The 144,179-nt window shown below is 38.8% G+C and overlaps 2 protein-coding genes across 2 annotated transcripts; both read right to left on the minus strand.

The window, feature by feature from the left end:
* CPA3 (carboxypeptidase A3) lies at positions 35,919-68,263 on the minus strand. Its single transcript, XM_005675465.3, has 11 exons — positions 68,182-68,263; positions 68,009-68,084; positions 64,847-64,971; positions 56,499-56,601; positions 56,288-56,389; positions 54,815-54,916; positions 52,784-52,894; positions 51,560-51,650; positions 50,012-50,214; positions 48,243-48,327; positions 35,919-36,479 (listed from the first exon to the last, which is right to left on the minus strand). Exons 1-11 carry the CDS (start codon positions 68,247-68,249, stop codon positions 36,292-36,294), a joined length of 1,254 nt encoding a protein of 417 aa, XP_005675522.2. The 5' UTR covers positions 68,250-68,263; the 3' UTR covers positions 35,919-36,291.
* On the minus strand, positions 77,149-116,600 carry CPB1 (carboxypeptidase B1). The gene is made up of 11 exons (XM_018049125.1): positions 116,471-116,600; positions 116,289-116,364; positions 106,886-107,010; positions 98,493-98,592; positions 98,303-98,404; positions 97,355-97,456; positions 94,388-94,498; positions 94,211-94,301; positions 92,842-93,044; positions 79,234-79,318; positions 77,149-77,534 (listed from the first exon to the last, which is right to left on the minus strand). The coding sequence occupies exons 1-11, from the start codon at positions 116,539-116,541 to the stop codon at positions 77,347-77,349; spliced, it is 1,254 nt and encodes a 417-aa protein (XP_017904614.1). The 5' UTR covers positions 116,542-116,600; the 3' UTR covers positions 77,149-77,346.

The following is a 144,179-nucleotide window of genomic DNA, read 5'->3' on the forward strand; positions in this document are numbered from 1 at the left end:
CTCCTGTCACATGCAATAGAAAGATCCCTACCTATTACTGTAAAGTATTATGAAATTACAAAAAGAAATGTGAGATGTAGGAAGAAATTAAAAGGAAAAACAGAAACTAAACATGACAATTACATTTCCATAAAGACAAATGATTGGGAGCTAAAATTATGCATAAATAGGTGATTTAAAATAAAGATTCAAATAATCAGATTAAAAATAAAACAGAAGATGGCATTGTAACATGTATACTATCATGTAAGAATCGAATCGCCAGTCTATGTCTGACACAGGATACAGCATGCTTGGGGCTGGTGCACAGTGATGACCCAGAGAGATGTTATGGGGAGGGAGGTGGGAGGGGGGTTCATGTTTGGGAACGCATGTACACCCGTGGTGGATTCATGTCAATGTATGGCAAAACCAATACAGTATTGTAAAGTAAAATAAAGTAAAAATTAAAAAAAAAAAAAAACAGAAGAAGAAGAGATGCACATAAAAGACTAGGTGAAAGTGAAAGGCACTCAGTTGTGTCCAACTCTTTGTGACCCCATGGATTATACAGCCCATGGAATTCTCCAGACCAGAATACTGGAGTGGGTACCCTATCCCTGCTACAGGGGATCTTCCCGGCCCAGGAATCAAACCAGGGTCTCCTGCGTAGCAGGCAGATTCTTTATCAACTGAGCTGTGAGGGAAGCCCAAATAAAAGATGAAAACCCATGATATCAAAGCTTAAAATATTAAAATAGAGGGGATAAAGGACTGAGAAAAGGAATTGGAAACAAGATAAAATTGAAGATTAAAAACCTCAGAAGAATAAAAATGGTTATGAAGAAAGATTTTTTAAAAAGACAAAACAGAAACAAAAACCTTAAAGATCAGAGTGAGTGATAGGAAAAAAAAAGTTCAAAGTAAATTAGTGAGAATCCACAAAAGTTCAAGGTGATGACTGAAAAAATTCTGTTGATGGGATGTCATTCAGTGGGGCAAAGAGCCAGGAAGGCAGAAAGCCCATATAGGTTGAGCAGCGCCTGTAAATACACAGAGTTTGTCTGCTTCATAATGACGCATGGCAAAACAGGAAAAACACCAGCCTTCTCATCCTTGGGAAACTTGAAAAGTTAATGTCACTCACCTCCCTCCACCGCCACATGCATGACAGATCCAGTTTTTTACTAGTTTGTCTGAAAACTTGGCACATTATGCATCAAGCCGAAAGAGCCTAGTTATAGTCAATTAGAATACTGGCAGGAAAAGCAGGGAGCAACTCAATTCATTTTTTTCAAATTATTTTCTTTCTTTTAAAGAAGTACTTGGAGAATATGCCAGCAAGAAAATAGCCCAGCTATGATTGCCAAACTGAAAGTTGAAAAATGAGATTATTTAAAATGAGGAATTCATGCTCATCAAAAGTCTGAAAATATTAAGTATTATGGAAAATGAGGAGAAGTAGAAACTCATACACTGTTGATGGCAATATAAATTGGTATACCATGTGAGAGCAATTTGACTATATCTTGTATAATCAAAGATCCCTATACCCTTAGATGTTTGCCTTAGAGAATGCATACAAATATACATAGACATACAACAATTACTTATAACAGCAAAATGAATATAAAACATATCAATAGAGAAGTGAATAAAAATTATGGTATATTGAATATATAGAACAGTTAAAATGAATAAACTATTATAAGTATCAATGTGAATATATACAGAAACCATAATGTTAAGTGAAAAAATAAGTTGCAGACTCACAGCATAGGCTAGTATTTATGTAAATTTTTAAAAACACCTCACATTATTATTTTCACTTTGGGACAAATACACATGTGGTGAAAGTATAAAAATATAGAGAGAAACGATATTCAGAGCAGAGGAATAAGGAAGGATGAAAGATTTGGGAAGATTGCAAAGGGACTTTCAAATTTGACTCTACTGTTCTTTTACTTGAATCTGCTGAAGGTGGGATAGAGTGCGAGACGGGAGAACTGTCTTTGTTGGAAACATTGCTGTAGTAGCGTGGCTGCTCCATTTCTTTTTGTTGGCAGAGTCTTTGCATTTTGGAGCCAGGGCAGACAGTGGGGAGGAGCAAAGCATCTTTCTACCTTCTTTTCAGCCATCGGGTTTTCTACCATCCACTGCCAACACACTCATGGGTCACCGATTCTATTTCTCAGTCCAATTCTAAGCGCTTTGCAAATAGTGGCCATTTCTCTCAGATTTCAGCAGTTAATTGTCAGTTTTAGTTTTAGCTGCTATGAGTTTCCATCATCTTCTGGGGGCCTCTTTAACTATTTGTCTGTTTTAGTCTGAGTAGGCTAGATGGATGATTCTGTAGTACTTAACACCCAAATCCTTACTGACTCAATTCAGTGAAGGTTTTTCTAGCTCCTGCAGTGGCAATGCAGATATTCTTTGTCAGGAGGCCTTCTGGGGTAGCTTTTCTCCAAGCAGTGTATACTAGTTTACCTAGACTAGCTACTCTAGTTCTCTCACCTTTCCAAATAAACTTTAGAATAAACTTGTCTAGGACTTTGATAGAAATTTCATTCAACCTGAATATCAATTTGGGGAGAAGGCTGAATCTTCCAATCCAAGAACTTGGTATGACTCTTATTTAGATCTTACTTATTTTATTAGTTTTATAGTTTTCAGCATATAAGTCCAGTACGTATTTTGTTAGATTTACACTTAATTTATTTTATGCAACTTTAATGATATATTTTAAATTTCAGTGTCCACATATATTCATTGTGGAAGTATATAGAAATATAATTGATATTTCTGTGTTTATCTTATATTTTGCAAACAACTGAATTTGCTCATTTATAGGAGATTTTGAAATTCCTTGGGATCCTCTACATAGACGATCATGTTCTCTGCAGTAGGGACACTTTTATATCTTCCTTTCTTATCTGTATGCTTTTATTTCATTTTCTTGCATTATTGCAGGCTAGACCTTCATGTACTATCTGGAATAAGGGTGGTGAGAACAGATAACCTTTGTTGTTGTTGTTTAGTCACTAAGTTGGGTCTGATTCTTTGCGACTCCATAGACTGCAGCCTGCCAGGCTCCTCTGTCCATGGGATTTCTCAAGCAATAATACTGGAGTGGGTTGCCATTTTCTACTCCAGGGCATCTTCCTGAGCCAGGGATTGAACCTGTGTCTCTTGCATCTCCTGCATTGGCAACCAGATTCTTTACCACTGAGACACCAGGGAGGCCTTACTGGCTTCATCAATGAATTGGGAAGTATCTGCTCATCTTCTAGTCTATGCCTTTTGTTGGAAGAGACTTTTAGAATTGATATTAAATTCGGTTAATTTTTTCAGTCAGCTTTTCCCATTGTTTAGATTGGGTAATTTTATTGTTTACTTGTCTATCTATTCTGCTATTGATCCTATCCACTGAGGTTTTTATTTAGTCAAACATATTTTTTTGAATTCTAAAATTTCCACTGGTTCTTCTTTTTAATCTCCTGCTTCTTTGATGATTTTTTTTTTTTGCTGAGATTTTCTATTTTTCATCTGTTTCAAGTGTGCTCCTAATCACTCACTGAAACATTAAAAAAAAATCATGGTTGCTTTACTATTTTCATCAGATAATACATTTCTTTTGTCTCTATCTTTTTAGCTATTGTCTTTTTTCATTTCATTCTACATCTCAGGTTTTGATATGCTGAGTAACTTTCAAATGAAACCTGGACATTTGGGGTAATATGAGATTCTGGCTTTTGCTTAAATCTTGTTTTATTTGGCTTCCCGTGACACCTCTTTGACAGGGTAAAGGAGGGCACTGTCTCATTACTGCCAGGTAGATGCAGAAGTCCAGGTTCCTCACCTCACCTTTGCTGATACCCAAGGCTGGGGTTCTGCCAAAACTGGGAATTCTGGCTCTTTCCTAGGCCTTCACTGATACTTCCCGGGCAGAGAGGAGCATGAATACCTCACTACTGCTCCTCATGTGGCCTCCACTGACTCCATGGTGGCAGGAGTGGCCGCCTCACTGCTGGGTGGCGGATAAAGTCCTAAATCTCTCCAAGGCTTGACCCACCACTGTGGAGAGAGGAAGGAACCTTTTGTGACGGCCTGGCTCTGGGGGAAATCCTGGTTCCCATGTTATCTCCCACTGAACCCACTGGGCGACCTCATTACCTCATATGGAGATGAAAGTTCTGTGCCGGGGTCCAGCCCCAGTGGATCCAGGGAATTTGAAGGGTGGACAGAGTCGGCAAGGAAAACATTATTTATTTATTAATATAAGATTAGATTAGGAAGAAATAGTGTAGTAGGAAAATTAAGTGGAGAAAGAGGGCTGAATAACTTGGATTACGTGGAAGAGCAATAAAATTCCAGACAAGGAATTTGCACCATCTATGTTTGGCCGCCGGCTCTCGCTTGAATATCTAAGGGTGCCTTGCCTTAGGCTCCCTTTCGCATGGGACTTAGCCAGGGCAAGTAAGTAGACTTGCCGAGCCTCCTCCGCACCCCAGATGGGAATTTAGCCTGAAATTAAAGTAAAGAGGAGAGGGGGAGAAAGGGAGAAAAGGAGAGAAAGACACACACACACGGGGGAAACCAGTCCAGAGACTGGCTCAGTCCTCTATTGTTCACAAGGCCTTTTATGCTTTTGATAAAACATGGAGATCAATGGGTAACACAAAGTTATGCAGTGTTAGCAGTCCAGACTCTTATCAAAACCAGGCTTTTCTCTCTGCATACCTAATTGTATACACAAGTCTTAGGTAATTTACATCATCTTCTGGCCAAAAGGGCCAATTAACATTTTACAGCCTTTTTTCTGATAAGGGTTTGTCAACCAGAAGACTTATTTGTGTTGATCTTCCCAAAATCTGGTGCCTTTCTCAGAAAGCACTAAATAAAGTTACATTCTTACATAGCAAGGACACAAGAAGAATGCAGTGATATATAACAAAGAGAAAAGTAATTAACTCAAAAAGTCTAGTGTTGCTAACATCAAAACTACTATATATCTTTTTCCATATCCCGTTTACATTGATTAACATCCTTTTAGGTGCCTAAAAGATAAAGAATATGGAGGCCTGGCGGCAATCATTGAGTCAACAGTGAAAACCCGTCACCAATATGATTTTTAACTCTTTAGAAAAGGCTCTGTACCTTTAAGATGCTTTAAGCTTTGTGCCTCTTGCAGTTGAGGGGCTGTAAGCAATTCACAAGCTGTAAGAGGTCCGGGGTAACCTGTTAGGCAAGCTAGAGAGTTATCAGAGGGGTTTTAACTGAAACATCCCTTTCAAATGCAGAAGGCTAAAGCCCTGATTTGACTTTTTTCCAGAGAATATCAGAAGAGTGGAAAAGCAGGCAGATTCTTATTTTTTGGGAGGTGGATGCTCAGGAAATTCCAGGGGGAAAACCTGAGGTCTGATTAGCCTTGCCATCAGAGCTCTGCCGCATGACCTTGTCACGGGTGGAATTCCTCACGCTGGCTCCCGGCAGTTCTGGATCCCTGCTGCACTGTCTTTGGCACCATATTTGTGGGAATTTTAGAGTTCTTTGTTATAGCCTGATGGGGGTGGGTGGGGTTGGGTGTGGGTTATGAGGACGTGAAGGGCGTGGGGTGTGGGAGCGTGGGGGATAAAAGCCTAGACTCCCCTCTTAGTCTTTGCTGGCATGGGTTGGGCCTCAGTTTTTATGTAGTGTTTTGCTGAAAAAGAGTGTTAATTGCCTAAAAGTTTTCTGTCTCCCTCATGGCTCAGATGGTAAAGAATCAGCCTGCAATGCAGGAGACCTGGGTTTGATTCCTGCATTGGGAACATCCACTGGAGAAGAGAAAGGTGACCCACTCCAGCATTCTTGCCTGGAGAATTCCATGGACAGAGGAGACTGGAGGGCAAAGAGTAGGACATGACTGAGTGATTAAAATTTTTCTGTCTTGGTAAGCTGCCTCTTTCCTGGTTCCTTGGTTAGGGAGAGTAGGCTTCTGTTGGGGCTTTTTCACTCTGTGTCCATTGGTATTTCTATGTTGTTGGTTTCTGCAGCTTGAAGTCTGGTACATATAAAGCAAAAAAGAAAACCTAGGGAACTCATCAGCATATCCTTCCTTGTGTCTCAACATCTGACATGATCCACCTTCTTCTCTCCACCCTTTGGGTCTTCTGATGTTTGCATGTACGTCTATATTTAAGTATGTATTTATAACTGAGGAATAGTTGACATTTGTTTCAGGTATACAACATAATGATTCCATATTTGGATATATTGTGAAAGGATCACCATAATAAGTCTAATTAACACATCAACACACATAGTCATAAAATTTTTTTTCTTCTTATGATTTTTAAGATCTACTTTTAAGCAACTTTCAAATATGCAATAGGGTATTATTAGCTATATTCACTATGCTATACATCATGCTGTATAAGTAGACCTCATTGATCTGTACTTGAACCGCTACGGTGAGACGATCTCTGAGAACCAAGACCCGCTGCTCTGGGACCCAAACATCCTCCCCAAGACGGAAGTTACTGCACCTGTGATGAAACTTTGATGAAATAAGAAGGCTGTGTCTCAGTTCCCAGAGGGAGAAAAAGTGAAAGATGGCAAACAGGCGCGGGATGTGCTGGTGAATTGCAGTTTCAATGCTTGAGGCCCCTTTCAGGCTTAACTTGAACACGGCTTCTGTGAATCCCCAATGCTTCCATACAATCAAGGGCAACAAGGCACACAAGTGGTCCATGGCGTGAGTGGGGGAGTACTACTCTCTGTGGAAGAAGTTGGAATGCTCAGACTCTTCTGAGCAGATGTGGGAGGAGGCAGAGGAAGTACTGCCCTCCAGGAATAGCAGCCACAAACCAGGATCATTCCGCGTGGTCCTCGCCGCCCTGCCCTGCGACGGGCAACCAGGGAGAGGAGCAGGATCCCTGGGCATGCATGCGCACAGTGTGCGGAGCAAAGAAGGCACGGCTGCGTGTGGTCTCGGTGAGCCTGGGAAAGCTCTGAGGGCCTCCTCTCTGTCTGCGTCAGTTCCAGCTGCCAGGCGTGCCTGGTTGTGTCTCTGCCCCAGGGGACCCCAGCCCTGGTCGACCTGGCTGTCTACCTATTCCAGCTGCAGCTGCACCCGAGCCCAGCGCCAGCCAGAGACCAGCCATGGATTGGCCCTGCCCGGGGCCATCTGGTAGAGTTGCCCCTAATCTCCAAACACGTAGAGGTGAACCGAGAGCTGGAGGGACCGCGCCCCGCACAGGTGGCCTTGGCCATCACTGACTTTGCAATCAGCGCTGAAGACGTGAATCCCTTCCTGGCTGCCTACCCAGTGCGCCGGGCCCCTGGCTGCATTTAGGCTCTGTTAGGCTGAAACTGGTAACTTTTTGATCTCTGGCCACTGGCGGGCGTGTGTGGCCAAACTGTACTTGAGACCACCGCTGGGCCTGCCTTTTCCTGACGCTCGCCTTCTCGTGGGCTTCTCTGCTTTAGCATACTTTGTGGACTGGGGTGACAGGTGGCTGGGCCATAGGCCCCCTCCATTCCTGCTCCCCTCCCCTTTAGCCCCCTGGAGGCTCCACAGCCCTCTTCCAGGCTTCTGCCTTCACCGTGGCCCCATCTGCATTTGGATACCCACCCTGTACCTGAAAGCCAGCAGAGGTGAAGGGATGGCCAACTTGCCCACCATCCAACAAAATGTGGACACACTTGCAAACCAGTCTTCCTTATTGACTGCCAGACAGCTTGTGTAAGTAGATACGATTGAGCAGTGAAAATTCTATGCCAGTCTCTTTGGGGTGAGCAGGTGGACACCATTGGGTGCTGCCTTATTGGCAGGGGTCATCAATACACCAGACATATTCTGGATGGGGGAGGAGGTGGCTGAAATGGGTGAGGGGTAGAAGGTAAAAAGCCACCAGTCATAAACTAAAGGTCATGGACATGTAACATACAGCATGATATTAGTCTTGTGTATTATATCCAAGGTTTGTAGTTGTACTTAATAGGAAGATTTGGTAAAAATACATCTAGTCTATCTTCCTGGAAGTGGAAGCTGCTTTTCTTTTTATATAGACTATTTGTATCTCTACTTACTTAGAATTTATTTTACTTATTTTTAACTTTACAGAAAGAGTCTCATGCTGATCTTATTCTTTAGGGACTTTTTTTCATGTTAATATCATACTATTGGGAGTCATCCAGAAGGCAGCATATCCCAGTGTAGTTTATTAGATCTGGCTGCTGTGTATATATACTGTATTATTCATCCAGTAGCCTGTGGATGGGTATTTGTGATGTTTCCAGTGTGAGTACTGATGGTGTGAGCAATCTTTTACGTGCATCCTGTCTTACATGTGCTAAAGTTTCTCTTGAAATAGATCTAGGAGTGGAATTGTTAGGCTACAGATTATGTAAATCTTAAACTATAGAAAATAATGCTAAATTCTTTTTTAGAGTGGCCTCACTAGTAATGTGTTAGCGATACTACAGATCCTTACTGAGCAGCACCCTGAAAGCTTTCTCTAGGCAGTAAGCTGGGGTAATTATGGGGCTCCCTCAAATATTCCCCCCTCGGGCATCACTCAGTGGCAATTGTTGCCTAATAACCAATATATAAAATTTACTGTTCTTTATTTTTGGCTTTTTTGGGGGGTTGTTTTTGGCAAGTGAGTCAGTCTGGTTCCTGACTCTACATCTTGTTTGAAAGTAGAGTGTTTTAAAATCATTCTAGCCCCTCTTTTTCTGTAGTAATTGTCTCAGCTTTTATTATAAAATCCTTTGTGTGTGTTGTCTCTCTAGATTTGTTAAAGCTTAATTTTGTTAGTCTTTCTAAATAGCCTTTTTTTTTTTTTTTGCTTTGTTAGTCTTCTCTATTTTATCTTTGTTTTCTTTGATCCCTTATCTTGTGTTTTCTCTAGCTTTTATCCTGTTATTTTTCTAACCTCTTAATTTAGGCAATTAGTTTGTTACTTAGGGGGCTTTCATTTTTTCCTTTAATGTTCATATTTGAGGCTATAAATTTCCCTCAGTTTACTGCTCTTACTGTAACACATGAATTTTGCTATATAGTTTAAAAGCTTTTAAATCAATTTCAGATATTTTAAAATTCTCATTATGATCTCTTTATAACCTTGAATTATTGATCAGGGTGTAAAATAAAGTTTCAAATAAGTGGGGATCAAAAATTTGTATTATTAATGTCTAACCTAGTTGCCTACTTATCTTTATAAAATCATTGAGGCTTTCTTTATTGACTGTGCCAAAGCCTTTGACTGTGTGGATCACAATAAACTGTGGAAAATTCTGAAAGACATGGGAATACCAGACCACCTGACCTGTCTCTTGAGAAACCTCTATGCAGATCAGGAAGCAACAGTTAGAACTGGACATGGAACAACAGACTGGTTCCAAATAGGAAAAGGAATACGTCAAGGCTGTATATTGTCACCCTGCTTATTTAACTTATACGCAGAGTGCATCATGAGAAACGCTGGGTTGGAGGAAACACAAGCTGGAATCAAGATTTCTGGGAGAAATATCAATAACCTCAGATATGCAGATGACACCACCCTTATGGCAGAAAGTGAAGAAGAACTAAAGAGCCTCTTGATGAAAGTGAAAGTGGAGAGTGAAAAAGTTGGCTTAAAACTCAACATTCAGAAAACTAAGATCATGGCATCCAGTCTCATCACTTCATGGGAAATAGATGGGGAAACAGTGGAAACAGTGGCTGAGTTTATTTTTCTGGGCTCCAAAATCACTGCAGATGGTGATTGCAGCCATGAAATTAAAAGATGCTTACTCCTTGGAAAGAAAGTTATGACCAACCTAGACAGCATATGAAAAAACAGAGACATTACTTTGCCAGCAAAGGTCCATCTAGTCAAGGCTATGGTTTTTCCAGTGGTCATGTGTGGATGTGAGAGTTGGACTATGAAGAAAACTGAGTACAGAAGAATTGATGCTTTTGAGCTGTGGTGTTGGAGAAGACTCTTGAGAGTCCCTTGAACTGCAAGGAGATCCAACCAGTCCATCCTAAAGGAGATCAGTCCTGGGTGTTCATTAGAAGGACTGATGTTGCAGCTGAAACTCCAATACTTTGGCCACCTGATGTGAAGAGCTGACTCATTTGAAAAGACTCTGATGCTGGGAAAGATTGAGGGCAGGAGGAGAAGGGGACGACAGAGGATGAGATGGCTGGATGGTATCACCGACTCAATGGACATGGGTTTGGGTGAAGTCTGGGAGTTGGTGATGGACAGGGAGGCCTGGTGTACTGCGGTTCATGGGGTCACAAAGAGTCAGATACAACTGAGCGACTGAACTGAACTGAATTCATGATAAATTTTATTAATAGTCATATGTGCTTGAAAACAACATTTTGATTCTATTTGGTGGATGCAGAATTCACTGTATGTTCATTAAGATTTTTAGTTCTGTCCTTCAGATCTTGTATATCCTTGCTCACTTTTTTTTTTTGTCTATTTGACTTCTCAAAAGTTGAGAGAAGTATGCTGAAATCTTTTACTATGATGGTAGATTTATTACTCTGTCCCTGCAGTTCCAATAAAATTAGCTTTATATGCTTTAAGGCAATTTTATTAGTAACTATGTATTTAGAATTACTTCATCTTTTTGGAGAATTGAATTAAGTAGTGAATTGAATTATCTGTCCCTAGTAATACATGTTACTTTATTTATTTTATCTGTTATTAATATAGTTTCAGCAACTTTCTTTAGTTGTATTTGCTTCATATTTCATTTTCTCTCCTTTTACTTTTACCCTTCATGTTTTCCTGTGGTTTAGGTATATCTTTTATAAATAACCTATTTTAAATTTTATAAAATCCAAATTGTGATTTTTATCTATTAAAGTTTTAGTTGGTATTTATTTATGCTAATTACCAATATACTTGGACCAATTTTAAATATCTTGGCTTATTATTTCTGTTTTCTCTTTCATTTTTATTTCTTTTCACCCATTTCATTTCCCTCCCACCTTTAAATTTATAGCTATATCTACTCAAAATGCTGATCTAGGAATTGTTTGTTACTGATCCAGCAAGGTAAGGACCTCATATCTGAATGTAAATTAAAGCACTGTTCCTTTCATTGAGAAAGTATGTGAAAATCATGTCAGCTGAACAGAGCAGTGTGGTTGATGACGTGGTTCATGTACACTCTGATACAAAATCTTTCTCTTGTTGCTGCTGCTAAGTCGCTTCAGTCGTGTCCGACTCTGTGCGACCCCATGGACTGCAGCCTACCAGGCTCCTCCGTCCATGGGATTTTCCATGCAAGAGTACTGGAGTGGGTTGCCATTGCCTTCTCCGTTTCTCTTGTTAAGTGCTAAACAGTTCACAGACCAGCTTGGTGGACTACATTTTGAGGAAGACCATTTAGTGTGTATTCACATCCTTTGTGAGATCCCAACCTTCAATATCCTGATAGTATCTAAGCTTTTAAATATGGGTGGTTGTGAATATGTTTCTTTTTTACTTTGAAAATAAAATTCTTTCTTGCCCTCTCTTTAAAATAGTGACCAGTTCAGTTCAGTTCAGTTGCTCAGTCATGTCCGGCTCTTTGTGACCCATGAATTGCTGCAGCACGCCAGGCCTCCCTGTCCATCACCAACTCCCGGAGTTCACTCAAACTCATGTCTATCGAGTCGGTGATGCCATCCAGCCATCTCATCTTCTGTCATCCCCTTCTCCTCCTGCCCCCAATCCCTCCCAGCATCAGAGTCTTTTCCAATGAGTCAACTCTTCGCATGAGGTGGCCAAAGTACTGGAGTTTCAGCTTTAGCATCATTCCTTCCAAAGAACACCCAGGGCTGATCTCCTTCAGAATGGACTGGTTGGATCTCCTTGCAGTCCAAGGGACTCTCAAGAGTTTTCTCCAACGCCACAGTTCAAAAGCATCAATTCTTCGGCGCTCATCTTTCTTCACAGTCCAACTCTTACATCCATACATGGCTACTGGAAAAACCATAGCGTTGACTAGACGGACCTTTGTTGACAAAGTTATGTCTCTGCTTTTGAATATGCGGTATAGGTTGGTCATAGCTTTTCTTCCAAGAAGTAAGCGTCTTTTAATTTCATGGCTGCAGTCACCATCTGCAGTGATTTTGGAGCCCCCAAAAATAAAGTCTGACACTGTTTCCACTGTTTCCCCATCTATTTCCCATGAAGTGATGGGATCAGATGCCATGATCTTAGTTTTCTGAATGTTGAGCTTTAAGCCAACTTTAAGGTAATAGAGATATTGGGTCTCTTTTATTCATACATCACAGCATCTCTTGTATTTGTTTGCTCTCTTTTTTAAGAGAACAAACATAGCATGTTTATCAAACCTTTACATTGGACTGATATTGGGCTGGATACAAAATTCAAATTTCTAAGTTATTTTCCTTCAATATTTTTGGATATTTTACTCCTATAGTCTTCTTGCAGTCAATGTTGCTTTTCTTGAGGAATACTTGCTGGCTCAGATGGTAAAGAATCTGCCTGCAGTGTAGGAGACCTGGGTCGGTCCCTGGGTCGGGAAGATCCCTTGGAGAAAGAAATGGCAACCCACTCCAGTATTCTTGCCTGTAGACTCCCCATGGATAGAGGAGCTTGGCAGATTACAGTCCATGGGGTCACAAAGAGTTGGACACAGATAGAGCGACTAACACACACTTTTTGTTGTTGTTGTTGTTCGCTTTTAGAATTTTCTCTTTCTTATTCTTAAATTTTAGTATAATGTGTAAAATTTTCTTTATCCTGTTTGGCACTCTGTAGGTGTTTTCAGTCTTAGTCTGGTTATCTTTTAAAAAATCTGGGAGATTTATCTACATTATTTCCTCAAATATTTACCCCTCTTTAAAAATTTTCTTTTCTTTCTGTGATTTATATTATTTGGATTTTAGCACTTCTATGTCTACTCTTTATACCTATTGACTTCTTTTTATTTCTAATTTCTCTGCATTTTCTTTCTTTTCTCAACATAGTCCTTTTAAAAATGTACCTTATCTTTCTGTTCTTTGTTTCTACAGTAATCTTATTTTTAAAGTATTTGCTTATTTTTATAATGTATTTTTCTTTTACCATATTGATACATTCTTCTCTTTTAAAAATGTATTTCATTAATGTGATTTAAAATTATTAAGTTTAAATCCTTTTGCTTCTGATGGAATCTAGAATACAGATAACTGTACTCCTTAAATATCTTATCTTCTTGGTTAGTGGGCTTGTACTTCCTGGAGGTATTTTTCACTTTATCAAGCCATTAATGTATGGGAAGGCCAGACCCCTGTCTCTATCACTACAACCAGCTCAGGGTGTTAAAGTATATGCATGAGTCCCAGTGTGGAGAGATCCAGGCAGTGAAAAACTGAGTCAGTCTCTCCTCATTCTAAAAAAAGAAAACAAATGGGATCTAATTAAAATTAAAAGCTTCTGCGCAACAAAGGAAAATATAAGCAAGGTGAAAAGGCAGCCTTCTGAGTGGGAGAAAATAATAGCAAATGAAGCAACTGACAAACAACTAATCTAAAAAATATACAAGCAACTTATGCAGCTCAATTCCAGAAAAATAAACGACCCAATCAAAAAAATGGGCCAAAGAACTAGATAGACATTTCTCCAAAGAAGACATACAGATGGCTAACAAACACATGAAAAGATGCTCAGCATCACTCATTATTAGAGAAATGCAAATCAAAACCACAATGAGGTACCACTTCACACCAGTCAGAATGTCTGTGATCCAAAAATCTGCAAGCAATAAATGCTGGAGAGGGTGTGGAGAAAAGGGAACCCTCCTACACTGTTGGTGGGAATGCAAACTAGTACAGCCACTATGGAGAACAGTGTGGAGATTCCTTAAAAAATTGCAAATAGAACTGCCATATGACCCAGCAATCCCACTGCTGGGCATACACACCGAGGAAACCAGAATTGAAAGAGACACATGTACCCCAATGTTCATCGCAGCACTGTTTATAATAGCCAGGACATGGAAGCAACCTAGATGTCCATCAGCAGATGAATGGATAAGAAAGCTGAGGTACATATACACAATGGCGTATTACTCAGCCATTAAAAAGAATACATTTGAATCAGTTCTGATGAGATGGATGAAACTGGAGCCTATTATACAGAGTGAAGTAAGCCAGAAAGAAAAACACCAATACAGTATACTAACACATACATATGAAATTTAGAAAGATGGCAATGATGACCCTGTATGCAAGACAGCAAAAAAGACACAGATGTGTATAGCGGACTTTTGGACTCAGAGGGAGAGGGAGAGGGTCAGATAATTTGGGAGAATGGCATTGAAACATGTATACTATCATGTAAGAATCGAATCGCCAGTCTATGTCCGATGCAGGATACAGCATGCTTGGGGCTGGTGCACGGTGATGACCCAGAGAGATGTTATGGGGAGGGAAGTGGGAGGGGGGTTCAGGATTGAGAACGCATGTACACCCGTGGTGGATTCATGTCAGTGTATGGCAAAACCAATACAGTATTGTAAAGTAAAATAAAGTAAAAATAAAAAAAAATAAATAAAAAAAGAAAGCAGGGTTTTGCTCTTTGCCTCTCAGTTTTAGGTGAGGATCTTTCTTAAATGTAACAACTTCCAAAAGTCATTACCTTATTCTTTTTTCTTTTTCTTTTTTACACCATGTCACAGTGGTTTTTGCCTTTGATTTTGCCTTGGTAGGGAGGAACACTTGGACCAAGTCTGAGTTGCTGCAGAAGTAGGGTAGGCATTCCTTGTCCCAAGAGTACATTTTTCTACATTATACTGGGCTGCTCCTTGTGCTGGCTGAAGCCACTCCTTCTGTCTTGCAGTAATTCAGAACAGCCTTCTGTCTTTTATTTCAAGGATTTCTTATATCCTTTTTGGTGTCTTTGGTTGATCTTGGGTGTGAGATCCAATAACTGCCTGCTCACCTTCCTAGTAGGACCTGGAAATGGATCCACCGCCCTTTGCTTTTGTTTTTAGGGGCCAAGATTTTTTTTTTCCCCCAGCACAAAGTAACATATGATTTTGTCTCATGATTTTATTTTTACAAAGTGTTTAGAATATAAATGTAGAATATCAAATGGTATGTCAAAGCTCTTTGTCTGTGTCCATCCCCCATCTTTAACCATATACAATAATATTTTTTTATCCTGCAAGCTTTTTTCACCTTATTATATTGAGTATACTTCTTTTGCTTTGTTCTTTTTATTTTAATGGTTCTAGTGTTTATTCTTTGGAGAAGGCAATGGCACCCCACTCCAGTACTCTTGCCTGGAAAATCCTATGGACAGAAGAGCCTGGTAGGCTGCAGTCCATGGGGTCGCTAAGAATCAGATATGACTGAGCGACTTCACTTTCCCTTTTCAGTTTCATGCATTGGAGAAGGAAATGGCAACCCACTCCAGCGTTCTTGCCTGGAGAATCCCAGGGACAGGGGAGCCTAGTGGGCTGCCATCTACGGGGTTGCACAGAGTCGGACACGACTGAAGTGACTCAGCCTCAGCAGCAGTGTTTATTCTTAATATGGTGCATAATATTTTAAAAATTATATACTAAAATTTATTAAAGCTGTGTTATGATTAGATTATTTTTTGAGTGTATTTAGGTTATTTTTACTTCTTACTACTAGAGATAAGTATAACATCTTTAAAAATGTATCTTTTTCTTTTGATTTATTGGTTTAGATTAATTTTAAGAATGAGATTACAAGGTCCATGGATATAAAAGCTTTATGGCTCTTGATAAGTATTACCAAATTGCCCTTCAAAGAATGATGTTATTCTTTGAATGGTTTTCTATACACTTATTCTGATGTATACTTAATTGCATATGCACAGACTTGTTGTATATCACTTAAGACAAATCCTCTTCTGTCTTTTTTACACTAGTCTGATTACATTTTTAAGGATACATTAAATTAAAATGGTGATAGACCATCTTCTCTTTTTTTTAAAACCACTATTACTTCCAAATAGCCCTGTAAAATCCTCTTAATTCTAATTCTAATTTAAGTAATTAGGAATATAAATATAAATTAAGACAATGGGTGATGTTTACTCCCTCAGATTCTACCAATATAGAGAGCACGTATTACTGATATAGTTTGAAGTCTTAGATCTCCCAGAAATGTAGAAAGTATTTTTTGTAGTCAGTGTTACTTCCAGAAGTTGTCTGAAATTATGACTCTCCCCCTCTGTTTAGAACCATATAAGTCCTGGGGTTTTGTGTCATGTAAGAAAGGGTTGGGAATTGAAAAGAATAGCTGTTAGGCTTCTTTCCAGCTCTGAAGACTGGTACTCAAACTAGATTTAATTTGATCTAGAAAAATGCAAAAAGGTACCATTTTTACATGGTGAAGGCCTGCTACTCATACCTGCTATTTTCTTTAAACAGAGACTCTGAATATCTTGCTTACATTTTAATTGTTCAGTATAATTTATAGGATTCCTGAAATAATTATGGTTAATATGTGGTAAGCACTATTTTAGATACTCTGTGTTAACTCCTGCATTACTTTTTGCTGCATAACAATGCCAAAGATTTGGGGATTTACAATAATAAACATTCCTTTTCTCCCTAGGTTTTCTGTTGCTTAGGTTGGCTCAAGTCTATGGATTGGGGTCTCGTCTGCTTCACCAATACCAGTGGCTGTCTGGGGCATGCTATTCTCATTGCAGACCACAGAAATGTAAGTCAGCAGGCCACACCATGCAGACTTATTTAAAACTTCTGCTTGCATCACATTTGCTCACATTCTGTTGTCCTACACAAATCACTTGGCCAAGCCCAGCTGTAGTGGGCTGGGATATATACTCTGCCTGCAGTGGGAGGCAGTGAAAAGTCACATGGCAAAGAGTGAGGATGTGTAACTTTATTAGGAAGTGAGTGAAGAATTGAGAGCAATAATCTTGTATATCATAAACCTCAAGGCAGCTGTGTAGATTGTCTATTGTTAACTCACCTTCATCCCTGGCTCTTATATTAAAGGTACCGATTGCACTGCATTTCAGGGGAGAAGCTTCGCATATTAATTGGCTTCGGCTGCCATAACAAAATACCATAGACTGGCCAGCTCAAACAACAGACATTTATTTCTCACAGTTCTGGTGGCTGAGAACCTGAGATCAGGGTGCCAGCATGGTTGGGTTCTGGTAAGAGCTCTCTGCTTGGCTTGCTGCCTTTTCACAGTGACCTTATGTGGTGGATAGAGAGAGGGAGCAAGCTCTCTGGTATCTTCTTATAGGAGCACCAATTCCATTATGGGGGGCCCACTCTAATGACCTTGTTTATTAAATCTAATTACTTCCTAAAGGGACTGTCTCTAAATATCATCACATTTGGGGGTTAGGCTGTCAACATGTGAATTGTGGGGGGACACATTTCAGACCATAATACCCAAGAGCAATATTTTCTGAAACCCCTAGCCTGCTAGATCAGGTTCTGTTAATGAGAAACACTTAATTGGGATATCCAGTGTTGAAAATTAGAAGACATTGTCTGTCAGCAGGTGGGCAGGTAAAGGGCAAAGAGCATGAATTTACTTTGAATTCTGACCACTTTTCCCAGTCACTTGTTTTGGTGCTGGGGGCAGCTGAGATGGGCCATCAGCAGAGGTTTTTCCATGATGCTTAAGTCTTCTCACTTCTGAAAGCAGTGGTGGTTTACCTGATTTTGTAAGCACTTATTATATTTTACTGAAGTTAAGATGCCAACCATGGTGTCACTAAGAAAGAAAAAAGCTACCATTAAAAAGCTAAAATTTTTTGATTCTGAGGATTTTTATTCCACACTTTGGAAAAAAGACTCAGACTTATTTGGACAGCTCTCAAAAATATGTGTGCTAAAAAACACATATCGCAGTTGTCCATACATAAAGATGCAAATATGAGCACTGTCAATTTGCTGTTATTCCTGAAATAACCTCATATTCAGAATTTTGCTCTTGTGAATCATTTTTCTCCATTTAGAGGCCCCAGTGTCTGTGTTTTTCCACCCATCAGCATTGGTGACAGATCATTTCTTAAAAGAGTGCTCCGTCATTAACTCCTGTCTTTTTCCTTCTAACCTGCTAACAACTGCTCTGCCATTCTGGTTGGAGTTAATCTTGATTTTATGTCAACTCATATTCTATTATATCCTCAAAGAGTATTTGAATGGTCTGTGAGGATTTGCAGTGGTTCAGGTAGGCCACTGGGAATAACTGAGATTCTGTCCTTCTCAATGAGCTTATTCTTTACCCATGTTAATACACATTTCTGCAATGTCTCAAGAACTAACCTAACTGATAGGTTGGGTAGATTTTCTGGATAAATCTGTTCGGAGGACTTTGAGCTAGCTCAGTGGCAAACCGTTCATGTTTCTTGAGCACATACCATAACATTTTGGGGGAAGAGCTTATTTTTGTCATTATCATTTTGCAGTTTGCAATTAAATATGAAACCCATGGAATGTACAACAACAAGAGTAAACCTTAATGTAAATAAGGACTTTGAGTGGCAGAGATGTATCAGTGTTGGTTCACTGGTGGTCATAAATGTAACCCCCATGCAGGGTGTTGATGAGGGAGGCTCTGCACGTGTGGGGGCAGGAGTTATATAGGAATGTTCTGTGTTTTCTGCCCAATTTTGGTGTGAATCTAAATTTTCTCTAAAGAATAAAGTCTATTAAAAGTTAAGTATAACAGCAGCTTTGCATTCCCATAACAAATATAGTTATTGGCAACTATACATAGCTTTATAGGTTTAGGTTCCTTTTTTTGTTTTAAACTTTTTATTTTGTTTTGGGGTACAGCTGATTGATAATGTTGTGATAGTTTCAGGTGAACAGCAAAGGGACTTAGCCATACATATACATGTATCCATTCTCCCCCAACCTTATCGATAGGGAGTTTGGGATGGACATGTACACTGTTATATTTAAAATGAATAACCAACAAGGACCATCAGTGATAGTGTCATCAATGGAGTTTCTTTAGCATTTTCTGTTTGACTAATAAACAACTAGTTTTATTAATTTCCTCAACTGAATCACATGTTGCTAGAAATTAAGCACCTTCTGTTCCCAATCAGCAAAGTTTCTGACAAATTGATCCTTAGGGCCTTAAGGGTAATCCTGGGAGGTGCATGGATTATTTGCATAAGCCTTTCTTTCTTTTCTTCTGGATGATTTGGCCAGTTCTCCTGCCTTTATTTCCCTTTTAGTTTGGGTTCCCCTAAAAGCAGAGCCTGAGGCAAGGACATGGGTGCATAGAGAACATATTTAGAAAGTGGGCTCTGAAGGCAGGTGGTCTAGGGTCATTAATGTCACCCCTGGGGACATTTACTGTCCCTTGCACCCCAATTTCCAGGCTTTTCTGAGGGAGAAAAGCAGAAGCACGCTTATTGTTTTAAAGAAATGGAAAGAATGATGATGAAGACAGAGTGATAGCTGTTGGGAGGTGCTCTGCTGGTTTTGTTTTTTCCGTGATACTTGCTAGGCCAAAATGCATACAGTTGAGATTTAGCATAATCTTGTGACATGTATTCCCCCAGCTTTTGTTCACATTTCTGCTTCTTCATCACCTGCTTGGGATGGATATTGCCTGTTTCTCCTAAGCGTGTCTACTCTGCGTTCTCTAGTTCACTCCAGATCCCTATCGGCCCACCATCAATTAATAACTTAGCAATCTCACTGTAGAAGTCAGACCTTAGTGAGTCTGGTTGACATGCATTCATTTAGCAGAGCCTCTTCACTCCTCATCACACTTCTGCACATCGGATTCTGAACTCTGGTCTCTCCACATAGGCATTGCCATCCCTGGAGACCCTGCTGAAGCAGCCTGGTCTTTGTCAGTGTTGGTCTTCTCTTTTACTATGCCATAGATGTGTTAGGTCTCACAGGGAAGAGAAAAGAAATTTGCAATAGCAGCTGATTGCCAGGAGTATAGCTGTATGCTCAGGAGTAACCCTGCACAAGGGGTAGTTTACCAGAGTCAAACTCTGGGAGCCATTGCGAAGGAGGATGCTCGTATAGACCGGAATCTTTAGGAAAATTTCCATAAGTGGCCCAGGTCTGAGCAGTGGTTTTGAATTGGGGGAGTCTAGGACACATTCTTTTGGAACCGGGGCCTTCCAAGCAAATGCCATTTTACAATTTGATCTTATTCCCTTCTGGTCACCACATTGTTTGATAAGTTAGTTGAAGTCTGTAGACCTTACGAGCAGGCAACTTGGTTGTGGGATTGAGGTTTGAATGTAGGTCTGAATGTATGTTTGCAAGGAGGTTGATGACTGACCTATTTAGCAGTGTCCTTGGAGAGGCTTGGTGGCTTACTTGTGTATGGAAAGTCTGAATAAGAGTCATAGATTCAGTGGGACCCATCTGAGCGAGAACCTGGAGACCTGCTCTTTGAGATAGCCAGATTCCTGGGGAAGTTGCTGTCCCTGGCCCAGTGGGTGACACTGACCAGCTCCTGGGTGGACCTGTACCTTCTGGAGCCATGCGACCCTCTTCTTCATCTCCAGGAAAGAACTGTAACCATTTGCTTTTCCATGGCTATCATGTGATGAAGCTGAGGGTCTAAGGTGGCTGGAAGGAGCATTAAACCTTCCCTTTGTCTGTTCATTCCTTGTGAGCCTGTGGTGTCTGTAAACTCTCACTTGTTAGGAAACAGTTTACTTGCAAGCTCCAAAGGCCCTGAATGATGTACCACAAGAACGTAGGGTCACTTTTGGAAGGCATTGTGTTTGAGGCTCAGACTTGGGTTCAAATCTTAATGCTGCCCGTCCAGTGAAAACCATGAACCATGAGTAATTCTCTTAGATTCTCTGAGTCTTGATTTCCTCTTTATAGAGTGGTTAATTATACCTGTCTCATAACACTGTTCGTAGATTAAATCAAATGATATAAAGTGTCTGGTATGGAGCTCCAGAAATGTCAATTCCTTTCTTATACAGGCTAATATGTGATACCTGAAGCTAAAGCCTTAAAAGTCCAGTTTAAAATTAATGAAAAACTAAGATATTGAATGAATTATTTTAAAAAGAAACACTGTGAGAAAAATTTTTATATTTAAGCCAAGGAGTTTTGAAGGTGGAATTATAGCCTTATTTCCTAAATGCAGTTATTTTCAGTGACTATTTTATTCATTTTTATGTGGAAGAAATGTGTCATACAAAAGAGATGGCCTTGGTATAAAGGCATCTGATGAAGTGCAGCTAATTAAACACATAATTTGGTACAGACTGTGTACCCAACATATTCTGGCACATAAAATATTTACTCTGATAGACTGAAGCTGTTGCTCTGAACTGGGTCTGAGTTGTTATTGAGACTGAATGTTTTTAATCTAGCAAATGATAATGACTTCATCACTTCTGACTTTGTGTGTCTGGTTTCAGCCTGGAATGAGATTTTATTGCTGTGCTTTCAGCTTTCTGTAAGAGTGCTTGATAGACTATCTCTGCTGAGTTCCTGTTTTTGAAAAGAACATTAAATACTGGTTAATTTATATTTATATTCAAAAGTCTAAATCTGTGCTAAACATAAGCTAGACTCCTAATTATGAATTTTCTTTCTATTTTCAGTTTTATGTGAAAGCCAAGAACTTGCACAGCACAAAGAATAGATCAGCTCAAAGTTCCTTTGCAAAGTGCTTTGATATTTTGGTCTTTGCTCTCTTCAATTCCTGATGCACTTATACCAGAAGAAAGGTCTAGTTTTGGTCCTATTCTAAATAGATGTGTTTTGGGGGAAATCTCCCTAAACCCATGCTTTAACAAAGCACTATTTGGCTTTATTTCCGTTTCAAGAGTGCCTAGTGTATTTGTTTACTTCCGGAGATGCAAGTTCTAATTTAGTTTCCTTTGCTAAGTCTCTGTGTGGCTTTTAGAGGTTCTAGACTTCAGATTTGTGACCTCACAAATTAGGGGCATGGAATGAGGAAATTTGCTCATGTTATCTAAAGCTCATGATTTAAGCTGTAAACATCTCAGGCATTAGTGTTTCAGTACAGACTGTGGATCAGTTAGTCCAGGGTGGGTGTGGTGCTGAGAGTCTGCTTTTTTAACAAGCTCCTAGGTGATGCTAAGTCTACTGGTCTGAGGACTACACTAAGTAGGAAGTGTTCAGCCTGCACATTTTAAAATTTGTCTGCTAGGATTTGAATGCCGTTTGTTCCATTTTTTAGTTCTGTGACTTTGAGTAGGGCATTCAGCTGCTCTGTCTCTCGATTTTGGCATCCATCAAAATGGGAGTAATTAAAATGGTATTTAGCTCTAAGGGTTCACTTAAAGAACAACGGTTACAGTTCATGTAAAGGAGTTAACACCTAATAGCAAAATGATAACTACTGATAAATATCGATAGAAATTTTATCTGGTGAAATGTTTCTCAAGAATTGGAGGGGCGGAGGAAGGCATACTAATATTTATTTACTTTTGCCTGAGAAGTGTTTCAGTGGCCAACTGTTGCAGTTTTCCCAGAACAGTCTTGGTTTTAGCACTGTGAGGCTCATATCCCAGGAAACGTCTTTCTTTTGAGCAAATAAGAGCAATTGATCACCCGTGGCTCAGATGGTAAAGAATCTGCCTGTAGTATGGGAGACCTGGGTTTGATCCCTGGGTTGGGAAGATCCCCTGGAGAAGAGAATGGCTACCCACCCTAGTATTATTGCCTGGAGAATTCCATGGACAGAGGAGTCTGGCAGGCTATAGTCCATGGAGCCACAAAGAGTTGGACATGACTGAGCAACTAACACTTTCACATGCTTTATATACTTATTTGAAATCTTCACAGTAACTTCATAACAGGTGAAACTTCTCTTCAGACCTGCCATTGAGTCCTTCTTCAGAGTCCTATGTTCCGTTACATCTGTTGTATGCTCAAATGTTCCTGTATTATTAGTCTTTCAAAACGTATGTAAGAAGCCTATTTGGTTTAGAATAAGATAAAGGAATAAAAGATCTTTAACTTCTGTGAGGTTATTTTAATAAAAAAAACCCAGTAAGTAGTAAATAAGAACACATTAGACGTGCCAGAATCATGAGGCTACCCTGCTCCCCAGTCTGAGGAAAGGTGACTCATCTCAGAGCCTTGCTGTTTATAGACCAAATGAAATGGACAGTTGGGTTAAGATGAAACTTAGAGGCAGAATATTTAAATAATCCTGGGAGAGGGTAGATGTTTGAGGAAGTAGCTAGGGAAAATCTGATTTTATTCCTTTTTTTCTTCCTGACCCTTTTTTCCTAGTCTTCTGTAAAAATGACCAGACATGTATTCCTTATCTTTCTTCGTTTCTCTGTCTTTGTAAAAGATTAATTGGAGCAGATTCAATTGAGCTTTGTCCAGTGGCAACATCAAGAGATGCCCGGGCGTAAGAAAGTCCTCAGATTATCCCATCGTCCTGTCTGAGCTTTTTCTGTGACAGCAAAGAACCATGTCAGCTGGAGTCCTCCCCTTAGTCTTCCCTGAAACAAATGCTGTTAACTCCGAAAAGACTTCTGCAGATACTGAGCATAGAATTTGCTCAGTTTTACTGTTAAGAAAGCTACTGTCATTGCTGAAGGAATTTTTAACTCTAAACCAAACCAGTTTTCCTCAGTGGATGTAGCCACAGTGAACCTGGGCCTTGGCAGAAGTCTTATTTTTATGTTCTAAAAATGGATTTGGCCATGACTTTAACATAAAAGCTTTTAAATATTTAAAAATTGAATACATTAATAAATAAAAATATGTGATATAAATAATAAAAATAAATTGATGCCAGTTATCTTAAAATCTGTAGAATCAATGAAATTTCAAAGGAAGGACTCTTTACTATACATATTTATTTATGTATATTTTAAACTGTTTTAATGTGTAATGGATTGGAAATGTGTAAATCTTTGTTCAAACACTTATTTACAAACATTTTTTGGAAAGATAGAAAGTGAAATGGAAGTATTTCCCCCATTTCAACTATTTGATTTGTCTACAATTTTAATTGGAGATAAGACGTGTGAATAAATTACTTTTTGTAAATAAACTGCACATGTCAGTAAAGATCACTATAATTATTGAGAAAAACAGTCATTGAAAGATGAGTTATTTTTATTGTAGAACATTTATAATTACCCTTTATCAGTGTTTTTCAAAGTGTGATTCCTGGGCCAGCAGCATCAGCATTATCTAGAAATTTGTTAAAAGTGAGAATTATTGTGTTCCACCCAGATCTAGTTTCAGTAACTGTGGAGGAGGGGCCCAGCAGTCTGTCCTTTAAACTTCTTAGGTGGTTTCAGTACAGGTTCAAGTCTAAACCATTTAGAAGAGTGTCTGATGGGTCATTAAGATGATACACCTTTGGCAAGGTTCAAGAATTAGAACCTAAATTGATGACTCACAAATTAGACAACCTCTTTCTCTCTCTGTCTTCTAAGAACATGATAACCATGGGACAGTGTGGTCTAAGAAAAAGACTTTGAATTTTAAGCATGAAGGTCTAGTTTTAAGTGACAACTTTTTGTATGCGTCACTTAAATACTTTGAGCCATGGTTTCTAATTTCTAATACATAAAATGGGATAATCCTAGCTTCTTCCCAACACAGTCTCATAGAGGAGCTGTGATCAAATGTAGACATGCAAGTGAGGGCAATTTTTAAATTATCCAATGCTATGCAAATGTTACTTTTCATATGATCATTACTGCCAGTATGATTACAATACTCCAGATTTTTCCTTCTCACCTTCCCCCTCTTTGACCCATTAAATTTGATTGCTCTTGAAATTTGTTTTGCAAAGCAGAGATTAAAAAAAAAGAAATGGGAGACTTTTCAAATTAGAAAAGAAACCAGCGTTCTTGCAGTTTCTTTTATATATGAAATGATACATATGGATTTTTTCTTTGTTTCATGAACAGTCTTTTAAGCCTTTAATCCACAAGGTAAAATGAATCAGTAACACCCTTCAGTAATACCATGGCAATAATAATGCATTTGGAACGTTAAGTGTCAAATTTCCCTCACATATTTCAAAAATTGTTTTACATTTTTCTGGTTTAACCTCTCTTGACACCAGTGAACTTAAGGCTTGTAATTGAAGGATAAGTGAGCAAAAAAGCAGTTCAAGTGATAATATATCCATTTCAATTCCTATTTTCTGGACGGAGACCTTTTATGCTAAGTTCATGTGAGAGTACATTTTTATGACAAAATTATAACCCTCAAATAGATGTTACTCAGGCAGGGTGATATCTGTGCTGGTATAATGGATTTTGTGACAATGAAATGCAAGAAAGTCTCCCAAAAGCTTTGCCTAAGGAATTTCTGTCAGTAGCCTATATGCTGCCGAAATTTTCAAGATGCTATTATGACTCATTTTTACTCATTATAGAAAAGTGACTTGGTATTTTAATCATGAGATACAATTGTGTTGAAAAAAAGGAGAAAGAAGCATAAAGGATAGTCTGAAAAATTGCCATGTATTCATTAGCTGTACTATTTGGTAAATTTTGTTGCTTTTGAAATGGTTTTACATAATAAAACCTTCTAATTTAGAAGGTCGAATGTATTTGTTTCTCCTAATTTGAGTTTCACTAATAATTTTCCATTTGTCACTAGTGGAATGAAAAGAAGGCATCCTTTGCAACAAGAGGTAATCTGAATTTAAATTATCTAAGTTCTTTCTTCCTGGAGTGGTAGAAAACTGCTTCTTCTCTCTTTTCAGTTTTTTTTTTTTTTCCTTTAGGGAAAGTATGTAACGTTGTCTCATAATATTGTAACATGTGCAATTAAAAATGTCACAGCATCTATAAGGACCAAATACTTTTTCTTTTTCTCCCTCTGGTTTTACTGAGATATAATTGACCTAACACTGTGTTAGTTTAAGACGTGCAGCCTCTTGATTTGATATATGCATATATTGTGAAATGATTACCACAATAGGTTAGTTAACACCTTTATCACTCACATAATTGCTCTTTTTGTGATGACAATGTTTAAGATGTACTCTCTCAGCTTTGAAGTATAGGATATAATTTCATTAACTGTTGTCACCATACTATATGTTAGATTTCTGGAAATTATTCATGTTATAGCTGAAAGCTTGTACTCTTTGGCCAGTATTTCCCCATTCCCCAACCTCCCATGGCTAGCAACCATTCATTATTCTACTCTGTTTCTATGAGTTTAGCTTTTTATATTTCACATATAAGTGATATATATTATTTGCCTTTCTCTATCTGACTTATTTCACTTACCATAATGCTTTCAAGACCATACATGTTACTACAAATGGCAGAATTTTCTCCTTTCTTATGGCTGAATAATACTATTCTTTATCCATTCATCTATAGCTCAACTCTTAGGTTGTTTCAGTTTCTTGGCTATTGTGAATAATGCTGCTATGAACATGGGGGTGCAAATATCTCTTTGAGATCCTGATTTCTTTTTCCTTATGTCATGGTCTGGGTGCAGGTTGGAAAAGAGTTTCCAGACATGAGACAGAATGAGAGGGAAATAAAGTTTATTAGAGTGGGAGATGCTGTTAAAGCAGTGAGCTAACTCAAGGGAGAACTGATGTTGAGAAGGGGTCCACTTTTATACCCAGGGTACAAGGAGTGGGATAAGGGTCTTATAGATCATTTGCTGATTGGATGAGGCACATATACTGGGTGGGGGTAAGAGTAAGGCAAATACCTTCTCTCTATGGGATAGGTTATACTGCTCAGTTCAGTTCAGTTCACTCAGCCGTGTCCAGCTCTTTGTGACCCCATGAATTGCAGCATGCCAGGCTTCCATGTCCATCACCAACTCTTGGAGCTTGCTCAAACTCATGTCCATCGAGTCAGTGATGCCATCCAACCATCTCATTCTCTGTTGTCCCCTTCTCCTGCCTTCAATCTTTCCCAGCATCAGGGTCTTTTCCAATGAGTCAATTCTTCGCATCAGGTAGCCAAAGTATTGGAGTTTCAGCTTTAGCATCGGTCCTTCCAATGAATATTCAGGACTGATTTCCTTTAGGATAGACTGGTTAGATCTCCTTGCAGTCCAAGGGACTCTCAGGAGTCTTCTCCAACACCGCAGTTCAAATGCATCAATTCTTCTGTATTCAGCTTTCTTTATAGTCCAACTCTCACATCCATACATGACTACTGGAAAAACCATAGCTTTGACTAGACAGACCTTTGTTGGCAAAATAATGTCTCTGCTTTTTAATATGCTGTCTAGTTTGGTCATAGCTTTTCTTCCAAGGAGCAAGAGTATTTTAGTTTCATGGCTTCAGTCACCATCTGCAGAGATTTTGGAGCCCCCTCAAATTAAAGTCTCTCATTGTTTCCATTGTTTCCCCATCTATTTGCCATGAAGTGATGGGACCAGATGCCATGATCTTAATTTTCTGAATGTTGAGTTTTAAGTCAACTTTTTCACTCTCCTCTTTCACTTTCATCAAGAGGCTCTTTAGTTCTTCTTTGCTTTCTGCCCTAAGGGTGGTGTCATCTGTGTATCTGAGGTTATTGATATTTCTCCAGGAGGATCTGAAATCCATTAATAGTTACAACATGAGGGAGGGAAGGATGATAAGCGTCTTTTCTGTTCCTGCATTCCAAGACTCTCCTTGGTTTTATCTGCTCTTTGGTCCTTGGGTCACCACATTTTGGATATGTACAGAGAAGGGGAATCGTATGGTTGTTCTCTTTTTAATATTTTTAGGAACCTCCATGTGTTTTCCATAGTTGCTGCACCAATTTACATTCCTACAATAGTGTCCAAGAGTTCCCTTTTATTTGCATCCTTGCCAACACTTTGTTTTCTCTTGTCTTTTTTATATTGGCCATCCTAACAGGTGTGAAGTGATATCTCACTGTGATTTTGATTTGCGTTTCCCTCACGGTTAGTGTTCAGTTCAGTTCAGTTCAATCGCTCAGTCGTGTCCGACTCTTTGCGACCCCATGAACCACAGCATGCCAGGCCTCCCTGTCAATCACCAACTCCCGGCGTTCACCCAAACCCACGTCCATCGAGTCGGTGATGCCATCCAGCCATCTCATCCTCTATCATCCCCTTCTCCTCCTGCCCCCAATCCCTCCCAGCATCAGAGTCTTTGCCAATGAGTCAAATTTTCGCATGAGGTGGCCAAAGTACTGGATTGCTAAACACTAATGGAAATGTTGTCTTCTTCGGAAAGGTCTTTTCAGATCCTCTGCCCATTTTTTTATTCAATTCAGTTTTTTTTTTTTTTTTTTGCTATTGAGTTGTATAATTCTTTGTATATTTTGGATATTAACTCATTATCAGATAGATGGTTTGTAAATATCTTCTCTATTTCCACAGGTTGCCTTTTCATTTTGTTGATTGTTTCTTTTGCTGCACAGAAGCCTTTTAGTTTGATGTAGCCCCACTTATTTTTGCTTTTTTTGTTTATGTTTTAAATATCACATTCCAAAATCATCGCCAAGAGCAATCTCATGAAGCCTTTTACTTAAATTTTCTTCTAGTTTTATGGTTTTAGGTTTTATGTTTCTGTTGTTAATCCATTTTGAGTAAAATGGTTTCCATCTGCATGGAATATCTTTTTCTATTCCTTCACTTTGAACCTGTGGGCGAACTTAAAGCTGAAGTGAGTTTCTTGTAGGCATCATATAGGTGAAAGTGAAAGTGAAACTTTTAGTTGCTCAGTTGTGTCCAACTCTTTGCGACCCCATGAACCTTAGCCCACCAGGTTCCTCTGTCCATGGGATTCTCCAGGCAAGAATACTGGAGTGGGTAGCCATTCCCTTCTCCAAGGGATCTTCCCAATACAAGGATTGAACCCAGGTCTGCTGCATTGCAGGCAGATTCCTTGCTGTCTGAGCCGTTAAGGAAGCCCATCATATAGTTGGGTCTTGGTCTATTATTCATTCTATGTCTGTTGGTTACATAATTTAATATAAAATTTAATTTATTTACATTCAGTTCAGTTCAAAGTAATTATTAATAGATAAGTAATTATGGTGCCAGATTAGTGCTTTCTGGCTCTGTTGTTCTTCCCTTGCTCTTTTTTTCCTCTCTTAATGTCTTCCTTTAGAATTGAGGACTTCCAATAGTGGTATGCTTTGAGTCCCATCTCTTTATCCTTTGTATATCTACTATAGGTTTTTGCTTTGTGATTACCATGAGGCTTACATAAATTACCTTGCAGTCTATTTTACACTGATGACAACTTAACTTCAATTGCATACAAAAACTCTACCCTTTAATTCCCCACATTTTGTTTTTGATGTCACAGTTGACCTCTTTTATATTATGTATTTATTAACAATTTATTGAAGCTGTTATTTTTTAATACTTTTGTCTGTTAATCTTTATTACTAGAGTTAAATAGGTTAATATGCCACCATATTAAAGATAGTGTTGTGAATTTGAGTGTATACTTGTCTTTGCCAGTGTATTGTATATTTTCATATGTTTTCGTGTTACTAATAGTGCCCTTTTATTTCAACTTGAAGAATTTCTTTCACCATTTCTTGTAAGTCAAGTCTAGTGGTGATGGACTCTCAATTTTTGTTTGTCTCAGGAAGTCTTTATTTCTCCTTCATTTCTGAAGGAAAACTTTTTTGGATAAAGTATTTGTGGTTGGCAGTATTTTTCTTTCAGCACATTGAATATATCATTCCAGTTGATCCTGAACTGTAAGTTTTCTTTGAAGAAATTCACTAATAGACTTGTGGGGATTCCCTTGTAAATAACAAGCTTTCCTCCTCTTGCTCCTTTTAAGCATCTGTGTTTGTCTTTAATATTTGACAGTTCTACTATAATGTGTCTTGGAGAAGATTTTTTTCATTGAATTTGTTTGGAGACTTAAGAGCTTCATGAACTAGAATGGGCAAATCTCTCCCCAGATTTTGAAGTTTCCAACCATTATTTCTTTAAAGAAGCTTTCTTTCTCTTTCTCCTTTTCTTTTCCTTCTGTGACTCTCTAATCTGCAGATTTCCTTTCTTAATGGTATTTCATAATTCACATAAACATTCACTTTTCTTCTTAATTCTTCTCTGGTTGGATAATCTCAAAGTTCTTCTGTTCACAGATTCTTCTGCTTGATCCATTCTGATGTTGATGCTATCTATTGTATTTTTTCATTTTATTCATTAAATTCTTCAACTCCAGAATTTCTGCTAGACTCTTTTTTTGTGTGTGTGTATGATTTCTATCTCTGTTAAATGTCTCATTTTGTTTGTGTATTGTTTTCTCAGTTTCACTGGATTATTTTGTATGTATTTTCTTATAGCTCATTGAGCTTCCTTTAAACAGATATTTTGAATTCTTTCTCAGGTAAATGGTAGATCTCCATGTTTTTGGGGTGAGTTAACAGACTGGTTCCAAATTGGAAAAGGAGTACGTCAAGGCTGTATATTGTCACCTTGCTTATTTAACTTATATGCAGAGCACATCTTAAGAAACGCTGGGCTGGAAGAAGCACAAGCTGGAATCAAGACTACTGGGAGAAATATCAATAACCTCAGATATACAGATGACACCACCCTTATGGCAGAAAGTGAAGAGGAACTAAAAAGCCTCTTGATGAAAGTGAAAGAGGAGAGTGAAATAGTTGGCTTAAAGCTCAACATTCAGAAAATGAAGATCATGGCATCTGGTCCCATCGCTTCACAGCAAATAGATGGGGAAACAGTGAAAACAGTGTCAGACTTTATTTTTGGGGCTCCAAAATCACTGAAGATGGAGAGTGCAGCCATGAAATTAAAAGTCACTTACTCCTTAGAAGGAAAGTTATGAACAACCTAAGTGAAGTCGCTCAGTCGTGTCTGACTCTTTGCGACCTGGTGGACTGTAACCTATCAGGCTCCTCCATCCATGGGATTCTCCAGGCAAGAATACTGGAGTAGGTTGCCATTTCCTTCTCCAGGGAATCTTCCCAACCCAGGGATTGAACACGGGTCTCCCGCCTTGCAGGCAGATGCTTTAACCTCTGAGCCACCAGGGAAGCCCTGAACAACCTAGATAGCATATTAAAAAGCAGAGACATTACTTTGCCAACAAAGGTCTGTCTAGTTAAGGCTATGGTTTTTCCAGTGGCCATGTATGGATGTGAGAATTGGACTGTGAAGAAAGCTGAGCACCGAAGAATTGATACGTTTGAACTGTGGTGTTGGAGAAGACTCTTGAGAGTCCCTTGGACTGCAAGGAGATCCAACCAGTCCATCCTAAAGGAGATCAGTCCTGGGTGTTCATTGGAAGGAGTGATGCTGAAGCTGAAACTTCAGTACTTTGGCCACCTCATGCGAAGAATTGACTCATTGGAAAAGACCCTGATGCTGGGAGGGATTGGGGACAGGAGGAGAAGGGGATGACAGAGGATGGGATGGCTGGATGGCATCACCGACTGGAAGGACATGAGTTTGGGTGAACTCTGGGAGTTGGTGATGGGCAGGAAGGTCTGGCGTGTTGCGATTCATGGGGTCACAAAGAGTTGGACATGACTAAGCGACTGAACTGAACTGAACTGGAATATTATTGTTTTCCTTTGGTGGTATCCTGTTTCCTTGACTTTCAATGTTCCTTGAAGTTTTATGTTGCTGTCTTCACATTTGAAGTAGCAGTCACTTCCTCCAGTCTTTACTGACTGATTTCAGGAGAGAAATAACTCTCCTTCAGTCCTGTTAAGAATTCTGAGACTTTCTTAGACTTTCTATAGCCTGCTCCATACTGTTTACTACCTCTTATGGCAGAATTTTTAAGCTTGTATACCTTGTCTTGATCCTGCAGTATACCAGGCTGGGTGCTGACAGCCTCCCTTTTAGTTTCTCAAGAGAGGTGCTCAAGTTTAAGCTTGTGGTTTCTTTTTGGCCCACAGATTCAGACCTGCTTTGTTTTGAGTATGTGCTCATTATCTGCTAAAGTGTGTTTTCACTGCTATTGGAAGCATACACAGGGAGCTGGCCATGAGGTGTGTATATTTGTGTTTCTGTGTGTGTGTTTGTGAAGTGCTTGGAGTAGCTGTGCTGGTTGGGGAAATCTGTGGGCAGGATATCCCAGTGACTCATAGGTAAGCCTCCAGAATGGAATCTGTGATGTGGTTGGAATCATTCATGTCTCTTGGATGCTTTCTACTCCCAGTTGCTGTTCTAGCTGCTCACTGCTCCCAGCCATGCAGCTCATGATTCAGTATGCTGGATGAGACCAGAGAGAAATGGGCCTCCAGGATAGTGTCCCACATAGCTGAGGAAGCCAGGTGCTCACTCACATACCCTCCTTTTCCTCTGTGGGATAAATCACAGGCCAAGAAGTGTTCTCTTAGACTGAGTTGTGGCACCTTTGGGAAAATTTGATGAGGGTAAAGTCAAACTATTCCTCTTCTCTCCAATGTGTCTAATCTTGGATTTTTTTTTTTCCTCTGGTGGTATACTGGAGCTTCTCCGCTGAACTCCTGGGCTTCCATAAAGTAAGTAGCTCATTGTTCAAGTCAGTATTCTATAGGGACTCCTGGTTTGTGGCTAAGAGGAGCTAGAGCCAGTTCATGGGCCATGCAGGGTCCACAGCTGGTACTGGGGTCTGTATGTCTATTCACCTTGGGATAAGGAGCTGGATTCTGCTGCTCCTGCAGAGGCATCTTTGTCCCTGGGATGGATGCCAAATTATTGTTGTTGAGGGGGATGTATTAGTGAGGGACATATTATTTGGCCATCTTGGTAATGTCACTCTCCATATATTACATTTGAACAAGCACTAGCTTAGGGTCAGAACAACTAGGGAAGCTGTAGGTGGCACTTCAGAGCAGGGAGACATTCAGGCCACCTATTATAACAAATGCATTGGCATGCTATAATTATTTTGTAAAATTTCAGGACATCTAATTTAATTGTTTTTGGTAATTGGAAATGTTTTATATTTTCAAGCTATCTAATATACATTTATGTATTTTTTTCTGAATATTGTTTAAAAAAACAAAGGAGAAAATCAATGGTAACAAATAACTACAAAAGAGATGCAAGTTGGTATACAAACTCTGAGATCCCAGGGTTGGAGTTAAGTTTTACTTTTATGTGTGCATGTATTTTTCAAATTGTTGGATTTTTGTTTTCAGTTGTGCTGATAAACTTTTGAGGATCAATAACCCTTAAATTGGGCTTCCTTGGTGACACAGCAGTAAAGAATCCTCCTGCAATGCAGGAAACACGAGTTCTATCCCTGGGTTCAGAAGACCCCCTGGTGGAGGAAATGGCAACCTGCTCTAGTATTGTTGTTTGGGAAATCCCATGGACAGAGGGGCCTGGCATGCTACAGTTCATGGAGTTGAAAAGAGTTGGACATGACTGAGCAACTGAGCACACAAACTCACATGTAGCAATTTATAAACTTGGGCACAGTTTCTAGATGTTACTACTTATAGACATTTGTATAAATGAGTATTCAACTGAGATTGTTTACTGCCACTGCTTTTTATTATTTGTGTCCTGGGAAATTAGCATCAATTTAATACTACCATATTTCACTGTAGGTTTTTGGCATGTTCTCTTTTAGAAAAACTTTCATTTTTATTTTCTATGTTAAAGGCAAAAGGTTAGTTTATAGTACTGAGAACCACATGGTGAAATCAACAAATTCTCTGTCTTTGATCTTTTCCTATGTCTGCAGAAACCCAACACTCATCCATTTGAATGACCAGAATAATTTAAACTCTTAGCAAGAACAAGTCAGCAGAACCTGAGAATAAAGAGAACTTGTACATTTTCAGTGATTTCCTGCAAGTTTCTTTGGGAATTTCATCTAAAGAAAATCAAGCATAAATGTTTGTTTTAAGTGAGAAACAAACTCTTGTCAGTAAGTCTCATATTTATTTAGCCAGTGAGTACTTATGTAGCTATAGAATGTATCCAGTGTGTTGAGGGTGGGGAAGATACTTCTGTTATGGCTTTAAAAAAAAAAAAAGTTTATTTATTTATTTTTGATTACACACAGGCTTTCTCTAGTTGCAGTGAGTCGGGGCTACTCTCTTGGTGCACGGGCTTCTCATTGCAGAGGCTTCTCTTGTTGCAGAGCATGGGCTCTGGGGCACACGGGCTCAGCAGTTGCAGTTCTTGGGCTTAGTTGCCCAGAAGCTTGTGGGATCTTCCTGGACCAGGGATCAAACTTGAGTCCCCTCCATAGGCAGGTGGATTCCACTGAACTACCAGGGAAGTCCCTGATGTGGCATTTTAAAATCAGTTTGAAGTCATAATGCCCATTGGAAACTAAAATTTATTTGCACTACTGAAAATAATCAGAAGATATTTCATTTTCTCTTGCAATGAAGACATATGTCTCAGCTACTAGATCATTGCCATAAAAATGTTCAAAATATAAAACAATGTTTCTTGAGTGAATTTGGTGGTATGAACACTAGAATAGGAATGATACTTTAGAAGATTTTTTTGTGAGACATTGTCCAGAATACTTTAAGAGACAGCTCTACTTGTAACTTGGATACTCAGTCATTTTACTGATAAATCAGAAATGACAAGGGAAGAATCAACTACTGACTACTCAAACTTTTTCATAAATACAATGAAATTTTAGGTTTTAAATTTTAATGTAGGTATTTTCTTCACATATTTATTTTCACAGTTCACATGAAGTCAAGCAAATATCTAAGATATCATCCAAAAGGTATTTAATTAAGATATGAACGATCTTGTAAGGATTTTTTAGTTTTTGTCACTCAAATGCTTTCTGATGGAGAAAAGAAATATTAAGCTATATAAAGGCTCAAATAAAATGGTGAGTAAAACTTTTGTGCCTTTTATAAACTGGATGATATTCAACAATTGGGATTATCTCTCTTATCTCTACTACCTAAAGGCCTAATGGAATTAAAAATATTTTATGTACATTTGAAGATTATGATTTCTTTCAGTCCTTTATCAGCTGAGTCAGTGTGAATGAGTGTATAATTCTCATATGGCAAATTTAATGGAACACATTTACATTCCTGTGTTCTGAGCCAGTTTTGAATGCTAAATATTTAGGTATAGATACTATATTTTTTATAAAGGACAATTTAGTCTTATAATCAGGGCTTTATGTTTTATCTTTTTTTTGTCTCTGTCGCATTTTCCTCCTCTATCTGTAGAGCAATTTTATTAGTTTTATATAGGTTTCCCTATATAGGTTTTAGACAGTTTTGCATGGGAAACTTTTACCTACCTTCTAACTATCAGATATACCATCACCTTATAGATTTAATGACACTCTTTCTTTTGTGGGGCCTTAAAGGAGCCATAAGGAATGTCCCAGATTATTTGTTAACATGGTTTCTCAGAATCTTTTAAGATCCTCTAAATTTTTATACAGATTGTTTTGAGAAGTTTTTAGAAAGTCAAGGAACTCTCTGCTTAAATCTCCCTTAAATTCTCGTCAGTCATCTCTTTCTGAATTTTCAGAATGTGAATACCAGTGTTATCATATGATGAGATATAGAAGAATAAAGTTAGGGAAAAGGTATTCTGTAGCACTATCTTAAGCAATACGGTTATAGATGTATAAAGATAATAAGTTACTCCGATTGACCTTAGTTGACATGACTTTCTCTTTCCAATTTGTACTATATTTCCAGGCTTCTTTTCTGTCCATTGTTAGACAGGGATTGCAGCTGATCAGACGTTCTGGCTGTGTCTGTAGCTGCCAAGAGGTGTTTTGGCAGGTAATTCCTCTGATTATAACACTTTAAACTGTTTTGAATTTATGTACATTGATTAGAACGTTGATAAGAACTGGATTAGTTGTTTAAGGCACTGAGATTCATTTCTAAATAAACTACTTTATTTCCTTCTAGAACATCCTTTTGCTATTGTGAAGATATAAACATGGTCTGCTTGTATTAAATATATGCAGGCAAAATGTTTTTAAAAATTGAAGATATTCTTCTGTGTTAACAGAATGCATATAAAGAATTAGTGCATGATTATTAATACTAATAGAGGAAAGTAGAGAACATAATTTATAAAAAAACAGAAGGTAAGTTTTAGAATATGATTTATTTTTATTATATTGGAACATGAAATGATGAAGCCACATGGTGACAGTGGTTCTGAAGAAAGTGAAGGTTCTCATTTTTGTCTCATGACCCAGAGTCTACTACCTTTCAAAATACTCAAAATAATACTTAATGCTGTGTTACAACTTAACTTGGTTAAACTTTCACCTAAAGCTATTTGTTAGGATGTTATGGAGAGTAAATAAGAGCAAAAAGAAATAACATAGGACTTAAGTGAGCAAGAAAGGACCTGTTCAGGTGATGTGGAAACCAATCTAGGTATAAGCAAAGACTTGGCTTTCTAGTAAAAGGCATGGGAAGAATTAACTGGCTGATTCCAAACAGAGGCAATTCTTTATGAAGTATGCTTGAGGATATACTTGACAATAAATTTGACAGCAGGCATGGTCTCTTTACATGTTGACTTTATCTGAGATTCTGGAAGGAGAAAACCAAATCTTTCTTTATCTCGGAGCTCAAAGGCAAATGTGTGTTTGATGCCCAGGTTGTAAGCCCAGTCTAAAGAAGAACCTGATGTTGGGTCTGTAAAACATAAGCAGTAAATATTTAATTAGAAACAAATGTTAACATGTTTTTGAAAAAGAAATTCACTGGTATAAAATTAGCAATGAAAAATAATTATATGTATAATTAATTGCAGTAATGAATGAGAGTAGTGGTCTGCATAGTACAGTGCGTGGCTGTGTGTTCAGTCGTGTCCAACTCTTTGCGACCCTGTGGACTATAGCCCACCAGGCTGCTCTGTGCAGGAGGTTGCAGTGCTGAGCAAAAAATTATCATGGCTTTAGAATCCACCACATGCTTTAAATATGTGCTGTATATTCAGAATTACATTTTGCTTGGATCATTTTGAGTCTAAATTGAGTCTGTCTTGTAGGTGCATGTTGTCATAGATGGAGGTGGTCTGAGCAAATGCAAGCAGTTGAGGAGACTAACTCCGGAGTGGGTGGGTCACTGAAAACCCACTAGGGAGGACAATGCATACAAGATTCGAGAAATTAGATTCCTTCTAATAGTTCAGGTCTGTTTCATTCATGTTGCTAGGATAAAATATTTCATAGTTAGGAGAAAGTTTAAATCAGTTATTTTAATGATGTGTTTAATCCCCCTAATCCAACATTTCCATGTCAGTTTTTATGAAATTTTACTAAGAATATTATTTGTTAAAAAGACCAGAAATATAAATATCTAGAGGTTATATACAAGCTTTCTATAAGTGTATATACATATTATAAATACATTTTTATATATTTTGACTTATATAATAGAAAAATATAAATTTTTTGTATATAAAAAGATATATATACAATATATATATATATTTTTCTATAACAATCTTCCCTGGTGGCTCAGAAGTTAAAGCATCTGCCTGGAATGAGGGAGACCCGGGTTCGACCCCTGGGTCGGGAAGATCCCCTGGAGAAGGAAATGGCAACCCACTCCAGTACTCTTGCCTGGAGAATGCTATGGAGGGAGGAGCCTGGTAGGCTACAGTCCATGGGGTCGCAAAGAGTTGAACACGACTGAGCAACTTCACTTTCACTTTCTTTGTATATAAAATTACTTAACTGATACTAATGTTTTAGATTTGAAAGATAAGAATTCAAAGTTGTGATGAAGAATTAGAGAAAGAATATTTTGTTAGAGAGATAGGGTTGGCTTTAAAGTTATTCAATATGTATTTACCAAACCTTTAATATGTGCAATGCACTTTACTGGGAACTGTAGAGGGTGGGTAGTACAGGGTATGGAGATGAAGAAGATACTATTGGTGTGTTTGGAACTTAGAGTTGGTGGGGAAAGAAGTCAAACATGCAAATCAGTAGGAAAATTCCATAGACGGAGGACCCTGGTGGGCTGCAGTCCATGGGGTCGCTAAGAGTCGGACAGGACTGAGTGACTTGACTTTCACTTTTCCCTTTCATGCATTGGAGAAGGAAATGGCAACCCACTCCAGTGTTCTTGCCTGGAGAATCCCAGGGACGGCGTAGCCTGGTGGGCTGCGTCTATATGGTTGAACAGAATCAGATACGACTGAAGCAACTTAGCAGCGGCAGCAGCAGAGATGTGGCAGACTATTAAAGAATCATAGGAAAGGTACAGTATCTTGTAAAGATTCAGAGGAGGAAAGAGATTAGGCCTGGTGAAGGGAATGACATTTCATGCTCAACACCTGCTGAAATACTACCTTCATGATGGAGATTGTATTTGGAGAGAGCCTTGAAGAAAGTCTAGTATTTTTCCAGATGGGGATTGAAGAAAGGCATTCTAGCCAGTGAACCACAAGGATGGAAAGCATGGAAGGGTTTAGGAACCAGTGAGTTCCAGCTGGACTAGAAAATGGAACAGCAAGAATTTGTGGGCAAAGTTCAGAAAGCCTGGTAAGTCAGGAAAAATGTTTTGTTTGGAAACCAGTTATAGCCATTTCAGTGCTGTACTTCCAACAGCACTGGAAAGAGACCAGTTAGGAGGTATTGTGGAGTGAAACCTGAACTAGCATTGAGTCATCACACAGGGAACAGAATTGGTGGGGCTTGTTGTAAGAAAAGCCAGAATGGGAGAGTCACAGAATTTGAAGAAAATGATAGATATTTCAATCTGGGTAGCTTGAAAAAAACCCACATGCTATTAACAGGAACAGAAATTCAGAGAGAGCAGTGATGGGGAAAAGAAAGGGGTAAAGCAAGGAAGACAAAAGGATGTGTTTAGCATCAGTCAGGGGATAGTTTCCTCCTACTAGGGATCTGGGAACTGGTGGCAGAACACTGGGGAGCTGTGTGGCCTGAAACAGCCAGAGAAATACTATCGGATGTCCAGCCTTGACAAAATGCAAGAACCTTGTGTAGCCCTGGCGTAGAAGGTAGGGGGAACTCCTGGGCGGGGCTTATGCAGGATCTCTGAGGCAATAGTTGGCTTTGTGTGCTTTCCCCCCTCAGTTCTGTGCACAGCACCTGCCAAATACACAGTGTTTGACGCGGGAGGATATGTGAAGCCTTGCTTCTGCATTGACATGTGAGTTGGAAAGTTTGGGAAGTTGATGAAAGCCAAGAGTTACTGCCACCTTTCTCTGATTTACTGTGCCTTAAAGGAAGGTGTCTGGGAAAATGGATTTGGAAATTAACTAGCAGAAGCATCCTAGGTGAAATTGGCTTACACACACTTGTTCAGGGTCATTATGTCTTCTTGGTGGATTGATCCTTTTATCATTAATGTTCTTTGTTTCTATCAAATTTCTTTGTTCTGAAATTTATTTTATTTGATGTATAGTATAGCACTCCTTCTTTGGGTAATGTTTGCATGATATATCTTTTTTCAGCCTTTTGGCTTCAACCTATGTTATATATGATGTGGGTTTTTTGTAGCCAATGTATTGTTGTATTTTTCTGAACCCACTCTGCCAATTTCAGCCTTTTAATTAATATATGTTGGTAAATTATTGATATCCCTTAAATCTACCATCTTACTATTTGATTTTTGTTTGATCCCTCCATTTTTCATTCCTCTGTTTCTTTTATTTCCTTACTCTTGGTTACATGAATATTTTTAAGCTTCCATTTTGATGTATTTATAATATTGTTTTTGAGTGTATCAGTTTGTATACTTTTCTTAGTGGTTGTTCTATGTATTATAATATATACACATAATTTATCACAATCTACTGGTATCAGTGTTTTAGCATGTCAGGTGATATATGGAAACCCTATTTGCCTTTAGATTCTTTCCCCCTTCCCACTTTTAAAATACAATTGTCTCAATTACTTCTCTACATATATTAAACTTCACATCAGATGGAGTTATATTGATTAAACTATCATAAGGAGAAAGATAGCCTATTTATCCTTCATTCATTCCCTAATCTGTTGTTTTTCTTTCCTTTCCACAGTTTCAGGCCTTTTGTTATTATTTATTTCTTATTTGGAGAGCTTTCCCTACCCATCTTTAAAGTGTAGGTCTGCAGGTAACACATTCTCTTAGCTTTCCTTTGAGAATGTCTTTATTTCCTCTTTATTTCTGAAGGATGTCTTTGCTGAATATAGAATTTATGATCGATAGTTCTTTTAGCACTTGAAAAATGTTATCCGTTCCTTTTGACCTTCTGGGTTTCAAATGAGAAATCTGCTGTCATTTGAATTGTTTCTCCCCCTTAGATTATTTCTGTTTCACTGCTTTCAAGAGCTTTTATTTTGTCTTTAGTTTTCAGTACTTTCCTTATGGTATGGCTTGATGTGAGTTTCTTTGAACTTATTCTGTTTGTGATTCAGTCATTTCTTAAGTATGTTGGTATATGTGTTTACGAAATTTAGGAAATTTCAGTCTTTAATTACCTCAAATAATTTTTCCAACCTTTTCTTTCTCCTCTCCTTCTGATAATTGATGACATGAATGCTTGATCACTTGTTATTATGCCACAGGTCCCTTAGGCTTTGTTTATATTTTTTTCCAACTTGTTTTCTCTCTTCAGATTTGTTAAGTTCTATTGTTCTGTCTTCAAGTTAACTGATTCTTCTCTCCATCAAATTCATTCTGCTATTGATCCTCTCCAGTGAGTTGTTAAAATTTAAGTTATTGTGTTTTTCAGTTCTGTAATTTCTGTTTGCTTCTTTGCATTTCTTTGATGAGATTTTCTATGCTATCATTTGTTTCATGGCTATCTGTAACTGCTAGTTGAAGCATTTTTCTGATAATGATTTTGAAATTCTTGTCAGATAATTCTAACACTGAAATCATCTCAGTGTTGGCATCTGTTGATTGTCTTTTTTCATTCGAGCTGTGATTTTTTTTCATTTTTGTCAGGATAAGTGATTTTTAACTGTATCTTAGACACTTTGGCTACTATGTCAAATCTTAATGGAAATCTATTTTAGCAGGCAGTCACCCTGTTTAGGTTTAGCATACAGGCTCTATTCTTCTTTAGTGACTTCTGGTTCCAGTGTTAATATAGTTTTCAGAGCCTTTGACTTGCTGTTTTCATCTTGTTGGTTCCTCTGATGCTGCTGGGCTCCCACTGATCCCTGCAGGTAACTGCTGCATGAGTGAAAGGTGATCTCCTGGCTGGGCATCTGAAGCCTCTAGGTGACAAATGCAGGCTCCAGCCTGTGAGAGTAGAGAGCACTTCCCTCTCTAGGAAAGAAGGAAGAGGGGATGCCTGAAGAGAGAACCTGGTAAAATACCTGAGTGATATCTATTTTGGGGAAAATAGCTGCTTTGGAGGCAGTCAGCAGAGACCGAGTAGAAAAGAAGGAAGAGGCAAACCAGTTGAGTTTGGTGTCAAGGAAGCCAAGGGAGTGGCAAGAATGGTATATCAACAAGGTCCAGTGTTGCAGGGAGGTTTTGGAGCGTGTTAGCTGAGATAAATACACTAGCTTTAGTGATCAAGAAGGCTGCCATTTTCAGCTAGGGTTGAGTTTAAGTTCATTAGAAAAAAAGAACATAAAGGTAAGAGGTCTATAGCAATGGAGGTAGGGAAGATAGGGGTTGTGTCTTGCATGATGATTTAGAGTGTGTTACCACTGCTACTGCTAAGTCGCTTCAGTCGTGTCTGACTCTGTGTGACCCTACAGACGGCAGCCCACCAGGCTCCCCCGTCCCTGGGATTCTCCAGGCAAGAACACTGGAGTGGGTTGCCATTTCCTTCTCCAATGCATGCTAGACATTTCAATAAATGTGGCCAATTTCTAGCTGTACCAGCCTCCCATTCGCAGTTAAGTAAACTGCTGTGATTTCAGAGTTAAAGAATATGGATATTTCATTTTTACAAATTTACTTTATGTGACATCTCTCATTAAGATTAATGGTGGTGATTGAGAGTTTATGTAATTTGTGACTTTTCATAATTGTGTGATGTTATTGAGTGTAATACATTTTCTTTTATGATACTACTTTTTATATCTTTGAAACCTTAAATTTGCAAATTAAAACTATATTAAGACATAATATAGATACAGCATTGAAAGCTTTTTACTTGCTAAGAATATATTATTATACAACTTAGTTGAACATGTTGCTTAGCCTTTTATTTATCTTCATCTGTACCCACTAAAATATGTGGCTATATTTATAAAATATAATAACAAACACTTGCTAAATACCAGGCACCCTTCTAAGTGCTTTATGTATGGTAACTCATTTCATTAACTCCTATCAAAACCTTATGATTTTGCACCAATTGCTCTTTTACAGAAGAGGACGTTTTGGCACAGAGAAATTAAGCAGTTTACTCAAAGACAACATAGTTAGATGTAGAAAATAGATAGGTGATGAGGATATACTGTATAACAGGGAATTATAGCTATTATCTTATAATAACCTGTAATAAACTATAATCTGCAAAAATACTGAATTAATGTACTGTAAAAAGCCTGATGCTAATATAATAGTGTAAGTAAAAAAAAATACTTCAATTACAAAAGGGATCCATAGCTAGTAAGTGGTCGAATGAGGAACCAAACCCAAGCTGCACATCTTCAGAGTCTGTATGACTAACCATTGTACTGTCCTACCCACCAAATGTCAATCTGTAGTCCTCTTAATAAAAAGTCTTAATCAAGTTCTGCAGGGTAATCTTTTGCTCTGCTCACAACATTTTCTTAAATATTTACAATAAGAAGAAAATTTCCTACTCTTTTCAAGGCATGTTAAGCACAAGGAACTCACTGTAATACACTCAAAACAAGTCAAAATAAAATTGAACTGAACCAACAATCTGGTTTCATCCCAAAGAAATCCACATAAAGTGACACTGGTGGCTGAACTTGTATGTTTTAAAAAACATATCAATATGCTTTAAACTAATAACATGCACTTTTATGTCAACAAGAGTAAAAATTCTTTTTTCAGCAAGAGCTGGAGCTCTAGATGCGTGCACATGGACTGAATTTTTTTTTCCCCACATCTATTGCCCCTTGTATAATTTCGGTTCAGATGTCTTAGTGGATAGATATTGGATGTTAAGCTATAAATTCGGGAGTCTTGATTTTCATCTTTTCAAAATGTAGAGTGGTAAAGACATCCTGGAATGTGAAGTCAAGTGGGCCTTAGGAAGCATCACTAAGAACAAAGCTAGTGGAGGTGATGGAATTCTAGTTGAGCTATTTCAAATCCTGGAAGATGATGCTGTGAAAGTGCTGCACTCAATATGCCAGCAAATTTGGAAAACTCAGCAGTGTCCACAGGACTGGAAAAGGTCAGTTTTCATTCCAATCCCAAAGAAAGGCAATGCCAAAGAATGCTCAAGCTACCGCATACTAACACTCATCTCACATGCTAGTAAAGTAATGCTCAAAATTCTCCAAGCCAGGCTTCAGCAATATGTGAACTGTGAACTTCCAGATGTTCAAGCTGGTTTTAGAAAAGGCAGAGGAACCAGAGATCAAATGGCCAACATTTGCTGGATCATGGAAAAAGCAAGAGAGTTCCAGAAAAAACATCTCTTTCTGCTTTATTGACTATGCCAAAGCCTTTGGTTGTGTGTCTCACAATAAACTGTGGAAAATTCTGAAAGAGATGGGAATACCAGACCACCTGACCTGCCCCTTAAGAAACCTGTATGCAGGTCAGGAAGCAACATTTAGAACTGGACATGGAACAACAGACTGGTTCCAAATAGGACAAGGAGTACATCAAGGCTGTATATTGTCACCCTGCTTATTTAACTTATATGCAGAGTACATCATGAGAAACGCTGGGCTGGAGGAAGCACAAGCTGGAATCAAGATTGCCGGGAGAAATATCAATAACCTCAGATATACAGATGACACCACCCTTATGGCAGAAAGTGAAGAAGAACTAAAGAGACTCTTAATGAAAGTAAAAGAGGAGAGTGAAAAAGTTGGCTTAAAGCTCAACATTCAGAAAACTAAGATCATGGCATCCAGTCCCATCACTTCATGGGAAATAGATGGGGAAACAGTGGAAACAGTGGCTGAGTTTATTTTTCTGGACTCTAAAATCACAGATGGTGATTGCAGCCATGAAATTAAAAGATTCTTACTCCTTGGAAGAAAAGTTATGATCAACCTAGGCAGCATATTAAAAAGCAGACATTACTTTGTCAGCAAAGGTCTGTCTAGTCAAGGCTATGGTTTTTCCAGTGGTCATGTGTGGATGTGAGAGTTGGACTGTGAAGAAAGCTGAGTACAGAAGAATTGATGCTTTCGAACTGTGGTGTTGGAGAAGACTCTTGAGAGTCCCTTGGACTGCAAGGAGATCCAACCAGTCCATCCTAAAGGAGATCAGTCTTGGGTATTCATTGGAAGGACTGATGTTTAAGTTGAAACTCCAATACTTTGGCCACCTGATGCAAAGAGCTGATTCATTTGAAAAGACCCTGATGCTGGGAAAGGTTGAGGGCAGGAGGAGAAGGGGATGACAGAGGATGAGATTGTCTGATGACATCACCTACTCAATGGACATGGGTTTGGGTGAACTCTAGGAGTTGGTGATGGACAGGGAGGCCTGATGTGCTGCCGTTCATGGGGTCGCAGAGTCGGACACAACTGAACTGAACTGAAAGAGTATAGAGAACGATACTCTAGAGTTGAGAAACAAGAGCAGAGCTAGTGATTTTGATGTGTAGGAAGGCAACAAGAACGGCACTTTGAAATTAACTTTTTAATTCATGATGTGACCCACAGACAGATGATATTATTGATGCAAACTTCTTGGTTTCCATCAATTCAGTGAAGTATTCTTGCTAACCAGGCACTACCTTCAGTTATTTCTAAGATGGTAAAGGATTGGGTATGCTCTCAGTATGCAAATATCAGCATTTCATGATCTTTTAATATCAATTTATGTGTCATCTGAATAGTGCTGCTTCATGGTGTACAGTTTGTGATCTGGAATGCTTATTTTTGATCCTATTTTGCCCCTAAAGGACCAAATCTTTCTATATCTCAGTTTCATAGTTTATGAATGAGGGGTTTAGCTTATATCAGTGGTTTTCCACCCTAGTTTCATCTTAGAAACTACTTGCTTCAACCACTTTAAGAAAATTCAGATTCCTGGACTTCATCATAGACTAATGAAATCTGAATCTCTGGGGACAGGACCTGATCATCTCCATGTTGTAAAAGCTCCTCAGATAATGCTGATTAGAAGTCAGGCTTGAGATCCATAAATTAGATCATCTAGGTTTCCTCCTGGTTTTAGATTTTACAGTTTGAACTTATTTGCTTATTAGGTTAAAATTACAGATATATTTATGTTCTTCTGGAGGCCAGGGATCTTTCCACGGTTTGGGTTTTAAAAATGCTCTCTCAGTCTTCTTTTTCTGTCTCCATCAAATCAAAGAGAAAAATGCTGGTAAATGCTAGTTGCTTCCCCTAAATCCTGGAACATGTTAAATGACAATTAGAATACCGGAATGGCTAAACTTTAATCGTGGGGTGCATCTCTTCTCTATTCTTACCAAGTCAACTGCTTGGCTACCCCTGCTTCTCATGAATATTTGATTAACATTTAATCAAATACTTTATTAAAGCAGTGACTCCTTAGAGTTTTATACCTCTATCAAGTTGCTGCAGCCCATATATGGAAGAGGCAATTCTTTTTAAATCTGAATTGCTTAAAAAATCTTTATAATATATAATAAAAAGTTTAAAATACAACACAGTTGTATAGAATAATACTTCCTCTTTATCCTACCATTTTTAAAGTGACATATGATAGCATGGAGCTGTGTTATCTTTAGGCATCTCCTCCTCCCAGTTAGAAGGTAACTCTTTGAACGCAGTTGTGTCTTTCAACTATCTCTCAAAGGTTCAAGTGCCTGGCTATTAGGCAGGTGCTCCATAAATTCTTGCTAATTAAATGATTGTGATGCAAAGCAAATGCATAACTCTAGTATGCTCATAATTTTCATAGATGCAAATACACATCACACACATACATGTATGTTTGCATATACATATATGTATATACATGTATGTATGTATGTGTATATATGTATGTATATTGAAAGTGTGAGAGTAATAATCCTTTGATGCCCTAGCTGCCATTTGCAAAGTTTGTTCCTGCTCGCAACCCTTTGTTCTTTGCTGCCAAGAATATTTGTGTGTTTTCCCTCAGTATGATGTAGAAATTACTCTTACATCATACCTGGCTGGTTTATCTGGCCCTGCTATTTCCCAGTATCCACTAAGTAGGCTGACATTCTGTCCTTTGGTTCTTTGCTTACTTTTGTGCACTCATATAGCTGAGTATATCACCTGTTTTGAAATCTTGTTATCCACGTGTATGTGTAATGAATCCCTGGCCTGGTTATGTTGCAGCAAGATCTATTTGGATGCTGGCGATTGGCTGTGTCACTGTATTTTCTCTTCAGCCCTTTTAAGCTCACAGCTGGTTGATATGTGATTGCTGATGAATGTTCTCTAAGAATGGAACTTGTCTGGCTTTTTAAGTCATTTTTCCAATTCCACCAAGGAAACATTCAGTAAATGGGCTCTAGAAATGCTGCGATGACTGCAACATTTTCAAATTCCACAGCAATTGTTGAGGATATAGACTTTTAGTTACAGTTTATTCTTTCAGCTTGGGCTAGGGAAGTGGTTTATAATGTATGCCCAAGTAGAGTTATTACATGGAACCCACAGAATGCACATGTTTATTTTTTCAATCCATACATTCCAGAAGTATAATGGAAGTAATCATTTGTATTTAGTGCTGGTGAGTTGATCCGTGAAGTGTTTAAAAGTTAAGCAATAGTCTTTGTGCTAAAAATCTTGGCTAGCATGGCTCTGCTGCTGCTGCTAAGTCACTTCAGTAGTGTCCGACTCTGTGACCCCATAGATGGCAGCCCACCAGGCTCCCCCGTCCCTGGGATTCTCCAGGCAAGGACACTGGAGTGGGTTGCCATTTCCTTCTCCAATGCATGAAAGTGAAAAGTGAAAATAAAGTCGCTCTGTTGTGTCTGACTCTTAGCGACTGCATGGACTGCAGCCTACCAGGCTCCTCTGTCCATGGGATTTTCCAGGCAAGAGTACTTGAGTGGGGTGCCATTTCCTTCTCCGATCATGGCTCTAGACAGTAATATAGATTACTCTATATCAAGTCTAGTTTTGTTGTGGTTTAAATCTATGTTCACTTCTTTTGGACAAGTTATGACACCATTTCTTTGAGTAAGTTTATGAGAATCAATTCTGCTTTTGTTCCATGCCCTGTACTAGATATTATATGATCTGAAAGGACCTCTGAAGTATAATCCTTGTTTTTGAGAAATTAAATTTTGTAAAAAGTTAAGACTGTATAAGCAGTTTCATTGAAATTTCTTTTAAAGTTTGGGCATAAGGACTTAAGCTTGGGAATAGTTTGGACTAAGAATTTCCAAACTGAGGTCAGTGGAATCGGAGAAGAAATGGTCTCACTTCCCAGGGTCTGAATTAAGGGTCTTTGGTGAAAACCAAGTGAATTTCTTTTTATTGCTTGGAAATGGAAACGCCTAATTATTTTAGCTGTAAAACCAAATGGGAAATGAGTATATGCACAGTGGTTAAGATCATGGACTTTTTTTTTTTTTTTAAAACCTGGGCTTGTATCCCCATTAAGCTGGCTACAAGTACTGCATACCTCATAGAATATTGTGAGGAGTAACTGTGAAAGAGAGGAGATTGTGAGGAGATTGTGAAAATCAAGGGCTAAGCACAGTGCCTGACTTGTGAGAAATTTAAATCAATAATTAACAAAATGGAAAGACAATGAAAGTTTAAAAAGTGAAGAATAAGAAGTAATTTTGAGATATTAAAAAAAAAAAGCTGCAGAACTAGGACCTTGGGACCTCCTTTCTTAATTCACCATGTAGATTTCAGCTGAACACAGTAGGAAATGGCTGATGCGAGCCACCGGAGACTGTTTTTACGTGATCAAAGTGGCCGAAAGTGTTGGCCTACCTAGTGACTAACCAGGAGCTGAGGGAAAGACTGTGCTTGCATAGGGACAAGCTAAACGATAAAAAAAAAAAAAGGTGGACTCTGCCACAGCTGTGGTGGTGGTGGTAGAGAATAGGAAGGTGGAAGAATTAAACTGTAAATTTGTCTTGATGTAATTATTCCTATTGACCTTGTCACCTTGTAAAGGTTCACTATAATGTGCTTCTAGAAAAATCTTATCCTATTAAAAGGTAGAATCTCTCTTCTGAGTTCACATGTAATTCAGAATATCCTGTTAAAACTGAAGTTTAAATTAGCAATTCCATATGTTCTAATTCTCTGTCATGAATTCTTTAGCTTTCCTTAATATCTGTAAAAGAGAATTAGGGGAAACGACACAGTAATAGGAAAAACTTACAAATTGTTGATGCTATTGGGCCATAGGTGTAGTGGGTTTCATATGGAGTTGATAGAACATTCGTGGTGATCTTTGCAGCTTTGGCCTGGAGAGAGAGGGAAGTTAAGAGTAGAGTAACTGGATACTATGTAAATACAGTTAATTTACTGGGAATTAAAAAAGGTCAGTTTTACTGGTTATTTGCCATTTGAAGTTCAAAATAAAACAAATGACTGAGAAATTTGTTTAAAGTAAGATACAAATATTGTTAATGTGAGTGAGTTAAAGTTGCTCAGTTGTGTCCAACTGTTTGTGACCCCATGAACTGTAGCCCACCAGGCTCCTCTGTCCATGGAGTTCTTCAGGCAAGAATATGGGAGAGAAGCCTCTCCCATTTGCCATTGCCTTCTCCAGTTGTTAATGTGAGGCCTTCTAAATGTGAAATTAGTTATATACGATAAAGTCATAGCTCATTTTGTGTTTCTGTCCTTCCATTATACTCACTTCTCTTTCCTCTCTCCCTTCCTTTTTCCTTTTTCCTTCTGGCCTTTATTCTAAAGAAACATATTCTTTCTTTTTCCTCTGAGGTTTTTTTGGTGTCAGATATTTGTCTTTCCAAAGTCAGATCACATATGGACCACATATTACCTGTATATTTATTGTATATACACAGAAGGTTTTAATTACTGGTTCAAATCTCTGCTCCTACTCAAAAGGAAATGTTGAAAACAGTTGACTGAAGTCAGAAGGACAATTGTAACCTCTAAAAAATTAAAAAAAATTTTTTGAGGCAGGATAGAATTACAGCTTTTACTGGATATTATATTTGCTAGCCCCATGGGATCTGGGACGTTGACTGTTTTCTGCTTTATTTCTTCTATAGCAGTTAGATGTATTTAATATCACTCAATGCAGTTTTTTTTTTTTTAACCTAACATGGTCAAACTAGTTCTCATAGAAAGGAAAAGAATGCTTCAGTTCAGTTCAGTTCAGTCGCTCAGTCGTGTCTGACTCTGCGCCCCCATGGACTTCGGCATGCCAGGCCTCCCTGTCTATCACCAACTCTCGGAGTCCACCCAAACTCACGTCCATTGAGTCAGTGATGCCATCCAACCATCTCATCCTCGGTCATCCCCGTCTCCTCCTGCCTTTAATCTTTTCCATCATCAGGGTCTTTCCAAATTAGTCACCTCTTCGTATCACGTGGCCAAAGTATTGGAATTTCAACTTCAACATCAGTCCTTCCAATGAACACCCAGGACTGGTCTCCTTTAGGATGGACTGTTTGGATCTACTTGCAGTCCAAGTGGATCAAAATTTTGGAGAGAGCATATTTTTTGGTGCAGAAGCTTAAAATTAATATAATTTCCAAGTTGATCAAGAAGATAAAAATACAATGGCTCTCCTTAAATCTGATGTCTCGGGATAGGAATAGCAAGATGTATTTGCTGTTGCCTTAGGCTCTTGCTCTTTATGTTTTATGTTATGACTCATGGTAAACATTTAACTGCACAGTCATCTGGATAGTAATGGAATTCTACTTTGGTAGGCTAGACCTTTCTTCACAGTGGCTTAACTTAAAATCGCATCAAAAGGTTTTATCTATATATGTTTATCACATGAAAAACTAACTTAAGACTGTGATTTTAACTCTAAGGTAGACTTCATTAGTTTTCTTCTTTGGTATTAAAATGTGAATTTTTTTCAAAATAACCCAAGTTGTTAATGATGAACAGACTGGAAGGCAGTGGTGGTACCAATGCATAAATCGCAGGCTTTTTCCTACATACCAGGTTCTTGTGGTTCGGTGGCAGTTCTGATGTATACCCGTAGGGAAATAACAACATCTGGGAGTAGGAATGGAAGGTAATGTAGGCCTTGATTGATTTTAGGTGGCTTCGAATGAAGTCACTGACAGCTTTGGTCTCTTTCTCGGACTCTGGTGCAGGACCCCGATAGATCTCCTGACATGGATCATTGGTGTTAGGGAAAGCTGCCGAGGACATGGAGGATTGAGATCAAAATCTGTCTCCCTTTCCCCCTACCCCCCAGTACAGCCTCTACCTATTTTGGTATAGATTCACATTTTTTTTTTCTTTCTAACATTTTAGTTTTCCAGGTTTATAGGGCTTTCCCAGTGTCCCTGGTGCTACCGATACTATACAGTACTTTGCACACATGACACAGAGTATGACAGACTTAGCCCACTTGAATATTCTTATTCTTAGCCTTGTTTATTTTCCTTCCATTTCTAAGGGTCATGGGAATAATGCATCAGAAGCACTTAGGGGCCTGGAGTCTGTTCCAATTCAGCCTCAGATTTGGCTTGTTGGAGGCTGGTACCTTACCTTCTTTGAGCCTGAGTTTCTTTAATCTGTTTCATCAGGCAGCTTTCACTTAGGGATATATGCTTTTATCATATTCATTATGGTAGAATATAATTAGATGCTGAGGTGGTATTTTTAACAATATTAGATAAAGAAGAAATTTATGAATTGGGGTATTGGTAGTTTCTCCTTGAATGAATGTAATTATAAAATCATATTTGTGTAGCAGCTGTATATTATCTGGTGTAGCAGGCCTCTGCTTTTCTATGAAACCTTTCTGCTTTCTTTGCCCCAGATGTTTCTTTTCACTAAACATTTGAGGAACTGCCTATTTGTTGGTTCTGACCACTGGTATTTCTCAAATTTTATCAGACCAGGGCAGGAAGGGAGTTGAGACCTCTGTTCAGATGATCTGAATTTCTGGGTTGCACCTGATTTTTAGAAAACTAGATATATTAAATAAGAGATGGTTTTATAAACAGTCCTACCCCCTACTTCCTCCCATTCAACAAAACATTCATAATACTTCTAAAGTAGTGGTGATTATCTTTCATTTATTTTTAGTTATAGCTTTCTTTTACACTTATTATTATTTTTAAACTTTTTACTTTGTATTGGGATAGTGATTAACAATGTTGTGATAATTTCAGGTGCACAGCAAAGGTACTCAACCATATATATATATATATACACATATATTCATTCTCTTCCAAACTCCCCTCCCATCCAGGCTGGCCCATAACACTGAACAGAGTTCCCTGTGTTGTACAGTAGGTCCTTGTTGGTTATCCGTTTTGAATATAGCAGTGTGAACTTATGGTTGCTGAGGGGAAAGTTGGGGAGATGGGATTGTTATGAAGTTTGGGATGGACATGTATCTTTCATTTTTTAGATTAGAAGATTAATGCTTAGTTAAACCTATCTTTCCTAAAATAAGTAGATAGTTTAACTAAATTCAGTGTCTACACACTCTTTATAGCTATTTCCCTTGAGATCTTGTCTGCTACTTACAGTTCCATGAGACATTAAAGTTCCTGTTGAGGTCAGTTCCAATGCATTTGGAATTTTCGTTCCTGGAACGATTTTTTCTCCACATGCGGTTCTACAGGATTGAATGATGGGCGTGTTTACACAAGTTTACATTTTTCAGTTTGATCGTTTCAGATTCTCTCTGCAGGTGTCTATAGCTTTATTTGAAATTTATCTAGTTAACCTGAGACTCATTAAAGAAAATATACATTTTTCTTATAACTTGTAATATTTTCAAAAACATTGTTTTTATGTTACTATTATAAGGCCTTGATAAAAAATACAGTTTTAAAAACTGTTGTGTAGTTCTGAGTATTAAAAAGTAATCCCTGATGTTCTGAAATTATCTATAGTTTGAATTTTAACTTCATTACACCTTTTACCATTTAAAGATTCAGATATAATTCAGGTCAAATTGTGACTGTTGCAGCATAATTTTCAGAAAAGAATTTTTTGTGATAGTATCAGTCTGAAATCTCAAAATTAATCTTAGCAGCAACAGGGCATAAAGAATTCTATAAAAGACAGATACCTGTGTCACTTTTTTATTGATTTTTTTTGATATAATTATTTCATCTCAGATTCTGTCCCAAATTGATTGAATACAGTGGTTTTGGTTTTGAAGTCAGTATGTTCATAATGTCTCTAAGTGACTTTTATTCTTAGCTATAAATACTTTCACCATATTGTGTAACATACATTTCCTTTATAATTACTGCTTTATTTCATTTTTCTCCATTATTAGCTTCAGGAGCCGAAATTTCATATTATTTCAAGGACTCTTGTGTAACCAGGAAATCATGCTGTCCTTAGTCTAAACTGAGTTTTTGAATTGGAATTAATTGGTTAGCTAAACGTTAAACTTAATGCCTAACAATCAACGTGCATGCGTACTAAGTCACTTCAGCCGTGTCCCTCTCTTTGCAACCCTATGAACTGTAGCCTGCCTCTGTAGGCTCCTCTGTCCATGGGATTCTCCAGGCAAGAATATTGGAGTGGGTTGCCATGCCCTTCTCTAGGGAATCTTCCCGACCCAAGGATCAAACCTGCATCGGCTCTGTCTTCTGCATTAACAGATGTATTCTTTTTTTTTTTTTTTTACAGATGTATTCTTTACGACTAGCGCTACCTAGGAAGCCCCAGTGTGCATGAAAGTCAGTACATAATATATTATCTAAATTCAAACAGGAGATTATAGATCAGTACCTGTGTCCATGACCAAATATATCCATCAACATTGAATACAGGAAGAACATAAAAATTCATCCGGTTCAGGAGTTTGGTCATAATCTTGTTTTTACCATAAGTTTTGGTTGCCTGTAGGAGTAGGAAAAAATTAAGCTATTGGTATAAAGTTTAGTTACCATATGGAGTGCTGTGGTTATAATTGTAATGACGACAACTCCTTAAGTCATTTGCCCAAGGTCACATTATTTCAAACATATTTCACCTAAACTGCATAAAGATAAATGACCCATATAGATGACAGAAAAAATTACACTTATTCAGACTAGTGAAATGAATTTGACTGAATATTTTTTAAAGTGAAAGTCACTCAGTCATGTCCTACTCTTTGCGATCCCTTGGAATTCTCCAGGCCACAATACTGAAGTGGGTAGCCTTTCCCTTCTCCAGGGGATCTTCCCAACCCAAGGATAGAACCCAGGTCTCCCACTTTGCAGGCGGATTCTTTACCGGCTGAGCCACAAGGGAAGACTGGATATTCTTTAAAGGATCATTGAATTACCGAGACTAGTAGCATTCCAAATGTAGAATGCAAATGCAAGATACATTTCATAGAAAGAATGGAGGCCAATTGAAAGATTAGCAATTTAAGTAGATTCTTGCCCTCACATCTTTAGGTAAATAGAGGTTGAGTGTGTAAGCATAGGAACATGTAAATATTGGAGAGGATTCATGAATTAATTATAAGTAGGATTAAAGAGAAAAACACTCTATTAATAAAAAAATTAGAATATTTAGATTGATCAATCAACTTTTCTCACATCAGATGGAAATTTCTCTGATTATCTGGCCTTTTTATGGCTAACTAATATCTCTCATTATTCTTGGACAATCTCTTCCACGTTTATCTGCACTAGAGCCAAGATGTTTCTTTTCATTAAAAAATAAGTTTACTTATTTGTGTCAGGTTTTAATTGCAGCAAGTGGGATCTTTAGTTGTGATATGTGGGATCTAGTTGCCTGAGCAGGGTTTGCACCTGGGCCCCCTGCGTTGGGTGCTGAGACTCTTAGCCACTAGACCGCAGGGAAGTCCCAAGAAAAGATATTTCTTATAGGCTTATCTTGTGTGTTCCTTATGGCTTAAGTAAGCCGAGCTCTTGGCCCTCAGCTGAAGAACTAAAACAACTGCAGGGATAAATCAGTTCGATTGGCAGATTCATTCCTAGTGGAAATAAACTTGCCCTGAAAGTGGTTGTGATGTCGTATTCCAGCAGCATGTTATATGCAAGAGTTGGCAGAAAAGAGAGAGTTAAAAGATCATGGGAATTAGAATACAATAGAAATAGAGTGAGAGGAACAACAAACTTATAAACAGGATTTGTTGTTGTTTAGTCACTAGATTGTATCTGACTCTTTTGCTATCCCATGGACTGTAACCTGCCAGGCTCCTCTTGTCCATGGAATTCTTCAGGCAAGAATGCTGGAATGGGTTGCCATTTCCTTCTCCAGAGGATCTTCCCAAGCCAGGGATTGAACCTGCATCTCCTGCTTGGCAGGTGGATTCTTAATCACTATGCCACCTGGGAAGCCCATAAACTGGATTTACTTCTTAAAAAAGTGAGTTATTTTTCACTTGGAAAGGAAATTTAAGTATGAAACTTCCAAAAGTGTGTGTACCAATTAAATATCTAAGTGCGAACTAGTGTTCTGTGCTTTGAATTCACCGAAGTAAGGCCCATTTTGTAGATTTTAAGTATAAAGATAGTTTCAGATTTTCCATACTTAACTATAGGATAAACCATATTGTAGCCATTTAAAAAAATTTTATAAGCCATCATCTGGATTTCAAGAAGTTTGAAGGAAGGTGTCAATTATATAAAAAACCTCAACGATGAGTAAAATCCAGAGTGTTTTATTCCCTGACAGCACCAAATGTGGGCTCTTCTAGTTAAGTGGAACTGCATTCATTTGTAAAGGGGGTGTTGCCACCCAGTGAAGTGCTGGAGGCTTGACAGTCAAAGGAGAATTGTGTGAATGTTCCAATTGACTTACCTGATAGACAAACCACTGGCAGAAGGCTGGGGAAATCCATTCTCGTGCATGAATGCCACAGTCCATAAAAATAGCCTTTCTTCTTTTATTCTTTCCCCCAATCTTTTAAAAAATAAATCTGAGATGTTATTTTACATGAACTCACACACTGATCTCTTGTTGTCCAAGAGCTCATTCATTGTCTCAAAGCAATTATTTCACCTGTCTTCTGTTGCATGAGTCATTGTGTGTGCACTTATTTTTCTCAGGGAGGACCATGGTACATGTCTTTTCATCATCTATTTCACAGTTTATTTTTCAAAAATTTTTCTCCATGTCAGTGGCTTTTACAGTTTTAAAAAAATCTTATCGATGGATGGCAAAAACCACCACAATATTGTAAAGTAGCCTCCAATTAAATAAATTAGTTTAAAAATCACAATCTATGTTTTTCTTGTTTTATTGCTAACATCCTTTGGTCTGAGATGTAGATTATAAAGTTGCTTCTGTTTCTGCCACTCTCTTTTGTTTTTGTTACTTCATAAACAAGAAGTGGGAAAGACTCTGTAGTTGTGTTGCAGTGGGGAGGAGGAACAGGGCTGGATATTTGAAGGGCTGTCATTTGGAGAATTTATATTTGTTTTGAGTGGTTGGAGAGCATGAATGGATGGGAATTCAGAGTAGGGAAGGGCTTCTCAGTCATTGAGAGGATGCTTTAGGGAGCAATGTCTTCGGATGTACAGAAATCCAGCAGCAACTGAATGGCAGTTGTCAACTCAGTCATAGACAGAAATCCCTATCAACACAGTTAAAATGCCTCACTTACTGTACTGGACTCCTACAATTATATGATTCTTACATTTCTTTTCTGCTTGACATTTGGTTGTCCATTTCCCCAAATTTTAATGGATGAAAAACTGTTTTATGCACCAGGGACATCATATGCTCTTGTAATAAAGATATAGGATAAGAACTTGTCTGGTTCTGTCCACTGTGTCTGTCAAGTGTTTTATTCATAGACTTTCTTGGTCCCACCTAAAACCATCTGTCACTTCTATTCTTGAATGGTTGTCTAAAGCTTACATGTTCTTCAAAGAAATAAGACTTTTTATTGCCTAAAAATTAGCTAGGGCCTTCCCTGGCGGCATAGTGGATAAGAATCAGCCAGCCAGTGCAGGAGACATGGGTTTGATCCCTGGTCTAGGAAGATCCCATGTGCCTCAACTATTGAACCTGTGCTCTAGAGCCTGGGAGCCCCAGCAACTGAAGCCTGTGTGCCCTGGAGCCTGTGCTCCCCAACAAGGGAAGCCACTGCAATGAAAAGGGGCCCCTGCTCACCCCAACTGGAGAAAATGCCGGAGCAGCAGTGAAGATCCAGCACAGCCAAAAATAAACACCAAATAAATAAAAACTAGCTAGTTGTGTCACAAAGTAACTCTTAGATTCATGTTTTTGGACAATAGTAAGAATCAGTAGTTCTTGAATTACTTTTACCTTGAGAATGTACAGTGGATTATCTTCAACAGTAGTTCCAATTTTGATACGAGAGACCATTTGAGGATGCTTATGCACCATTTTTTCAGTCCAAGCAACAATCTTAGGAACAAAACCAATTTTGAGAGATTAGAATAAAAGATAACCAAATGACAACAAATGCTGAGGGTGACATTTTTCTCTTTGGAAGTACAGGCATTTTATACAATACCTTGCTCCAGTTATTATATTTTGCATAGCTGTGCCTGCCTGGGTTATCTTCTTTAACATCAAACTGTTTTTCAACCTCTTCTTGTACATCGTGAATCAAGATTCTGTTCGACAGGGGGAAATGATAAAATTTACACTTACAGGGGACAGAAAAACAGTTATCTTTCACTTGCAGAAATTTTCTCTTCCTTCATCTCTGTCTTTGATCAAGCTTACACTGTTTCTTCATGATTCTCTAACCGTGTCTTTTAGATATGTCATGTGTCTGGATTCCTATCTTCCCATTTATCTAGAGCAGTGCTGTTCTTGCTGATTGACTGATCTGAATTTAGAGGAAGAACAGAAGTGAGGTATACTCTTAATTAGAGTTTATTTAGGACATGAGACCATGTACTGCTCATGAATATTGATTCTCATTAACATCACTGACAAGCACTTTATTATGCATATTATAGTTATCTCACTGTATGCTTGGCTTTTGACTTAGGATGAATCTGGGATTTTTGAGAAAGAAAAATTTGACAACACATTTAGAATCAAGGGGCGCCTGTTGTGCACTAAAACTCACATGAAGTCTGGAAAGTTTGGAGATTATATTTTGGGTTGTCCCTGCAGCCATATTTAATTGTCTTAAACTCTAAAGAGGGCTTGTGGCTTTTGCTCCACCTGCATTAAAAGCAGAGGAATCAGGCAAAAGAGAGATTTTTATGGTCTCAGAGGTTGATTGGTAACATATGGCAGTATTAATTAGTCACAGGAAGCTCGTATCTAAGAATATTTTTAGACTTACACATATCAATTTAGCTCTTGTGATAACAGTGGCAAAAGAGAATCGTGTGAGCTGAAATACGACCTTCCCACATATGCAGCTGCATGAGGACATCAGAATGGTGCCAGATTGCTGCTGATGGGAACTAGAAATTAAGCCTAAGGCTGGAAATTAAGATCCATGTCCAGATGTTATTTTCCTGAGGCATTCCACTAACCAGCAGCCAGATTTAAGTAGATGAAACCAAAATACTTTCTCTTAAATATTATTTTAGCACTCCAAGATTTACTTAACTTGTTAAAAATATTCCTAAATATAGGTGAAAGGATAAATAATCACCCCTGAGGATTTAATGATGTAAATGGCCAGTGTTTATTGAGTCTTTCTTATGCGCAATTCTGTTCAGCATGATATTTACATTTTATCACTTAATCTTTACATCAACACTATTAATCTGGTACCATTATAACTCCCATTTTCATAGATTTTAGGTAGATTTCCAACATTGATATAACTAAAATACAGAAGTTGAAATTTGAGCCTAGAAATGTCTCACTTCAGTACTCTAGCTGTGAACCATTATACAACAGTTATCCATCATAAGGAGGGAAAGCCCTGGGTATTACTGTCAGATCTAAACTCTCCTTAGTCTACTGAGGCTTCTACAAAGTTTGATCAGTTGACTGCTGCTAAGTCGCTTCAGTCATGTCTGACTCTGTGCGACCCCATAGACGGCAGCCCACCAGGCTCCCACCATCCCTGGGATTCTCCAGGCAAGAACACTGGAGTGGATTGCCATTTCCTTCTCCAATGCATGAAAGTGAAAAGTGAAAGTGCAGTTGCTCAGTCGTGTCCGACTCTTAGCGACCCTATGGACTGCAGCCCACCAGGCTCCTCTGTCCATGGGATTTTCCAGGCAAGAGTACTGGAGTGGGGTGCCACTGCCTTCTCCAAATCAGTTGACTAGCTCTCCAGAAAGCCCAAGTCTCAAGATCAGGGAGCAGATTAGTTCAGAGAAGAGGCAAAACGAATCTTATTTTAACAATTTCATGGCTCCTTCCATATGCTGCTTTTAGTAGGAATGGAGATTGCTTTGGCAATTTGTGTGTGTGTGTGTATTTTTTTTTTTCCTGTGGGTGCATAAAAATGTTAGGATTATTTTGTTCTAGTTCTGTGAGAAACATCCTGGGTATTTTGATAGGGACTGCATTAAATCTGTAGATTGCTTTGAGTAGTATGGGCGTCTTAATAATATTAGTTCTTCCAATCTGAGGGCATGGAATCTGTAGTTTCCTTCATAAGTATTTTATAGTTTTCAGAGTATAGGTCTTTCACCACCTTGGTTAAGTTTATTCTCAGGTATTTTATTCTTTTTGATACAATTTTAAGCAGAATTTTTTTTTTTTTACTCTCTTTCTGATAGTTCATGTTAGTATATAGAAAAGCAACAGATAATGCTTATTAATCTTATATCCTGCAACTGCTGAATTCATTTATTCTAATAGTTTTTGCATAGAGACTAGGATTTTCTATGTAAAGTATCTTATCTTCTGCAAATAGTGATAATTTTACCTGTCTCCTTCCAATTAAAAAAAATTTTTATTAGAGTATAGTTGATTTGCAATGTTGTGTTAATTTCAGGAATACAGCAGAGTGAATCAGTTATACATATATTAATACATATGCCCACTCTTTTTTAAAGATTCTTTTCCCAATTAGGCCATTACGAGTCCTTAGTAGAGTTCCCTGCACTATGCAGCAGGTTCTTATTAGTTACCTACTTTATATACAGTAGTGTGTATATGGCAATCCCAGTCTTCCAGTTTATCCCTCCTGCCCCTTATCCCCTGGTAACCATAAGTTTGTTGTGTATATCTGTGACTCATGTTTTGTAAATATGTTCATTTGTACCCTTTCTCTTAGATTCTGCATTCATGTGATATCATATGATATTCGTTTTTCTGTGTCTGTCTGAGTTCACTCAGTATAATGATCTGTAGATCCATGTTGCTACAAATGGCATTATTTTGTTCTTTTTTATGGTTGAATAGTATTCCATTGTATAGATGTATCACTTCTTCTTAATCTTTCCTCTGTTGATGGGCATTTAGGTTACTTCCAAGTCCTCATTTTTGTAAACAGTGCTGCAATGAGTGTTGAGGTGCATATATCTTTTCAAATTATGGTTTTCTCTGGGTATATGCCCTTGAGTGGGACTACTGGGTCATATGGTAGCTCTATTTTTAGTATTTTAGGGAACCTCCATAAATATTCTCCATAGTGTCTGTACCAGTTTACGTTCCCACCAATAGTGTTGGAGGGTACCTTTTCTCCACACCCTCTCCAGCATTTGTTGTTTATAGATTTTTTGATGCTGGCCATCTGACCGACCAGTGTGAGGTGATACCTCATTGTAGTTTTGACTGCATCAGTGATGTTGAGCATCTTTTCATGTGCGTTTTGGCCATTTGTATGTCTTCTTTGGGGAAATGTTTGTTTAGATCTTCTGCCCATTTTTTGGACTGGGTTATTTGTTTTTTTGATATTGGGCTGCATGAGCTATGTGTATATTTTGAAGATTAATTCCTTGATGGTTGCTTTGTTCACAAATATTTTCTCCCATTCTGAAGGTTGTCTTTTTGTTTTGTTTATGGTTTCCTTTGCTGTGCAAAAGCTTTTAAGTTGTATTAGATCTCATTTATTTACTTTTGTTTTTATTTTCATTACTTTAGGAAGTGAGTCAAAAAAGATTTTGCTGCAATTTATATCAAAGAATGTTCACTGTATGTTTTCCTCTAAAACTTGTAGAGTGTCTGGCCTTACATTTAGGTCTTCAATCCATTTTGAGTTACTTTTTGTGTATGGTACTAGGGAATGTTTTAATTTCATTCTTTCACATGTAGCAGTTCAGTTTTTGTAGTACCGCTTACTGAGGAAACTGTCTTTTCTCCACTGTATATTCTTGTCTCCTTTGTCATAGATTAGCTGACCGCAGGTACCTAGTCATCTTTATTGAGATGATCAAGTGAGTTTTTTAAATCTTTCCTTTTGTCAATGTGGTATATCACATTGAGTAATTTGCAAATGTTGAACCATCTTTGCAACCCTGAATAAATCCCATTTAATCATGATGTATGACCCTTTTAATATATTGTTGGATTTGGTTAGCTGGAGATATCACTCTTTCTGACTGACTTCAGACTATACTACAAAGCTAGGTCATCAAAACAGTAGAGTACTGGTACAAAAAAAGACACAAAGATCAATGGAACATAATAGAGAGTCCAGAGAGTCCACTGCCACTGTTGGTAGCAATGTAAATTGGTATGACACTGTGGAAAACAGTATGGAGCTTCCCCAAAAAACTGAAAATAGAACTACCATGTGATTCAGCAATTCCATTCCTGGATGTATATCCAGAAAAAAAACAAACACTAGTTTGAAAAGATACACCCAGGATATGGAAGCAAACCAAGTGTTCATCAATAGACAAATGAATAAAGAAGATGTGGTATACATATACACTGGAGCATTACTTAGCCATAAAAAGAATGAGATTATCCTTTTGCAGCAAAGTGGATGGACCTAGATAATAATATGCTTCATGAAATAAGTCAAACAGAAAAAGACAAATACTGTATGATAGCACTTATTTATGGAACCTAAAAAAATAAAACAAATGAACGTGTACATCACAAAATAGAAAGAGATTCACAGATTTAGAAAGCAAAGCAGTGGGGAGAGGGAAAAGATAGGGGTATGGGATTAAGAGATACAAACTACTTTTATAAGAATAGGTAAGAATATACTGTATAAGACAGGGAATTATAACCAACCATTATTTTGTAATAAGTTTTAAAAAATTTATTTTTTTAATTGAAAGATAATTGCTTTACAGAATTTTGTTTTCTGTGAAACCACAACATGAACCAGCCATTGGTATAAATTTTAAAGGAGTATAATCTATGAAAATACAGAAACACTGTGCTATACACCTGAAACTAATATTGTACTCAAATGTACTTCAATTTAAAAAAAAGAAGGAATGGAGAACTGTGGGCCAGTGTATGTGTTACCATGAGTTTTGGAGTGTGTGTATGTGTGTTTGTGTGTGTGTGTGTAAGTGCAGTGGGGAAGGATGTTTTAGGGAGGCAGAGTCATGTTATAAATTGGTCTGGACTACCTTTCCCTGATACCCACATTCCTGCAGGGTGCTGCTGCTGCTGCTAAGTCGCTTCAGTCGAGTCCGACTCTGTGCGACCCCATAGACGGCAGGTCTACTCAAAAGCATGATTCCAGGTCTCTGCACGATTTCAATTCTCTCCAGGGACTCCCTAATTGAATTACCCTGTATCCTACTCGGCACTTATGGACATGGATTTCCCCCAACATTGGAGGCATATTTCTATGTTAGATAATAAACTTTAAGGCACTAATTTTTATTCAGTAGGAGGGAAAGGGTGCCACTGCTGATGTGTGTGCCACTGCTGACAGTCTCTAGTTATCCTGTTGCTCTTTTTCTGTGGGAAAGGGAGCAAACGTGCTACTTTAAGGTAAAATCTGTCTTGGTAATTTAATTTTCTGGAAATTAAAAAAAATATCACACAGATGCTTTAAACTAAATAGTAGTTTATATGCACTGTCTAATGAAGGGTGTCTAAGTAAATCATTGTGTCAAACCAGCCTCTTAATGTGGTTTTATTTAAACTGGTATCTGGCCCAACCAGATGTTTCTGTGCTTAGAACCCACTTCTGTTACTGACTGACACCAAGTAACACATGTAATTAATATGCAAATAAAATTATCTATATAATTAGTACTTGGAGACAAGATTTTAAATAGTTCTTGTCTGCACAGATCACTTTACATATTTATATTTCCAAGGAAGGTAACTATCTGATTATGTGGTTTCCCACAACTGTATCTAATTTGGACCAATTTCTAGAAATCATATCCTAATTAGATAAAACTAATTTTTATAGGTAGTTTAACACTTTGCTTCTTGATGTAAATAGAAAGAAAGTACTTGGCATATGACAAAACAAATAGCACACTGTTTATGAGGATCTGGATTCAGACCTCTGTTTGAGTCAGACTTTTTCCAAGCTTGGAGAAGGCCGAAGAGGAATAAGGGCTGATAGAGTGGATGGCTGGCAGCCTCCTGCCTTGGAGTCTCCTGTCACAGTGATCTATTCCACTAACTACACTCAGCGTCAAGCAGTCAGCTTCTTGTCTACAGTATCAGGATATTGAGGAAAATGTACTACTTTATTTTTAACCTGCTGTTCAAATCAAATTATACAAAGTTAGCTAAAATTTATTTTAGCTTGGGCTAGATCCAGTAGTCTTGCCTGGAAAATCCCATGGACGGAGGAGAGGCTGTGGTCCATGGGGTCGCTAAGAGTCGGACATGACTGAGCAACTTCACTTTCCCTTTTCACTTTCATGCATTGGAGAAGGAAATGGCAACTCACTCCAGTGTTCTTGCCTGGAGCATCCCAGGGACGGGGGAGCCTGGTGGGCTGCCGTCTGTGGGGTCGCACAGAGTCGGCCACGACTGAAGAGACTTAGCAGCAGCAGCAGCAGCAGATACTTTGTAAGAATTAGTTGATCATAAGGAATCTGGGTCAGGTTTGTATTAATGGAGTAAAGTGAAGATTGTATAAATCGAGGCACATGTTTTAGAAATCTGGCTGTCAAGTGATTCAAGAGATGGTCACCAGGAAGTGTATAGTATAGAGGGGTGATTTCTTTTAGAAATATTCAAGATAGCATATCAACCTCAACATAAGCCCAGAGTCCGTAATGTCCTACTAATTTCTGTGATCTTACATTTATAGAGTTTCTGCTTCTAATTTTAATGGTACAGTTTATAAAATTATAGAAAAACTTATCAATGTATTAATTAAAAATGTTTAGATGAATAATTTTGAATATGTTTTCCTCATATATTAACTTCCCTGGTGGTTCAGTGGGAAAGAATCTGCCTGCCAATGAAGGAGACGTGGGTTCAATCCCTGGGTCCGAAAGATCTCCTGAAAAAGGAAATGGCAACCCACTCCAGTATTCTCGCCTGAAAAATCCCATGGACAACGGAGCCTGGCAAGCTATAGTCCATGGAGTTGCAAGAGAGTCAAATATGACAGTGATTAAACACCAAGGAATAACTTACTTTTGAATATATTCTCACCATACATGAACTTACACGTTTGTTTCACAGCCTTCTTGAAACAATGGCAAAAACCAAGATAGTGACTAACAATAATCACACATAATAACCTGTGACTCTAAGCCATAGGCAAGAATGTTTTTTGTTTACTTGTCTATGTGTGTATTTCTTCTAATAGTATTTAAACTTGTTAGGGATATTGTAGCAATTTAATAAATACAATCAAGTCATGATGAGCAGCAATAAATCCCGCTCTCTAATATGACACTGTAGGATCTTTGAACCAGAAGTAGAAGGTTTTTTGAGTTAACAGCACTAAGTTAGGTAGCAGAGGCATGAAATATTAAATCAAAAAGAAAGAACTAATGTGTAGCAATTTTGAGTGATAGGGTCCCTGTAAAGGGTGCTGCTGGAATGACAAGGGCTGGGGGAGTTCAAACAGGACCCCTCAGTACATCAAACTGCTAAATATTTTAAAGTATAAAAACACACTTTGTTTTCTCTAGTATATGTTGATTTGTGATATTCATCTCTGAGCTCCCTTCTTATTTGTTGCCCTAGGGCCCAGACTGTGTGTGCATGACCCGTGGCTAGTGTTCGATAATTTCTAATTTCCTCTTATTTCTCTATGGGACCACAGTGACTCATTTCTGCATTTTAGGCCATTTGAGAATTCTCTCCTCTTAGATTTAAGTCTTATTTTACTGTGTTGTTTTGCTTTCTCTGAGGAAGAATTTCTTTCATAAAGAATTATTTATTATAAATTTTATATTCCCACATCTCTGACTCAAAGATAAATATTGTACTTTGGGTCTCTTTTTATGTATCAGGAGAATTTGAATATAAGAATCTGGTGTGGGCACAAGGAACAACTCTGCTCAATGTCATGTGGCAGCCTGGATAGGAGGGGAGTTTGGGGGAGAATGGATACATGTATGTCTATGGCTGTGTCCCTTTGCTGTGTACCTACCTGAAACTATCGCAACATTGTTACTTGGCTATACTCCAGTATAAAATAAAAAGTTTAAATAATGAAAAAAAAATGCAATGCTGGTAGTCATCAGTAGTGCTGAGTTCCGGGCTGATTACCTGTCAGGAGTAATGAGTGTGACCAGACCATCCATGTCTGCTCATGTGCTCTTTGTCCTCACCAGGGGTTGAGTTTTAGGGATGGCAGATACCATAACTGTCATTCTTGCAGATCATAATAAACATAAGATAGAACTTGAGTGCCAAGTTTGAGCTCATCATTTTTATAAGCAGGCCTCCATACTCTGTTTGCAGGCAACAATAAGTGTTACTTCTTAGAGCGTTCATTTTGAGGGGCCCCAGTATAAAATTATACTCTCAATTTCAAGACTCCTCAGACTTTGAGTATCTAACACATTTGCATATTTTCATAGGACTTACTCATAGTGCATTTGATTTTGATCCAACACAGACTGAACAAACTGGGATTCCTTTGCACTGATTTGGAAATCCACCGTCGTGTTAGCAGCTACATGGTGGGTGGCGTCTGGGTACCAGAAGTCAAGCTGTGCAGATGAGTTCAGTGTTATTCACAGTTGTTTATTTGTTCATGCAACACATATTTATTAATATATGACCATGTGTGATACACAATGAAAGGAATTTGGGGTTCAACATGTCTGAAGTATGAGCTCTTCTCTTAATAAACCTATGAGATTTTTGCAAATATATTTAAAAACTATTGAATATTAGGCAGTGGGAAAAAAAGCTACTATAATGATCATATTTTTTTGGACATAATATATTCAAATGCAAAAAGAATGATCAGCTTTTGGTTAATCTGTTTTCTTCTACCACCGGTTGGAGTTGTTTCACAACTGATTTAGCCACAGCATCTGCCTCTGGTTGGGAATATGGATTCATATGTGGCTTCTCCCTCCCCTGCCCCTGCTCTTGGGTCAGGCCTCCCTCAGAACCAGATGTCCCTGTAAACTCTGGAATTCCTGGAAAGATTGTGTCCAGTGAAGACATATTCTCTAGCCCTATCATTTTCCCAGCAGTATGTCCTTGGGAAGATTACTAAAACTCTTTGAGTTTCAATCCTCCTCCTAAGAAATGGAGCTAACAGCCTTCCATTGGGAGTGTTGTGGAGGTTATGAAGCAGCTATGACATCTGGGCCACACAGTATTTAGCAACTGTTGGTTCCCTTCTCTTTATTTTCTGCTAGCTGAGAATTTCAGAAATTTGGTGAACAGCACTGTAAAGATAGAATTCAGATTAAAATAATTTGAGAAGTTCCCAGTTCTTATTCTTGAAAGTCATACTCAATCGTGAAACCAATGATGTATCATTTCCCAAACTCGGAAATGTGGAGAAAATGCCAACTTTCCACCCATCGTGCCAAGCTTGTGGGCATAGCTGAGCCTGCCTGGCTGTTCTGTAGATGAATCCCACTCTACTTCTAGGTCAGTCCTGCTCCAGTATTAGGCTGCTGTGAACCAACCAATATTTGTTGGTTTGTTTTGATCAAAAGGTTACAGTATAAATTAGACATCTGTGAGGTATAAGAATGATTAAAGGTGAGTTAGGCCATCACAATAGCAATTTCTCTATCCTAACAGGGTTATGTGGTGCATGAATTTGTTGTCGTTTAGTTGCCAAGTCATGTCCTTGACTCTTTTGCAATCCCATGGACTCTAGCCTGCCAGGCGTCTCTGTCCAAGGGATTCTCCAGGCAAGAATACTGAAGTGGGTTGCCATGCCCTTCTCCAGGGGATATTCCTGACCCAGGAATCAAAAATGAGTCTCCTGCATTGGCAGGTGGATTCTTTACAACTGAGCCACCAGGGAAGCACAGTGCAAGAGTTTAGGGCTCACTGGACTTTCATGAACTAAATAAGCATCGGGTGCAGAGCTGGATGCCAGGGTTGTGGCGGTTAATAAAAGAGAAGCAAGAAGCTTAATGTGGAAGACAGGCCATCTATGCATTTCCAACATGCTTACCCATGCCAGGGGCAAGCACAAGGTTGCTTCTAGGAGCACAAGAAGCAACCCATCTGGGTCGTGAGAGCTGATGAACAGAGAGGGACTTTCTCCAGGAGATACTGCCTGAGCTGGATCTTGAAGAATAAGTAGCATTTAGCCAAGTAAAGAGGAAAATGCATCTCTCCCGAGAAAAGGTGTATAGGGCCAATGTGGGTGAGTGTTTGGTATTAACAGTGCTTAAAGGGTAAGAAAGAGGGTGGAGTAAAGAGGTTGGAGATTATGAAGTTCTTGGAATACCACATCGATATCAATAGAAGATGCTTTCTACAGTACTTATTATGACCAGGCCAGCTGAGCATTACCCAAATATTAGCTCATTTAGTCTTTATAGCAACTTTAGGAAGTAGGTATGATTATTATGTCCCCACTTCATAGAGGAGGAAATTGAAGCCCAGAGAGGTTAAGTAACTTGCCTAAGGACACAGAGCTAGTGTAAAACTAGGATTTGAACCTCTGAAGACCATGCTCTTTTCGTACTAGGCCACCTCTCACTGAAAACCTTCAAACAGAGGAATGTAAGTGTCCAATTTTAGAGCAATCAGGTTGCAGCTTGACTTTGTGGGAGGCAAGACTAGAACCCTGATCATAGGAGAAATTGTAATTGTCTATTGAAGTTGTCCCTGAAAAAGATAGAGCTGACAGTGACAGGGGAATGAAGAGGAAAGTATGGATTTGAGAAACATCTGGGAATTAGTATAGGCAGATTGATTTGATGTGGAAATAAGGGAGTATCTGACTAGACAGATCTCAGATTCCATTCTGGGTTTAAATTTGACATGTCATCTTGGTCATTTAATTTACTGTCTTTGAACTTCAATTCTTCTGTTTTAAACACATTAAATTGGGACACAGATATTGAAAGTCTAATGAATTTGAAATGATGTGTTTGAGCAAACTCTGGGAGACAGTGAAGGACAGGAAAACCTAGTGTGCTGCAGTCCATGGAGTTACAAAGAGTTGGACATGACTTAGTGACTGAATAACAACAAGGTGGCTGGAACAGTGTGTCTTGTACAGAGGAGCAGTTGAACAAATGATAAAATGATTACTTTAGTCCATTGGATTTTAAAAGACAAAGCTAACTTTAAAAGTTTTCTTTCAAAATGGACCTGCTCTTAGAAAGGGACACTTCTTGGTGTTATCAAACAGTGCATTGATGTTATCAGTTAAGCAGTACCTTGATGTAATCATAATTATGATTATGCCACAGAAATTAGACCACTGGTATAGATCTGGATGGTAATGAGGAGAATGGAGTAGGCAGGCACTGTCAAGGTTGAAGAAGAGGCCATGATAAGGTCAGGAATGTCTCCCTATTTCACAATTCCACCTAGAAAATGCTGTTGTTTGCAAAGTTTTTGGCTGGGAAAAAGAAGTGGTAATTTGGAGAAAAATAAACAGAAACAATGAAAGGATTAGCAGTGAGTTGAGTTATCCAATTATCACCATTTCCCCCAATCTTTGTCTTTGGTAGCTCTGTGGCTGTTAAAAATAAAAGGCAAAAGAAGCAGCTTTTAGGAAATAGAAAAGATAAGATAGCACTTTACGTGCTTTACCTGGCTGGTTTTGGCTAAGTCCTTGATGATGTTTGCTTGTTTTTCATCCTGGAGCTTCACACGGAGTACCTTGTCCCTGTAAGAACACAAAAGGTGAAACTTGTGAACTGGAAAGGAGCATTTCCTCATTGTCTTCCCAAACACAGTCTGGAACACAGGGCTGTGAGATTTACCCGTCAAAGCGGACAGGAGCAATTGCAAGGGTGGTGGCAATCAAACCCACAGGCAGGAGGAACCTCATGGTTCTTCTTTGCCTGTCCAAAGACACTCTGCTGGTTTTATGTCTCAACTCTTATCTGGAGGAACAGCTAGTTTCCTCTTTGGGTTCTGGTGGATAGAATGTGCCCCCACCCCTTCGCCCCACCATTTTCTGGTTGGGGAGGGGAGTAGGGTGGCATGTTAACACTGATTGCCCTCTTTGTGAGAGGTGAATTCCATGCTACTCACAGACCTTTTACAATTAAGAATTCCCAATGTACAGATGGAATGGGAGGCAAATTTCCTTGTTTAGCAAATAACTTGTCTGGTGTCTCAGATGGTAAAGAGCCCGCATACAGCGCAGGAGATCTGGTGTTGATCCCTGGGTTGGAAAGATCCCCTGGAGAAGAGAATGGCTACCCACTCCAGTATGATTGCCTAGAGAATTCCTTGGACAAAGGAGCCAGGCGGGCTATAGTCCATGGGGTCGCACAGAGTCTGGCACAACTGAGTGACTAACACTTTCACTTTTGCCCAAGGGAGCAGAGTTAGTAAGTTCACAGAGTTGACCTTTGAATCCAATTCTTTGCTCTAAAATACTACTCTATCGTGCGCTTGATGTAAATGATGGAAGAAATTGGTTTAAATTTGCTCTTGGAACCTTGGAGGAATTAGGGTATCTGGCCACAGAACCTTGATGGCAAAAACTATGCTTTTGAAGCCTCATTGTAAGTTGTTAAATTAAGAATGTTTATATTACAAATTATTTTGAATATACTAAAAATATTAGAAGTAATCTGGAAAACGTTGTTATGGTCACTGTCTAAATTTTATACTTTTACCATCATTATATAAATGATGATTATATAAATGATGGCAAAAGTATAATGAAGTGAACCTGACTGTAACTGCTAAATTACTCTTGGTAAAGAAGTAAACATTACAGAAATTGATGAATTACTTCCCTGCTCCTTTCCCCTTTTTTATCCCTTCATCCTCAGAGAGAACCCCTATTCATAAAGCAACTTGAGGACATGTAAAGGGCAAGATAACACGGTTGCTCAAATGTTTGTTCATTGGCTATTCTGGTTAGGGTCTAAATGCTATACATGCCCAATTAGTGCTTTTTGAAAGTTGAATTTATGAAAGTCATTTATAAGTCATTTTTAAAGTGTCTGGCAGGGGATCTTTGATCTTGAACACAACTCAATTAATTATGGATTGGAGAAGGCAGCAGCTTTATCCAGAATTATAGGTAAGGTAATAAAGTGAATGAATTTGTCTGATCAGATAGCTCATTAGAATTTCCTTTTAAAACTCCCTCTTCATATTGACAGATGTATAGACAATCATAAATGAAACTTCTCAAGTTTTATATTTTTATTATAAAAATAATTCTGTTGGGGAGGTACTCCTGTTATATGTACAGCAGCGACAGCTTCATTCCTCTCCATCTGAGAGATGTACAGTATGACTTGTCCCTCAGGAGGGTCCCCTTGCCATGACCCTGCAGGTAAAGAAGAAGAGCAGATTATAAATGCCTTCATGTTGTTGATACTGGAGAAGTGTATCATCAGCACTAGAAAATTCCAGAGCAGATTCTTGCTCCATTGATTCTAAGGGTGTGTTTGGCAAGAGAACAGAGGAAAAGGAAGAACTAGCTGCTTTACTTTGAGCATGCTGCCTTCCAGACCTTAGTTTCCTGGGCATGCAAATGGGACCTCATCAAGTGGTTATGAGGGTTAAATGAGGTGAATATATATGTAAGGGATTTGGTAGATGGTAGGGACAAAAAACATGCCTGTGTCCTCCAAGTGCATGCCTGCTAAGTCACTTCAGTCATGTCTGATCTTTGTGATCACATGGACTGTAGCCCGCCAGGCTCTCTGTCCATGGGATTCTCCAGGCAAGAATGCTGGAGTGGGTTGCCATGCCCTCCTCCAGCGGATTTTCTTGACCCAGAGATCAAACTTACACCTCTCACATCGCATCAGCAGGTGGATTCTTTACCACTAGTGCCACTTGGGAAGCCCATCCTCTAAGTATTAATACAATCATCAGTTCTATAAACAGACACACTGGCCATTATCAGGCTGCAGGACTGATGAGTATCAGCATATATCAGGTGGGAGGTTAAAGTGGTGGCCATGTCCAATAAGGCAAAAATATCTCTGTATTTGTTTTAATGTGTATTGCTTCAAGTAAAAAATATTTATGTTATAGCTTTGCTTTTTGGAATTTTATTTGGATTCTAAAAGTAATAAATACACATGGAAAAATAATTTATCAAAATACAGAGAAGTTGAAAGAAGAAAATAGAAGTCATTCTTAATTCTAGCATTCTGATATATTTTCTATGTTAAAGCCTTTTTCTGTTTGGTTTGTTTCAAAACTATAGAGAAAAGGCTTCTATGTCTGTTTTTTCAGGTCAACTAGGAAGGACACTCTTATTTGGGGATCTAAGTGAAGGCTGAGCGCCGAAGAATTGATGCTTTTGAACTGTGGTGTTGGAGAAGACTCTTGGGAGTCCCTTGGACCGCAAGGAGATCCAACCAGTCCATTCTGAAGGAGATCAACTCTGGGATTTCTTTGGAAGGAATGATGCTAAAGCTGAAGCTCCAGTACTTTGGCCACCTCATGCGAAATGTTGACTCATTGGAAAAGACTGTGATGCTGGGAGGGATTGGGGGCAGGAGGAGAAGGGGACAGCCGAGGATGAGATGGCTGGATGGCATCACGGACTCGATGGACGTGAGTCTGAGTGAACTCCGGGAGATGGTGATGGACAGGGAGGCCTGGTGTGCTGTGATTCATGGGGTCGCAAAGAGTTGGACACAACTGAGCGACTGAACTGAACTGAACTGAAGTAACGGTTGGAAGGATCCTGGTTTTTCTTAAGACTTTGGTGATAAACAGTCTTTGACTTCTTAACCTCTGTTGCATATTGACAATTCCTTGTTTATGGAGTAGGACATAGGTATGTGATGCTTTAAGACCTCCCATTCCTTCCCAATCTATGGATTTCAAGAATATTTTGGAGCTCTATATCAAAACCAGTTTCATTTCTTGGCAGGCATAGTTCAGTACAACCTTATATTGCTACATCGAGATTTATGAGAGGTCTTGGCATATTTATGGAGTAGGATGAGTAGTTGTTGGACACTGTATCATTTTAGAATTAACTGTGTAAGGTGGTGTGGTGTTTCGCAGGTTAAATTAACCTCTTTAAAAAGGTATCTAAAATTGAATGCTTCACACAACAGTAATTTTCCATCTTTCTGGGTCTTTGCACTCCTAGGATTTTTGTGTGTCTAGACACAGTTAAAAATATAACATTATTTTTTAAAGTATGCTTTTCTTTATATTTTTCAAACATTATCACCATAAAGGAAATGTCCTAGAAAATGGAAGTGAACATTCTCATGTGATTTACTAGAATTCTTCAAATAATTTTGTCTGTAAATCAAATATAGTAAACTGATGGAATACCTTTAAATATCTCATAAAGGAAATGTCAGAAAGAATGAATTGCTACCTTTACTTATGGATATTGTATGTTTAACATGGAACTGAGAGTGCCCTGTAGAGTGCTGCAGAGAAATATATCTTTACTAGTTGCACGAAAGGTGGTGTTTCTGGATAGATACCTGGATGTGTGATTCAGGCAGTGTCAGATCGGGCTAGAGGGGGGTGACTACCTGCTCAAATGAGATGACCTAAGAGGCTCATCACAGCCCCATATAGCCACCAAATAACCTTATTAATTGTCACGGTTCCTCCTGTCTTCCTTCTACACCTGAAATTCTCTCTTTGATCAATTCATATAGGTTATCTGACAAAGAAGATGAATACACGATATGTGATTCTAGCAGAACTCCCATTCTCCAGGCTGGAAAACCAGTCCTGCTAGTCTTGTGGCAACACCATCGGAGATAGGAAAGAGCCAGGGAGCTGTTCCTATGCTGTTGGTTAATTGTTGCTTTGGAGAGGTAAGAGTTGGGAACTGAAGGAAGAGCTTGGAGCCTGTCTTAGGTCCCGAGGGTGGGAGTAAGTCACAGGAAGGATAATGAGAGATGCCTTCACAGTCAGGGGCTCCTGTGTAGGCAAAGCTGGGCAGCATCGGTCTGCCAAAGCAGTAGCCTGTGGTCAGCCAGGCAGGAGGGTATACAGCACCATTGCACTGGGAAGGCTTAATGCAGAAATTTCTCTTTCTCTTTTTCTCTCAATCTTTACTATTCTTTACAAGGCTCAGGCAAGTGACATTGCTAAGCTGCCAGCTGTTAACTTTTAGTTGCAAGAGACAGAGCCAAAATGTCTCAAGTGCAGGAAGTCTCAGATACATGGATTTTATTTTCTTTCCTATGCTTTATTCTTCTTAAAAATTACTTGAAATTTTAGAAAAAAGTCCATTTAGATTCCTTATTTCCACTTTAAAGCACTGAACTTAGGGCCACAGCATCCCTTAGAGGTTGATGCTACCTGCTAAAGATAGTGTGAGGGAGTGTCCTGTAGAGCTGTCTATGAATTGAATGATACACCTCCATCAAGGTAACTTCACTCCAGTAATTGTGGTTGAGTTATCCTTGCAGTTCACATGGATAGAATTTAAATAGAATGGGGGAAAGATAATTTTGCTAAATTACATCTATTTTTAAAGTTAGCATCAGCACTGCTTAAAACTTTGTGGGAACTTCTATTTTTGCACTTAAGGGTCTCCCTTTTCTATGCCCACTTAAATGGTTTATTTTTTTTAAAAATAAATGATATATTGATATTACTAAATTATTTTGAAGATGATTGCCTCACAAATTATAGCAGCTGCACTGCTACCATCTAGTGGACAATTAATGCAATTAATCATTCTTTGGCTTGACAACTGAACAAGCGACCAGTGGATTTTGTTTTTGAAAAGAACACTGTCACAGCTACCTTAATGTATTATGCTAGCTATGGAATCCTGTTTTCCTTGACTCCACATGGAAAACAATGAGGTCATGTTTTGCTTTATGATTTTAAAGTAAGCAATGCCCCCCCAAATTAAAATCTAATTACATATTATTATATTTTAAAATTTGAAATTTGCACAGTATGCTTGCTCCTTGGACCAAAACCTATGACAAACCTAGACAGAGTATTAAAAAGTAGAGACATCACTTTGCTGACAAAAGTCCATATAGTCCCAGTCATGGTTTTTCCAGTAGTCATATATGGATGTGAGAATTAGACTGTAAAGAAGGCTGAGTGATGAAGGATTGATACTTTTGAATTGTGGTGCTGGAGAAAACTCTTGAGAGTCCGTTGGGCAGCAAGGAGTTCAAACCAGTCAATCCTAAAAGAAATCAGCCCTGAATATTCATTGGAAGGATTGATGCTGAAGCTCCAATATTTTGGTCACCTGATGAGAAAAGCTGATTCACTGGAAAAGACTTTGCTGCTAGGAAAGATTGAGGGCAAGAGAAGGGGGCAGCAGAGGATGAGATGGTTGAATAGCATCACTGACTCAATGGACATGAGTTTGGGCAAACTCTGAGAGATAGTGAAGGACAGGGAAGCCTGGTGTGCTGCAGTCCATGGGGTTGCAAATAGTTAGACATGACTGAGTGACTGAACAATGACAACAATACTCTCCATTATTAGCATGTTCAGTTTTAATTCTGGAAAATTTCAAGTCATATTTGATGTACAAGTCAAAGAGTTATTTTTGCCTCTTTTATTTTAGGCCCAATTGGTTCAGTCAGGGTCCCTGGCACCTTTTTATTTCACTTCCAATTTACTTTCCACACTGTAGCCTGACTGTTTTTTTTTTTTTTTTCTTTAAAACCCAAAACTCTGATCATGTCATTTACAATTTAACATCTTCAATGGCTTCCCATTGTTCTCTTAAAATTTTTATTTATATTTTTAATTTTTGGCCATGCTCTGTGGCATGTGGGTTCTTAGCGCTCCAACCAGGGGTTGAACCCACGTACCTGCATTGGAAGCATGAATTCAACCACTGGACCACCAGGATAGTCACTTATTGCTCTGTTTTAATTGAATGAAAGATTCTTTAAATTCTATACTGTTTTACAGGTTTCAGAAGTTTCACACACATGGTTTCATATCATCCCATAATAACCCCCTTTTCCTCCTACACTTATATTACCCCTCCCGCTCCCCTCTCCCCGCTGCTGCTGCCTGCTGCCGTGTCGCTTCAGTCGTGTCCGACTCTGTGCGACCTCATAGACGGCAGCCCACTAGGCTTCCCTGTCCCTGGGATTCTCCAGGCAAGAACACTGGAGTGGATTGCCATTTCCTTCTCCAATGCATGAAAGTGAAAAGGGAAAGTGAAGTCGCTCAGTTGTGTCTGACTCTAGTGACCCCATGGACTGCAGCCTACCAGGCTCCTCTGTCCATGGGATTTTCCAGCAAGAGTACTGGAGTGGGGTGCCATTGCCTTCTCTGCCTCTCCCCATTAGTAACCACTAGTGTGTTCTCTGTTGTGAGAACAAACTCACCTTCTTTTTTGTTTTATTCATTAGTTTGTTGTATTTTTTCATTTATTTTTTATATAAGTGATATTGTACAGTATTTGTCTTTCTCTGTCTGACTTATTTCACTTAGCATAATGCCCTCCATATCTACCATGTGGTGCAAATAGCAACATTTCATTAATGTTTATGAATGAGCTCTATTCTGTTGTGTATATGAACCACATCTTTATTTTTCTGTCTGTTGACGGACACTTAGGTTGCTACAGTATATTGGCAACTGTAAATAGTATTGCTGTGAACACGGAGGTGGCATGTATCATTTCACATTAGTGTTTATATTTGGATATGTACCCACGGATGGAATTGCTGGGTCATATGGTAGTTCAATTTTTAGTTTTTTGAGAAACGTCCATACTGTTTTCCACAGTGGCTGCGCCAGTGTACATTCCCACCAGCAGTGGAGGAGTGTTCCCTATTCTCCATATTCTTGCCAACATTTGTTTTTTGTGTTCTTTTTGATGTTAGCCATTCTAATATGTGTGAGGTAATATCTCATTGTTTTCATTTGCATTTCCCTGATGATTAGCGATGTTGAGCATCTTTTAATGTTTCTCTTGGCTGTCTGCATTTCCTCTTTGGAGAAATGCCTGTTTCATTCTTCTGCCCATTTTTAACCCATTTGTTTATTTTTTTGTTGTTGAGTTTTACATATATTTGGTATTAGCCCCTCATCAGTCAAATGATGTGCAAATATCTTCCCCCATTCATTGGGTTGTCTTTTTTTTTGTTGATGGTTTTCTTTGCTGTGCGAAAGCTTTTAAGCTTAGTTAGGTCCCATTTGTTCCTTTTTCCTTTACTTATTTATCTATGGCAAAGGAGGCAAGAATATACAATGCAGAAAAGACAGTCTTTTCAATAAATGGTGCTGGGAGAACTGGACAGCTACTTGTAAAAGAATGAAATTCGAGCGTTCTCTAAAAACATATACAAAACTAAACTCAAGATGAATTAAAGACCCAAGTGTAAGACTGGATGCTGTAAAACTCCTAGAGGAAATCATAGACGCACTCTTTGACCAAATTGCAGCAGTATTTTTTGGATCCATCTTCTAAGGATCCAAAATGCTTTTCTTTGTTCTTAGACCAGTGTCCTAAACCCTTAACCTGACCTCTGAACCTGCCTGATATGATCCCCAACTCCCTCCTCAGCCCTTACACCTGCCCCATCTTCCCTCAGTTCTCTGAGTTCCGCCTTTTCTGGCTTTCTTCTTATAGCTTCTGCATAGTTAATAGCGCCTGGAAGTGGTATTCCGTTCATCCAGATAATTGTTCTTCAGTTTTCAGCGCTTCCTGAGATTTCTCTTCTACTTCAGATCAGTGATATAAATTAAATCACTAGCTATTACATAATAGTTCAGTTCAGTTGCTCAGTTGTCTCTGACTCTTTGCGACCCCGTGAACCACAGCACTCCAGGCCTCCCTGTCCATCACCAATTCCTGGAGTCCACGCAAACCCATGTCCATTGAGTCGGTGATGTCATCCAACCATCTCATCCTCTGTCATCCCCTTCTCTTCCTGCCCTCAATCTTTCCCAGCATCAGAGTCTTTTCAAAAGATTCAGCTCTTTGCGTCAGGTGGCCAAAGTATTGGAGTTTCAGCTTCAACATCTGTCCTTGCAGTGAACACCCAAGACTGATCTCCTTTAGGATGGACTGGTTGAATCTCCTTGCAGTCCAAAGGACTCTTAAGAGTCTTCTCCAACACCACAGTTCAAAAGCATCAATTCTTCAGCATTCACCTTTCTTTATAGTCCAACTCTCACATCCATACATGACCACTGGAAAAACCATAGCCTTAACTAGATGGAACTTTGTTGGCAAAGTAATGTCTCTGCTTTTTAATATGCTCTCTAGATTGGTCATAACTTTCCTTTCAAGGAGCAGGCGTCTTTTAATTTCATGGCTGCAGTCACCATCTGCAGTGATTTTGGAGCCCAGAAAAATAAAGTGTGACACTGTTTCCACTGTTTCCCCATCTATTTGCCATGAAGTGCCATGATCTTAGTTTACATAATAAGTTAAATCATTATTTGTTTCATGTCTGTCATCTCAGATGGCCTGTACAACCATTGAGGGCAGACATGTGTTCTTTCTTTTTCGTTGCTTGGTCCTCGGTTGCTTAGCAAAGTACTGGCATGTAGTAAACAGCTCAGAAAATAACTTCAATGAGCTGACGTGAAAGCTAAACTGTGATGGGACCATCTCATCTATACCATATCTTACAGTCCTAAATTTCTCCTACTTCTTCCTCATCAGCCTGCCACTATAGCCTGGACATCTCTGCAATCTGCCGTGATTGTCAGTACCCCAGCGAATTCGACTCCTTGTAGGCTGACCTACATCATTGGTTGTGCACAGCTTGCTTAGTCCTTTGTTCATATCTTTTCCCCTCAAAGAAGCAGACAGTCTGTCAGGGTTTTCAGTTATCCTGATTCACTTTTATTATGATCAATATTAAAGATCCAAGTAGCTTAACAGACCCAGAAGCTTAAAAGAAAGATGAGGATCTGGAAAAAAAAAAAAAAAAATCCAGGCCCATAAAAGTAGGAATTCAGGATAGAAGAGAAAGAGAACAAATATTCAGAAATCAAGCTCTTAGCAATCTAGCTCAGTACAGATGTTCCAGGACATAGCTGGTAACATATTTGATGGCCAGCATTGTCTCCTCACAGGTTGGCTGGATCTGGGATTCAGGGAGGACAAAGCCATATCTGCCTTTATCCCGGAGTTCAAATGTGAAGGAATATTGGATTCCTTGGTCATAAGCCCAGTCATCAGAACCCCCAGCAGCTGGATCTGAAATGAGCAAATCAAAGGGGAGAAAACAATTTAAATCTAGGAAGGAGATTTAAAATCATGCCAGCTTTCTTTTATAGTTACAAATGTTTCATTGCCCAAAATAGGACAGGTAGGGAAATTTTCTAGTCACCAAGATCACAAAAGCTATGGGGGCTGTTTTAAAGATTAGTCCAATCTTATCTCTTGGGAAGATTACCTCTTAGCTCTACATGGTAATAGTGATGCGTTTAATACTTCAGGATGTAATCAGTTATATATATATATATATACTCAGCGTGCTTCTATGCTGTGGTAAACTCTCACATAGTTTGTGATTTGTCTGCAACATATGTATAGTTCCTGGGAAAATAATATGTATCTCCTAGAAAAATAAGGGAAACTGCATGATGACTGGTGAGAGGGGAGGACTCTGAGCCTCGCTGAAACTGTACTGAACGATGGAACTGGAGCAGCTCAAGGGCAGAGCTGGGTCTTCATTTTCGTTTCTTTGGTATCTAGCATATGGCTTGGCATGGATTGGACATTCACTCAATTACTCATTCAGTGACAGTTATGGTGTCATTCATTTATTCAGTCACTTGTTCATTCATTCATTCAGTCCACAGTTGTAGAGTTTTCATTGAGCAGCAGGCCATGTGCTCAACTTTGGAAATACTAGGACAAAGGAAAGACATGGCCCCTGCCCTCCAAGGGCTTATGGTATAACGGAAAAAGAAATCTCATTGAACTGGCCTGAATAAAACTTCTATGAAGTTCACAGTGTATGAATAGATGAGTTATTTCTAATAGAACTCCCTTAAGGAAATAGTATACCCCATCTGACACAGAGAAGTTTAATCAAGGACAAGAATACAGAAAACTGTATTCTACATGAAGCTTAAAAAAAAAACACCACCGCTCATGATTGGAGCGTCTCCAACTACACTGAAGGCCATGGATGGTGAGGCTGGCCATTTTCTCCCTTATATTTCTGGTCCCTTAAGGCCTGGGGCAGAAAAAAATCATGCAAAGGCAAATATATGTAGAAATTGGAAATGGAACCTGCAGTATGTTCCTTCTCAGTGAAATCAAACTGTAGCACCCAAGGCCCTGGGGTCCAGCCTATAACTAACTCTTTTGCCATTTGCTTGCACCCCATGAAAACAGCTTAAGCCTGAAGTAGCCTGAAACTTCAGTCTGTTTAGCCAAGAAAACCTTCCCTCTATTGCTTTTCCCCACCAATTGTCCTTCCAGATAAAGCTTCTGTGTCATCGTCCTGGGAAACCGTTCCTGATACTGTGGGGTGGGTTGGCTAGCCTTTGGGTGTGCTCTGTTCTCGTACATCCTTCTGTCTCAGCACTATGCACCTGTATGGCCATGAACTCTTCCTGCTTCCCTGCTGTGTGCTCTTGGAAGATGGCTCTGGTCTCCCTCCTTCCCTTTTCCTTCACTCTTGCCCTCTCTCTCTCCTGCCTTCCTTTCTCCACCGGCACCTCTTGAGGACTTGGCATGGGGGCAGATGCTCAGTAGATGTTTACAGAGAGCAGATGAGTTGAAAGGGATATTCCCTGCCCCCTTTTGTCTTCTAAACAGAAAACTGATTACATGTGTTATAAAACATTCACTCTCAGGCAAAAGTCACATGCTTTAAATGATGGAAAGGAAAGACTCTGGGGGCCATCTGTTGCCTTTGCATGGCTCTGAAGCTGAGACTTACAGATCGTTGAAGCTCCTGGGCCATAGGTGTACGCGGTGCCATGCAGTGTGGCCAGTTCTTTCACGGCACCTTTAGCTAGGGTGTTCTGCAAAAGAGCCAGTGGTATATGAGTGAAGAAATAAAGTGCACGCTGACAATCAGACCCCTGTCCCTTATTTCTAAGACGTCGAAGACATGTAAGTCATAATTCGGGTTAGTGTCTTAATCTTATTCAGTGCCCAACCTCATTTTGCAGTAAATTTAGTCACACAATCCAAGTGATTCTGGTAGAAGGTCTACCCTAACACCCTCCCCAAGCACCCAGGCTGAGCTTCCCTTGTCTCATACACAGAGTGCGTCATATTGTGTCCGTACCATTAGCTGCCCTCTAAGTTCTCAGTGACTTTTCCTGTTATTTATCTCAGTGATCCCAGGGCCTAGTGCAGGCTGGTTACTCAGTGGCTGTGTGTACATGCTAAGTCACTTCAGTCGTATCTGACCCTGTGGACTGTAGCGCAATAGGCTCCTCTGTTCATGGGATTCTCCAGGCAAGAATACTAGAGTCAGCTGCTGTGCCCTCCTCCAAGGGATCTTCCTGACCCAGACATGGAACCATTGTCTCTTATGTCTCCTGCATTGGCAGGCAGGTTCTTTACCACTAGTGCCACCTGGGAAGCCCACTTCGTGGTTACTCAATAACTATATTTTTGAAACTCTGAGGATGATGAGCACTCTTCCTACCACATTATTTGAGAATTAGGTACTTACATTTATTTTAAATCGTTGTTGGAGTAAAATTTGGGTGTTAGTTGCTCAGTCATGTCCGACTCTTTGCGACCCCATGGAGTATAGCCTGCCCAGGCTCCCCTGTTCATGGGATTCTCCAGGCAAGAATACTGGAGTGGGTTGCCATTTCCTTCTCCAGGGGATCTTCCCGACCCAGGGATTAAACCCGGGTCTCCCGCCTTGTAGGCAGACGCTTTAACCTCTGAGCCACCAGAGTGGACAATTCCAAGGAGGAGTGTAGTTCCAGCGTTGGAGATTTTTTTAGAGTGAAAAATTAGAGCACACTTATTTTATTTCAAAATGCAGAACATTTCAGTCCCAGATTTAGGAAAAGTAGTAAGTACTATGGAGAAGGTGATGGCACCCCACTCCAATACTCTTGCCTGGAAAATCCCATGGACGGAGGAACCTGGTGGGCTACAGTCCGTGGGGTCGTGAAGAGTCAGACATGACTGAGTGACTTCACTTTCACTTTTCTCTTTAATGCATTGGAGAAGGAAATGGCAACCCACCCCAGTATTCTTGCCTGGAGAATCCCAGGGATGGGGGAGCCTGGTGGGCTGCCGTCTATGAGGTTGCACAGAGTTGGAAACGACTGAAGCGACTTAGCAGCAGCAGCAGTAAGTACTAATTTATTTATTTCTTAAAAGCAGCATCATCTTAAGTTGCCCTCTTGGCCCCTACACTCAGTTCCTCAGGGAGAAGGGTTCTGCCTGCAGCTCCTTCCTATGCTTTAAAGTCTCCAGTGTGCACTGAATCACTTGAAAAGCAAGGCTTGACTTAGCTGTCTGGAGAATACAGATTGGTGAATCTGATTGTTTACTGCAGGAGAATTAGACATAATTCATTCTGGCTATGAAACTAGCTGTATTTCATACTTTGGCAACATAATTGTCTTGTACATATGCCTGAAAAACTGTGAGGTTTTTGATGACATCAGAATAATTCCATTTTTAAAAAGTAGGAACTTCCCTTACTCCTTGCTCTAATATTAAAACCAGTTTAGTAAAGTCTTAAGTTAAATTGATGAGGGCATGACTGTAAGACTTTAAGAATTTCAGCTCCCAAAGCATGCATGCTTCACCAACCAAGTGGTAAATTTGAAAATTTACGAGGAATTATAAATCATGATCTCAAGCCTGATTTTCTGGTCTGATCCACTGAAATGATGCAATCAGTTTCTTGGAACTAACATATTATTCTTAGAGTTTTGAGACAGAAACTTGAACTCGAATTTCAGGGTTTCACTTCCCCATTTTCCAAACTGGTAAAATAATATATGCTTTCTCATACTGTGTGGAATCTTCCCTGTTGTGATCTAAAGGTACTGTTTCTGTTGTTTAATCTTATTCTAACTAGCATACTAGGGTTGGGTCTTCTCTCCATCCCGTAGTATAGGGTCTATTGCCAATTGAAATCGGAATACTCTGTAAACATTGCACAATACTCAGAATACATTGAAAACCATCTTTTAGAGATGTGAAACATGGTGAGGTACTAGGTTTTTTTTTTGCTAGATAAACAGCATATGGTGGTTTAGTCTCTAAGTTGTGTCAGACTCTTGCGACCCCATGGACTGTAGCCTGCCAGGCTCCTCTGTCTATGGGATTCTCCAGGCAAGAATACTGGAGTGGGCTGCCATTTTCTTCTCCAGGCGATCTTCCCAACTCAGGCACTGAATCTGGGTTTCCTACATTGTGGACTTCCCTAGTGGCTCAGACTTTAAAGTGTCTGTTTACAATGTGAGAGACCTGGGTTTGATCCCTGGGTTGGGAAGATTCCCTGGAGAAGGAAATGGCAACCCACTCTAGTACTTCTTGCCTTGAAAATTCCATGGATGGAGGAGCTTGGTGCAGGCTACTATCCATGGGGTTGCAAAGAATTGGGCATGACTGAGCGACTTCACTTTCCTACATTGTAGGCAGATTCTTTACTGAATGAGTTACAAGGGAAGCCCGAGATAAATAGCATATTTCCTACAATTCTACAGTTTCCTTAACTTTTGATTCAACCAAGGAAATTTCTATTATTTATTTTTCTGTAAGGCAGAACCTCTGATCTTAAAGAACTCTTATTCCTTCTCTAGCTGCCTTCCTCAGGCTTTTCTTCTCTTCTGCTTTCCAGCCCCACCTTAAGCCATGAATTCTTTTAGTTAGTAGAAATAAGATTCTAATAAGTTGCAGGCATGTAATGTACAGCATTGTGACTATAGATAGCAGGACTTCACTGAACACATGAAGATGGCTATGAGAGCAGAGCTTTAGTGTTCTCACCATAGCAACAAAATGACAATTATGTGAGATAGAGAGTATGTAAATTAATTAAACATTGTGCAGTATTTATATTTTCAAATGATCACATTGTACACCTTAAATTTATTTTATCTCCATAAATCTGGAATAAAGGAAATTCTTTACGATTAGTTCCAAATGTGAAAAGTTATGATAACTTTAGGCGATTTAAGACAAGATCATTGTCATTATTTCTTGACCTCCTGCATGTCAGATGACCTTCAAAGTCTCTCTGTATTTTTATTGGTATAATGTAATATTTGAGTTATCTGGCAAAATCGAATAGGCTTACTTGTGATCTGTTATCTCTTTTGATTTATCAACTTATCCATTTAGTCATAACTACCATTGCTGCCGCTAAGTTGCTTCAGTCGTGTCTGACTCTGTGTGACCCCATAGATGGCAGCCCGCCAGGTTGCCCCATCCCTGGGATTCTCCAGGCAAGAACACTGGAGTGGGTTGCCATTTCCTTCTCCAATGCATGAAAGTGAAAAGTGAAAGTGAAGTCGCTCAGTCGTCTGACTTTTCATGACCCCATGGACTGTAGCCTACCAGGCTCCTCCATCCATGGGATTTCCCAGGCAAGAGTACTGGAGTGGGGTGCCATTGCCTTCTCCAGTCATAACTACCATTAGGGCCACATAAAAATGTTTGGTTTCCTTTCCTCGAAGCAATAACCAAGTGCTGTCTAAGCCGTCAGAGACAACTTTTGCAAACAGTTGCTTTGCCTCCGATGCTGAAACAATACCTAAGATTGATGTTAACTTAAAACAGCTGTTATTTCACTCTTGTCACTGGTGCCCATTAAAGGAACATTTAGTTTGTGTCTCAGACTTGGCTTTCCTTGTCCTCAGTTGCTCTCTCATCTTGATATCTACCTCCTCACTCACCTTCTGACCATCCCCTCATCACCGCATCCTTGAATGGCTCTCTCACCTTCTCTCATGAAGTCTGGCCATGTATCACTTGCCATGCATCCCCACCTTCTTTCCAAGCTGAGTCACCCTGAACTGCTTTCATACTGTTTCCTGCCTCTCCTTACCTCCATGACTTTGGGTGTCCTTCTCCCCTTGTAGGAATCCTCTTTTTGTTCACAAGGGGAATTGCTATTGTTCTTCCAAATTTAGTCTAAATGTCACCTTCTTTGCAAAGCTGCGCCTCTTCTTTGTGAGGGCTCACATCTCCATCAGAGTTCCTATCACTCTGTGCTGTCATCATTTGTTTTTGCATCTGTTTGTCCTCTAGTGGAGCTTTTGGTGGGGTGGTGGTGGGGGAGAAGGATTCTTGGCTGTTCGTTTTGTATGCTTAGCAGACTGCATAACACCTAGCACATGGTTGCTTGATTGATTCTCTTCCCAGGGCTTCAGGTGGGCATGGTCTGATTGGGGGTGCAGAGTGCAGAGAGAGCTCTGCAGAGGCTGGACTGTGACCCCTGCCCCTCCCCACAACCTGGGTGGAGATTAAGGATGCTTGTGGGTAAAGTGGTGGTACCATGTAGTGGTGGTTGATGGGTTAGCATATTTAGACATTGACCTCTGCTATGCACTTAGCTTATTTCCTTTCATAAAACAAGTAGAGTCTGTGGACCCTTTCTTTCAGCCCCTCTAAGGCCAAGAGACAAAAAAGTCAGAACAGACATTAATCAACCAAAATGTCATATTTTAAATTCCAGCTATGGTAACAAAAATCTCTGGAATCAGTGTGAGTCTTTTCTTTTGAAGAGTTCAAATACTTTCACAAATGTTACTCATTTATCTTCCCAACATTATCTGTCCACATTTCATCAACACAGAATTTTCTAGCAGAATGGAATGCCATATGGGGCAGCATGCTTGGTGAGAATGTTCCAACCAAACTGGATGACTGACCCCTGCCTATCAGGAATGGTAGAGAGAGAGGTGATTCCTGTATTTGCTAATATATTAGAGAAGGTAACTCCTTTTCCTTGTACGTTTCTGTAAAAAGGGACTAAGACAGCTGACAGAAGTCCAGCAGAAACAATAGTATATCAGAGACCATGACTCATATCTTGAAACCCTAATTAGTGACACTTTCTATATAACCTGTTATTTAACAGAGACCTTACATCCTCAGTGGGTTCAAAATAAGAACTAACATTTACATAAAACCTTAGACTTTACAAAGAGCTCTTGCTAAGAGCTAGATATTTTTATCCCCATTTTACAGATAAAAGAACTGAAACTCAGAGAGGATAAAAGAACTTGCCCAAGGGCACGCAGCCCTGTAAGTGGCTGACTTGAGCTGGGTTCTTCTTGCTTTAAATCCTGTGCTCTTTTTCACTTCTCCTTGTGGCCTTGGAATACTTCAAAAGAAGTGTTGCTCGAGCTGGTTTTACCAATTGTAAAGAACAGAAGGAAGCTAAATATAAACCAGTCTGAGAGAAAACTTTGCTTTCAGTCAAGGCCAAACATGGCCAGCCTTTATTAAACCTTAGTTAGGCGTTTCCTAGCACATCTTATGCATGCTTTCTTTTGTCACTTGTCTTCTTAAAAAGAGGCCTTGGTCATAGAGCAAAAGACAGAGAGAGTCTAAAATGTCACATCTAACTCAAAGCCCAAGAGACAAAGGGCCAGCTCCTGTGACATCCCCCGAGGCTCTGAGCTCCAGGAGGCTGGTGAGATGAACAAGGCGAGGGTGATCTTTTTCAGTGACTTGCACGTGATCAGGAAGCCCCTGTCTCACAACTGTGCTCCTGGTCCTTCCTGCAACCTCTAGTGCACAGCCAGTGTCATGGCAGCGGGGGCTGCCTCTTCTAATCTTGCCCTGGCCCGTTCTTACAGTACAAGAAAGCAAAAGCCCCGCCCTGGCAGTGGGGTATACACCATTGCAGAGGAGATTTGCTTCAGAACTTTGTTTCTAACTTCAAGTCCTGAGTTTAACCATCCCCCTGGGTGAATACATGTGATAATGGAAACATCAAAATGATCTGTGGCTGCAGTTTCCTTCCTTCTGTGCTGTGATCCTGGGTAACTTACACCAAAGGACCAGTGAGGAATTGAACTTTTGTAATTTTGGTGCAAAGGGAGAAACCCCCAGGGCCTACTAAGGCAGGGACTGAGGAGAAAGCCTATGGGACTTGAAAAAACAAATATGTTTCTGAGAAAAAGGAAGAGTGTAAACAAGTGCAGGCTCTGACTGCAAAGCCTTGAGGTGGGGTGGGGGGAAGATAAGGAGTAGCAAAGGGTTTGCTTTAGGAGAGAGGAGACTGTCTGTCTTGGCAGACCCCATGGGGAGCGTGGCAATGCTTTCACTGATGTAAACTAAATTCTTTCTGTGGCTGATCTAAATATGTGTTTTTTAGCTCTTTAGAATTCAAGTAAAATGTGAAGCATGAGTCAGCTGAAGCTGCAAAGCCCAGAATTTTTTTTCTTTTTTTTGATGGCAGTGGTGCTTCTTCCAAATAAATGCTGTATAATGGGGATGTACTGTCTTGCACTTGAGCTTTGTAGAAAATTGTGAACTGTGTGTGTGGAGTGTAAGATCCTGTGAAAGCCAGGGACTTTGGCCAGGAATGAGACTTCTCATCTTTGCTTAAAGTGGAGTTTCTCAACCTTGGTGCTTTTGACAGGTGGGCTGGGTCATCCTGTGTGTGGGGGCTGAACTGTGCATTGTAGGGGGTTGATCAGCCTCCCCTGGCCTCTCTCCACTGCATGCCAGGAGCACTCCCACAGTTAAAACACTCAACCTCCCCCTCCCCCCTGCCCCCACTCACCCAGTCAACATTGCCAGATGTCTTCTGGGGAAAGGGAAGGAAGCAAAAATCAGCTTAAAGTCAGATAAAAGATGCAATTATGTTAATGAAGAAAGTATTATAGAGAAAAAGAATGAAAAAGAAGACAACTGGTTTTCAAGATGCTCTGAATGCCTTATTTTGTTTTCCTCTCCTGACCATAGTACAAGTGCCTTTTCAGTACTGCTGCTAGGTCACTTCTGCTAGAAGAATACTTTGATTCCAGGGTGGCTATAACCAAAGGCATGTTACCCAGTTACATTTAAATTTCAGATAAACAATGAATGTTTTTCCAGTGAAGTCTGTCCCATGCACTATTTGGAACATACTTAAACACTTAAAAATTATTTGTTGTTTATCTCAAATCAGATCTAACTAGGAGTCCTATATTTGACCTGGCAGTTCTGTTTATCAGGTCACCAGCTCCAGGGCCTGCTGTGTGACACAGGGTTCATTCTGACATCTAGGTCCCTCCATAGTTTGGTTACCTCCCTCCCACTCTTCTTTCCAGAAAACACTCATAACAGGCTGACCCCTGTCTACTCCCTTTTTATGGCAGGAACCATGGTTTCTGCTGAGTACTTAATAGGTGCTCAGTAGAATTTCTGGCAATTGCCTTATGAGTCACCAGACCTTGGAGGAGAATTTTAACAGGCCAAGAAGCCACTTTAAAGATGGTAAATCAGCAGTTGTCTCTCCAGTCAAAGAAATTCTACAGTTGTCATTTAAAATTCTTTTGTCTTATAAGTGAGATTAGAAATTTTGAGAAAGCTCCTGAAGCAAATGTGTGCTTCAAGTCCTATCTGCCTTGACTGCTGGCAGCCGGCCTGACAGACGGGCTCTGACCCTGTTACTCTTGCTATTAGGCAGGGACATGGTGACAGCTGTGATAGAGCGTTCTCATGACCCTGTAATTGTCCATCTCCTAATCACAATATTTCTTCCCTCTGATATTTATGTTTATCTCTAATCATAGTTTTGATTTATGGTCACATGCTTGAGTGGAACAGTGGGTTTCTATCTTGGTGGCTCATTAACTAAAACTTTAATGAAGAGGTAGTGAGGTGTCACTGGGCTAGATGGTATTAGAGTTTAGAAATGGATTTCTATCTTTTGGTCAAGGTCAATAATTTTCCAGAAATTATTAGCCTGTCATATCTCTCCTGGTTTATGTATGTATATCTATGAAGGGATGGGCCATGATCATAAAGACTGGGCCCTGAGAAGCCAGTGTTCTTAGTTGGCCAGTGTACTTAGCAGTGTCCAGGGTTAGAAGTAATAATAGTATATTTGTGGGATAAAAGATTGTATTTAATGAAAGGTCTTTTACAAACTGGCTTTATGGAGCACCAGCATAGTACAAATTAGTGTGTGCGTGTGTGTGTGTGTGTGTGTGTGTGTGTGTGTGTGTGTGTGTGTTTGGGAATTGGGACAGCCTAGAGAATTCTTCTGTGTCCGCTAGTGCCATGCCCAAGGCTGCCTCTATTACTGGTCTGAGCTCAGCTAAGCCTTCATTGTCTAAGCTGGAAAATGAGAAAGCAGAACCAGAGAAATTTCAAGATTCCCGCTTGTGAAGTTCTGTTCCTGCTTTTGAATTTAGAAGTAGTATTATAGTAATAATTGTTAACAGTGCCATGTAGCTGTGTTTGGGAGGAAAGTAGACCAAAGATTGTGAGACTCTCCATGCTTAATAAATAGAAGGATATGGTTTGTTTGGGAGACTTTTAAATTATGTCTCTTAGTTTTTATTTCCTCTGATGATAAAGAGGTCATATAACTCAATATTTCATTACCCTTTAAAATTTTGGAGCTGTAAGTCTAATCTTTTCTGAGTCTTAAAACTTCATTGAAAATAGTGATAGATATATATTGAAGTCAATACTGAGATTGGACAGTTTACGAAGCCACTTGAAAACTCAGTACATCTTGTATTTAAAAAAAAAAAATTATAGTGTGTGTAAAAGCAGTTTGCTGTAAGGAGAGCATATGCATGTAAGATGCACTTATGTTTCCTCAAACTTTTTACTCATCTGCTGGAGATATATTTTTTGGTACCCTTTGTAATCCATGCTATTACTTCTGTACTTTTATTTCATTGGTCTTTTGCTTTCTTATCTCTGCCTTTTTCCCCCCTGAGGGTTGTTCTATGATATGAGTAACTGTCATGTAATCCCCATGTAAGATCTTTCAGAAACACAGCCATATACATTTTTATCACAACTCTGTATATAAAGGGATTGCTGCTTATGGTATGTTCTAACTTTGGACTGAAACTGCTAATGTTTCTGTCTAGAATAATTTCCTTCTGATTATTTCATTGAATCATATTTTTTTTTGCTACAAATATGATCTTATAAGTTTTAGATGTATAAAGAAAAAGAATCATATATATGCTAAAATCTGTATGACAGAATCTGCTTTGCATTGCTTTAAGAAAATCTGAGTTATCTAAAATGTAGTATGGTACCAATAATTCATTTTATTAATCTTTTACATCTAGTCAAGGCTATGGTTTTTCCAGTGGTCATGTATGGATGTGACAGTTGGACTGTGAAGAAAGCTGAATGCTGAAGAATAGATGCTTTTGAAATGTGGTGTTGGAGAAGACTCTTGAGAGTCCCTTGGACTGCAAGGAGATCCAACCAGTCCATTTTGAAGGAGATCAGCCCAGGGATTTCTTTGGAAGGAATGATGCTAAAGCTGAAACTCCAGTACTTTGGCCACCTCATGCGAAGAGTTGACTCATTGGAAAAGACTCTGTTGCTGGGAGGGATTAGGGGCAGGAGGAGAAGGGGACGACCGAGGATGAGATGGCTGGATGGCATCACGGACTCGATGGACGTGAATCTGAGTGAACTCCGGGAGATGGTCATGGACAGGGAGGCCTGGCATGCTGCAATTCATGGGGTCGCAGAGTCGGACACGACTGAGCGAATGAACTGAACTGAACTGAACTGATCTTTTGTTCTCTAATAGTGGGGTCATATTTTTCCAATTGAGAATTAATACAGATGCACTAGATTTGGGTGGAACATTCATCTTTCTAGGTCAAGACTTTTACTTAAAAAAAAAGTTGGTATTTTTATTACAAATAAAAACAATGCAAAAGCCAGTATCTTTCTTATTTAGAGCCTCTAATTCTCATTTGGCTATATATATGTTTGTAATAGCACTGTAGTTATAAGTTGTTCTAGCAAAATGTTCTTGGAAAGTAAGTAAATTGGATTGATACAAAATAAGAAAAAGACTGAAAGGATTTCTGATTAACTATTAAAATAATTTACATTATTTTGGGGTGCCAGATCCCAGATGAATCAAATAATCAAATAATATGAATCTCAGATTTTACTGATGGTAACGGAGTATACTGTTAATATACTATATATTGTATATTGACAATATACAAGGCTGTACATTGTCATGCTGCTTACTTAACTTATATGCAGAGTGCATCATGAGAAATGCTGGGCTGGATGAAGCACAAGCTGAAATCAATATTGCTAGGAGAAATATCAATAACCTCAGATATGCAGATGACACCACCCTATGGCAGAAAGTGAAGAAGAACTAAAGAGCCTCTTGATGAAAGTGAAAGAGGAGAGTGAAAAAGTTGGCTTAAAACTCAACATTCAGAAAGCTAAGATCATGGCATCTGGTCCCATCACTTCATAGCAAATAGATGGGAAAACCATGGAAACAGTGTCAGACTTTATTTTGGGGGGCTCCAAAATCAGTGCAAATGGTGATTGCAGCCATGAAATTAAAAGATGCTTGTTCCTTGGAAGAAAAGTTACCACCAAGCTAGACAGAATATTAAAAAGCAGAGACATTACTTTACCAACAAAGGTCCATCTAGTCAAGGCTATGGTTTTTCCTGTGGTCATGTATGGATGTGAGAGTTGGGCCATAAAGAAAGCTAAGCCCTGAAGAATTGATGCTTTTGAACTGTGGTGTTGGAGAAGACTCTTGAGAGTTCCTTGGACTGCAAGGAGATCCAACCTGTCCATCCCAAAGGAAATCAGTCCCGAATATTCATTAGAAGGACTGATACTGAAGCTGAAACTCCATTTGGCCACCTGATGTGAAAAACTGACACATTGGAAAACACCCTGATGCTGGGAAAGATTGAAGGCAGGAGAAGAGGATGACAGAGGATGAGATGGTTGGATGGCATCACCGACACTATGGACATAAGTTTAAGTAAGCTCCAGGAGTTGGTGATGGACAGGGAGGCCTGGCATGCTGCAGTCCATGGGGCTGCAAAGAATCAGACATGATTGAGTGACTGAACTGAACTGAACTGATTTAAGATGCTAGGCAGAAGTTTAGTCATAGAAAAAATAACTGTTGGAAATTTACTTTTAAATCAATCTATGTGATATAAGTGCAAATAAGTTTTGTATCTTATCATGCTAAGTATGCATGCATGCATACATCTTATCACATCTTATCATGCTCTAAAAAATATAGGAAATAGCATGTCCTTTTCCTTGAATTTATTAGATTTGTGACTATACATATAAACCATCCAAGGTTAGATTATTTTGTAGTTTGTGTTTTCTTTTTGAGAATTCATTATGAATATTTTACTTTTGTGTAGTTCTGTTTCACTTCTGTAGAATTTAAAAACAATCTTGAAGGATATAATTTCTAGTATGTTATTTTTTTTTATTGCCTCTCTTTCCTTGATTTTAAACGGAGAAGTGATTCTTAGAGAAAAGTATCAGTGGATCAGAATCTCTGGAGGGACGTAGCAAGAATTTTTCTTGAGATTCTAATGGTAGAACTAACTTGATTCTTTTTCTAAAGGACAATTTATAGACTTTCAGAGCAGTCCAGATACTAGGTTTTTATCGTATGGAGCCAGGGGGGCAAGAAAGTTTTCATCACTTAAAGAGTTTAAACTTACTCCTCAGATAAGAAGTATTGAAGCATTGTGAAGCAGTTCCATTCCAAAGAACACTTTAAGCTTTTCTGTTAGCATTAGTCTTTTAGTGTTTATATATTTAAAACTAGTTATTAAGCAAACTGGATATATTAGCTATTGTTACATTTAATGTGGTTTATAATTTTAATATTTTATTTAGTAACTCATTAGTGCTTAGTTTTTATGGCTTTGCCTTTTTCTCTTTTGGTGTGGTACAGTTTAAACATATTCACATGAATTAAACAAGCAACGTACCCCCACTTCCTCTCCTCTGGTGGCCAGAAATCTAGGACTGAAATGAGGAGCTAACCACAGTCATCTGTGGGACAGCAGGCCTGTGAGCACCCACTGTTGAGAATACTCACAGACTGAGCATTATTGGAAAACTGAAATATTTAATGGTTCCAACTAATGATGGTTCCAACTCCTTTGTTTTTTGGCTACAGATAGGGAAAATGGGAAGCTTTTTGAAAAATAGCACTTCTTCTTTTTTTTTTTAAAAAAGAAAAGGACGTGGCCAACTATTAGCTATCAGTTCTCTAAGAGGTTGAGTTATTTTTCCGGTTCCTCTTCACAAGATATTTACAGCATTACATATTTTATTTGGCCTCTGAAAGACCGAATCTGAAAGTACAAAACAATAATTTCCAGTTGATTAAGTTTTGGGTCTTTGAATTTTTGCATTTAGGTAAGCCAAATATCTATGTCATTTTCTAAGTGAAATAGTTTATTTTTTGGCGTAAGTCAAATGCTTTAAATCTTATTCTTGTTCTTTTAGATCATTGGTTCCAACTTCTAATAGTCAGATGTTCATAATTTAAAAAAAGTTGTTGAAGGATTCACATATGCTTATTTTTTTAAACAATTATGTGGATATACTATATTTAACATGAATATTATAAAACTCATTATTTAACTTTTCACGTGGTTGTATCTTGACTCTCCAACAAGATTGCTAATTTTTAAGGCAAGGATACTTAATTTTTTCTCATATCTAGTAAAGACCTATTCACATCATTTGTTCACTGATTGATTTACATCTGTGTCTCACCTAATCCAACAGTGAAATGGGCATTTTAGGATCTTATCACTTAGCTCAACATCAACCAGTGATAAGATCCTAAAATGCCTGTTTCACTGTTGGATTAGGTGAGACACAGATGTAAATCAATCAATGAACAAATGATGTGAATAGGTCTTTACTAGATATGAGAAAAAAAAAATTAAGTATCCTTGCCTTACTCTGTCTGTCTAGGGCTTCCCTTGTAGCTCAGTCAGTAAAGAATTTGCCTGCAGTGCAGGAGACCTGGGTTCGATCCCTGGGTTGGGAAGATCCCCTGGAGAAGGAAATGACAACCCACTCCAGTATCCTTGCCTGGAAAATCTCATGGACAGAGGAACCTGGTGGATTGCAGTCCTTGGGGTCGCAAAGAGTCGGGCACGACTTAGCGACTAACACACACACACATACTCTGTCTATGCATGTCAAATCCAGTTCGAGACAGCTTGATAACAGTAACTTTCTGATGAAGATTATGTATGAAGTGAAGGAACTTTGTTGATTACCCCAGATGCATCTGAAATCATCATATGTGTTAGCGTTGTGGTGAAGCAGGAGGAAGTGGAACTCTTATTGTTTGGAAGATTAGTGAATGAACCATATGTTGGGGATCATTCTCTGCATGAGAATCATATTTCTTCTAGCCAGTATATCTAGCCAATTTCAGATTCCTTGTAAATCTGTTTTGCTTTTGTTACCAAAGATCAACCATGGACATTCCAGAAATTGTATAATTTTTTCCCCCAGGAATAGAAAAAAAAAACCACAAAAAACTCAATAGCAAAATACTGGATCTACCGCCACGATGACTTACCAGCTCAACGTTGTTCTTGGGGAGTTTGTAAGCATAGGAGTAAGGATAGAGCATCATCTGAGAGTAAGAGTGGATTGTCAGATATGCTTTGATGGAAGAGAGGTGGTTGCGGATGAAATTAGCCACAGCCTTGGTCTCTTTTTCAGACTCTGCAGCAGATCCACAGTAAGTTTCAGCACAGGGGTTGTTAGAGGCTCCAATACCTGGAAAAACATGATGCTGTTAATGGCAAGTGGTCATCCACTGATGTTCCTACAGGGCATGTTTCAAAATTTCAAACTACAGTGTTAGAGAGTTAAAAAAATAAGTTGTTTTGACAACTGTTTTTATAATCATCCCACATATGTATACATTATAAAGTATATATACTTTTAGTCACAAGATTATGGTGCTTTTAAGCTAACAGGGTAAAAAGTTGCCTGCGGAATCACCAATATGTCCCTGTGTGCATGTGTGTGTGCACTCAGTATCATCTGATTGGAACCCGTGGACTGTAGCCCACCAGGCTCCTCTGTCCATGGAATTTCCCAGGGAAGAATACTGGAGTGGGTTGCTAGCTCTTCCTCCTTGGGACCTTCCAGTTAGGGATCAAACCCACATCTCTTGCATCTCCTGCATTGACAGGCAGACTGTTTACCACTGGTGCCACCTGGGAAACCCTAATGTCCCTCAGTTCAGTTCAGTTGCTCAGTCGTGTCCGACTCTTTGCGACCCCATGAATCGCAGCATGCCAGGCCTCCCTGTCCATCACCAACTCCCAGAGTTCACTCAAACTCAAGTCCATCAAGTCAGTGATGCCATCCAGCCATCTCATCCTCTGTCGTCCCCTTCTCCTCCTGCTCCCAAACCCTCCCAGCATCTGAGTCTTTTGCAATGAGTCAACTCTTCGCATGAGGTGGCCAAAGTTTTGGAGTTTCGGCTAATATCCCTGTGTAGTACTAAATGATGAAATCAGTAGAGTATAAGAAAACTAATAAGTAGGGGACAAATACCTATGAGAAATTTCTGTGTTACTGTAATCATTTACTGAGAGTTGAATCACAAAACTATAATTCTATCACATTTTTGTTTAAATAATTATTTAATGATGATTTCCTCTAGGTTGTATATCCCACAAATAGTAGGATTATGTCTGGTTTGTTCAGTCTTATGTTTCCAGCATCTAACACAGCTGGGAACACAATAGAATAGGCAATGCATCTTTATTCACTGAATATATAAACTGTTTATTGTCTGTGCTTTTAGAAACCTGGAACTTGAAAGTATAAAATTTTATAGTTTTTCTTGTTTTTGACACTGTTGTGTTTTTCTGTTATTTTACTTCCTATGCTTTTCATGAGGCGAGTGAAATGGTCAGCCTGATACTTACTGCACCAACCAGCATCAAAATTTCTGTTGAGGTCTGTGCCAGTGCAAGTAGTTCCAGCATTGGTGGAGCGGGTCTTTCTCCACATTCGGTTCTGAAAGTGCAGTGAATGGTTAGGACAAGTACAACAGAATGGCTAATTTAAATTTTATCAGCCCCTCTTAGTCTTGGTTCTTATACCGTGGTCCAGGTGTAGATGTAGCCATCAATATTGACCACAGGCAAGACATAAAAGTCTAGCTTGTCGAGAAATTCTGTCATGTGGATCTCACGTCCATAGGTCCGAACAGCCTGTGTACAAATTACAAAGCAGAATTTTATGGAAAATGGTATGCATTATGCACTGAAATTTACATAGACTGGACAAATGTTGACTCTGATAACAAAAGTGGTTACCCTTTTTGAGGTAGAGATTATTAATATTAATAAAAAGAAAATAGCAAAGTATTACTAATAGTTTTGTTTAAAATAGTTTCTGATTCTCTAAGTACTCTTTTATCCACACATAACTCATTTAGATATTATTTTTATTTCAACTTTTTAAAGATGGACAAATTGTAATAAAATAAAAACTTTTAAAGAACATAAATGCTTATTTCCTTTGAAATAGTAATTGCAATAAATTTTTTTCAAAGTTTGTAGGATATGAGAGTAAGGCCTATTCCTAGTAAGGAATGTCTGTGATGGCTTTGCATGTTCCTTATACTATCATCTAAAAATTTGTTTGATTTTGATGAAACTTCTTGTAGACAGTCTCACTAGAGGAAGCGTCTGACATGGAAGAAGAACGAAAATGCCTCCTCCCACTGTGAAGAGAGATCACTCTGATGGGTTTTGGAGATGCTCTCATTAAGTCTCCAAATTGCATGATGATGGAAGTCTTCTTATTACTCCACTTTCTTGAGAAAGGAGCTCTGTTAAGGGTCTAGCTCTTCCTGCTAAGTGATGAGGACACTTACGTATGAATGAAGGAGCTTATACTGATTTATTATATTCTCTTAGTCACAGTTCCTCAGCCCCAGGATCATACCAAATTTACCTTCAGCTCTTCCCTAGGCTTGCTTGAATAGATTTAAAAACATTTAAGACTTCTATGTAGTAATGGTTTTTAAATACTCTTTGTGGCTCTACACATGTCTGTTTATTAAAATAATGATGAAGCATGTGCTTTTTAGGTTGGAGGAGGTATAAAGAATGTTTTGTTGGTGGTCTATGATTGGAGGTAACCAAAGTAATGATGAAAGTTCTTTCTCCTAGAGAACAGATGGTGAGTGTGCATGCTAAATTGTTTCAGTTGTGTCTGACTCTTTGCAACCCTGTGGACAGTAGTCTGCCAGGCTCCTTTGTCCATGAGATTCTTCAGGCAAGAATACTGGGGTGGGTTGCCATGCCCTCCTCTAGGGGATCTTCCTAACCCAGGGGTTGAACCCATGTTTCTTGCATCTCCTGCATTGGTAGGCAGATTCTTTGCCGCTAGTGCTACCTGGGAAGTCCTGTAGATGGTGCAATAACTCACTGAAATTAAATGGTGCCAATCAGACACATAACATGTCTAGAAACCAAGAACCTAATGAATAGATACAGAAAATGCTTTACACAAAAGAAAGTATATTGTATATAATAATATTCTTATATTTTTAAAGTACTTCAATATTTTAAATGTAACTTTACTTTTGAGATAATTTTAGAAAGTTATAGAAGAGTTGCAAGTATAGGGAGTTCTCATATACCCTTCATCCAGGTTCCCAAATGTTACCATCTTACATAACCATGGTACAATGATCAAAGTGAAGCAATTAATAATGGCTCAGATGGTAAAGCATCTGCCTACAATGCGGGAGACCCGGGTTCAATCCCTGGGTCGGGAAGATCCCTTGGAGAAGGAAACGGCAACCCACTCCAGTATTCTTGCCTGGAAAATCCCATGGATGGAGGAGCCTGGTAGAATACAGTCCAGACAAATACAGTCTGTGGGGTCGCAAAGAGTCAGACACGACTGAGCGACTTCACTTTCTTTCACTATAAACTATAGACTTTAATTCAGATTTCACGATATTTTTTTTCACTAATGCCCTTTTTCTATTTTAGGATCCAATCTAGGCTCCCATATTGTATTTGGTTGTCATATCTCTTTAGTCTCTTCTTATCTGTGACAATTCCTTTGACTTTTCAGTATGACTTTGGCATTGTTAATGAGTACTGGTCTAGGTATTTTACAGAAGGTCCCTCGATTTGAGTTTATTTATTTTTTTAATGATGAGGAGGAGGTTTTGCATTTTGGGAAAGAATACAAAAAAGATGGTTTATCTTCTTAGTACACAATATCAGGGGTTACATGATACTGATTATATCTTACACTGGTGATGTTACTAGTATTGTTAACCTGATCACTTGGTTAAGGTAGTCACTGCTAGGCTTCTCTACTGTAAATTTTGCTTGTGTGATATAGTATAATATATTTTTTGGGAGATGCTTTGATGCTGCAAATAACCTATTTCTCTTTAAACTTTTACCCCATAATTTTTGTATCCATCTGTAGGTTTTCATGAAGTGTTTATTATTATGGTGCTCTAATGATGGCTTGCTGTTTTGCTCATTTGTACATCCATTAGCTGTAATTCTTCTATAAGAAAGAACTGTTCCTTCCTTTTCTTTCTTGACTGAATTATCTTTTTATATCATTTATGTGCTAATGGATATTTAAAAGGATTTTCACATATATCTTACCTTGACCTTTATAAAGGAGTGAAAAACAGTATCATTTACAGTAGGGGCTCCTGTGTGTTATTTTCTTTTATTCTGAAGTATACAGTGATTATTATCTAGGAGATAATGGTCAAGTTAGTGGATTATCCACAATCACAACTTTTCAATGACCTATTCACTGTACTTACTACCTGTTAGCCTTTTTCCCAAAGGTGGGTGAGAAAATTAAGATGAGTGAAATTCAAATAAATAGAATTTGCTAACTGTTGTAAAATTTTGCCTTATCAAGTTTTCTAGGTGACCTTTATGGCTTGGAACTTGGACCTATGATTTTTTTCTGTGCTGCTAGTCTCTTTTATTATAGCTAATTTATAAGGGATTGATTGAAATAAAAAAAATACTTTCTACTTTGCTCTGTCAGTAACCATCCTACATACTGACCTCTCTGACAAACCACTGGCAAAATGCAGGGGAAATCCATTCTCTGGCATGGAAACCGCAGTCCATGAAAATGGCAGGCTTATTTGATCCAGGTTTGCCAACCTATTGCAAACAAAAGGAAAAGGAAGACCCTGATTCACCACATTCAGAGGTTAACATTCACTATCTGTCTGGGCTTTGGACTCCACTGGTGACACTTGACAGCAACAAGAGATATATGCCATGATTAAATTAAAACATAATACTTGCACAGTGTGTTCTTGCCTGTAGACAAGTGTTTGAGCTGGAGGCTCACATGGCTGTTTGTTATTTTATTAAGCTTGACAAGCTCATATTTTCAGAAGATGCTTGATTATTCTGCTTAATTGTATGCACATGGAGGTTATTTTCTATTGCTATTATTAGGTGACATGACCAAGACAACTGGATAAGTAATTAGAAGTAATCATGATTGTTGCTAATATTGTAAGTTTTTTTCTTTTCTCCCACTTATTCCTTGTCCTTTTATTTTCTTCATTAGAATTGCATGATAAAAATGGCATTAGAGGATGACAGTAATAAATTGTTGATATGCTTTTTAATGTTGTCTGATAGACATGAAGTATATGAATCTCTTTAGCAAATAGATTTGCAAACAACATCTGCGAGAGGAGAATTTCATCAAGGTAGATGATCAGTTTACATTGCTTACAGGAATGTGGTTAAATTTATAGGACTTCTCCTGTTTTACTGCATTTTTTCCTTTTGGATAAATCAAAATAATGATTTAAAAATTCACACATGATAAAAGAATCTGGGTACTCTGTTTGATTCCCTGAGGGATGTAGGCAGAGAAAGAGTTATAACAATGCTTGAGATGAACATGTCTGTGAAACAGATGTTCTCTGTGTTAGAATTCATTGATTTAAAGTGCTCAGACATGGCAAGGTTATGGTTAAAAAGGATTACCTTGAGGAGGTATATAGTGTTTCCTAAAAATGTAGTTCCGATGGCACTGCGAGAGATGAGGTCTGGATTTTCAGTGGCGACTTGTTCAGTCCATGCCTCTATCTACCAAATGGAACCATTGATGGATTAATGTGACATTCTCAGTTCAGTTCTCAAGGCAATGTCTGTCTAAATCATGTATACTTCATACCGTTTCCCAATTGTTGTACTTCTCGTAACTGTGTCCAGTAGCGCGGACTCTGCTATCAAACTGAGCCTCCAGCATGGATCTCAGGTTGCTTATCAATACCCTGTAATAAACCAGAGGAAGTGCTCCTGTGAAAATAAGCATGCTTCCCAGTGAACATATGCAACAACCCAGAGTCTCTGCTAGTCAGATGTGTCCTCTGATTATGCTCTTCAACTTGAGCTACTTGTCTCAGAAAGTGAGTCAATCATTGAGAAGGGTACCAAAGAGTATGAGTAAGGCAGGCTCTTCTTTGGCCCAAACTTGTTTGGCTGTTCTTGGACGTTAAATTTGAAAAATGCTTTCCTTGGTACCTGGGGCGCTCTGGGTCAGGGCCTTGGGCTGCCACACAAAAGCATGCCCTCAAGCTTGCCTATGGTCTTTCTTGCTCAAGACTTCCCTTATTTTAGCACTAAAAGTCCCACATCCCAGCAGCCTATTCATTCCCAGGAAAACTGGGACATCCAGTCACCTGAGGCCTTTCTTTAGGTTTTGAGAAAAATACCTCGATGCGTGGAAATTCAGAAATATTAATAAGCTTATGAAGCTTTATTAGAGGAAAGAACACTGAGTTTAAAGTACCAGCTTCTGCTTGTCTTTCTTTTGGCATGTTCAAAGTAATCTAAGAGTGGTCCTGTAGCAAGGTAATATGAAAATTGCTGACAGAAATTTTGAGGCCTGCTGTTTCCTAAAAATGATTATTCAGGTGGAAGTGTGTATTATAAGAGGCAGGGGTGAAGGTGTGGGTATGTGTGACTTTGACTTTGTAGCTTCTGAGTGGAAAGTGTATTTCGAAGGGACAAAATTTTATGAGCATTAATGTCCTTAGTAATAGCACTGTAAACATTATGGGCAGTAGCTAGCTTGCAGAAACTTCTATTATCCACAGTCAAGCCTTGAAATGTTTTTATCTGACACACAGAGAATTGTAGCCGCACATCAAAAGTCTTCTCCTCTGACTGCCCCAAGGGCATTCTGATGAAGTATGTCAGGGACATTCTCTGAACCTCCCTCCTGGTCTCTCCTTCATTTGGTTAACTTGGGCATGAACTTGCATCTGTTTATGGAAAAATGCAGTAAATCAATACTAAATGGTATGGATTTCCTAGCAAGAAGGAAACACTGTCATAAGGTCTTAACTCTCTTAAGTAGTATTAAAAAATAAAATAAAATGGAAAAGGAGAAGAGTTTAAAATTTATTCTGTGGAAAGAAAATTTCCCACTAAGCGCAACCATCAGTAATTCGTTAGTGTTTTCCTTTCTACGGCTGCTGTTAGTTAGCACAAACTAAGTGGCTTAAAACAACATGAATTTATTGTTTTATGGTTTAGAAGTCCAGCACAGGTCTTGCTGGGGTAAAAATCAATGTGTCCACAGAAATATGCTCTTTTCTGAAAGCTCCAGGGGAGAATCTGATTCCTTGCCCTTCATAGCTTCTAGAAGCTGCCTACATTCCTTGGCTGTTTGCCCTGCTCCATCTTCAAAGCCAGAAACAGCAGCTCAAGACCTTCTCATGTTTCATCATAGTGACCTCCTCTTCTGCCTCTCTCTTCCTCTTGTAAGGACCCTGTGATTACTTTGGGCTCATCCAGAATGCTGTGCTTTGTGCTGTGCTCAGTTGCTCAGTCTTGCCTGACTCTTGCGACTCCTAGCCTACCAGGAGTCTGTATAGGCTACCAGGACTGTAGCCTACCAAGCTCCTCTGTCCATGGGATTTTGCAGGCAAGAATACTGACTGGAGTAGGTTGCCACTTCCTGTTCTAAGGGATCTTTCCCACCCAGGGATCGAACCTGTGTCTCCTGCATTGGCAGGTGAATTCTTTACTACAATGCCAGCTGGGAATCCCATTTATTTAGAATAATCTACCTATTTTAAGTTCAGCTGCTTAGCAGCATTAATTCCATAGCAACAAAATTCCATCTACATTCCTAACTTTTCTTTGCCATTAACATAACACATTCAGATGTTCTAGAGATTGGAATGTAGTCTTTTTTTTGGGAGGGGGGGAAGTCATTCTGCCTGCTATGGTTAGGAGCAATGACTATAATAAGTGTTATAATTTAAGTTAATCATAGTACCCAGTTGGATTGTTAGGAAATAAGGTAGAATTAGAAAGAATCTAGAGTTAGAAATCAAAAGATCAGGGTCATGGTTTTGCCTTATATGTAGATTGGTTTCAGCAAAGTCATTTAATCTCTGGGCCTTACTTTCATAATTTTTATAATGGGGTATTTGGTTAGCTGGTATTCAGTGTCCTTTTTGGTTCTAAAATGCAATGACCTGACTCAAATTCATAGGTATTAGTCATTCATATAGATTTTTTCAAGGTTTATGAAAAAAAGTTAAACTATAGTAAAGTTGCCAGTTATGAGCTTCCCTGGTGACTCATACCGTAAAGAATCTGCCTGCAATGCAGGAGACCCAGGTTTGATCCCTGGGTTGGGAAGATTCCCTGGAGAAGGGAATGGCTACCCACTCCAGTGTTCTTGCCTGGAGAATTCCATGGAAAGAGGAGCCTGGCAAGTTACAGTCCATGGGGTCACAGAGTCAGACATGACTGAGCGACTAACACTTTCACTTTTTCACCTCACCATCTTCATAACCTCCAGGGAAGCAAGCATCTAGATTAGAGATGGTTTAGGGAAATGATTTTCAAAGGTAACTAAAAACTAAAAACAAGCAAAGCCAAAGCAAGCAAAACAAAAACCTTGAAAACTAAAAATCATCTGTATGTCTTCTTTAGAGAAATGTCTATTTAGTTCTTTGGCCCATTTTTTGATTGGGTCATTTATTTTTCGGGAATTGAGCTGCATAAGTTGCTTGTATATTTTTGAGATTAGTTGTTTGTCAGTTGCTTCATTTGCTATTATTTTCTCCCATTCTGAAGGCCATTTTTTCACCTTGCTTATAGTTTCCTTTGTTGTGCAGAAGCTTTTAATTTTAATTAGATCCCATTTGTTTATTTTTGCTTTTATTTCCAGTATTCTGGGAGGTGGATCATAGAGGATCCTGCTGTGATTTATGTCGGAGGGTGTTTTGCCTATGTTCTCCTCTAAGAGTTTTATAGTTTCTGGTCTTACATTTAGATCTTTAATCCATTTTGAGTTTATTTTTGTGTGTGGTGTTAGAAAGTGATCTAGTTTCATTCTTTTACAAGTGGTTGACCAGTTTTCCCAGCACCACTTGTTAAAGAGATTGTCTTTAATCCATTGTATATTCTTGCCTCCTTTGTCAAAGATAAGATGTCCATAGGTGTGTGGATTTATCTCTGGGCTTTGTATTTTGTTCCATTGATCTATATTTCTGTCTTTGTGCCAGTACCATACTGTCTTGATGACTGTGGGTTTGTAGTAGAGCCTGAAGTCAGGCAAGTTGATTCCTCCAGTTCCCTTCTTCTTTCTGAAGATTGCTTTGGCTATTCGAGGTTTTCTGTATTTCCATACAAATTTTGAAATTATTTGTTCTAGTTCTGTGAAAAATACCGCTGGTAGCTTGATAGGGATTGCATTGAATCTGTAGATTGCTTTGGGTAGTATACTCATTTTCACTATATTGATTCTTCCAATCCATGAACATGGTATATTTCTCCATCTATTAGTGTCCTCTTTGATTTCTTTCATCAGTGTTTTATAGTTTTCTATATATAGGTCTTTAGTTTCTTTAGGTAGATATATTCCTAAGTATTTTATTCTTTTCGTTGCAATGGTGAATGGAATTGTTTCCTTAATTTCTTTTTCTACTTTCTCATTATTAGTGTATAGGAATGCAAGGGATTTCTGTGTGTTGATTTTATATCCTGCAACTTTACTATATTCATTGATTAGCTCTAGTAATTTTCTGGTGGAGAGCAAATCAAGACCACAATGAGGTACCATTTCACACCAGCCAGAATGGCTGTGATCCAAAAGTCTGCAAGCAATAAATGCTGGAGAGGGTGTGGAAAAAAGGGAACCCTCTTACACTGTTGGTGGGAATGCAAACTAGTACAGCCACTTTGGAGAACAGTGTGGAGATTCCTTAAAAAATTGCAAATAGAACTGCCATATGACCCAGCAATCCCACTGCTGGGCATACACACTGAGGAAACCAGAATTGAAAGAGACACATGTACCCCAATGTTCATTGCAGCACTGTTTATAATAGCCAGGACATGGAAGCAACCTAGATGTCCATCAGCAGACGAATGGATAAGAAAGCTGTGGTACATATACACAACGGAGTATTACTCAGCCATTAAAAAGAATACTTTTTAATCGGTTCTAATGAGATGGATGAAACTGGAGCCTATTATACAGAGTGAAGTAAGCCAGAAAGAAAAATACCAATACAGTATACTAACACATATATATGGAATTTAGAAAGATGGTAATGATAACCCTGTATGTGAGACAGCGAAAGAGACACAGATGTATAGAATGGACTTTTGGACTCTGAGGTAGAGGGAGAGGGAGAGGGTGGGATGATTTGGGAGAATGGCACTGAAACATATATACTATCATGTAAGAAATGAATCGCCAGTCTATGTTCGAGGCAGGATACAGGATGCTTGGGGCTGGTGCACGGGGATGATCCAGAGAGATGATATGGCGTGGGAGGTGGGAGGGCGGTTCAGGATTGGGAATTCATGTACACCCATGGCTGATTCATGTCAATGTATAGCAAAACCAATACAGTATTGTAAAGTAAAATAAAGTAAAAAAAAAGAAAAAGTAACTCATACAGGGGAAAAAAAAAAAAGAAAACTAAAAATCAGTAGGCAGAAAGCTTTAAGAAAACAGCTATATTTCAAGATCATCAATTTGAAAGAACAAATCCTGCCTGGTAAGTATAAGCTTCTCTAACAGAATGGCAAAACTAAAAATACAAGAGGAAATGGTCAATGACATCCACTTTCCCTTTATCAAGATTTTCCATTTTCAGTGAACAAGTAAAATAATCATCTAGGTCACATGGCTTCTTAATGGGTGCCCAGAGAAAAGAAATCATAAATTAATTGCTCCCAGCCTCAGGACATTCAATAGATATTTGTATCTAAGACCATAACCATGGTGATTTCTGACCTACCATGAACCGGCTCTAAATGGAGTAGGAAGTAGGGTTTTCACAGCATGTTGCAATATCTTTACTTTTTAATCCAATCTTCAGATTCAAATTAGTTGGGAGAATAAGTGACTACTAGGAGGTTGGTGTTTTGTTTGGTACTAAAAGGAGACATTCTGTTAGAGTTATTATTATGTTAAATATTAAACATTTTCATCAATAATCAAAACAAAGAAGCATAATAAAACCAATTAGATTTAAGATGACACCCAAGAGTAAAAGTGTCCTCTAGTAACTTACAAGAGATTTTCAGAATGAGGTTGAAATGTGGTGCTGACTTTTGCCTGAAGGTAGAGGATTGACCTTAAATGAACCCTTCCAGCCCTATGATTATTTGATTTTATTAGATTTAGGATAAAGCACTACTTTAGCTATATTACAAAATATTATTACTAAATAATGAGCTTCTATTCCAGGAGATTAAAACAATGCCTCTTAATGTAACAGGGACTGCATTACAGCTCCAAAGTACAGAGGCATGTACACTATTTTATACTTCTGTAGGTTTCTTTTGTAGTGCTATCCAACTTCTTTTTTTTCAAGTATGCATGAAAATTAGGTAACAGACTCCCAACAAAGCAAGAAACACAATGTCTGAGAAGGAGAGACATGACAGTTTTCTCCCCCTTTTAGATTCCTGAAAATGGAGTATTTGGTCACTTCCCAGACTACACACCCATTGCCACTGAAGAACATTACTGTGTACACATTGTTATCCAAGGACACTTTACTATTCAGATTTGCAACATGCAGAAACATGTTACAGATAGAGAGCAACAATCAGTCTCTTCCTGGATTGGGTAGGACACAGACCCACCAAAATGTTCTGTCAGCGTTCAGAACCATAAGTGTGAGATTTACACCATCTAATTCTTAGTCTTTGTGTACCTAGGGTACAACATAAGCATTTAAAAATATAGTTATTTTTCTTGGTGCACACATTTTGAATTTTTCCCGTGGTAATTCAGAATCTGATTAAAACTACCAACTGATGCAAATCTTGGTGAAGAGAGCTGGAATCACTGAAAAATCTGAAAAGCTGTTTTGGTGAAACGTGTGTAGTAAATGGTTTCTGTTACATAGAAAGTGAAAGTGTTAGTTGCTCAATTGTGCCCGACTCTGCGACCCCATGGACTGTAGCTGGCCAGGCTCCTCTGTCCATGGGATTCTCCAGGCTAGAATGCTGGAGTGGGTTGCCATTCCCTTCTACAGAGGATCTTCTCAACCCAGGGATTGAACCTGGGTCTCCTGCACTGCAGGCAGATTCTTTACTGTTTAAGCCACCAGGAAAACCCATTATATGGAAAAACTGCAAATTCTTGCTGGCAGGAAACCATTTATATACACATTAGCTACCACACAAGGTAATAATGGGATGCCCAGGGACTGCTTGCAGCCCTGGCAAAGATAATGCTGGTGTGCTTCTACAGGATTTCTAGGGACTTATTATTACTTAATATTTAGAAAATTATAAGCCACTAATGTGCTAAGCAAAAATCAACAAGATCTTAGTCCTCAGGGAATATCCTGTGTTCTACATGAGACAGCATTCATACACAGTTCCCCAAAAGTTTACCTGGTATAAAAGTGCATGAATTTTCTGCCTGCTAAAAAGAGACTGATACCTGATTAGAAGCTGTTCTACCACTTTGTGATCTGAGTAGAATAAGGACATCAATTCAAGCCACTAGGGTTAGCTTATGGTCGCTGATCTTCCTTTTGATTTTCTTGAAGACTTTTAAAGAAACTGTCATCTTTTTGAATATTATTGAAGGCTCCCCAAAGCTAGGATTTTAGAAGTCCTTCCTAGTGTAATGAAAAGAGCAAAATTTCACAGACATGAATCTCAATCACATTTCAAAACTTACTGTGTTATAATCTTTGTTTTAAAAAGCTAGTCAATTCTTAATGGTCACATTTTGACACTTCCCTCAGGCCGAAGCAGATAGCTAAGCTGTGTGAAGTATGATAATAGGATTAAACAAAACAGTTTCTGTTGACCTTTAAAAAAATGTATAATGTCCCTTTTTATACAGTAGTACAAATAGTAAAATAACAGCACTCACAGCGATAACAATGTCAGTTGAAATTTATTTATATATTGTTTAGTTTCATCTTCACAACAGCCCTTTGAAAGTGGTATTATATTTATCTTCACTTCATGAAAATATGATTCTAAGGATCCTTTCTTTATAAAGACAAAGAAACTGAAGCTCAGAAAGGTTAAGCAAATTATCCAATGTCACACAGCCAGGAAGTTGCAGACTTAGGATTTCAGTCTTGTGTATTTTTTTCCCAAAGCATTTGCTTGTTGCCTTATGCTTCACCACTTCTCCTGATGGAGGTGAAGATTTTATAGATGATAATTTTGATATCTTTACTGGCATAAATACTAGTCTATATTTTTAAGATATAAAAAATAATAGAAATTTCTGTTAAAATTATGTAGGTCAGTTTCTCAAAATGTAATGGAGACTTGTGTTTGTGGTTGGGGATTGCTGGGTAAATATTTGGTGGTTCAGGACTGGAGCTGGAGACTGTCTCTTTGCTCCTTGCTGACCCACTCATTGGACGAAAACCTCTGGTTTAGACTAAAGACTAAAGTTGAATTTTTCTACTTTAGTCATTTAGTTTAGTTGTTTCCACCTCCCCTCAAATGAAGATGGAGGGAAGTTCTAAATCTAAGCATCAAGTCTGTTCTCTGCCCAGAGTGTCATTTTTTTTCCTTGTCTTGTCTGGCTAACTCATCAGTCTTTTAATTCTCAGCTGAGGGCTCCTTCCCTAGTATGGCCCCCTGTGATCCTTCAACTTTATCTATTCCCCTGTTTCTCTAGCTCTTCACTCTTCTTGACATCTATTAAAGGTATTACAATCCTTTGTTCATTTTCCTCTGAAGGGAGTGAGTCTTATCTTTTTTTCCCCAGCATTTATTATATGATAGATTGGCGCCCGCTATCTATTTGTTGGATCAACAGATGGACAACTGCCTTCACTTAGGAGAACATTGTAAACTAGGATCAGGTCAAATATCTGGCTAAAAATTTGGGATTCTAGAGCCAAGCCTGTTTTTATTAGAGCAATAACTCAACACGAAGTCTCTCAGGCCTAATGTCATAAGACTTGAAATTCAGGGTCAGCTTTGCCGTGACCTTTGTGTGGGGCCCTGAGGAGGCCATTGTCTTGGTCTTATTGTTATCTTCCTGGGATGAGAGCATACATGACAGAGAATTTTCACAACCATAAAACATAAGCTTACTCATATCGTAGTCCGTTCTGCCCCAGAAAGTCTTCCACAGCGACAGTATCTTCTGCTTTAACATGGAAGTCCACTGTACTGTGAGGTTTGATTTGTGCGACTGAATCTGGTTTCCAGAAGTCCATCTGAATAAGGAATAAGACATATTGTATTGGACACCAATAATTCAATGGGTGAATCATCTAGCAAGCACACTATCCCAGTGAATTATTATGAATCAAATTATCCATGAAATCTCTTATAAATATCTAACTCCTTTATTTGAGTGGACAAAAGTTGGGACCAAGTAGTTGGATGTCAATAAAAGTGTTTATACACATAAACATACATAGCATTAATTCTCAACAAGCATGAAGATCATATGATTATCTCCCATAATGGTAGTTAATTGCAGTATTCTATAACTGCTCTCTTCTTTTTACTGATTTTCTAGAGCAATTGCTTATTGGTGATTGCAGTGTTTATGGTAATGGATATATGTGATGAATGAATGATGCTGAATTACCTGGAGCCCAAAATTTAATAGAGAGAAATGGAGCTTTCCTTTTTACTTTTTGATGAATTCATTTTATGAGTTTCTCTTGGAATTCAGTGCCACACAGATCACACTAATGTGGGAACCAGAGCATCCCTGACCTATGGAGGATCCATCAGGGAGGAAAATTGTAACTTTCCACAGGGGTCATCTTGGCACCATGGACAGAAACAAGATAGTCTCAAGAATCCAATAGTGTGCTGACATTTTCATTTGTTCAATTATTTGTCAACAATCACTGAGGACATACTATGTGACAGATTTTATTTTCTTGGGCTCCAAAAGAGCTGTGGATGGTGACAGCAGCCATGAAATTAAAAGATGCTTGCTCCTTGGAAGAAAAGCTATGACCAACATAGACAGCATAATAAAAAGCAGAGACATTACACAAAGGTCCATATAGTCAAAGCTATGGTTTTTCCAGTAGTCATATATGGATATGAGAGTTGGACCATAAAGTTCAGTTCAGTTCAGTGGCTCGGTCATGTCCGACTCCATAGAAGACCCCATGGACTGCAGCACGCCAGGCCTCCCTGTCTATCACCAACTCCTGGAGTTTACTCAAACTCATGTCCATTGAGCCGATGATGCCATCCAACCATCTCATCCTCTGTCATCCCCTTCTCCTCTCGCCTTCAATCTTTCCTAGCATCAGGGTGTTTTCCAATGAGTCAGCTCTTTGCATCAGGTGGCCAAAGTATTGGAGTTTCAGCTTCACCATCAGTCCTTCCAATGAATATTCAGGACTGATTTCCTTTAGGATGGACCGGTTGGATCTCCTTACAGTCCAAGGGACTCTCAAGACTGTTCTCCAAAACCACAGTTCAAAAGAATCAATTCTTTGATGCTCAGCTTTCTTTATAGTCCAACCCTCACATCCTTACTTGACTACTGGATAAACCATAGCCTTTCCTTGACTAGATGAACCTTTGTTGGCAAGTAATGTCTCTGCTTTTTAATATTCTGTCTGGGTTGGTCATAACTTTCCTTCCAAGGAGCAACTGTCTTTTAATTTCATGGCTGCTGTCACCATCTGCAGTGATTTTAGAGCCCCCCCAAATAAAGTCAGCCACTGTTTCCATTGTTTCCCCATTTATTTGCCATGAAGTGATGGGACTAGATGCCATGATCTTAGTTTTCTGAATGTTGAGCTTTAAGCCAACTTTTCATTCTCCTCTTTCACTTTCATCAAAAGACTCTTTAGTTCTTCACTTTCTGCCACAAGTGTGGTGTCATCTGCATATATGAGGTTATTGATATTTCTCTGGCAATCTGACTGGAGAAGGGAATGGCAAACCATTTCAGTATTCTTGCCTTGAGAACCCCATGAACAGTATAAAGAAGGCTGAGCACCAAAGAACTGAGTCTTTCGAACTGTGGTGTTGCATAAGACTCTTGAGAGTCCCTTGGACTGCAAGGAGATCCAACCTGTCTATCCTAAAGGAAATCAGTCCTGAATATTCATTGGAAGGACTGATGGTGAAGCTGAAACTCCAATACTTTGGCCACCTGATGCAAAGAACTGACTCATTGGAAAAGAGCCTGATGCTGGGAAAGATTGAAGGCAGGGGGAGAAGGGGACGACAGAGAATGAGATGGTTGGATGGTGTCACTGACCCAATGGACATGAGTTTGGGCAAACTCTGGGAGGTAGTGAAGGACAGGAAAGTCTGATGTGCTTCTGTCTATGGGGTCGCAAAGAGTCAGACATGAATGAGTGACAGAAAAACAACAATAAAAACAACTACGTGCTAGGCTGTGCACCTGAGACTAGGAACACACTCATAAGCAAATCAAACATGGGGAGATTTTAGAGGCAATTATGCACAAAGGTAGGATGACATATTTGATTATTCTGATGTTTTTCTTTGTGGATTTGTGGTTTCAAGTCTCCTTTTTATCTTGGGAAAATATTAACCAAGGACATCCTGCCTCTAACAGGTCTCTGATTTTCTGTTCTTTCCTTGAGCTGAATAAAGACCTAGAAGCCTAAGGTGACCCTGACATTGGATCATTCTCTGCTCTTTGTCTCCCCAGTACCTGTTCAGATATTTATGAGCTAATCTCAGGCTAGAGATGTGGCAGGTGGTGATATTTAGGATTGTTGCTTTGGAACTTGGGAGTTTGGGCAGACTTAGAGGTTGTTAAATAGAAACTGATGATGTAAGATATTAAGATGACTCAATTTTAGATATGCCTGTGGAGAACCCAGTTGCCTATCTCCTGTCCTGGTAATTTTCCAGCTACTGCAGATGTCTAGAGGATGCTGAATCATGAATCAGGGTCATAGGGAATGTCAGCACAGTGGGAGATGGGACATTAGGATTACACAGGAGGGATTTCAGAAGAAAGAGAGTGAGTGTGGTTGTCATTAAGCTGCTGAAAGGAGAGAGTATTGCTAATTTGATAAGGATTGGCTACAGAATGTGATGAGAAGATGAAGATGAGAGTTTAAAAGATAGTGAAGGAAGGATAAAAGCTTATCATGATAAAGATAGAGAAAGCAAGAGCTGGTGATGAATTCTAGTTAGCCAGCACTGTAGAAAGAAGGGCCATCAAGACAAGCGCATCATAGGGGAAGTTTTTAGAAGTTAACTCTGGGGCTTCTCTGGAGAATGAGAATCTGCCTGCCAATTCAAGAAACAGGTGGTTCGATCCCTGATCCTCAAAGGTCCCCCATGCCCCAGGGCAACTAAGCTCATGTACCACAACCACTGAGCCTGTGCTCTAGAACCCAGGAACTTCTACTACTGAGCTCACGAGCCACAATTACTGAAGCGCATGTGCCCTAGAGCCCGTGCTCTTCAACAAGAGAAGCCACTGCAATAAGAAACTTGTGCACTGCAACTAGAGAGTAGCCCCGACTAACTGCAACTAGAGAAAGCCCATGTGGCAATGAAGATCCAATACAGCCAAAATAAAATAAACAACAATCCCCAAAAGTTAACCATGAATGTGTGTTCTTCATAAATATCCGTCATTCTATGGTGGGATGGGAGATGTGTCTGTCTTGATTACAGACACAGAGGTTTAGAATTGGTAAAGAACATAAAGTTCTCCAAGAACATGTAGGCAATTAGACAGTGCCCTTCTCACACAACCCTGGGATCTTTTAGTGTTGCTCAGGAGACTCCTCACTGCCAAGATCTACATTTCTGAGCTTGAAAGCTCTCCCAGAACTGGAAAAGGCCTAACAGCTCACAGCAGGCAGGAGCTACCAAAGAAGCACTTTCCAGAGAGTTGCTTAATCAATGACCCTAGAAAGTAGGTGTCTAAATATTCCAATTCTCTCGCTACTCAGATGGGATAATTTTGAAGTGTGTGGTTTGCACCCTTTCCTAGAGTTTCTCTGTAGGATGAAGCTCTAGTCTCCTCTATGCTAGCCGACTTTGTAGTGTCCCTTCTGTTGGCTGCCCTCCCTTCTCTGCATCACTCCTCACTTCTCTACCCAGGCTCCCTATACTTTCCAAGTGAAGTCTGCCACTGAATCTTTGTCTAAGGATCTGGTCTGAAAGAACCTATGTTAAGACATTAGCTTTCCACCTAGAGTAGCACAACATCCTTGGTGATGGTTCTAATACAATCTTGAATATATCTAGTAGTACTTCAGAACACCCTAATTGCCTTATAGATAGTTTCCTTTTTGATATTAAATTGAAAGTTGCCTTCCCTATACTTTTAACCTCTTGTCCATCTGTCTTGGCTCTGCCAAATATTGGTGTGTGTATATATATAGTATGGATGTGAGGGTTGGACTGTGAAGAAAGCTGAGCACCGAAGAATTGATGCTTTTGAACTGTGGTGTTGGAGAAGATTCTTGAGAGTCCCTTGGACTGCAAGGAGATCCAACCAGTCCATTCTGAAGGAGATCGGTCCTGGGTGTTCTTTGGAAGGAATGATGCTAAAGCTGAAACTCCAGTACTTTGGCCACTTCATGGGAAGAGTTGACTCATTGGAAAAGACTCTGATGCTAGGAGGGATTGGGGGCAGGAGGAGAAGGGGACAACAGAGGATGAGATGGCTGGATGGCATCACCGACTTGATGGACATGAGTCTGAGTGAACTCTGGGAGTTGGGAATGGACAGGGAGGCCTGGCATGTTGCAATTCATGGGGTCTCAAAGAGTCGGACACAACTGAGTGACTGAACTGAACTGAACTGATACACACACTCACACACGCATATATAAATATAAATATAAATAAATAAATAAATAAATAAATAAATATATATATTACAAATGGGATAGAGAAATCTCATAAACATGTTTGACAAAGGACTTGCTGACCTAACCTGAGGTCCCTTAAAACCTTCAGTTTGATAAGGAGAAAATTGGTCAGCAAACATACTGACATCCAACACTATGGAGTCCTATAAATATGATGGAGACTTACTAACTTGGGCTTAGTAACCAATGCTTCTTAAGAGACATGGAGTCAAAAATCAGGAAGATCATAGCCCCAAAAAGGTTTTTAATGCATTAAGTATGGTTACAAATAATAAAACATTAGCACAAAGATATATATATAAATTTTAATAATTACCAACACTTTGTGAGTGAGATCTATGTTTATAATATGGAGGTAGACCAAAATATATGATTTGAGCTGTGGGGAATTGAATTATAAGTTAAGGAGTTGCCACTAGTGGTAAAGAATTCACCTGCCAATACAGGAGACATAAAAGACACAGGTTCGATCCCTGGGTTGGGAAGATACCCTGGAGTGGGAAATGGAAACCCGTTCCAGTATTCTTGCCTAAAAAATTATGTGGACAGAGTGGTCTGGTGGGCTGCAGTCCTTGGGGCCACAAACAGTCAGACATGGCTGAGCAACTGAGCACGTACACACACACACAGATACACAGATTGAGGTTATAAATTTATAAATCTGCATATCTGAGTAACAAAGAACCATAAAGAATATTTGTTGGAAGATAAAGGAATAACTTTAAGTGATAGCACTGTGAGAATGTCAACTAAACCATCCATCTGGCTAATAACCAAAGAGTCAGTCCTAAAATGTGATGCAAAACCAGCGCAAAAGCAAGATAAATTAGTGTATTCACCTTAAATTCTTTTGGGAATAGGAAGGGCATGCAAAAAAATTAATAATTATGTTGGAGAATTTCTATTCTTCACATATTTACACATATTTGTTTATTCACATTGTGTTTGACTGTAAATTCAGCATAGGATTAACTCTTCATTTATCTTGATGGAATTTTCCTTTCTTGTTGGAAGAGGCAATAACTTCTACTCTAGGTCTAGTTCCAGACAGTGGGGAGGAACTTACAAGTATAATAGGAGTGATGGAACATTAGAAGACTGTAATCATGTTACTTTGGTTGTATACCTGAAGCTAGAGAAACAGAGTTCAGGAAAGTATAGAGAGAAAGGGATAGGTTTTGTGGTGAATGCCTCTAATAAAGAAACAAGGAGGTAAAATAAAACCTTTATTATACAATTAAATATGAAAAGAGGGAGGCTACTAAAGTCCAGTGTGGTCACAGGTCTCTTCAATACATTCAACTTTTAAAAGGACATGTTCAAAAGCTGGGAGGAAGGACACATCAGCAAGGATGAATACAAAGACTAGATGCCCTTGTAATGATCTTATCAGGAAGGCTACAGTCCAGAATATGCTATACTTGCAAGATTACTAAGAAGAGTAAAACCTTTTTTTTCAGCCATATTGAAAATAGAATGAATAAAGAAGAAACATGCTGTCTCACAGCTTGGAGCTAAACCATAATGTTTGCAGCTGAAAAATTAAGTAACCTTATTTAACTTGTGTGGCTTTTGTCTTTTCTAAGGAGTTACACTCTCTCTTATTTTTTCCTACTTCTACTGAAAGATGAAATTACTCTAAGTAAATAATTTTTCACATGTTAAGATTTTAGCAGAAATACCTTCTTTGGAAAGAGAACTTTGAGGCCCAGGGTAGATAAGGAGATAAGGGGTTATACTGGTCATGTAAATTACATTCAGAATCCTGGATCTCATGGTGCTCATAATAACAAACACATAGTTTTTACTATATAAATTCTTTCCAAGTGCTTTACTTATATTAGTTCTTTTAAATCTCACAAAATTCTGTAAGGTAGATGCTCTTAGTCTCCTTATTTGGCACTTGAGGTGGTTGAGACCCAGAGAGGCATCCAAGGTCCAGCTAGCGAGTGGTAGAGTCAGAAATCGAAACCAGGAAATCTGAGTCCTGATTCTCTGCTCTTGACTACTAGAAAATGCTGAATTTTAGGTTACTAAAAAGGCAGAGGATGTGACTGAACACTTCTCCGCAATCTTAGAGGAATCAGAGCTTGATGGATCGCTGAATAGTGGAGGGGGCATGTCTTGGATTTCATGAACAAGAAGACAGGTGAATCTCAGAAGTAGAATCTCCCAGGGCCTGGCATGGATACTAGCAAAGTTAACTGGAAGCAGATGGGTTGTGAATGCTCAGAAAAGGGAGCCGGTGATCCTTGGGAGACAGCACAGTGTACAGTAAGAGTAAGTCAAGCCCAATTAACTTCATGTGATGATTGAAAGAAAACATTAGCTTGCCAGAGTGCTGAATCTGTATCTTAGCAAAATGTTTGATCAAGTCTCTACATTTACATTCTTCTTTATAAGCTGGAAAGCACAGTGTTAGCTGTAGGTAATACCACAGTAACATGGATAGGAGAGAAAACTCATCTGAGATCGTTGATTTATCAGTCACTTTCAGTGCTTACTTAACGCTGCATCTGGCATACTGGAGACTTGATAAATAGATATTAAAAGAATGACTCATAGGAGATGCCTCTAATTCTGTACTGACACTTTACTTAATATTTTTACTCTATCCATGACAAAGGTAAAAGTCAAGAAGACAGGTTTATCAAGCTTGCTGGTGATGTGGTTAGGGCAAATTATTTCCCTGAGTAAATTCATTTTTAAAACTGTCTCAGTATGCAATAAAGATAATTTTTAACTGACTAAATATATAATAAAATTGTGCATTTAGGTTAAAACATCAATTAGGCAAGTATAGAAGGAAGAATATCTTGCTTCATGTGAGAGGGTGATTCATGTGAGAAAAAAATACCCTGATAGCTTTGATCGGAATTAGGTTTACTATAAGCTAAGAGCCTTCTAACTGTTCAAGCTGTAAAAAGAATCTTATACCTCATTAGTAAGTGTCTGCTTTACAAATGAAGCAGACAGTGGCCCTACACTATGTATTAATCAGAGTACACTTGGAGGTCCATTGCCCATTCTGAGAGCTATATTAAAAAAAAAAAGAAATATAGACAGAAAGAGTATTGATAAATCTCAGAAGTGAGACAGTGTTTGACTCAGCTAGGTCCAATGGGTCACGGTTAAGGTAGTTTTCAGTTCGGTGTAATGGTTTGAATGGTTTGTAAGGCAAATGCTACTTTGAAAAAGAAGTATTCCTACTATCCTTGAAAGTACTCAAACAGGTTTTATTAGGGCTAGCAACAAGAGATGCTGTTTCTACCAAAGAAGTTCAAATTTAAGTGGAAGCCTGCAGTCAGTCAGTTCAGTTCAGTTCAGTCGCTCAGTCTTGTCCGACTCCTTGTGACCCCAGGAATCGCAGCACGCCAGGCCTCCCTGTCCATGACCATCTCCCGGAGTTCACTCAAACTCATGTCCATCGAGTTGGTGATGCCATCCAGCCATCTCATCCTCCATCGTCCCCTTTTCCACCTGCCCCCAATCCCTCCCAGCATGAGAGTCTTTTGCAATGGGTCAACTCTTCGCATGAGGTGGCCAAAGTACTGGAGTTTCAGCTAACTATCATTCCTTCCAAAGAACACCCAGGGATGATCTCCTTTAGAATGGACTGGTTGGATCTCCTTGCAGTCCAAGGGCCTCTCAAGAGTCTTCTCCAACACCACAGTTCAAAAGCATGCAATAGATGACTTTAAATTCTCCTTCATATCTAACCTTCTGAATGTTTCAGTTTATGACACTCTCTACCTTTTTTTCCCCTTCACATTTTAAAAGCTAAAATGATAACTATAGAAAGATAATGGATGGATAGATAGATACTTAGGAGCTGGTAGAATGTTTTGGTTTTTATATTAATGAAAAGACAACATTGGATCAAGTAAGCTATTAATGGTCTACAATAGCTTCCTGCCACTAATACATATATATATACACACATACATATATACACTAATATATATATATACACTAATATATATATACACATACGCTTATATATATATAATTTAAAATGTCAATTTTAATCCCATAATACAGTAAATTTTTTAAAAAATAAAGTAGCCTAGAGATTTTGGTTTCTTAATAGTAAAATAAAAATCACTCATGGCTTTTTATCATTTTTACCCCCTTCAAGACCTATCATTAAGTGGGCCTGAGTCAAGGTCGTGAAAACTCAAGCTGTTTGATTTGGAATGAAAGAAAATCAAAGAGAACAGATGATACATGGGATGTGGAAATGACTTTCAAGTTGGACCAAAGCCCAGTTTTTCTGTAATATCCAAGTTGATCATTTTTCTCTTTTGACTTAGAAGGGAAGTTGCTATACATTAGATGTTCTTTGACCTTTGCAACAATTTTGACTCATCCAGTTGTCATGCTCAGGCAGCTCTTTAAAAAGTTACCCTAGATTTATAATACTGTAGGGCTTATGGCAATCGAATTTAGACAGACAAAGAAGGCATGGTGGCACTAAATGTTTTTCAAGTTTTTATTTCTTGCTACAAAAGTGCAGTAGTTAATATTTCATGTCATTTTCCCCTTAACGGAATCACAATGCAATCTTAAGATTTTAAAAAATAATCTAAGATTTTAAAAATATTGTTATAGGAAACCTATAAGCATAGATTGGCATTTACCTGCCTGGTGCTGGCCAACTCATGGAGTAAGCTGATGTGATTTTCATCTTCAACATGGACACGGAACACCTTGTCACTGAACAATGAGATACAGAAGAAGAGAACATTTAAAATTGGGCAATGTGTTCAAATTTTTTGGTTAACAAGGAAGGACTTGCTAATTTAAGCTGTAGGCTACTTACCCTTCAAAGTGCTCACCAGGATGATGAGCAGATGCTAGGGTCACGGTCACGAGAATCAAGAACGCCAGCATTGTGCCTGACTAGGTCTTTTAGGTAGGTTTCACCTGCTTTTATAATCCAGGGTGTTCTCTGTGTTCTGATTGCAAATAGGCACTGTCAGATCTTGATTAATGGTTTTCCTAGCGTTGTTGCCTTGGTAGCTGTGTAAAGTCTAGAAGTCTATCTCTCCCAACACCTGTGGAAACAGAGCAAATAATATGAAGTTCAGCCTATCTAATTTGGATGTCAGACCTTGAATATCTGGAGGAAAAGGAGCTTTTTACTTTTTTTTTAATAAAATACTATTTTAATTTTATTATTTCTGAATACATTGGGTCTTTGTTGCTGTGTGCAGGCTTTCTCTAGTTGCAGCGAGTTGCAGCTACTCTCTTGTTGTGGAGCACAGGCTGTAGGCACTCCAGCTTCAGTTGTGGTGCACAGGCTTAGTTGCCCTGAAGCATGTGGGATCTTCCTGGACCAGAGATCCAACCCATGTCCCTTCATTGGAAGAATGAGTTCAGTTCATTGGATTTTTTGTTTACTACTGAACCATTAGGGAAGTCCCAAGAAGTTTTAAATAAAATTTATTTTGTAGCCTTTAATATTTTTTGAAATTTGAGAAGTACATACAACAAATTCTATAGATATAAGTATAAAGTTTAGTGAGTTTTGACAAATATATATACCCATGTATATATATCCCAGTATCCCAGTCAAGGTATAGAATATTTTCATCACCCTAAGAAGTTCCTTTGAGCATCTTTTCAATCTATTTCTGTACTCCCCTCAGGCTACCACTGTTCCTATTTCTAGCTTCATGCATTAATTTTGTCTATACTAAAACGATATAAATGAGATCATATGGTATATATTTCTTTGTGTCTGGTTTCTTTCATTCATGATATTATTTTTGAAAGTGATTAGTGTTTTGTTTTTATTATTGTTTTCTTCCTTTCTATTAGCAAGTTATATTTTATTGTACATCACAGTTTATTTTCCTGTTGGTGGATATTTGTATTGTTTCCAATTTTGTATTATTATGAGTTAATCTGCAATAAACCTTGTATGCAAGTCTTTCTGTAGGCATGTGTTTTCATTTTGCGGGGGATAGGTTACATAGCTATTGAAGAATGTGCTGTGTGCAGTCACTTTCCTTGTGTCCGACTCTTTTGCAACCCCCTGGACAAGCTCCTCTGTCTATGAGGTTCTCCAGGCAAGAATACTGGAGTAGATTGTCATGCCCTCCTTTAGGGGATCTTCCTAACTCAGGGATTGAACCCATGTCTCTTACATCTCCTGCATTGGCAGGCGGATACTTTGCCACTGTTTAAAGCCCCTAATTTAAGAATGGAACTGCTAAATAATAACGTAGGTTATGGTTTCACACTCTAAGATTCTGACAAACATTTTTCCTCAGTGGTTGTATCATTTTACGCGTCCACCAGTATCCAGTTACTCTGCACTCTCTCCAATGTTTTGGTAGTATTAGTCTTTAATTTTGATAATTTTAGTGAGTGTGCAGTGGTATCTAACTGTGGTTTTAATTTGTATTTCCTTGATGCTGATGAAGTTAAACATCTTGTCATGGATTTTTTTGGCCATTTGTAAATCCTCTTTGTGAAGCATCTATTGAAATCTTTTGCATTTTAAAAGAAATGGGCTGTTTTCCTTTTTACTATTATTATTATTTTTTTTATAATTTGTGTTTTTTACATTTTCCCAAGAAATCTTTGGCTATCCCAAGACCTCAAACATATTTGCCTGTGTTTTCTTATAGGCGTTTTGTGGTTTAGATCATTATGCATGATGTAAAGTGTGGATCAACACATTAAAAAAAATATGATAACCAGTAGATACAGTACTGTTGAGAAGGCTTTTTTTTTTCCCCATTGAATTACAGTTGGTGTCTGTCAAATTCATTTGGCCATACATGTGTGGGGTAACTTCTGGACTTCATATTGTGTTCCACTGATGTATTTCTCTAATTTCATACAACCATCACAATGTTTTTATTTTAAAAAATTTTTATTTCTTTATTTTAATATAAATTTATTTATTTTAATTGAAAGTGAATTACTTTACAATATTGTATTGGTTTTGCCATACATTGACATGAATCTGCCACGGGTGTACATGTGTTCCCCATCCCTCTGGATCATCCCAGTGCACCAGCCCTGGCACCCTGTATCATGCATCAAACCTGGACTGGTGATTCATTTCATATATGATAATATACATGATTCAATGCCATTCTCCCAGATCATCCCACCCTCGCTCTCTCCTGCAGAGTCCAAAAGACTGTTCTATACATCTGTGTCTCTTTTGCTGTCTCACATACAGCTTTATAGTTACCATCTTTCTAAATTCCATATATATGCATTAGTATACTGTATTGGTGTTTTTCTTCCTGGCTTACTTCACTCTGTATAATCGGCTCCAGTTTCATCCATCTCATCTGAACTGATTCAAATGAATTCTTTTTAACGGCTGAGTAATACTCCATTGTGTATATGTACCACGGCTTTCTTATCCATTCATCTGCTGATGGACATCTAGGTTGTTTCCATGTCCTGGCTATTATAAACAGTGCTGCGATGAACATTGGGGTACATGTGTCTCTTTCAATTCTGGTTTCCTCAGTGTGTATGCCCAGAAGTGGGATTGCTGGGTCATAAGGTAGTTCTATTTGCAATATTTTAAGGAATCTCCACACTGTTCTCCATAGTGGCTGTACTAGTTTGCATTCCCACCAACAGTGTAGGAGGGTTCCCTTTTCTCCACACCCTCAGCATGTATTGCTTGCAGATTTTTGGATCACAGACATTCTGACTGGTGTGAAGTGGTACCTCATTGTGGTTTTGATTTGCATTTCTCTAATAATGAGTGATGTTGAGCATCTTTTCATGTGTTTGTTAGCCATCTGTATGTCTTCTTTGGAGAAATGTCTATTTAGTTCTTTGGCCCATTATTGATTGGGTTGTTTATTTTTCTGGAATTGAGCTGCAGAAGTTGCTTGTATATTTTTGAGATTAGTTGTTTGTCAGTTGCTTCATTTGCTATTATTTTCTCCCATTCAGAAGGCTGTCTTTTCACCTTGCTTATATTTTCCTTTGTTGTGCAGAAGCTTTTAATTTTAATTAGATCCCATTTGTTTATTTTTGCTTTTATTTCCAGAATTCTGGGAGGTGGATCATAGAGGATCCTGCTGTGATTTATGTCTGAGAGTGTTTTGCCTATGTTCTCCTCTAGGAGTTTTATAGTTTCTGGTCTTACATTTAGATCTTTAATCCATTTTGAGTTTATTTTTGTGTGCGGTGTTAGAAAGTGATCGTTTCATTCTTTTACAAGTGGTTGACCAGTTTTCCCAGCACCACTTGTTAAAGAGATTGTCTTTACTCCATTGTATATTCTTGCCTCCTTTGTCAAAGATAAGGTGTCCATATGTGTGTGGATTTATCTCTGGGCTTTGTATTTTGTTCCATTGATCTATATGTCTGTCTTTGTGCCAGTACCATACTGTCTTGATGACTGTGGCTTTGTAGTAGAGCCTGCAGTCAGGCAAGTTGATCCCTCCAGTTCCATTCTTCTTTCTCAAGATTGCTTTGGCTATTCGAGGTTTTTTGTATTTCCATACAAATCTTGAAATTATTTGTTCTAATTCTGTGAAAAATGTGGCTGGTAGCTTGATAGGGATTGCATTGAATTTGTAAATTGCTTTGGGTAGTATACTCATTTTCACTATATTGATTCTTCCGATCCATGAACATGGTATATTTCTCCATCTATTAGTGTCCTCTTTGATTTCTTTCATCAGTGTTTTATAGTTTTCTATATATAGGTCTTTAGTTTCTTTAGGTAGATATATTCCTAAGTATTTTATTCTTTTTGTTGCAATGGTGAATGGAATTGTTTCCTTAATTTCTTTTTCTACTTTCTCATTATTAGTGTATAGGAATGCAAGGGATTTCTGTGTGTTGATTTTATATCCTGCAATTTTACTGTATTCAATGATGAGCTCTAGTAATTTTCTGGTGGAGTCTTTAGGGTTTTCCATGTAGAGGATCATGTCATCTGCAAACAATGAGAGTTTTACTTCTTCTTTTCCAATTTGGATTCCTTTGATTTCTTTTTCTGCTCTGATTGCTGTGGCCAAAACTTCCAGAACTATGTTGAATAGTAGCGGTGAAAGTGGACACCCTTGTCTTGTTCCTGACTTTAGGGGAAATGCTTTCAATTTTTCACCATTGAGGATAATGTTTGCTGTGGGTTTGTCATATATAGCTTTTATTATGTTGAGGTATGTTCCTTCTATTCCTGCTTTCTGGAGAGTTTTTATCATAAATGGATGTTGAATTTTGTCAAAGGCCTTCTCTGCATCTATTGAGATAATCATATGGTTTTTATTTTTCAATTTGTTGATGTGGTGAATTACATTGATTGATTTGCGGATATTGAAGAATCCTTGCATCCCTGGGATAAAGCCCACTTGGTCATGGTGTATGATCTTTTTAATGTGTTGTTGGATTCTGATTGCTAGAATTTTGTTGAGGATTTTTGCATCTATTTTCATCAGTGATATTGGCCTGTAGTTTTCTTTTTTTGTGACATCTTTGTCAGGTTTTGGTATTAGGGTGATGGTGGCCTCATAGAATGAGTTTGGAAGTTTACCTTCCTCTGCAATTTTCTCTCCACACTGTTCTCCATAGTGGGTGTACTAGTTTACGTTCCCACCGACAGTATAAGAGGGTTCCCTTTTCTCCACACCCTCTCCAGCATTTATTGCTTGTAGACTTTTAGATAGCACCCATTCTGACTGGCATGAAATGATACCTCATTGTGTTTTACTTTGCATTTCTCTGATAAAGAGTGATGTTGAGCATCTTTTCATGTGTTTGTTAGCCATCTGTATGTCTTCTTTGGAGAAATGTCTATTTAGTTCTTTGGCCTATTTTTTGATTGGGTTGTTTATTTTTCTGGAATTGAGCTGCAGGAGTTGCTTGTATATTTTTGAGATTAATTCTTTGTCAGTTGCTTCATTTGATATTATTTTCTCCCATTCTGAAGGCTGTCTTTTCACCTTGCTTATAATTTCCTTTTTGTGCAGAGGCTTTTAATTTTAATTAGGTCCCATTTGTTTATTTTTGCTTTTATTTCCAATATTCTGGGAGGTGGGTCATAGAGGATCCTGCTGTGATTTATGTCGGAGAGTGTTTTGTCTATATTATCCTCTAAGAGTTTTATAGTTTCTGGTCTTATGTTTAGATCTCTAATTCATTTTGAGTTTATTTTCGTGTATGGTGTTAGAAAGTGTTCTAGTTTCATTCTTGTACAAGTGGTTGACCAGTTTTCCCAGCACCACTTGTTAAAGAGATTGTCTTTTCTCCATTGTATATTCTTGCCTCCTTTGTCAAAGATAAGGTATCCGTAGGTGCATGGATTTATCTCTGGGCTTTCTATTTTGTTCCATTGAACTATGTTTCTGTCTTTGTGCCAGTACCATACTGTCTTGATGACTGTGGGTTTGTTGTAGAGCCTGAAGTCAGGCAAGTTGACTCCTCCAGTTCTGCTCTTCTTTCTCAAGATTGTTTTTCTGACCACAATGCAGTAAAATTAGATCTCAATTACAGTAGAAAAACTATTAAAAATTCCAACATATGGAGGCTGAACAACACGCTGCTGAATGATCAACAAATCACAGAAGAAATCAAAAAAGAAATCAAAATATGCATAGAAACAAATGAAAATGAAAACACAAGAACCCCAAACCTGTGGGACACTATAAAAGCAGTGCTACGGGGAAGGTTCATAGCAATACAGGCATACCTCAAGAAACAAGAAAAAAGTCAAATAAATAACCTAACTCTACACCTAAAGCAACTAGAAAAGGAAGAAATGAAGAACCCCAGGGTTAGTAGAAGGAAAGAAATCTTAAAAATTAGGGCAGAAATAAATGCAAAAGAAACAAAAGAGACCATAGCAAAAATCAACAAAGCCAAAAGGTGGTTCTTTGAGAAGATAAATAAAATTGACAAACCATTTGCCAAACTCATCAAGAAACAAAGGGAGAAAAATCAAATCAATAAAATTAGAAATGAAAATGGAGAGATCACAACAGACAACACAGAAATACAAAGGATCATAAAGGCTACTATCAGCAACTATATGCGATAAAATTGACAACTTGGAAGAAATGGACAAATTCTTAGAAAAGCACAACTTTCCAAAACTGAACCAAGAAGAAATAGAAAATCTTAACAGACCCATCACAAGCACGGAAATTGATGCTGTAATCAGAAATCTTCCAGCAAACAAAAGCCAAGGACCAGATGGCTTCACAGCTAAATTCTACCAAAAATTTAGAGAAGAGCTAACACCTATCCTACTCAAACTCTTCCAGAAAATTGCAGAGGAAGGTAAACTTCCAAACTCATTCTACCCTAATACCAAAATCTGACAAAGATGCCACAAAGAAAGAAAACTACAGGCCAATATCACTGATGAACATAGATGCAAAAATCCTTGACAAAATTCTAGCAAACAGAATCCAACAACACATTGAAAAGATCATGCATCATGACCAAGTGGGCTTTATCCTAGGGATGGATTCTTTAATATCCACAAATCAATCAATGTAATACACCACATTAACAAATTGGAAAATAAAAGCCATATGATTATCTCAATAGATGCAGAGAAAGCCTTTGACAAAATTCAACATCCATTTATGATAAAAAAAAAAACCTCTCCAGAAAGCAGGAATAGAAGGAACATACCTCAACATAATAAAAGCTATATATGACAACCCCCCAGCAAGCATTATCCTCAATGGCGAAAAATTGAAAGCATTTCCCCTGAAGTCAGGAATAAGACAAGGGTGCCCACGCTCGCCACTACTATTCAACATAGTTTTGGAAGTTTTGGCCACAGCAATCAGAGCAGGAAAAAAAAAAAAAGGAATCCAAATTGGAAAAGAAGTAAAACTCTCACTGTTTGTAGATGACATGATCTTCTACATAGAAAACCCTAAAGACTCCACCAGAAAATTACTAGAGACACTAATAAATAGAAAGGAAACAAATGAATTCTTTTTAACGGCTGAGTAATACTCCATTGTGTATATGTACCACGGCTTTCTTATCCATTCATCTGCTGATGGACATCTAGGTTGTTTCCATGTCCTAGGTATTATAAACAGTGCTGCGATGAACATTGGGGTACATGTGTCTCTTTCAATTCTGGTTTCCTCAGTGTGTATGCCCAGCAGTGGGATTGCTGGGTCATAAGGTAGTTCTATTTGCAATTTTTAAAGGAATCTCCACACTATTCTCCATAGTGGCTGTACTAGTTTGCATTCCCACCAACAGTGTAGGAGGGTTCCCTTTTCTCCACACCCTCTCCAGCATGTATTGCTTGCAGATTTTTGGATCACAGCCATTCTGACTGGTGTGAAGTGGTACCTCATTGTGGTTTTGATTTGCATTTCTCTAATAATGAGTGATGTTGAGCATCTTTTCATGTGTTTGTTAGCCATCCGTATGTCTTCTTTGGAGAAATGTCTATTTAGTTATCAGTTCTGATGAGATGGATGAAACTGGAGCTGATTATACAGAGTGAAGTAAGCCAGAAAGAAAAACACCAATACAGTATACTAACACATATATATGGAATTTAGGAAGATGGCAATGACGACCCTGTATGCAAGACAGGGAAAGAGACACAGATGTGTATAATGGACTTTTGGACTCAGAGGGAGAGGGAGAGGGTGGGATGATTTGGGAGAATGACATTCTAACATGTATACTATCATGTAAGAATTGAATCGCCAGTCTATGTCTGATGCAGGATACAGCATGCTTGGAGCTGGTGCATGGGGATGACCCAGAGAGATGTTATGGGGAGGGAGGTGGGAGGGGGGTTCATGTTTGGGAACGCATGTAAGAATTAAAGATTTTAAAATTAAAAAAAAAACAAACAAAAAAAAACCACAGAACTTATTTTTAAGCAATTAAAAAAAATAAATAGAAAGGAAAAAATTCCACTCAAAATTGCAACAAAAAGAATAAAAGACCTTTATATAGAAAACTATAAAACACTGGTGAAACAAATCAAAGAGGACACTAATAGATGGAGAAACATACTGTGTTCATGGATCAGAAGAATCAATATAGTGAATATGAGTATACTACCCAAAACAATCTATAGATTCAATGCAATCCCTATCAAGCTACCAACGGTATTTTTCACAGAGCTAGAACAAATAATTTCACAATTTGTATGGAAATACGTCTTTAATTACTATACATTATAGTAAGTCTTCAGATCAGAGAGTGCACAAATCCTCCAAGTTAGTTCTTTTTCAAGATTGCTTTGGCTATCAGTGTCAACTTGTCAATTTCTATGAAAAATTTTGTGGAATTTTGCTTCGTACTGCATTGATCTATAGATCAATTTTGGAAGAGCTGATATAATTTTGAGTCCTCCAATTTGCAAGCATGTTACCTCTGTTTATTAATCTTGGTCTTTGTCAGAAAGTGTGAAGGGTCTGAGATGTTATCCTACCTACAAGATAAAAGATTATCCAGCTACAGTTTCATAGATGCTGGTGGAAGATAAACTCCTTGATCAGAATCAAAGGACCTTATTATGTAAGCACAGCAGGCAGCATAAGCTTTATATTTGTTTCATTTCTTTTACTCTGCAGTTCTATGAGCCCCAGTGGCTGTTGGGTCCACAGGTCTGTGTCACAGTTGAGGTATACCAAATTTAGGAAACTCTCAACCTTATGAGGGAACCACTGGCAAATCTGCCTAGCTTTTGCCCCAGAGAACACATTAGCATTAATATCCTGAATTGCAAGCAGAACTCTCATTTGCCCTAAAGGGAGATGTCATTCTGTCTCTTAAGCTGTTTGCTATACAAACATCTTTGAAAAGATAGTCCAAAGTAAAAGCTGTTTCAATACATGCAGAAATAGAGGGATCCATGAAGACTTGTCTCTCAACAATTCCTATATACACTCTTGACTTCTGCTGAATTTTTCCATGAGTATGCTACTCTGTTCGTCACTCTTACTAATTTGGTTGACAGGGGCTGGGATCCAATCCATTCAGTTTGCCTAATGTGCCATTTACTTAAGGTTAATTTCAATGGGACTCCCAGTAATATGATGAAACCAGTCTATAGTATTGACCTCAGCCATGCCTCCCTAGGGTAACAGGCCTAACAAGCTGAAGAAATTCCATAAACTATCAGTGTCTGTTTTAGAAAGTCAGGTAGCTTTCTTAAATTTCAGTATTGACTGTTCCACTGAGACAATAGTACAGTTACAACAGGAAATATTAGCTATTGTGTAAATTCCACCATTGGCTCCAAGAAGGGAGTCTGCATGTGTGTGTTGCTTCAGTCATGTCCAACTCTTGTGACCCCATGGAGCCTGCCAGGCTCCTCTGTCCATGAAACTCTCCAGGCAGGAATACTGGAGTTGGTTGCCATTTCCTTCCCCAGGGGATCTTCCTGACCAGGGATTGAACCTGTGTCTCCTGCATTGGAGACAGACTCTTTACTGACTGAGCCACCAGGGAAGGCCATGCCTCAAATAGATCCAGGTTAGCATCTTAATGGATTGACAATGCTGATGGCAAGATAATTTCTTCTTCCCCCCAAATCTAACAGATCTTCAAAATGAATCTCAGTGGCCCAACTTGGTACATCTCTATCCTTGAAGCAATTCTGTGGTCAGGATGATGGAATGTGCTATCATTTGATCACCTCCAGAACCTTAGAATAAAGCCCAATTAAAATGTTTATAAAACTATCACTGCTGCTGCTGCTGCCTTTTCCAGGATGGATCTTGAGCAGTTGTCATTTGTGTTTGTCACCAGATCCCATATCAAGTCAAAGTCATAGGTCAGTGCCTAGCTATGAAAGAGGACTGGGTGAGGGGAAGTCTGCCTTTTAACTTTGATAGTTGGAAGGATCTCTGCCTCCCTTGGCTTCTTAGTTAGAGCTGCCTCCAAACTTAAAAGTTTGGATCTGGATGGCTAAAAAAGAATGACATAATCATTTGTGGATGACTTGTACTTGGGATGATAAACATACTAGAAAATTTATTTCAATTGATGCTTTGTGAATCCAAGTGGAGGGCAGTTAGGATTTTCAGTTAGTAATTAAAATTTGTTTTTGTTAGTTGTAATAACTTTCAGAGATACTAAAATTCCTGCTTCCTGTATCATGTTTATATATTTAAATTCTTTTTTATACACAGTTTTGGTGATGAATAAGCCAAGGGACACCTTTGTGTCTGTCTGTGTTTCATCTAACAGCATGAGATTTTGGAGATTCTGTTAACTGCCCTGTGGAGTTATGAGTCATCCTATGTGAGGTCTTGCTTTCTAGAGAACAACTTCCCCAAGCATACCTCTTGGTGTTAAATAGGGAAGGGTTCTAAGGTTAAATGTGTTTGCTTTAAACTAAAATAAACAAATTCTTTTAGTGTAGGGCTTTTTAGAGTTTTTAACATGTATTGTAAATCATCAAAAAGGGACTCATGTGCAGCATTTCCCAAACTTATCTCACAGTAGAGTGCCAGGTTGGCTCAGTCCAGCCAAGTTAGAAGATTTAGGACTATTGCCACATTCCATTGTGTTTGGATGTGGAACATTTTCCTCAAAAGCATCACTTAGGACCAGTGGTTTAAGGAACACAGTTTGGGAAACTCCAGTCTAAGTTCACAAATAGAATCACATTAGCTCATGGATTCATGGTCTGTTTTTGTTCAAGGCTAAGAAGTTTATTGTGACTTCAGTGTTAAGCTCACTGGCTAAGCGTTATCAGTATAATTACAAAATTCCGTGGTTGCCCAGTGGTAAAGAATTTGGCTACAATACAGGAGCTGTGGGTTCAATTCATGGCTCAGGAAGATCCCCTGGAGAAGGAAATGGCAATCCGCTTCAGTATTCTCACTTGGGAAATCCCGTGGACTAAGAAGCCTGGAGGGTTATAGTCCATGGGGTTGCAAAGAGTTGGACACAACCTAGCGACTAAACAATGACAAGTATGTATTTAGAAGAGTGTTTACAGCTATGTTTTGAACACCCACCTTCGGTCATAAGTTATATTCTTTACATGGAAGTTTTAAGTGTCAGTGAATATATACAAATATATATATATATATATATATATATATATATATATACATTTGATTGTATAATTTCATATTGAAGTATAACTGATTTTGGAGCTATATAAAACTTCAGTTAAGGAGAGATAGCTCCAAGAAGAAGAGAGATGGACCTGCACTCTCTAGGTTTCTGAACAGTACCCTGCCTCGAGGATGACATTGTCATGGATGTTAGGCTCACCCAAGTTTCACAAGGCAGGCTTCCCAGGTGGCTCAGTTGTAAAGAATCCACCTGCCAGTGTAGGAGGCACAGGTTTGATCCTTGGGTTGGGAAGATGCCCTCAAGAAGGGAATGGCAACCCACTCCAGTATTCTTGCTTAGGAAATCCCATGGACAGAGGAGCCTGGCAGGCCCACAGTCTATGGGGGTTGCAAAGAGTCTGATACAACTGAACGACTAAACAACAAAAACAAGGTTTTACAATTGGGTCAGTTGATTATTCTGGGCAAACCATTGTCTCAACTTGAGTGCTACCTCAAACTGATGGGTGAGGATTAAATAGAGGACTTTTCACTGTTAAAGGACCAGATGATATAAGGGAAGAGAGAGAAATCAGGGAATGTGCAATTTCTGTTAAATCAGAGAAAACAATTCTAATGACTTGGAGGAGTACAAGTACTTCTGTACATTTATTTGTGTCTATTGGATACTGAATATGAGAATTTTTATATAAAAATTATTCGCTCAGAAACCCTGTATCATCATCATCATTGCCGTCATCATCACCATATTCTGCCATCAGTTGCTAGACAATTTACTATGAAAGAGGGACATTATTGCTTCAATTCTGATATTTTAAATGTGGTGGAATTTTAGGTGATGGAAGAGGGAAGCCCCTAAATGGGAATCTAGTTTTGAAAAGAGTTAGGTTTTGTTTCTGTTTGCACCCAATCAAAATAGTCAATTCAGTGAGAAATTCTGTCTTAAATGATCTGTCCAGTTGTTTGAGTCAGCTAAAATTTCCCTGTAATTTGAGGAGTATAACTGATTGATGACAGTCTGTGGTATTGCTCCAAGGAGGGTTCAGTTCAGTTCATTTCAGTTAAGTCACTCAGTTGTGCTTGACTGTTTGAGACCCCATGAATCGCAGCATGCCATGCGTCCCTGTCCATCACCAACTCCCAGAGTTCACTCAGACTCATGTCCATTGAGTCAGTGATGCCATCCAGCCATCTCATCGCCTGTCGTCCCCTTCTCCTCCTGCTCCCACTCCCTCCCAGCATCAAGGTCTTTTCCAATGAGTCAACTATTCGCATGAGGTGGCCAAAGTACTGGAGTTTCAGCTTCAGCATCATTCCCTCCGAAGAAATCCCAGAGCTGATCTGCTTCAGAATGGACTGGTTGGATCTCCTTGCAGTCCAAGGGACTCTCAAGAGTCTTCTCCAACACCACAGTTCAAAGCATCAGTTCTTCGGCGCTCAGCTTTCTTCACAATCCAACTCTCACATCCATACATGACCACTGGAAAAACCATAGCCTTGACAAGACAGGCCTTTGTTGGCAAAGTAATGTCTCTGCTTTTGAATATGCTATCTAGGTTGGTCATAACTTTTCTTCCAAGGAGTAAGCGTCTTTTAATTTCATGGCTGCAATCACCATCTGCAGTGATTTTGGAGCCCCCCAAAATAAAGTCTGACACTGTTTCCACTGTTTCCTCATCCAAGGAGGGTAAAACCTGAAAATGTTATCCAGGTGTACCAACGGCCTGTTAGCTTTGTGTAATTATATTTAATAGTCAAATAGACTGCTTTTTTATAGATATGAAAAGGGAGGCTAGTAAACATTTGCTCGGAGGCTTTTCTTTCTAGCATCTACTGCTGTTGGTGTATTTATCTATGTATTTAAACATGTTCATCATTGTGAATGAGCATAGTCTGCATATCTCTGATGTGAGTGTTGTTTGTTACTGAATTGCAGACCAGTATTTTTGAAAGCTGGGAGATAAACAGGACAACTTCATCCCATAAATCTTACCACCTGACTCATCAAATTAAAGTTCCTATTGAAACAAGGAAAACATCTTTAATCATGAAAATATTTGGAAACTGCAAGCATATCTCTATTTGGAATTTGGGAGATAATTAAAATGGACAAGTTATGATTGATTAGCTGATGAAGAATGGGTTCGTTAAAAGGCAGTTGGTTCTCTTTTTATCCTATGTCAACACCCCATCAACAGGAATTAAGAAAACAGCATAACTGGGTTCTAGCTCCTTGCTGAGGGCAATTAATCAGACGAGTGGGGAGATAAATTGGAATGATGCCAAAGAAATCAACCTGTTTTTCCATCTACCTTTATCTTTGTTAATTCTTATAGACCACCTTAATATTTTGATCTTTGATTTGTGTATTCATTGATAGATTTTAGGGAAAATTCTCAGGTATTTTGAATTTTTACATTAATAAATAATAATTTTTGCATTTTCATATTAATAGGTTTACTTTACAGGAAACAAACTTGTAAGGTGTACAATTATTCCTTTAATTCAAATATGAGAAATATTTGTTTTATTCTAGTTTTTAAAGTAGTGGAGAGCTATTTTTATCTTGAAATGCTGTAACAGAACATTAAGACTCCTTAAAACCTTTGGAGGAAAGGCCAGGGTTTTAGTAAACAAATGTTAATAATATGAAATGCCATATGGGTATAAAAATAAAAGCATAAAATCAATTCTAAAAAGAAAATGTTAATATCCTCTGACAACCTGTTTACTTGTTACCTGATCTGAATCTTCAAAAAGGTTTGTGTTCTACTTTGTATGGCTCCAGTTCAATTTCAATTTATTTTTAAAATTAGTTTGGAAGGGCAGCCGCCAGGCACACAGATAATACAGCCAATGCTGTCATTTGGCAATCTGGTTCTGACTACCAGGTTGGTTTTTCCTGCTCCCAGATTCTCAGTCTTTGAGACTCTTGTGTTTCTTTTATATTACTATGAGGTAATTTTATAAGCAAATCCTATGGCAACCACTCAGGCTGACACTTGAGAGAAAAAGTTAACAACAGATTCTCCTGTAGTCATTTGAGAAAGTCAACATTTGAGTTCTCAAAAAGATGATCAGTCCAATGAATGTTAGTACTTGGATTTTCACCCTTTAGGAATGTGTATATTTTAATATTGGCTTATTTTCTAGCCCCTTTGGAGGACTAGGTATTATATTGCCATACTTTTTAAAAATCTTTTTTTTCACTTTTTAAAATTTCTAATGGAGGATAATTGTTTTACAATGTTTTACATTATTTTACAATGTTGCACTGGTTTCTTCCATACAACAACATGAATCAGCCATAAGAATACATGTCTCCTCCCTCTTGACCTCCCTTCTTGAACCTCCCTTCCACCCCTCTATGTTGTCCCAGAGCACTGGGTTGAACTCCCTGTGTTATACAGTAACTTCCCATTTCAGTTCAGTTCAGTTCAGTTGCTCAGTCATGTCCGACTCTTTGAGACCCCATGAGTTGCAGCACACCAGGCCTCCCTGTCATTAGGTGTTTTATATATGATAATGTATGTGTTTCAATGCTGCTCTTTCAATTCATACCCCCTCTTCTTCCATTACTGTGTCTGCAAGTCTGTTCTCTATGTCTGCATCTCTAGTCCTGCCCTGCAAATTGGCTCATTAGTATCATTTTTCTAAATTCTATATGTACGCATTAATATGTGATATTTGTTTTTCTCTTTCTCACTTCACTCTATAACAGGCTCTAGGTTCATCCACCTCACTTAGAGCCAACTCAAACTCATTCCTTTCTATATTACCATACTTTTAAATAACAAAATTCTTCCAAAGAACTCTGAGAATAATTATAAATAGCTAAATTGACACCTTTGTTGAGATTTAAAGGAAGATTCCAGAATCTTTGATTGTTTAGTTTTTTTTTTTTTAACCTCAGAGTGTTTTGGTCTCCAAATGCAAGCAGGGGTGAACTGGCTTCACAATTAATGACATAATTTTGCAGCACTGCATGCTGCTCCCCAACATTGATCTGACTGGGAGGCAAGTCTGTTAAACATGATGTCAGCAGGAATTATTTTGACAGCTGCCAGAAGCAGTAACATAAGACTCAGGAGGTTTTCATTTTAGACTGTGGTGGTGTAGAATATTGGTCTGGTATATACATACTAATGGACAATCCAGGGCAGTAGCACAGTATTTAAGAGAAGAATCTATGAGGAAAAGTGATCACATTAATGGAGCACTGGGAGCTAAGACTGAAACACACAAAAATATCCTCTTTAATGTCAAATTAGAACAACAGAATCCAAGCACATTCTTCCTTTTGATGGTCTCTGGTAGTGATTCCAAACCGTATGAAATGCCATCTCTGATACATGGAGTATTGGCTGTTGACAGGTCCCTCTTAATCTGAAGAGAGTGCTTCTGTGGATGGGCTGCAGTTTTCATTCTCAGGATTGATGATCCAACATCAGATTACATGATAACTTGCTCAAAGCATGGTCTTGTGTTTTCTGACAGTGTTAGATAAACATTCAGTGCCTGCATTTCAGAGTGGTAACACAAGGATGAATCAAATAGCAAATTAAATTTAGGTATGCCATCTGCTGCCTTTATTTTATGAATTCCAGCCCATAGGACATTGACTGGGCATGAATGTATAAGCCATTGTCTTTTATTGTTGGACTTACCACAAACATTGGACAAATGTTCACCCATGCTGTCGGTCTTCTTAGAAAGAGTAAGATTCAGCAAAAATGAATTGTTTTCAGTTGTTGTAAGTTTTTTGTTTTAATAAAAATAACCCTCAACAGAAGAAAAAACAGCATGTACTCATTTCTCCAACTGCAACATCTCAGCAGGCTTTAGGAACTCATCCACAAGGGGTAAATTGTTTAATGCGTAATTGTAAGCAGAACTGTAAAAAGCCATATTAGGCTTTCATGATTTTATTCTCTTCTTCTGGTGAAAGATCATTACTTCTCCCTGGGCTCCCAATGGTTAAGCCTCTTATAACGTTTCCATTTCCAAGAAAGTTCTTGATTTCTTCTGCTGGTGAGTCTTACGCCGTGTCTTTCCTTCATCATGGTTTCTTTAAGAAATGATGTTTTTCTAAATGTTTTTGAGGAAATTTTCTTATCTCTTTTCAAACCCTAAATTTTAAAAAGTCTCCATTTTGGAAGGACAACAGGTATATTATCTTTGAGCAGTTAATATAAAGTAGGAATTTATAGACCTGAAATTACAGTTTGGTGCTATCATTCTTTTAATACCTGTTTCCTGTTCTTTAGCAGCATTTGCTCATATGCAGTGGTTACCAGGATGAGTAAGAACTGCTTTTCAAGGACTTTTGTAGATTTTTAGCTCACACATAAAATGAGTTCTCTGTTTCTGAGCCTAATAAAAGTCTTAATGATATGTGCATCCAACAGATGGGACAGAGGACTGTTTTGGCAGTGGGCAGTTGAAATCTGCCCTCGGTTGTTTATATAAGACTCTTGCTAAAGTCAATAAAAGGTAATTTTCATGCACAATTTAGTCCAGAGTATAAAATATGGGAAAGAGTGGCTGGTTTAAGTCCAATGGGCATAAGGGTAGCAGTTGGTAAAAGTTTTGTTTGATGGCAAATTGTAACCGACTGACAAGTTGATCAAGAGTGATACAGGACCAAGTGACACATGGTGGACAACGGCAGGGCTTCAGGTGCTGAGAGAAGGGCATAGTTGAAGTAATTATTCCCTAACATTTTTTGGCATAAGACTAGATGATTTTTTTTTTTGTGATGATTTTTAAAAAGCTCTCTCTTTTTCTCTTGTTTTCTGTTTCCAGTCTTTCTTTTCTAAAAAAAACCTAATTTTTATTGCAGTGTAATTTCTTTACAATGTTGCATTAGTTTCTACTGTACAGCAAAGTGAATCAGCTCTGTCACTGACCCACATTTTTTTCTTGGCCGCCCCATGCAACATGCAGGATCTTAGTTCCCTGGCCAGGGATGAGACCTGTGTGCCCTTCATTAGGAGTGCAGAGTCTTAACTACTGGAATTCCAAGGAAGCCCTCATACCCATTTTAAAACTCATTCTTTTCCTCATTTCAGATTAGCCTTTTGTCCATCAAATGAAAATTTTACAAAAATTAATCCCTCATGAGATTACCTTAATGGTATCAAGCAGATTCAGAATATAGTGTCCGTTCCTGCCATGCAGGGTCTGGTGTGTGGCTCAAATCTGGTGATGTGAAAGAGTGACTCCATATATTCATCTTGTTTATGGGAGGGGATGTTATGTTTAATGTAGATAAGACTTTAAAGGGGCTGAGAAAGAGTCTAGAGACAGGTTCATAGGTGAAAATTATGGAAGCTGTCAGGACTTTATTCTTTCATGCACTTATTAAATGAATTGTTAATGATTTATGCATAGCTTAATAGCTTCATGAATTCTGGGAATTAAAAAAGAGCAATGTTTTTGGCATGTATTATTTTATTTGATGTCAGTGATCTCTGAATATGGTTTAAATGTATGCATGGTATGTATACTGAGCAGTTTTATATTTTAGCTCATATTATTGTTCAATCTTTAAAGGCAGGTACTGGAACTCTGGCTTTCCCAATGGCTCAGCAGGTAAAGAATCTGCCTGCAATGCAGGAAACACATGAGGTGCGGGTTTGATCCATGGGTTGGGAAGAACCCCTGGAGGAGGAAATGACAACCCACTCTAGTATTCTTGCCTGCAGAATCCCATGGACAGAGGAGCATGGTGGGCTACATACAGTCCATTAGTTGCAAAGGGTTGGACATGACTAACACACACTGTAGTCAACACATCAAAAATACATGACAAATGAGAACTGAGCATAGAGTCATGGAATTAATGATATTTTGTTGGACTATTGCAAAGTTTCTTAATCTTAGCATTATTGACATTTTGATTCAGTTCAGTTCAGTCACTCAGTCGTGTCCAACTCTTTGCGACCCCATGAACTGCAGCACGCCAGGCCTCCCTGTCCATCACCATCTCCTGGAGTTCACTCAGACTCATATCCATCGAGTTGGTGATGCCATCCAGCCATCTCATCCTCTCCTCCTACCCACAATCCCTCCCAGCATCAGAGTCTTTCCAATGAGTCAACTCTTCGCATGAGGTGGCCAAAGTACTGGAGCTTCAGCTTTAGCATCATGCCTTCCAAGGAAATCCCAGGGCTGATCTCCTTCAGAATGGACTGGTTGGATCTCCTTGCAGACCAAGGGCCTCTCAAGAGTCTTCTCCAACATCACAGTTCAAAAGCATCAATTCTTTGGCTCTCAGCCTTCTTCACAGTCCAACTCTCACATCCATACATGACCACAGGAAAAACCATAGCCTTGACTAGACAGACCTTAGTCGGCAAAGTAATGTCTCTGCTTTTGAGTATACTATCTAGGTTGATCATAGCTTTCCTTCCAAGGAGTAAGCGTCTTTTAATTTCATGGCTGCAGTCACCATCTGCAGTGATTTTGGAGCCCCCCCAAATAATGTCTGACACTGTTTCTACTGTTTCCCCATCTATTTCCCATGAAGTGATGGGACTGGATGCCATGATCTTCGTTTTCTGAATGTTGAGCTTTAAGCCAACTTTTCACTCTCCTCTTTTACTTTCATCAAGAGGCTTTTTAGTTCCTCTTCACTTTCTGCCATAATGGTGGTATTATCTGCATATCTGAGGTTATTGATATTTCTCCTGGCAATCTTGATTCCAGCTTGTGTTTCTTCCAGTCTAGCGTTTCTCATGATGTACTCTGCATATAAGTTAAATAAGCAGGGTGACAATATACAGCCTTGACGTGCTCCTTTTCCTATTTGGAACCAGTCTGTTGTTCCATGTCCAGTTCTCACTGTTGCTTCCTGACCTGCATGCAGATTTCTCAAGAGGCAGGTTAGGTGGTCTGTTATTCCCATCTCTTTCAGAATTTTCCACAGTTTATTGTGATCCACACAGTCAAAGGCTTTGGCGTAGTCAATAAAGCAGAAATAGATGTTTTTCTGGAACTCTCTTGCTTTTCCCATGATCCAGCGGATGTTGGCAATAAGCATCTTCTAATTTTTGGTTGCAATCACCGTCTGCAGTGATTTTGGAGCCTCCAAAATAAAATCTGACACTGTTTCCTCTGTTTCCCCATCTATTTCCCATGAAGTGACGGGACCAGATGCCATGATCTTCGTTTTCTGAATGTTGAGCTTTCACTTTCATCAAGAGGCTTTTTAGTTCTTCTTCACTTTCTGCCATAAGGGTGGTGTCATCTGCATATGTGAGGTTATTGATATTTCTCCCGGCAATCTTGATTCCAGCTTGTGCTTCTTCCAGCCCAGCGTTTCTCATGATGTACTTTGCATATAAGTTAAATAAGCAGGGTGACAATATAGAGCCTTGATGTACTCCTTTTCCTATTTAGAACCAGTCTGGTTTATTTTTATTTTTATTTTTTTTGATTGGGGTTGTCATTCTCTGTTTGAGGACTATCCTGTGCATTTTAGTCTGCTTAGCAACATTCCTGGACTCTGCCAGTTAGATGTCAGTAGTAACCAGTCCTATGCCCTCTGCATTGTGACGGCTAAAAATGTCTTCAGATTTTGCTAAATGTCCCCATCCAGGACTAAACCTCCCCTGTTGAGAACCACTGATCCACTGATGGATGAGCTTACTTCCAAGTCAAGCTAAGGCTTCTGAGCTTTAGTAAGACTATAGACCTAGATGAAGAGGCAAATCAGGAAGAAGGCATATGTGTAATATGTTTAGATTAGACATCAGTCATGACTTTTTGATGGTTCCATCAGCATCTGTGAGAACTCATTCGAGCATTCAGTCACAAGACAATATCAGTGATAGTGAGATTATTACATGCCAGCCCTGGAGCACAATGCTTGCTCCAGTAGATTATTTTTCTGGAACTGAGCAGTGCAGAGAGGTTGGTGGCTTTGTAGGCAGCTGTGGTTTTGTGAGGTGAAGTGAGTGGAACAACTGTGCATGCATGTAAGTCACATCAGTCGTGTTTGACTCTTTGTGACCCTATCGACTGTAGCTCACCAGCCCCTCTCTCTCTGGGCTTCTCCAAGCAAGAATACTGCAATGGGTTGCCATGCCCTCCTCCAGGGGATCTTTCAGACCCAGGGATTGAACCTGTGTCTCCCAAGTCTCCTGCATTGCAGGTTCTTCTCTGCTGAGCCATCAGGGAAGCCCCAGAACAACTGTACCCAGGGCAAAAGAAACCTTGAAACTTGGCCTGAGAAGTGGAAGCTGAGATGTTACAAACTAGAAAGCAGCAGCAGTTGAGTACAAAGAAGGTGGCAATTACTGAGTGAGATGCTTTTCTTCACTAGAAATACCTTGAGTTCTTTCAAGTTCCTTAGTGTTTGTTTCTTCTGAACAAGCACTGAACAATCTGCAAGCACTTCCCATCCCCTAGGGAAATCTGAGTTCCCTGGCACAGTCCAGCTGGGCCTGGAGCCCATGACCGCAGTAAATGGACGGATGCTTTCTCACTGTTCCCCACATTTCTTGGGCTTAATTTCTTCTGCCCTTTCCAAGTGAAGACAGGCTGGGGCAGGGGCAGCTAGGAGCTGAGTACTGCTAACTTCTTTCTGTTTTGGTTATGATACTACCTCCACAAGAGCTTCCCTGGTGGCTCAGAGGTTAAAGTGTCTGCCTGCAAGGCAGGAGACCGGGTTCAATCCCTGGGTCAGGAAGATCCCCTGGAGAAGGAAATGGCAACCCACTCCAGTATTCTTGCCTAGAGAATCCCATGGACAGAGGAGCCTGGTGGGCCACAGTCCACAGGGTCTCAAAGGGTCAGACACAACTGAGCGACTTCACTTTCACCTCCACAGAGTGAAGTAAAGAAGAGGGACACATTCTTTGCTAAATTCTTGCCTCTTTGTGATCCAATTAAACGACTTTTGTTATCCTTGATGTTGGGCTTCCCTGGTGGCTCAGTGGTAAAGAATCTGCTTGTAATGCAGGAGACCAGGGATTGATCCCTGGGTTGGGAAGATCCCCTGGAGAAGGGAATAGCTATTTACTTGCAAAGAGTAAGACATTGAGTCACACACACACACACACACACACACACACACACACACACACACACACACACCCTTGAAAGTTCCCTGTAACATGTGCTGGACTTCTGTCTACCTAATACTGTTAGGAAAAATCTGTGCAAGCTGCAGGTATCCTTCTTATTTATATTGCTTAATTTTACATTTCACACATATTTTTAAAGGAATGTGTTTTAAAACCATATTGTGTTTATGTAGCTTCTTCCCTGGTATCTGTTTAGAATTTTAAAGAACCAGTATAATTTGCTGATTTCTAAGCTATAGAATTCTTAAAAACGTGTAGCTGCTCACTAGGTGATTTAAAAGAGGGTGGTTCAAGACTGAACAGTGTTTCTTAATTTGAAGTGAGATTGTGCTTCAGTGAGAGTTTGAATGCGAATGTTGAGGGTATTTCAGAGGTAGAGGAATGCAGGTAATTATTGAAAACCTGCTTGGTTAGTTGCTCAGACCTTTTAATAACAGACTGTTTCAAGTTGGTTTTGGTCTTTCCAGGCGCTATAGTTGCCCAAATGCACTAAGCATTTTCAAACATCTGTGCCCTTGCTTGTGCTCTGCCAGCTGCTTGAAATAGATCCATTAAAAAAAAAAGTTTATTTATTTGGCTGTTCTGGGTCTTAGTTGCATTGTGTGAGATCTTTAGTTGCAGCATGTGAACTCTTAGTTGTGGTATGTAGGATCTAGTTCCCTGACTGGGAATCGAACTCAGGCCCTCTGTATTGGGAACATACAGTCTTAGCCACTGGGCTACCAGGGAAGTCTCTGAAATAGCTTCCTTACTGAAGTCCAGCTGAGGAAATTCTTCACCTCCATCTCACAGTTTATCGAATCCAAACAGACTGTCCCCTTCCCCATTTTAATGTGTATCAATTTGCTCTGATTCTTACAATGAATAGCAAATTGTAATCAAATGTGTGACTTTTTTTTTTTCAGTTCATTTCAGTTCAGTTCAGTGACTCAGTCATATCTGACTCTTTATGACTCCATGGACTGCAGCACTCCATGCTTCCCTGTCCATCACCAACTCCCGGAGCTTACTCAAACTCATGTCCATCGAGCTGGTGATGCCTTCCAACCATCTCATCCTCTGTCATCCCCTTCTCCTCCTGCCTTTAATCTTTCCCAGCATCAGGGTCTTTTCAAATGAGTCAGCTCTTTGAATCAGGTGGCCAAAGTATTGGAGTTTCAGCTTTAGCATCAGTCCTTCCAATGAACACCCAGGACTGATCTCCTTTAGGATGGACTGGTTGAATCTCCTTGCAGTCCAAGGGACTCTCAAGAGTCTTCTCCAACACCACAGTTCAAAAGCATTGATTCTTCGGTGCTCAGCTTTCTTTATAGTCCAACTCTCATATCCATACATGACTACTGTAAAAGCCATAGCTTTGACTAGATGGACCTTTGTTGGCAAAGTAATGTCTCTGCTTTTTAATATGCTGTCTAGCTTGGCCGTAACTTTCCTTCCAAGGAGCATGTGTCTTTTAATTTCATGGCTCCTGTCACCATCTGCAGTGATTTTGGAGTCCCCCAAAATAAAGTCTGTCACTGTTTCCATTGTTTTCCCATCTATTTGCCATGAAGTGATGGGACTGGATGCCATGATCTTAGTTTTCTGAATTTGAGCTTTAAGCCAACTTTTTCACTCTCCTCTTTCACTTTCAGCAAGAGGCTCTTTAGTTCTTCTTTGCTTTCTGCCATATCATCTGCATATCTGAGGTTATTGATATTTCTCCTGGCAGTCTTGATTCCAGCTTGTGCTTCATCCAGTCTGGCATTTTGCATGACGTACTCTGAATATAAGTTAAATAAGCCAGGTGACAATATATAGCCTTGACGTACTCCTTTTCTGATTTGGAATGTCTGTTGTTCCATGTCCAGTTCTGTTACTTCCTGACCTGCATACAGATTTCTCAGGAGGCAGGTCAGGTGGTCTGGTAGTCCCATCTTCTTAAGAATTTTCCACAGTGTGTTTTGATCCACACAGTCAAAGGCTTTGGCATAGTAAATAAAGCAGAAGTAGATGTTTTTCTGGAACTCTCTTGCTTTTTTGGTGGTCCAATGGATGTTGGCAATTTGATCTCTGGTTCCTCTGCCTTTTCTAAATCTAGCTTGAGCATCTGGAAGTTCATGGTTCACGTATTGTTGAAGCCTGGCTTGGATAATTTTGAGCATTACTTTGCTAGCATGTGAGATGAGTGCAATTGTGTGGTACTTTGAACATTCTTTGGCATTGCGTTTCCTTGGGATTGGAATGAAGTGACCTTTTCCAGTACTGTGGCCATTGCTGAGTTTTCCAAATTTTCTGGCATAATGAGTGCAGCACTTTCACAGCATCATCTTTCAGGATTGAAATAGCTCAACTGGAATTCCATCACCTCCACTAACTTTGTTTGTAGTGATGCTTCCTAAGGCCCACTTGACTTCACATTCCAGGATATCTGGCTCTAGGTGAGTGATCACACCAATGTGATTATATAAAGCAATAGTTTAGTTTGTAACTGATGGCAATTTAGTTTTGATGAAATATAGCATACAAATCTGCACTGCCAACATGTTGTCCAAGTAGAGATATGCAGCAGGCAGTTGGGAGTGATTGTCTGGGTCTTTGGAGAGGTGAAGGTACAAAGTACATGTACTCATTCTAACATCGTCCGGAGTCTCAATCCTTTACAGCATCAACCCTAAGGCCTGAAAGCACATTCCTGACAGGTTGTGTAAAATCTGCATTCCTGAGGATTGCTGAGGAACCAGTGAGGATGTAAACTTATAGAGTTGTGTAACTATCGCTGAAATCCAAATTTTAGGACCTTTTTATTACCCCAGATCGTTCTCTCAGGTTCATGTGCAGGTAATCACTGCTCCCATTTCTGGCTCCAAGCAGTCACTAATTTGCTGTCTATTTCCAGCGATTTTCTTTTTCTGGGCATTTTATATAAATTGAATGCTATAATAAATGATCTTTTCCACCTGGGTTATTTCATTTAGCATAATATTTCTTGATGTTCATCCATGTTGTAGTATTTATCAGAGGGGGTGGTTTAGTCACTGTCATGCCCAACTCTGCGACTGGATGGGCTATAGCCTGCCAAGCTTCTCTCTCCACTGGAGTGTATTGCCATTTCCTTCTCCAGAGGATCTTCCAGACCCAGAAATTGAATCTGAGTCTCTTATACTGCAGGTGGTCTCTTGCCTTGCAGGTGGATTCTTTACTGACTTCATTCCTTTTAATTGCCAAATAATATTTCATTGTCTGGATGGACCACATTTTGTTTATCCATTTACCAGTTCATGGGTATTTGGGTTGTTTGTTCTATTTTGTTATATGAATAAGAACATTCACATATAAGTTTGTGTTGATATATTTTTTTCATTTCTCTTGGGTAGACACAGAATAATTTCTTGATTGAACTATGGATTCTTGTCTCAAGAGCAGGGATGTTCTATTGACATCTTTGCAATTTTCTTTTTTACATGGGGTTGTATTGAAACCTTGAGTAATATACCTAAAAATTAAAATACTAATGAGCATGTGAATATGAGAAGTGCAGCTAAAAGGCTGTTAAAATTTATTTGGCATCTGGTACAATTTACTGTCATTCACTAGTAACTACCTCCAGTCTTCCTGTCTGAAATAAAAATGACATATACATTATATTTACTACTCTGCTAATACCACCAAAAAGCCTAGCAATTGTCATTTCCAGATTGCTCTGAGGCAACGTAGCAATCTAATTCTTTAAAACTGTGTTCTTGAATGTATCATTTCATTGCCTCCTTTTTTGTCCTTTTGCAGTTGAAGGACATTTCACATTTGACAACTGGGATTTAAATCGATTCTTAAAGGGGCCAAGAGAAAAAAGTTGTTTATTTTAAAATCTTTTCAGATCCAGAACAACGTGAGGGATAGTTTATTAATTTGCCAAAGAAGTTAAGAGGTTGGAAAATTTCCCCAACCTTGATTTTCTCTGTTCCCTGTCTTCTTACAACTGCAGAGCAATCTAGAGTCCAGTTTTCCATTTGCACATTTTTGATGATATGAATAAGGAAGATGTGATGATGGTGAATGTTTAAATAATGTTAGCAATAACACTTATTAGGACATTTCTGCTAAATTATTAGTGATAGAATAAGACTCATGCTATGGTGATTTATTCATTCATTCATCTAGTCACTAAACTAGTATCTCATTATTTTTGCAGATATTTATGTGACCATCTTCCATACGCTAGACACTGAACCAGGGATCTCGATTACAACTGTGAACAGCATTTTAAACTGTACATACTAAAGAAAGAACCTATTTAGCAAATGATTTTTCCAACTAATTAAAAAAGGAGAGTTAAATTGCTTTGGAAGGAGAAATTTGCAACTTTTAGTTACTTTTTTTTTTTTAATTTTAAAATCTTTAATTCTTACATGCGTTCCCAAACGTGGGGTTTCCTTTCAGCTCTTTGGTATAATAGCCTGGTCAACATTTTTCCTGAATCACCTATGAGTTTGGCATTGAGCAACTTCTAAGATCAGGCAAAATATGACCAAGGACAAGAATAATCATTCTCTAAAGTGAAAGTTCCAAGGCCCCTCAGATAAGGCCTTTTGAACTCCATGTCTCTTATTGAAACCTGAGGAGAAAGATATAAATATTGTTCAAAAATAAAAATGCAAGATTAATTACAAGCATTTCATACAGAATAAAAATGTGGTGCTGTGTTCTATTGATCTAAAATTCTTGCACATTTCTTTACACTATTGATCTTGCACAAGATGCTCAATGTTTGCTTCAGTCAAGTGGGACTCAATAGATACTTAGTTAAAAAATGACTTGGGTACCAGGTTCCTGGATTAATACCCAGATAAAAAATGATTTAATTTTTAAATTTATACTTCTCTGCCTCAAAATGAGCACTCATCAGATGACATCTAGGGAGTGAAACTTCTTATAATCTAGAAAATGCTTCCCTAAGTTTTGAGAAGAATGCCTAGAAACTAATGAAGCTATCATCTAAGAGAAAATCCATTTTCAACACAGGCATATATCAAGTTATACTTCAAATGTATTAAATCCTAGTACACAGGGATATAGAGTAGTCCAGGAACCCTCCAAAGACAATCTCACCTTAGTCCAACATCTATCCTACATTTTCCAAAGCGTGGACATCCATAATACTGGTTGAGCCATACCTGGGTCACTCTTGTTTTTTCCTAACTTTTCTTATATAGCATTAAAAATCATTGAGCTCCAGTACTATAATTTATAATAAGAAATATTTAGTCTTCGTCTCTATTCCTGGCACAGAGCTCCTAAAAAACCCTTGGAATTTCCTGAGTGATGACAGCCATAAAGGTGTCTGGATATTCATAACAAACCCCTTTCAACCACATCTGAGTGAATGTTAATGAGGTGACTTTTGGAAAGCACATAAGAATGGGAGCTGGTTACCAGGTAAACTAACCATGTAAGTAGATGGTTGGAACTTTCTGTTCACTTGCCTGACCTGGGGGTGGGGAGGGGAATGGAGGTTGAATCAATCACACCAATGGCCAGTGATTAATCAATTGTGCTTGTGTAATGAAGTCTTCCTAAAGTCCCAAGAGGATGGAGTTCTGGGAGGATTCTAGGTTGGTGAACACATGCAGATTCAGGGAGAGTGGTGCACCCAGAGAGCATGGAAGCTTCCAGCCCCTTTTCTATGCATGTCTTCCACCTGGCTGTTCCTGAGCTATATCATTTTATAATAAAGCAGTAAACTATGCCAAAGCCTTTGACTGTGTGGATCACAATAAACTGTGAAAAATTCTGAAAGAGATGAGAATATCACACCACCTGACCTGCCTCTGGAGAAACCTATATGCAGGTCAGGAAGCAACATGGAACAACAGACTTGTTCCAAATGGGAAAAGGAGTCCTTCAAGGCTGTATATTATCACCCTGCTTATTTAACTTATATGCAGAGTACATCATCAGAGAAGGCAATGGCACCCCACTCCAGTACTCTTGCCTGGAAAATCCCATGGATGGAGGAGCCTGGTGGGCTGCAGTCCATGGGGTCGCTAAGAGTCGGACACGACTGAGTGACTTCACTTTCATTTTTCGCTTTCATGCATTGGAGAAGGAAATGGCAACCCACTCCAGTGTTCTTGCCTGGAGAATCCCAGGGATGGGGGAGCCTGGTGGGCTGCCGTCTATGGGGTCGCATAGAGTCAGACACAACTGAAACAACTTAGCAGTAGCAGCAGCACAGAGTACATCATGAGAAATGCTGGGCTGGAAGAAGTACAAGCTGGAATCAAGATTGCAGGGAGAACTATCAATAACCTCAGATATGCAGATGACACCACCCTTATGGCAGTAAGTGAAGAAGAACTAAAGAGCCTCTTGAAAGTGAAAGAGGAGAGTGAAAAAGTTGGCTTAAAGCTCAACATTCAGAAAACGAAGATCATGGCAT

Source organism: Capra hircus, chromosome 1 (assembly GCF_001704415.2).
Source record: "Capra hircus breed San Clemente chromosome 1, ASM170441v1, whole genome shotgun sequence".
Classification (NCBI taxonomy): Eukaryota; Metazoa; Chordata; class Mammalia; order Artiodactyla; family Bovidae; genus Capra; species Capra hircus.

Coding starts and splice junctions, on each gene's coding strand:
- CPB1 (XM_018049125.1), bottom strand. CDS start 116,541: ATGCTGGCGTTCTTGATTCTCGTGACCGTGACCCTAGCATCTGCTCAT. Junction 107,011..116,288: donor AGTTGGCCAGCACCAGGCAG/GTAAATGCCAAT, acceptor TTCCTTATTCAG/ATGGACTTCTGGAAACCAGA. Junction 79,319..92,841: donor CCAAGAACAACGTTGAGCTG/GTAAGTCATCGT, acceptor GCTCTTTTGCAG/AACACCCTAGCTAAAGGTGC.
- CPA3 (XM_005675465.3), bottom strand. CDS start 68,249: ATGAGGTTCCTCCTGCCTGTGGGTTTGATTGCCACCACCCTTGCAATT. Junction 68,085..68,181: donor GCTCCTGTCCGCTTTGACGG/GTAAATCTCACA, acceptor GTGTTCTTACAG/GGACAAGGTACTCCGTGTGA. Junction 50,215..51,559: donor CTTTAATGTCTCATGGAACT/GTAAGTAGCAGA, acceptor TGTCCTCGGCAG/CTTTCCCTAACACCAATGAT.